The 133,809-nt window shown below is 39.7% G+C and overlaps 2 protein-coding genes across 5 annotated transcripts in view; one reads left to right on the top strand and one right to left on the bottom strand.

Annotated features, from left to right (window-relative positions):
• The window catches only part of HACE1 (HECT domain and ankyrin repeat containing E3 ubiquitin protein ligase 1), a 46,647-nt gene extending 31,537 nt beyond the window's left edge, over nucleotides 1–15,110 (bottom strand). For 3 of the 4 annotated variants that reach the window (XR_015697079.1, XM_087718710.1, XM_087718711.1), the window contains exons 1-10: nucleotides 14,981–15,110; nucleotides 12,524–12,578; nucleotides 10,470–10,559; nucleotides 8,270–8,374; nucleotides 7,088–7,163; nucleotides 4,012–4,143; nucleotides 2,925–3,007; nucleotides 2,311–2,407; nucleotides 948–1,049; nucleotides 499–605 (exon numbers count right to left, since the gene is read on the bottom strand). Coding sequence is in view for 3 of the 4 variants with exons in the window: in XM_087718710.1 (XP_087574836.1) it covers nucleotides 499–605; nucleotides 948–1,049; nucleotides 2,311–2,407; nucleotides 2,925–3,007; nucleotides 4,012–4,143; nucleotides 7,088–7,163; nucleotides 8,270–8,374; nucleotides 10,470–10,559; nucleotides 12,524–12,578; nucleotides 14,981–15,056 (923 nt within the window). In the remaining variant the exon portion in view is untranslated. The other variant, XM_087718713.1, reaches the window with a different exon arrangement.
• Nucleotides 15,111–47,224: 32,114 nt separating this feature from the next.
• LIN28B (lin-28 RNA binding posttranscriptional regulator B) lies at nucleotides 47,225–120,985 on the top strand. Its single transcript, XM_014072355.2, has 4 exons — nucleotides 47,225–47,287; nucleotides 47,860–48,062; nucleotides 97,748–97,932; nucleotides 120,574–120,985. The coding sequence occupies exons 1-4, from the start codon at nucleotides 47,257–47,259 to the stop codon at nucleotides 120,944–120,946; spliced, it is 792 nt and encodes a 263-aa protein (XP_013927830.2). The 5' UTR covers nucleotides 47,225–47,256; the 3' UTR covers nucleotides 120,947–120,985.
• Nucleotides 120,986–133,809: the final 12,824 nt, after the last annotated feature.

Raw genomic sequence — 133,809 nt, 5'->3', positions numbered from 1 at the left:
CACAGATCCCCTTTAAACAACTTTTGTGGCCACGGAACATGGCGACGGCCCCCAAAGACTTAACTCAAGATTTAAATCATAACATTTCTTCAAGCATCCATGGACACCCTGTGACAACATTGCACACACACCCCAGGGTCCGTGGACCACAGGTTGAGAATCACTGTCATATTCTATTTGCAAGGAATAAGACTTCTATGCAGAAAATGATGCTAGTTCTGTATCCATCTCTTGTATCTCTGGTGGAACTAACCCAAGCATCTGAATGGCACATGTTGCTTATCCTTTATCAGTATAAATATCACTAAACCGTTTTCACATTCAACCCCATAGTTTAGCTTTCTTTCCTTTTTTTTTGTAAACAATACTCTTGTGACTGTTCAGAAAAGTCCAGCTGCTTCACTATTATCTTTGAATCTATGTACCTTCAGCTTGAATGGCAATCAGAATATCCCATCTGAGGAAGAAGAGAAGGAGGAATAACAATAACTATGTTACCTAAGCAATTTATGGCCATTTGTAGTAGCTACTTCAGCAAGACTTGTTAAGATTTTAAGGTACTGGTTTTCATTCTGCTGAGATAAGTGTTCTAGGACTTGGCGTAACTGTATATAAAAAGAGAAGCCATTAAGATGTATTATCACATTAGTTAACATAAGTAAGACTTACCATTTCTGCTAAGAGTTAGTTTATGTATGCAGAGCTATACTGATATAAACTCCACGAGTTTAAATGAGGTTACTTTGTGCAGGTTATCAGGGTAACACTATGAAAATGTATACATATTAGAATAAATTTCACTGAGATGCTTTTCCAGATAAACATATATAGAATCTGACTATAAGTATGATTCATTTAGAATTCCATAGAAGAAACAATACATTTACTTAAAGGAAGCACTTACACATCAATTTGTAGGTTTAACACAAGAGGAAAACTGAATTTACCATGTTTTCTCTAAGATCTTCATTTTGTGTCATTTGAATAATTGTTTGAAAAAGTCTAGGATGATGTTGTATTAGCACTTCACAGGTCTCTCCATAACCACCCTGAAAGAAAACAATGTTTTCACATAAGCAGACATTTTTACACATTCAGAAATTGTTTCTTAAATGTTGAAGATAACTGAAATATTTGATGAGATCACACACAGGTGCAAATTAAAAGGACCCATTGTTAGGGAGGCAAGGCCATTTTATTTCAAAAACTCAGAACTCATTGTCATGAAAGTGTTTTAGCTCACATCTCAAAGTAAAAAGATATTTTTTGAATGTTTAAATAAAGATACATTATTTATCAGAACAAATACAACACAAATGTGGCAAAGGCAACAGTAAAAATATTGGGTTTCTGTCGTGATGGTCTTTTGTGACGTGCCGATAGACAGATAATGGAAGAAATTAGCTTCCTCCCATAATTGGGGCATACCAGGGGTTGTGACACTAAATATATACCTACTTCCCTGGCTTCAGCTGATAAGGAGGAGGACCTGTGGCTTAATGGTTAAGACATCTGCCTAAGATGTAATACAGCACAGGTTCGAATCCCAGTAAGGGTATGGCTAGCTGATGAGAGCTAAATAGCTTGAAATAGATCTATACTAGTCTCCCTTTATTTATTTATCAGCACAAATACAACACAAAGATACATTACTCTACACAATAATGAATAGTAACGACTAGAAAAAATTATTTTCCACAATTTTACAATGTAAAAGAGAGTACCAACATTATGCCAATTCAAGTCGAATTACTGGAAGGAATGACTATGAATTTAGGCCTTTCCTTTGAAAAAACATAGATATGAATATGCTTGAGCCTGGGGTTCCAAGTGTGTGAAGGGCCTCATTTCCTGGTTACGCTAATAATATATTAGGACTAAAATATTTCTTGGCTGCTATATGTATTTAGTTTTTCTTTTTGCACTATGTTTTAATTGGCTTTATTAAATTGTATGATTATTTGCTGCCCAGATTTACTTGTTTGAAATGGGTTGCCATACAAACTGAACGAATGAAGGAATGAAGGAATGAGAGAAAAAATAACCCAAAATATCTTATGGCATTTCACCCTTTCTTAATATTACTTTAATTGAATATCTGGCAGTTACTAGAATGTTTTTTGAAGGTGATACCTGAACTACGTATGTCTTGTGGGCACCATGTTGGCGGCCTCTATAGCAACTGTTCTTAGATCATCTATCAGCACCTTCATAAAATGCTTAAGCACCTATGTTCACATGATTAATGATTACAATGGCAATTAACAGGTACATTTAAATTGTCCATATAAATTTGAAACCAATATATACCTGTACACAAAGATCAAGTGGGGTTACTCCATTTTTATCTGGCAAGTATTTGGCTCCTCTCATCAGAAGAATCTGTGCAGTGTCTCTTTGGCCATGGCTATATAAAATATAGAAACCTGGTAAGAACTGGTTAATAGAGGCTTTGCTGTCATCCATTCTCTTCTGCAATCCATAAAACATGTGATAAATAATATGCATCCTTGTAAGGAAGTCTGACTGAGAACGGATTAGGATATCCTTCACACAGAGGTTAGAAGAAAACATCTACTGTACTTGCATTACTGTTAAAATCACAGATGAACTTAATTGTATTACAATGATTACATAATCAATTTCATATATATATTTAATGAAGCAAACAAAAAAGCAACTGTGAGGAAAGCATTTTCACTAAATTATTTGCATGGGCCTACTGTGAACTATTGGTCTAATTTGGCACAAGACACTTTCTTAAGTGCAAGAGTGCAGTTAGGTCAAGACGGTTGACGCAGTTAATTAAGAACAGAGGTGAGAAGGGCAAAGCCAGCATTATACCCACTTCTCCAGTTGGCTCATTGCAATTTTAACACAGAACCCATTTCATGTAATGTTTTAAACTGCAGAACAAGTCATACCTGCAAGCAAAGTAGAGAGAAGTTGCTCCTGAAACATTGGGCCTGTTAATATCTGCACCGCTATCTAAAAGACACTGAACAGTCTTTGAGAAAGAAAATAATAATAATGAAATAAATTTACAAATATGATTTAAGCTTCAATCCTATGCCCACTCACTTTGAGACACCTTTGCTAATCTCAATGGAATTTATTTCCATTGCATGCAGACATCTACAATATTATGTTCCTATAATATCAAAAACATGTTCTCCAATAAAAAAGCCTTATGTTCTGAAATTAAAATTAAAACTTAATTTTTCTACCTTAGCTCTACATTTTAGACTTTCTTATCACATAATTGTCAGTCACTGAGAGTGAGTTAAGTGGCATATACAGTAAATTTAGTAATAAATAAAAATAATATTAATAATCTTCATTAAAATTGAGAGATCAGTTAGATTATCAAGAACTAAATAATATCTTCCCAATGAATTAAGCCGCTTGTAAATAAATAAATACTGTAAAATATTTTAACTAAAACTAAGAATGTTGTGTACAGGTTACATAAGCCTTATTAGTACAATGTACCAGATTTCAAGGATATGTTGTCTCTAAAGATGACAGACAGACATATAAACAGATGAGAGTGAGTGACAAGAGAGAGGGGGACAGAAATGCATCACTGCCAACAACAACACCGCAAATCATCAAAAAGTGCAACTAATGCTGTCATTGTTTCAGCCTAACACCTGACTGAAACAGCTAAATGTCTAAAACAGGCCTGCCCAACCATAGTAACTTTTAGATTTGTGGATTTCAACTCCCAGAATTCCCTTGGGTAGCTGTGGAATTCTAGATGTTGAAGTCCACAAGTCTAAAAGTTATCAGGTTGGACACCCCTAACCTAAAATATCTAAAAGTTTTAATGTTATGCTGAACTGAGGGGTCCATCATTTTCAAAATCAGTAGTTATTTCTTAACAATATTACCTGCTTAGAGTCAATAAATAATCTTGGGATTTCCTAGGAAATTTATATGTCCTTGCATATAAAATGTTTACAGTCTAAAGCCAGAGCATTCAGGTTCAAGCTATCTTCCTCAATTTACCGTCTTATGGCCATTTTGACAAGCAACGTGAAGGGCTGTCTGCCCCATTGCATCTTCAACATCTACATTGGAAACGTGCTGAACAAGATCATGAAGCAGTTCTGTTCGTCCATTAACAGCAAGCCAATGGATCTGGGTCAAAAGAAAACAGAGCACGCATTCAGCAAGGAAATGTACAGCTTGCTCAAATACATTTCATATTTCTCATCTGAGTGATCCTTAAGATATGTTGATATTTTAGCCATCTCTGCTAAGTTTGTTACTTTTAATGTCCATTCTTCCTTCTTCCAGTATTGCGCCACCAACAGTCTTGCTGCCGTTGTTAGGTTCGAAATCAAATTAGTCTCTATAACAGTACAATCAGTAGTTATACCTAACAAGAATAACTGAGGAGTAAACTTTATCCTCTTTTTAAAAATATTTTGCATAATCCACCATATTTTTATCCAGAATGTTTAACCTTTTTACAAGTCCACCATATATGGTAATATGTAGCATCCACACAATCACATCTCCAACATTTAGGTTGTAAATTCGGATACATGCAAGCCAATTTTTTAGGATCCAGGTGCCATCTATAAAACATCTTGTAAAAGTTCTCTCTCAGATTTTGAGCTTGCGTGAATTTTACATTTCTTACCCATATCTTTTCCCATGTATCCAACATTATTGGTTCTTCAAAATTTTGTGCCCACTTTATCATACAGTCTTTAACTAATTCTGTTTCGGAATCCATTTCTATTAATACATTATATAAACTTTTTATATGCATTTGACTTTGATCCCTAATTTGTTTTAATAGATTGTCCTCGTCTTGCGTAATACCAATTTTCGGATCTTTTTTCCATCTGGCCTGCAACCTAAAAATACCTATAGTTAAGGATGAGCAAAGGGAGAGATTGAATCAACCAATAACTTTGGGGAAAATCCTCCAGGTAATTAAACAGTTAAAGGCTAAAGTATGAAGCATTTTAAGAGCCATCTCGAAATCCTGTAGTTTGGTTTTCGGCCTGGCTCCTCCCACCGCTTCTGAGCTAAAATCTGTGGCTTCTTTAGCCGTTACATGAGCTTGTTGCAGAGCTTGTTGCTTCTTTAGTTCTTGTTCCATACGTCTGGCGGCCGCTCGGGTTTGTCTTTGCTCTTTGGCTCCTTCTAATTCCACCAGAGGGGTCCGAACTTGGTTCACCTGCAATAATCCTTGAGTATCTTGCTGACTGGTCTGTCCTTCTTGCTCCCTTTCTCTGGGTCCTGGAGGCGGGGGATGTCCAGCCTTTAGTACATTGCTGTAAAAATCTCTAGCCTTCCTGAGTTAAAACGATATCTTTGTCCCAGGTAGTTGACCACTAATCCGGCTGGAGCTTCCCATCTGAACTGTAACTGACGATTTTTGAGTTCATCCACTAGGAATGCATAGTCTTTTCTAGATCTCAACATTTTGGGTGGGATTTCCTTCAAAACTGTTACCTCCTGGCCCACAATCTGCAACTTGGTTTTGTAAGACTCTTGTAATATCAAATTCCTCATATCCCTTGTAGCAAAATACACTACAATGTCTCTTGGGAGTTGTTTCTCTCTAGCAATCCATGAATTAACACGATATATCTTGTCTATTTGCCAGTCAAAGTCCCCTCAGTCAAAGACCCATCAATTGATCAAAAGCTTCTGAAAAAATCTCCTTCAGATTTTCTTGATTTTTCTCTTTAAGGCCCCTTATTCTCAGAGCAAATTCCATCTGTCTGTACTGCAGCATTGTGATTTCATTTTCTGCATCGTAAACCTTGCCTTGGACTGCATCCATTTTAGTTTCCAGATTAATATTGGACTCATTAACATCTTCCACTTTTTCCTCCAATATAGATATATAGCCATATAAGCATTTAAAACTTCTCTATCTTCTCTAATTTCTTGGTTACGAATCTGAACTAACCCCTTAACCTTTTCCGAGATCTCCTTAAAAGCAGCAGAAATCTTCTGTATTTTAATTTCTAACGCAGCTGCATGGTCTTTTAAAGCATCATTTAACACTCTTTGTAACACTTCTTGTGTTAAAGGTTCTCCAGCAGGAAGAGCGGGGGTTGGGGGGGTAGACTCTAATTTACTTGTCGGAGCTGGGGAACTCCCCGCGCTTTTGGAAGCCGTTGTTGTTTTAGTTTGCTTTGAGGCCATTTCCTCAGTTAATCTTATCTTGCACCCAATTAATAAGTCCAGACAAACCGCTTGTTCCAATTATTTCTCTGTAGCTTGCTAATAAATCACTGCTGATTTAGTGATTTTTAAGTGAATTTAAGCTCTATGGTAGTTTGCAATGTTACAGCACAACCCCGCCTTTAGAGCTCTTCGGCGCCATTTTTATCTTCTGTCACATTAGTTTAGTAGAAGGATTTTTTTTTAAAAAATGGCATTAAAGTATGTTTATATATACAGTTCTAAGTTCTCCGATATTGCCCAGCCTGTCTTGGATTCAAGTATAAATCAAACGTTGAGCAAGGGGTGGACGTGTGCCTTAGTTTTTGCAGAAAAGCAGAATGAATCCCAGGCGCGGAGTTCGCTGAGTTGCAGGGGGGCTCACACCTTCCACACCCCAGAATTATCTCTTGGGGGGGGAGCTAATGGAGCACTTCCCAAACCCAGCTACTCACCCCCTTCTTCTTCGCCGGAAGAAGAGGTAATCAATCTGTCAAACAGCTGATGAATGCTGTCCAGACAGCGTAACGCGATCTTGGGACTGGAACTGCTAAGAAAAAGCAGCTCTTCAGACACCATGGCCAGCCGGAAGCCCACAAAGGTCTAATATTCATGGAAGCAGAATACTTAAAATTTCTCCATTAATTTAGAAATTTCAGTAAAGTATACAGAAGTACAGCTAGTCCTTGACTTATGACCAGTCGCTTAACAAATGTTCAAAGTTACAACAGTCTTAAAAAAAAAAGTTAGTTACAACCCATCCTCAAAGTTACAATTGCTACACCACCAACCCAGTCACATGATCTTTTGAGCACTTGGAAACCAACCATTTATGATCGGTTACAGCATCCGATGGTGAGGTGTATGACAGGAATAAAATTATAGCACTTACTGCTGTCAGACCTTCATTGTTACAAATGTTGACATCAGCACTGTACTCCAGTAGTTTGCTCATACATTTTTTCTGGCTGCATAGAAAAATAAATTAAATATCAGTCATATGTCCAATATCCTTTTTTGTTTTAATCATATATGAATATATATACCCCTCAATCCCACTGGACATTAGGAGGTTTATAACTTATCTAACCAAATGAAGTAACTATTAGTTATTAAAGGTAAAGGTAAAGATTCCCCTTGTACATATGTGCTAGTCATTTCCGGCTCTAGGAGGCGGTGCTCATCTCCGTTTCAAAGCCAAAGAGCCAGTGCTGTCCGTAGACATCTCCGTGGTCATGTGGCCGGCATGACTAAATGCCAAAGGTGCATGGAATGCTGTTAACTTCCCACCAAAGGTGGTCTCTATTTTTCTACTTGCATTTTTACATGTTTTCGAACTGCTAGGTTGGCAGAAGCTGGGACAAATAATGGGAGCTCACTCCGTTACACGGAACCACCAAACTGCCGACCTTTCTGATTGACAAGCTCAGCATCTTAGCCACTGAGCCACTATTATTACATTAATAATAATAATACTTAACATTATTAGTATTCAGTAAAGAAGAATGGACTAGCAGGTTAATGGAAACTAATTATATAAATATATTTAAAATTACTTGACAATACTGTAACCATGTCCTCAGTTCAGTTGGACTGAAAATGAAATACTGAGCTAAACATGTTATTATTAACTTGATTATATTTAAACTTACCCTATACATTATTCCTAATTTCGGGGGGAGGTGGGGGAATGAAATGAGATGTAATTAAAATTTAAGTTAAGAAACATGTATATATTATTTGAACATTTTTAATGCAGGTTGTCAGTTTCCTTGGATTTAAACAGAGTATCATTTTGCATGCATACCTTTAAATCTCAAAACATGGAACATAATTTGGCAATATTTGCATCGATCACATCCAGAAGATGAATAAAAATATAGCTTCTTATAGTACTTAAGTATTATTCGGCAGTCTGAACAATCCTCAAATCTGACTAATATTAGCGTCACTATATTTCAACAAAGATTCCATTAGGTCTCTTAAAAAGGCTCACTAAAAGATCAAAGATTTACATTGCTTAGCTATTTTTGTTACAGCTACTATTCAAATAACTAGCGCCACTAGAACTTACCCATTCCGAGCAGCTAAATGAAGTGGAGTGCACCCAGAAATATCCTGGTAATTAGGATTTGCACCTTTTTTTAGCAACAGAATTAGACATTCAACTGATCCACAGCTATGAGAGAAAGTTTAGAAACATATTTTTAAAAAAAAAACAGTAGAAAAGGATAATTTTCACAAATAAAGAAACAACATAATGATATCATATTAAATTTAAAAGTCATGACTTTTATTTCAACTTATCATTTCAACAAAAATTGTGCTGAAAATTAAGATGATCAGCTAGGATAAAAAAAATGTTGTTTACTACAGAGTAACTAAAATACTGAAACTGAAGACAAAGCTGAACATGTTAAATAAGTTAGCAAGTACTTAAATTAGGGATTCTTTATGTCTTTAAAAATTACTAGTCTATTGTATAAAATATGACACAAAGACTTGTCCTCAAGTAAAAGAACTTTCAGTATTTCAGATTATAGCTCAAAAACAAACATTCCTTACAAGAATGGGCAAATCCTACAGACTTCTCAACATACTATTAATACATTCTATGCCTCAATGCCAACTGAGTTATTTTGATACTTAATGAAATACATGACAAAAATAAAACCCGTAGTACATCTCTATCAGAAGCTCAAGAAGATTTTTTAAATTGACATTTCTGGGATATTCCAAACATGTAAATAACAAAGTAGAATTTCCATAAAGCCACATTTATGGGTTCATTGAATACTCTGTAAGAAATTTAAAGTATATTTGAAATTAATGAAACATTAAATTTGCAGTATATTAGAAAGAATACATTTAAAGAATGTACTTGAAAGGACGAACATCAACTTTCCTTTGCTAGAGATGCAAAAATGTTTGAGGGCTCATTGACCCATGTGATATGGGCAGGTGATCAATTATCACCTGCCCATATCATATAGGGCATAATGTTTACTGGTAGATTTAAAGGAAAATCTTTAAATATGAAAGATGCTAATGTGATATTGAATTATATACTAAAATTTTGGAATTTATCAGGAATGGTGGATGTACAGAGCAAGCAGCACACTGAAAGGAAGAAATACACTATATTGCCAAAAGTATTCGCTCACATGCCTTTACTCGCATATGAACTTACTGTAAGTGACATCCCATTCCTAATCCATAGGGTTCAATATGTAGTCGGCCCACTCTTTGCAGCTATAACAGCTTCAACTCTTCTGGGAAGACTGTCCACAAGGTTTAGGAGTGTGTTTATGGGAATTTTTGACCATTCTTCCAGAAGTGCATTTGTGAGGTCACACACTGATGTTGCACGAGTTTACGTGGCCTACCACTTCATGGCTGAGTTGCTGTCGTTCCCAAACACTTCCACATTCTTATAATACATCTGACAGTTGACTGTGGAATATTTAGGAGCGAGGAAATGGATAGGATGCCACCTGTGCAACTGGATTTGTTGCACAGGTGGCATCCTATCACAGTTCCACGCTGGAATTCACTGAGCTCCTGAGAGCGACCCATTCTTTCACAAATGTTTGTAAAAATAGTCTGCATGCCTAGGTACTTGATTTTATACACCTGTGGCCATGGAAGTGATTGGAACACCTGATTCTGATTATTTGGAGCGAATACTTTTGGTAATATAGTATATATTAACAAATTGGAAAATTGATGTTATTCAATTGGTCAAGGAATAGTTGTTGAAAATTTATGATTTATCTGCTTCGGAAAACACAATTTTCTCTAATAATCAAAAGATGGGGGGGGGGGGTGTCTGTGTCTGTGTGTGTTTATGAGATCAGTGTGTTATAGTGGTTAAGACACCAGACTAGAAACTTGGAGATGGTGAGTTCTGCCTTAGATACAAAACCAGCTGAATAATTTTGGGCTGGTCACACTCTTTAAACCTGGAAAGGAAGCAATAGCAAACCACTCTGAAGTCTTGTCCATAAAACTGCAGGCAATTGCCAAGAGCCAACTGGACTTGATAATACAACAACGATTTGTATTTTTAGCCTGCATTTTTATTTTTTAATTTTATTTTTTCTTTAATTTTAATGATTGTTTTATTTAAAAACTGAAAAACATTTTAAAATGTAATCATCAAACAAATTTAAAAAAAATTAATATGTACTAAAAATAAAAGTAGAATTCGAAGAATTGAAACCTATAATGAATGATTATTAATACATTTCACAATCTTCTAAGGACTGTCTTACTTAGCTGCAATATGAAGCAAGCTCCTCTTCACGCGTCCAAATGCATAATTGACATCAAATTTTGAATTTGACAGCAACTCTGAAACAGATCTAAGACATATTTTGTTAGTGAGAGAGCTGTATTTTCAGCTCCTTTTAATAGGGAACAGATGGCTGTTGTGTATGACACATCACTGCAAGTCAAAGAAAACAAGAACTCCACCTTACTGCTCAGTTTAAAATTGAATACCCAGTTGAATATTAATTGCATCAGTGAAATATTTAAAAGCAGGACATGCAAGTGTTCCTTTAATTGTTCCACAGCAAATTTTAAGAGGCGTTGATTGCCATTAAATATACCCTACATAATTACTCTCAGCCACCCTGTAATCCAGACAGCCTCAATATTTTCAGAAATTGTGACACACACCATTAGTTATTGATATTAAATATATAGTTAGAATAGGTGTTCCAACAAGGCCTGATGAATAGCCACAGTATAAGATCAAGGTAAGGAACATATTCAATAAACTTAAATGACTATGAATCTGAGAAATAATGAGAGGAGATAAGGGATAGCATGAAAGGAGAAAAAAACTCTCCAAATTTCAAATAAGATTGAGGTCATTTTCAGAATAAGCTATCATAACAGCAGGAATGAAAGTTTTGTGGCACAAAAAGAAAGCACAATGGAATATAGATTTTCAATAGCAGTGAAGAAAGGACAAAACAGACCTCCTAATCAACAAAAGGAAAAATATAACCAAAAAAATGGATGATCTTTTAAGAACATCAGAAGAACCTTTGAATGAATACTCAAGAATAATCACAGAAGGGAACAGGCAATTGGAAGTTTAAAGGAATATAAAGCACTTTTATTAAAATCCTTTAAAAGAGGATTATCAGATGATGTGACGGTAAAGAATATATTAGGGAAGTGATATAATTCTACAGGAAAAGGAACAGCTAGCAAGAGAACAGCACGGACACAGTTAAAACACCTACTGAACTGTTTAAGGACTTCAGAGGCAGTACCTGATATACTAACATCCTACAGTATGTTAATAAATAAAGAACAAGATTCTGTGGCCAGAAAATTTAAAAGACCAGCCAATATACCTGTACTGGAAAAACAAATGCAACAGAATGTACAGATTATTGAACTCATTAAACAAATAAGGCTTTTGCTTAAGATATTAAAAAAAGACCAATAAAGCCATACATGGAAAGAAAAATGCCAAATGAACATGTGTGTGATGTTAACAAATGATGAAGTAGAAAAAAGTGATTGTACTTGCCAAGGCTGAAGAAATAGAAGGGAAAGAAAACAGATAAGGTAGATATATTCAAAGGGGCTATGAGAATATCCTTGAAAAAAACCTACAATATGTATACCACTGAGATAGGCTGATAGAGCAAGCATTTATTCATGCAGTCACTAGGAAATGAACTTAACTTAATGGCATAGTTATAAAATATTTTTCATTTGCTTTCCTCTCTGTTTCACTAATAGTGCTTAAAACAGTTCTACAAATTTTCTACTTTATATAGGAAACATCTTTATAAAAAGTTCTAGTTTACATTTATTGATGGGAAATATTACTATATCCAAAACAATAGTATATTTTTTTAGAAAATCTACCGAATTTAAAAATTATGTATACATTGAGCAAACAAGAGCAATGTGGTTCTAGCTTGCTTACCAGCAACTTTATTAGGCTATCTCCTTCAAATAACCGGCTGTGAAAATTGCTTCATTTTTTTAAAAAATGAAATGAGAAAATATAATTTATTCAACACTGACATTTTCTTCATATTTTGGCTAAAGTTCTTGTAACACTTCACTAGATCGCAAGCAAGAAACATTTAAAAACTATCACTTTTGTCAACTCTGTCATGATTAGGATGGAAACATTTCATAATTTTAAAAATAAAAATAAGCTTCAAATGATATCAAATGAAAAACAGCATTAGACATAAATATTGCACCTCCATTATGTTAAAACAGTTCTTCCTGTGATCCAATATGCAAAGCCTGAACAATTTTTCTTAAAGAGATGCTTGTGAAGACTCACCTGTGTTGATCAGCCATAACCATTGGCATTAACGTGTAAACAGCAGTTTCACTATCTGTGTAGAAAATAAATTATAGTTGTAGTACATTTTGAAGCATAAAATGACCTTACTGCTTTGACAATATTGTAGAAGTATCAAAAACAATTTGCTGGTACTGACATTTTCCTTTTACAGTCAGTAAACACATATGTGTTAATCAGAATAGTATGTACAGGATATTTGCACATTCTTCATTACATAGTATTTGTCAAAGAAGTGGTGCTTCTTTCCCATTAGGTACCCAGGGAATTCTTTAAATAGCATTAATACATTTGAAGCTACTTCACACAGCAACTAAACAACATCCTTATCTCGAAATACTGTATTTCTGAAGAAGCAGTGGATAAAATGATAATATTAATAAAAAATAGAAGCAAATGTGCTTCAGCTATTTATCAACACAAATAATTGGAGCACAAACAGTAACATTAAAATTATTCCCTAGTAATGAATAAGTATTTTTAAAAAATAAATTTAAAATGAAAATTACACAGAAAGAGGATATAAGGTTGACTCAGCCTTCCATGCTTCCAAGGTCGGTAAAATGAGCAAGTTGTATATAAGTCTAAGTGCTATTGCTATGTAAATTGCAAGTTAAAATGACTTGTGAATACAGAAAAAAAAAAACTGAAATGTCCAGACCACACATAAACCTGTTGGTGGCTCTCTGGGCCTGGGAGAAAGGATTTTCAGTCATGTCTCCTGCACGATTTAAAGGCAGCTAGCATGCTTGCTGCTGATCTTCAGAAATAATGTAATATTGATTTATCCCAGAGGCATCTGGGAAATGATGCAATCCCCATACTGCTTATGGTACTATTGTTTTTATATTTAGTGCCCATTTGCGATTATCTGCTGTGTATGTTCATTTTCTATTATGACCACTGAGAATTGCTTGGAATAAAAATACAACAAATAAATAAAATTCTGATATGGTGTTATCTGCTACATCTTAGTCTTGCTCCATGAAAGATAATGACCAGAACTTTCAATTGGGCCCAGAAGCTGCCTGCTAACCAACGCAGCAACTATAACATTGGTAAAATTCTACATGGATCAGATTGTTCTATCCATAATCAAGTCCCCATACTTGCACCAACTACAATTTCCAAGCAATTGTAAAGTGCACGACAGTATCCATGAGTAGTGATCAGGGCTTAAGTTACCATTGCCAAGGCATCTTGGAACAAGTAAGAGCATAGAGCATGTACAAAATGCATTCTGGCCAGTTTCTACCGCTGCTTGGGCAGCAGCCAAGAGTCCAAGTTATCTCCTTGAGGAGAAGTTCAACCCTGTCCAAAGTGCCAGGACAAAGGTTATTGAATTTTCTGGTAGTTTACTGCCAAATACCAAGCCTGTCTTGGTTGACTTGAATGTGATCCTGTTTCACTCCTACCAGATCTTCACAGGCTCTAGACACTGGTGCAGGATTTCCACAGTGACAAAGCCTAACTAGGGGTCATCAGCTTATTGATAACACTAACTCCAAACTGATGCAATGATCACACCCAGCAACCCCTTTAAATTTGCAAATTAGACTAAGGAGAAACATGATAACACATTATCCGAACATTCAAAGGTTTCCAAGAAGGAGCACAGCTACTACCTATTCTCTCTAGAAAGGGAATAGAAATCAAGAGCAGGACAAAAGGGAAGAGGTTGAAATTTGAAGTAACATTCAGGCATCATATCAGAAATGGTCTGAAAATTGAGTCAGTACAGTAATAGCTACTTAAATGAGCAAATGAATTCCCGTGGCTTGAGGTTTTTCTAAGGAGATCCAGGTAGCCACTATTTTGAATAATTAGTAGATTCCAGCTGCAAGCAAAGTGTTACACTACATAGACAGAAGATCCTTTCCAATTCATCCACTCTTTGACACAAATTCTGAACTTAATGCCTATGGAGATTCTCAGTCATCCAGGTCACGGTTGTCCCAAAGGTGCTTTTTGTAGAGGTAACTGGACTTTCTGGTTTTTTCTTTGAGGATGTTTTGCTTCTTCATCCAAGCTCTGACTGGATGGTGGGGAAGAAATGAGAAGCAAAACATCTTCAAAGTAAAACCAGAAAACCCTCTTGAAAAAGTACCTTTGGGACAAGTTCTGAACTTCAGCACTTAGTTCTCACTTTGCCTAGCTGAGAAGAAATTCCTGATATATTTGATTAGTAAGTGGAAGAAAAGGAAAGGAAAAAGCTTGAAGTCAACCACTCTCCCCCACAAAAAAACCTTTCTGCAACATTTGAAGGCGTCTCTAGTTTTAGAAGGAAGTATTTTTCCTTCTAGATCTCCACACCCCACTTTAAGACTTTCCTATTCACTCCTTCCTCCTTCCTGTGATCCGGCGACCTGCAAGCTGCAGCTCTTCGGACGAGCAGACCCATCTCGCATCCATGGTCCCCGTAGCGCGCGCTCTTACCCTCCGGCAGCTCGATAGTGCGGGCACGGCGCAGGGACCTGGTGAGACGGTTCAGCTGCTCCATGGCTCTCTCCATCCTCGGAGCCAGGCCTCCTCCAACGCCCTCACTGCGGCCGCCTTATGCCCAGCCTGTCACGCCGAAATCCCGGAGCCCGTCATGCTCAGCCCATGGCCAGCGGCGCCACTAAGATTAAACACAACCATGCTCGCCCGCCGCCGGTTCCAGGAACTCAAGCGCCTCTCCTCTTCGCAATACGCATGCGCCGGACGCCTACAGAACGGATGCCATAGAGCTAAGTCAAAATAAACGGGACCGCTATGGAGAGGCGCATGCTCAGATAAGATCATGGCATGAGGAAAGCTTCCGCCCTCAGTTCGTTCCTACCTCTCTAAATTCTTGGGCGGGGCGTGCTACATCATGACGTATATAAGCAGAGTGTGCCAAGTGATGTTACGGAAATCATCATTTACCAAAGGAATCATCATAATTGCAGAGTGTACTAAACCGGTATTTTTCAAACTTGGCAACTTTATGTGGACTTTGAACCTCAAAATTCCTCAGCTAGTTGGCTTTATGCAAGATTCTCCACTAGACTTATCACACCCACAGAGAACAAGTAGATGTTAGCAAAGAGTTTGGGAGTTTCCATATGGTTTTGTTGTCATCTAGTGATGGTCCAGATTTTTGCAGCCAAATGCATTGTGTGAGAAAGGAGTTCATTGTTTTTACAGAAATTGTAGCAGGACATATTAACCTTCGAAAAGAATACACTATGTACTTATCTCATAAATGTTGCTTGTGCTTAATGCGTAGGAATGAAGGGATGAGAGGCCCTTGGCATGTTCAAAAACTGGTTTTATCTAGAATTTGTTGGCAACTAGAAACAAACCCTAGAAACTAATAGTTATTAGAGATGAATTGTAAATAAAGGGTAGGGGAAAATGTATTCATTTTAGGTGTCTTGGATAGATTGTGACAGCTTGAGTACTCAGCCAATGAGGAAAGGGTGGGAGGCAAACCTGTGACAGTGATAGGAAATATAAACAAGGTATATTGATGGCTTAAGGTGTGTCCACTGTACCTGCATGCACGTGATACATCCTCTTTGCATAGTAATAAAATAAAAATTACCATTGTTTGTTACATAGTTTTGGCTGTTAATCATTTCAAAACCTAGACAACAAATCCCACAATTGTCTACTTCAAGTTCTTATGATGATGTAAGGTGACGGAGAGGACTTAAACTACTGAAGACATATCAGAACACTTTAAAATTGTATTAGTAATTCATTAAAAAAATAGGAAAATATATTACTTTTAAGAACTTTAAGAGCTGTGGAGAGGAAGACCAGTCCATTCCTTTTTAATAATATGATTAAGAAATAAGGGCAGCTTATAAGTATATAACCATGATGGCAAATCCATGGCACGCGTGCCAGAGATGGCATGCAGAGCGCGCTCTGTTGGCACACGCGCTGTTGCCCCAGGTCATATCTCTGTGGAGTTTCTTTCATGGGCGTCGGTTTCCCTGCAAACGATGAAACAGAAGCTCACGAAAGAAAAAGATCTTACCTCTTGCCGTGTTGCTGGTGTTGGGATGCCCCACCTCCCACTGGCGCAGCTGGTCTCCAGGTCTCTGCTGTGTGCATGTCCATGCATGTGCGCATGCATATGCACACCTTTCAGTTTGGGCATGTGCGCTCAGTTTGGGCACTCAGTGTCTAAAAGGTTCTCCGTCACTGATATATAGCAAGTGATTAATATTTTCACATTGCCGCTAGGTACTAGAATGCTATATATTCAATTGTATATGGGCATCATATATTCTTTGTGTTACGTACTAGTGGTAGTTTCCCTCTGGAACGATCTCCCCATGGAGATTCGGACCCTCGCCACCCTTCAGGCTTTCCGTAAAGCCGTTAAGATCTGGCTGTCCCAGCAGGCCTGGGGCTGTTGAGTTCCACCCCTACTCGAATTGGTTGTGCTTGTTGTGACTTTTAAATTGTTTTGTATTGTTGTTCTGTTTTTGTTTTACTTTTTTGTATTTATTCCCCTCCCTTCTGGTTTGTCAGCCGCCCTGAGTCCCTCCGGGAATAGGGCGGCATACAAGTCAAATAAACCAGTAGACCACTACACCACCACTAATGCTTAGGAATAGAGTACAACATCTAGCTAGCTAGCTAGCTAGCTAGCTAGCCATCTATCTATTTATCTATCTATTTATTTATCTATCTATTAATCTATCTATCTATTTGCTGCCAATCTCACAGCTCAGGCAACTCTGAGTGGCTTGCATCAAGATAAAGTAACATGAAATAAGAGTTATCAATATCAAATGGTTTAAAATTACTAAATTAAATTAAAAACAATGATTTGGGGAGAGAGGTGGGGTACTTTTTCTCTTAGTACAACCACGTCCAGCCAGCAGCTTCTCCTTCAGGATGCCATGCCAGCCAGCATAACCAGGTTTGAAGAGCTATCTTGAAGACTTAAAGGGAGAGGGTGGATCTCACTTCCTGAGGTAAGATGTTTCAAAGTCATGGCATGAAAGGTTCTTCTCCTGCATCCCACCAGCTAAATTTCCTTGACTGATGAAGTTCACAGTAGGCCCCTTCTACCAGCCTAAGTGGGGCAAGGCCAATCCCGGGAGGCACTCACAACAGTCACTCGAGCCCTTGTGATCTCCAGGCTGGAATACTGCAACGGGCTCTACATGGGGCTGCCCTTGAAGAGCATCCGGCGACTTCAGCTAGTCCAGAATGCGGCCGCGCGAGTGATCGTGGGCGCACCATGGTTCGCCCACATAACACCGATCCTCCGTGAGCTGCGCTGGCTACCTGTTGATCTCCGGGTGCACTTCAAGGTCCTACTTACCACTCACAAAGCGCTCCATGGTAGTGGATCTGGCTATTTGAGAGACCGCCTTCTGCCAATTACCTCCCTGCGTCCCATCAGATCGCACAGGGTAGGCCTCCTCCGAATTCCATCCGCCAGTCAGTGCCGACTGGCGACTACGCGGAGGAGAGCCTTCTCAGTTGCAGCTCCGACGCTATGGAACAATCTCCCCGTGGAGATCCGCACCCTCACCACCGCCCAGGCCTTCCGCACGGCCCTTAAGATCTGGCTATCCCGTCAGGCCTGGGGATAAAAAATCTTAGTTCGTCCCCTCCCGAATGATGAATGAATGTTGTGTTCTATTTTTAATATTATGTATTGTCTTATGTTTTTTTGTCTTTGTACCCCCTTCCCCGTGTTTTGTAAGCCGCCCTGAGTCCCCTCAGGGAAAAGGGCGGCCTATAAATTATAATAAACATTCCTAAACAAACAAACAAACATTCCCATTGGGGAAAAATGTTTCCACAGATATCCTAGAGTAGACCTATGCCATAAGACAGTGTTGGCGAACCTTTTGGGCATCAAGTGCCAAAACGGGAGCCCGTGCATGGGGGCGTGCCTGAAATCAGAAGAGCAGTTCCCTGCTGCTGGGAAACTGAGCTTCCAGTTTCCGGTCTGGGCATGCGTGCCAGTCACCTGGTCTTCCGGTAGAGCAACAGGTGACAGCTGCCATGCTCAGAGAGATGGCTCTGTGTGCCACTTCCGGCACGCGTGCCATAAGTTCTCCAACACCGCCTTAAGAAGACCTTAAAGTATAACCAGCACCTTGAATTTCACCCAGAAGCAGATCAGCAGCCAGTGCAGTTCACATAACAGTGGCGTTACAGGGCGATCCTGGGGCCTCCAAAACTAACTGCACCATTGCATTCTATACCAATTGTCACCTCCAAATAGGATAGGCCCATGGGCAGCACGTTGCAATAATCCAGTCAGGAGATAACCAGGGTGTGGATGAGTGCAGGGTCTTATGATCTAGAAAAGGGTGTAATTGGCACACCATACGAAGTTCTGCAAAGCCACAACTGCCACCTGCTCTTTGAGCAGGAGTCGCAACTGTTGAGTATTGAGTCTGTCTGGGGTAGTGTTACCCCATCCAGAACTGAAGATGATAAACAAAATATGTGAGATATTGCTGTCACCCAGATTTCAGCAGCAAAATGAACTCAACATTTTAAATTCTACGTGCCAGTCCCAGAATCTTACCCAAGCTGAAGTCCTTGCCGATATCAAAGTGCAAGATGCCAGACCAAGAGGCCAGCCTTCAAATTAGGAAAATCTGATTTAGATTAACTTCACTTACGTTAAGCAGCTTGAACTTGTTAACTCTTCCTTCTAATAAGCCTTTTACATTACTGCTGTTGCAGATACTAGCTTTTATTGCAGCATTCAGAGTTCTTTTTATAATGTTTTAATGGCTGAATTTATTCTTAATATAGTTTCAAGTATAAGTATAATCCTTATTGTCATTGTACTTAAATACAACAAAATTGGTTCAAGTACATTTTAGCTGAGTAAAGAGACCATGGTTAATCTGGGTCGATCCGTAACTGGTTTGTACTTGAATAGACCATGAGGAATTTCCAGAGTTGTAAGCTACACTGAGAAATAAAACAAAGACCTCCTTAAAGAAGACAGTTTTGGACAGAACTCAGCAGCACTTTTCATGTGGCTGTTGACAAAAATAGGATTGTCAACATGATCGCCAATGTCCGATGACGGATATGGCACAAGAAGAAGAAGAAGAAAGGAGACAGTGGTGAGACAATTGCATAGATGTGCCTGTGAAGTTGCCAGGTTTTGAACTTACTCAAGAGCTTCTTTATATTTTAAGTTAATGTTACCACAGCCTAACACTGTTCTGTATCACCTTGGCCCCAATAAAGACTCTTTATCTTCCCATCCAATTTTGCTTGTTTAGACATGGACTCAAGATCAGTCATATTTTATTTTATCCTTCTCTCTCTCTCTTTCTTCTAACTTGCCCAAAGAAAGTTTCAAAATCTTGCAGTGATTTTGTATAACGTTGGTTGGCATAACAAAATTATTGACTCCAAAGATTTTGGATGTTGTTGTTTAGTCAGCCATATAGCTCCTTTTGCTTTTAATGTTCCCATATTCTATACACTTAATAAAGTGGCATAGTATGGATTTATTTGTTCTTCCAATTTTTGGTTTTCATTTCTTTTTTTAAAAATGCTCTATAATATTGCAGCCAATACTACAGACCATGACCATCTGAAAAATACAAGTTTGTGCCTTTCTCCTTTTTTTGCTTAGTCTACTGATTTTTTGTTAAAAAAGCAATTGAAATACAATCAATACAATTTCACAATGATGTCAATGGGACCTTTGCATGCAATTAACTATTCAGCTGGACTGTGTTCACATTGGTGAATACTGGTAATTACAATTCTGCTACACTGAAAGTCATGGGAGTGCAAAAAAAAAATTTGTGAGAGCCAAGAGAATCACTCTGAAAGTCCTTAAGTCCACAGACTAAAATTATTTATTTAGATAAACATTAGAATGCTAACTGTATTAATTGCTATGCTAAGTGGTAGTGCACTGGTGGATTTTGTTTATTTATGAAATATGTATAATTTCAACATATCAAAATCCTCTTAAAAGCCCCATGATCCACTATAGAACAGTTTTACCAATACTATCCAAGTTTCTGTTAGCAAGTGGATTGTCTCCAGACATTCCATGCTCAGTTATGATTTCTCTCACTACAAATTCATATAAGTTCAGGCATGAGCATCTTTCATATCTCTTGTAAATTTTTATATGCATATCATTTGAGTCATAAGATAAGGTAAATAAATTATGAACTAGGCAATGACAATGATTAAGAAGAAAGGAAGGATCACTGTCGCCTTCCCCACTATGCACAGTGATTCCCAAAATCCCCATAGCTGGAAAATAAAGATCAGGTGTCCTAGCAGAAATTTTATACTGTGGTTAAACATAATTGTCACAATGAAGGTGGACCAAATGTTCAGATGGTCCCTTCCTTCCCCAATAACTACCTAATCTTCCAATAAAAATTATTGCATTGACTAAAAATTTAAAAAGAAAAAAAATATTTGTTATGTTTTTATACATCATTTTATAGTATGTTTTGTATATTGTAATATTTATAAATATTTTATATGTTATATTCTATATTTTATAGGGAAATATATTTTATATTTTTCTATTCTTCATTGCCACACTGGAAAGATGTTTTATAAAGGAATATTGCTTAAAATTGAAAAAAAAGGGGAAAAACCATAAAGGACTTAGAATATATGAAGAGAGAAAGATTAGACTTTCCCTCCTCAGTTGTGTCTACCTTCTTTATAGAACAATGTACCTTATAGGGAAATGCTTCCCTTAGTATCAGTACAGCCTGTTTTCTTTGCTAGGTCCCATTTCATAGAAATGAGGGAAAGAAAGAAAAAAGTATGTGGGGAAAAGTCTTTTTTTTTAAAGGAATTTTTTTCTGGGAACAAAGGAGTCTTAGGAAGAAGGTCCTTTTCCAAAAATACCACTATTGTGTTTTTGCTTAATTTAGTTCATGTGCTGGGCTAAGCTCAAATAGAATTAACACATCATTGTTGATGTGTTAATGTGTCGTGCAAGCTGAGTCACTATGACATGATGGAGTTTAAGATACATTTAGTTGTTTAGACATTGCGACTAAACCGCTTCCTTCTTTAGAATTTTTGTTTTTCAATTTTCCACCCAAGCCTAAAGGTTGTCCTGTTTATGAATTCTGTGTTGTGATTGTTACATCACAACACATGTTCTTGTGTATGTATTTAATATTACTATGAATGTATTGGATTCTTCCATGCCCGGAGAGTAGATGAAGTGGAGATTGTGGACATAATGCTTTGAGACTATTATTTGTCAGCAGTGTTGCCATGGACACAAGGGGCATGTCTGTCAGGATTGCTTGATTGTTCCTTTGTTGTTTGAGGCAATCATTTTCATTTTTTGCTGGAAAACTCAGCTAAGCTACACTTATTTTGTATTGATTTAAGATGAATAAGCTTCCTGATTACATTAGTTCCTAACAAGTACATAATTTGCATTTTGTTTATAATTAAATTTTCTTCCCTAAAGACAAATAAAGCAAATACTTCAGACTCCATGAACACAAGCATTCTCCTGGTAACTATTTGCTAAAATGAAGACGTAGTCTTTATGCTAGAAATTAATTTCAGATTTCATAGAGAAGAGGCAATATCACTGAAGCTTTTTCCACCCACTTACCACAAGAGGTCAGTCATGCTATGGTTTCCATTCAAAAAAAAAAATCTACAAGGAATAATTTTAGAAATTAGGTTTCTTGTTTTGTATTAGTATTACAGATTAGAAGTGTTGGATGATGCCAAAAGTATTTTTTAAAATTCAGTTTGAAATGAATAAATAAGCAGGAGAACCAGATTCAACCCCATTAAGTTATACAGATAGTCCTCGACTTACAACATTTCATTTAGTGATAAAGTTACTTAAAATGCACTGAAAAAAGGGATTTACCGCTGTTTTTCACACTTTCAACCATTGCAGCATCCCCATGGTCACGTGATCAAAATTCAGATGCTTGGCAGCAGTTGCAGTAACCCAGGATCATATAATCACCTTTAATGACCTTCTGACACACAAAGTCAATGGGGAAGTCAGTTCACTTTACAACCATGTTACTAACTTAACAACTGTCAGGTTCTGAAGGGTTAATGAAACCAGACAAACACAGAAACGGTTTGTAAATGCGGTTTGTATTCTTCCTTCGGCATGTACTGACCAACAAAGCACTAAGGCAATGAATATATTGTCAGAGCTGCCTCCCTGTGCTTCCCATCATCTTTTATAGTTACATTGGTAATTAAGATAAACCACACGCACACCCATCACCTTGTGACCCAGAGCAAAACCACCCGGCAATTAATCATGGATTGTTAGCAGGAGTTTCTTCAGCTTGTGGAGGTGGGACAGTAAGTCTTGGCAGCTGGCCCAGTCTTCTCCCCTGAATGGCAGCTCCAGGCCTCTGGGCTGGCCGGAGCTGACAACAACTGCAGTAATTCACTTAACAACTGTGGCAAGAAAAGCCACAAAATGGGTCAAAATTCCATTAACAATTGTCTCACTTAGCCACAGAAATAATGGGCTCAATTATAGTCATAAGTCGAGGACTGCATGCATCTGGGTAAGTACATGTACATTTCTTCTTGTGGATTCCATAATTTGTTATTTAGGCGTGTATACCTTCAAACTTTAGATGTGTATTCCTATCAGAATTTTGTCAGTTTTGCTTTTCCTGATGACCCAGAATTTTTTTAATGTGGAAATTGATTTTTCTGGTAAGATTCCCATCATACGTGTGTGTGTGTGTGTGTGTGTATGTGTGTGTGTATAGATAGATAGATAGATAGATAGATAGATAGATAGATAGATAGATAGATAGATAGATAGATAGATAGATTGAGATAGATATATAGATAGATAGATAGATAGATAGATAGATAGATAGATAGATAGATAGATAGATAGATAGATATAGATACAGATACACACACACACACACACACACACACACACACACACACACACACTCCTAGCTGGAATATAGAAAGCAAATAGTTGTAGAATTAAATGCTATGCTTACTGAGTATCTCATCCAATCTTTCTGAGCTCAGAAATGGAGGAGGATGAGAGCTTTTTAAAGATCATATCTTAATTGCTAGAATGCTGCTACAAACTAGACTTGTAAAAACTAGTAAAAATGGAACATTTAAACTAGGAAAAATGAAACATCTCAAAAGGAGGCAATGGCAAACTCTTTTCATGTACATCACCAGGAATCAAATGATATTAGATTGACTTCATGGAATTCCTCCTGAGTTGACACATATAACATTATCCTGTCCAATTTTTCCCTACAACAGACCTGGAGGGTAAGCTTGCTCAAAGTGACCTGATGAATTTTCATGGCTAAAATTGGGCTCCAACTTGGATCTCTACAGGTTCTAGTCCAGCCCCATTTTATTAACTTCTCACATTTATGTGGCCACCCACCTCATAAAAAGTGACTCTGGGTGGTGTAAAACAATCAAACCATGAACTGCTACTCCTCACTAACTTGAAAAAGAATTTATGCTTGACCCCTCAGTATTAGTTATCTGACCCTCTCCTACCAAGGTATATTGGATGGCATTCTTATCACTTCCAGATAGAATAGCAACTATTACAACAGGATGGGGGGAAGCGGGGGAATTGGCTGGATTATATTTCAACACATTGATCTGTATTGATCTTTGATCAATACACATTGATCTTTCTTAGCAACATTCTAATGTAGTGTTTTTCAACCTTGGCAATATTCAGATGGGTGGACTTCAACATCCAAATTCCCCAACCAGCTGACTGGGAAATTCTGGCAGTTGAAGTCCACCCATCTGAAAGCTTCCAAGGGTGAGAAACACTGAATTAGAGGGATTGAGGCTAAGGCAGATAGGCCGTTGCTGTTAATACAGATAATAGAGACTGTAAAAATGTCTGGGAATAGGGCAGTGCTATCACGGTGTGTTCAGCTGTGTTCCTTTGTTAGCTATTTGGTTCTTAAGTGTCTCCTTTTCTTTCTCCATTATTTTATTCTTTCTTTTTTGCAGGGAAAGTGGAAGAAAGCAATTATTTCACAGGAGCAAGACGCCAACTGGTCAGCAGTAAGAAAAAAAATTCTGCATCCAAATATAGCCACTGACTTTAATTTCTCTTTACACAAGAAGAAAGTGCTTTATGACTGCACTCCTAAGCACATTTATCATGTGCAGTGAAGTTTATGTACAAAGGAGCAAGTAGTAATTATTCAATTATGCAGTGAAATGGTATAGACCAGAGGTGGTATTCACTTACCTTCCCTACCGGTTCGCAAATGTGAGCACGTGCACATTCACTTCACTCAAACATGCCTCGTCTGCACATGCACACCGCCTTCTGCCCATGTGCAGTGCTCACACATTACGTAGGGGTGGGTGGCCACTACTACCAGTTCGCCCAAACTGGAGAGAACCGTCTGAATACCACCTCTGGTATAGACTCTGGTTCCACCACAAAACCGCGGTAGACAAAAGCGCGCTCGACGAAAGCGCGTATGTGACGTCATCACAGCGCGACGAAAACATTGCGCTGTGATCGATAAATGTAAAAATAAAGCGAAAACCTTACCCTAACCCCCCCCAAACGTAACCCTAACCTAACCCTAAACCTAACCCTAAATCTAACCCTAAACCTAACCCTTAACCTAACGCTAAATGTAACCCTAACGCTCTAAACCTAACCGTAACCCTTAACCTAACCCTAACCCTAACCCTAACCCTTACCTTTATGTGAATCGGCTTGCTTTAATTTTATTTTTATTTCAATTTTTAATTTTTTTCATCGTGCTGTGATGACGTCAAATGCGCGCTTTCGTCGAGCGCGCTTTTGTGGACCGCGGTTTTGACGGGTCACGTAGACTCTATATAGGTTTATGACATGAACAAGGACAAACTATTTCTGACTATGGATAATTTGTACTTTTGTAGATTTTTCTCCTTATGTGACTATACATTCTGTTAGAAGCTTAGCATGAATATCCCAGTGTATTAGCAATAGAAGCATTTATGCATGAATAGCTTTAGTGCTTCATGTTAAAGAAAGATAACAAAGATGCATCAGTTGGTGGGTTGGATTAAAACTGTACAGTCCACAAAAGTGCTGGTTGCTGTTTAACGGGAATGCTTTGGACACATCCTGAGAACCAGTTTAATCTGCTTTCTTCCTGTCTGGGAGGTGATCCAAAAGTATGTCAGCATTATTTACTCTGTCTGCATAGCCAGCCTCCACTGTATTCTGTCACATTAATGAGGGCAATGAGTGGTGCTGCCCTCGCAGTTTATTGCAGGACAAACCAAGGCACAGTGGTTGGTGGATTTCCTGCTGGCAGGAATTCTTCCACACATCGCCACAAATCTGGAGGAAAAAGCAAATTTTGATTGAAAGCTTCATTCTATCCTTTGGCTCCTTAAAATGATAATATGTCTATTTTATGTAATAGCTGTACTGTCTAAGTCAAAGCTAGTGTAGGTATCTTCCACTTATGACTACAATCGAGCCCAAAATTTCTGTTGCTAAACAAAACAGTTGTTAAATGAGTCTTGCCCCATTTTATGACTTTTCTTGCCACAATTGTTAAGTGAATCACTGCAGTTGTTAAGTTAGTAACACGGTTTTTAAGTGAATCTGGCTTCCTTGTTGACTTTGCTTAGCAGAAGATCACAAAAGGTGACCACACAACCTTGGGACACTGTAACTGTCATAAATATGAATCATTTGCCAAGAGTCTGAATTTTGATTGTGTTTCCATGGGGATGCTGCAACAGTTGTGAGTGTGAAAAATGGCAATGTCACTTTTTTCCAGTACCATTGAAACTTCCGTTACTAAACGAATGGTTGTAAGTCAAGGACTACCTGTACAATATTTTCAGTTCTACTCAGAAACCTATTGCCAACTAAGTGGACAAGGCTCCTTCAGCTGCTAGTTCAGCCATTTGTATATAAGATCCATGGTCTTCCTGGGTTATTAAAGTTGTGCAGGGAAGACATGGAATTAGATCTGGGCAGTAGTTAACTTAGTAAAAAAAGGATACAGTTTCACCAGCTCTTAAAGAGACGGTGATCGTTCTTTAAAGGAATATTGTTCAACCAAACCAAGCTTGGCAATATTCACCCAACTTTCAAATTTCCTTTCTTAGAGAAGATTGTGTAGAAAGTAGATAAGGCTAGACTTAGGATAGGTTAGGGAGCTGCAGAGGACCTTGGATGAAGGTCCTCTGCAGTTCCCTCTTTCAACCGGGGTTCAGGCCAGGGTTTGGGACTCAGATGGCATTGATCAGAATTATGAATGACCTCTGGCAACAGTGCAATGGCAGTAGTGTATCCATCCTTCTTGATCTCTCAGCAGCCTTTGATCATGGCATTTTTCATGGGATGTGGGGATGGATGGCACCATGTTGTGCTGGTTTTCCTGCTTCTTTAGGGCTCATTTTCAGTTGGTGTTGATAGAACAGGGAAAGATCCAGATTGTGGTTCCTACTTTATGGAATGTCTCTTGGAGCAGTTCTCCCTCCCGTCCTATTTAGCATCTGCATGGCACCATTGGGTCAAGTGATCTGTTGGACCTGAGTGAGATATCATCAATAGGTGGATGACACCCAGCATTATATCTCTACTTCAGGCCCCTTAAGAGATGTTGTGGATATTTCTATCTCAGTGTCTGGAGGTTATTCTGAATGGGGCAAAACATCCTAGCAAGCCAAAGTGGCTGTGGGTATTTGGATCTTGAAGACAAGCCCCTGCCTTAACCAGGTAGTTTCCCTTTGGAAATTAAAACGGCCCCAATCCAGTTGGCCTTTTGCAAAGCTTTAAAAAATTATGTGTGTATCCACAGATACTGGGCTTGGAATGCGCGCGTGAAGACCAACTGGCTGGCAGGCATGTGCATATTTGCACGGAAACCAGAAGAACAGGTGGCCAATGCACATATGCACCCCTGCCAGCTGGTCTTTTGAGTTTCCGGGGCCTCGGCACTGATGCACGTGCATGCACGGGTGTGAACACACACACCTTCCAGTTTGGGGACTGTGCCGAAAAGGTTCGCCATCACTGCCCTACACCATTTCTGACAAATGGCAAGCCAGTCTCTTCTTGAAAGCTTCCAGTGATGAATCTCCCATAACTTCTGAAGGCAAGCTGTTCCATTGGTTGATTATTCTCACATGTTGTACAATTTACTCGGCGAAGCATAGTTAGTTAGACGACGGAGATTTCAGTCAAGGTGTGGCTATCTGCACAGAAATCGTAGCATTTAACCATACCGATCCCTAGGCTAAGACAGAATTGCGGGTCCAACCACAACAATTGCCTGTAACTGTTGTGGGGCGTGCTGCTGCAGCCAGAAGACCGGGGAGAGGGGCGGCGAAGGCGTGCGTTATTTCTCTGCCGTGGAAGCGGGGGAGGATATCCAAATTCACTGGAGTTTGTTCTATCACCTCCACCTTCTGGATTCCCGCATCATAGACCGACGGGGTTTGCGCGCTCCGTACTCTAGAGGCTCACGCTTCGGTACGCGGGGCGAACACGAGCCGGCGGCAAGCCCTCCGCAGGGTTAAAAAGCAGCCTTGGAGGAGGCGTGGTCTGGGAGAAAAAAAGAGGAAAAAAGAAGCCGAGAAGATGCGGGGAGAATTCCGACCAAGCAGCCGGCATCGGAGGAGGCCTCTTTCCCGGCCGGGACCAGCGTGGCGCGCGGGCGAGGGACCTTATTAAAGCAGGTGTTGCTGAAGCGGGTGGCTGGCCTGCCTGCAAGCGCCCCCGGGGCTCTGCTCAAGCCGAGTTCAAGCTTCCCCGGCCAGCGAAGCCTTCCCCCACCCTCTTATCTGCCCATCCTTCCGCCCACCGCCGCCGCCCCCTTCTCTCCTCTACGGTATTTCTGCTCCCTTTCTGGAGAGCCCCGAGCCTGCTCGGCCTTGGAGTGACCATGGCGCGCGCGAGGTAAGCAAAGCCTTTCCCGCGGCCCAAGGGAGGAGCCCGGGCCGGGAGGGGAGGGCGGTCAAAGCGTGCTGCTGCAGCTAGAAGACCCAGGCAGAGGGGCCGAAAGGCGTGTGCTGCTTTTCTGGCAAAAGGGGTGGGGGGGGACAGAGAAAATTGCCGGTGGTCTACTTCCGGGGGTGCACCTTTATTTCCCTCCCTCCTGCTGAAAGCCGACGGCCGAGTCTCTCTCTTTTGCTCGCCTTTCACGGCGACGAAGTTTTCCTTCTCCAGCCTTTTTCTTTTTTTTAAGCCGAGCATTTTAGGTTTTTTTTTTAAAAAGGCGTTGCGCCAAGGTTGGAACCGATCGGCCCTTCCTTCCGCAGTGCAGCCGCCAGGGGGCGCCGTGCCAGTCCCTCTCGTTCGTTCCTTTTTTCCTTCGCCTTCTCCGCCTTGATCCGCGTGTGCAGTTTCTGCTTAACGTGTGAAAAGCCGGCGAAGGGCTAAAGCTACCGGGATGGGAAGGGTGGGAAGGAGGGAGAGGAGGGCGTTCAGGAAAGGCCGACCAAAACTTGGAGGCAAGATTGCGAGGAAACTGGAGCTTAAAGGGTCACGTACGTGGGAAACCCCGAGGCGAGAAGTGGAGGGACGCATAGTTTACATTATTTGCTATACGAAGGCGCGAGGCTTGTACTGATGGTCGAGTGCAAGGGATGGAGTCAGTCTTTCGTTAAAGAGATTGTTACTTAAAATAAAATGCGCCTCCTTTGGGTTTCTAGGGGGGAAGAATGGGAAGGAGAAGCCTATCATTGTTTATGATCTTGTGTATAAATCGGGGTTCTCTGAATGGGATTTTAAAACGTAAGTAATGGGACGCCATCTTGGACTATTTCATGTATTAGGAAATGAACTCAGAGATCTTGCTTGCTGCTTCTTAATTTTTTTGCTCTTTCCCCCTCTTCAAGACATTACTTTTTTTTAAAATTGCTCCCAAAGTTGCTATGCAGACCGTGGTTTGTTTCATGCAGGTTATTTTGTAATAATACTATGTAGCGAGAAGTAATTCTTTGCTAAACAATGTATCTTGGATGTTTTGCAATGAAAGGGAAAAAATAAAGCACCTTAAGCATATATTGTAAACTCTGTCGTCTCTTTTGTAATATATGACAGCAATCTAGTTAGATTAATTAGACAGAAGTATCACCACAAGGTTCTAAAAACGAGTATGGTGGGATTCTGTATAATTTCCTTTAAATAGATAATGTTTTCTTAGTTTACTGCACAGATAAAATTCAAATTTATCCTGGAACACATTGTAGTGCATCAGTAGTTGACTTGGTGTCTTTATAGTTGTTAATTTCCCATAATAGTACTATTTTTATTTCTGGCCAATAAATTATTATAGGCAATAACTATATAATATAACCTCAAAAAACAGAATGAAGCCAGAAGTGAAGTATTATCTTAAAGATAGTTTGGCTAACGATGTGCGAGACGTTAGCCATAGAACATCCAGTATAGAGATATATTCTAAGGATCAATATTTTCAGTTAAAATAATGGCCACATGCTATTGCTTAAAGCAAAAAATGCTTAATGCAAAAAATATTGGCACTCTGATAACTATCAAATATCATTTTTGCCAAACATATTATTTACTATAAATACTATTAGAAAAACTACACATACATGAAAATAAGTTCCATTGTCTAATCATCCTAAATACTTAAAAAAATTCTTTCCCCTGGAATACCAAATTATGGCTTTAGTGTAGGGCAGGATTTATTAAATAAAAAGGAAGGTTTTTCCTACACAATTTAATAAATGAATAAATATAATAAATAAAAATTATCATAATTCAGCCAAGGCTACATATGAAAACATCTGGTCATTTATAAACTGGATCTCAAAACGCAATGTTCAGAATCCTTTTTTAAAATCATTATATTTTGAAATATGTCTAAGTATAAACTGGAGGAATAAGGAAGAACAATAATCCTTGTCCAAATCTACAATTCATTATTTAGATACTGATAAAAATTTCAATGCTACCTCCCAGTCAGAAAAATCACTTGAACAGGAAAATAAAACAGTAAATATTAACAGCAATATTTTTTGTTATTTTATTCTAAATTATGTTATATTCCTTACTTTTCAAATTGCCTTAAAATAAATTATTTTGATAGCTTTGATGTATACTAGAGGAACGTGTTACTTACATCATTTATTTAAGATTAGAATATAGCTTCTGAAGTTATTTATAATACTCATTTCAAAGCTTACTGTCACAAACACTAAATGGAAGAAGTGACGGCTATATTATAACTTTTCAAATAAATTCAGTGTTACAGTTTAGCTTTGCTTTATTCATAATTGCAGAGATATAGAAGCATATGTATTTGCATAATATCCCCTCCTTATGACAGGATGCTGTATCTATGAAGTCGCTGGCCAAAGTGCTGAAGCAGGACAGCCATCTTGATCATTATTATGTCCAAGTGAAAACATTCTAAACTTCAGAAATGTTTATTTTCCACTTAATTCCCTTTTTTATTTTTACATTTTCAACATTGTTTCGTTTTTGTAAAAGGCAGATTTAGGTGCATGCCACATCATATCTTGTACCTTGATGTTGAACAAAGTGCTCAAATCTCTTCTGATTATAAATTAACTTGCAGAAACTGAAAGATTAAATTTATTTTGATACATCCAACCTAAATCCTCCTGTGAAAATAAACTTTAGGCATGAACAACAACTTTTTGGATGCTGAGGTTTTGAAAGGCATCATGAAAGTCGATGTTGAGACTTCTAACCAAGGGTAAAGCGTTTGCATAACACCTATATTGAAGTTTCAGGCAAATCACATATGAAATAATATTGAAGAACTTAAAACATGCATGAGTAATTTTGTTTAATGGTGTTAATTACATTTTAACTGTTTTAACAAAAAAGTTCTTTGAAAGCAGCTCTGTACTAGATCACTTTAATTTCCTACTTTGGTTTTGACATCTTGTTTCTAAAAATAGAATAAATTGATACTTGAATTTTTGCATTTTCAGATTAAAAGCAAAATGTGACAAACTGGAATAAAATCATACAGCCTATCATAAAGCAATTTTATTTTTTTCCAAAACAAATTTGCAAAACCGTAATCTATAAGTTTTAATGAAGAAAAATGTTATATAATTTATAAAGGAGCCCAATAAATGTAGCTATATCTTTTCTTAAGTATTAAGAAAGTTCCTAAGTATTAATATGTGATATAAAATTCAGTTTATCATTTAAAGAAATGAATACTTAGATATATAATTTTTAAATGTTATTGACTATTGTTACAATTTTTTAAAATATGTTTAGCATAGAATCTCCCAATTTATAAAATCAAAGGTAGAAATTCAATTCTCAAAAACTGACCCAGATTCAAAATCACACAAATGTAATCTTCCAAAATAAATCTATAAATTGTTAAGTACTGCATATTTTGTTTTGCTATAGTAGATCAAACTTGCATGCCTCTGAAAGCTAATATTTTCCTTCAATCCCCCAAAAAAGTTGCAAACATTAATGGTTTGCAATCTGTCATTCTGTGCCATATATTAGTTTTTAAGTTAATTACATCTGAAAAAGTGCTATCATTTAATTTCCAGAAATGAAGTTTTACCAACAATTTATAGATCTGTATGAAAATATTTTTAATTCTTCAACTGCTTCATTAACTCAGAAAAAAATCATTATATGAGGTATGATCTTTTAAACTAACATTTTGGAGAGTGCAAAAAGCAAAATTTTACTTGCTTGCAGAGAATGAATAACATAACATTGTGTACCTAATTTTAATGTTTCATTTTATATGAGTAGATAGAATTAAAGCCAATAATCCTGCATTTGTACAATATTATTATCTTTACATAAATGTCATCACTATAACTAAAATATTACTACTGACTATGAATTTGGGACTAATTTTCTCTTTAATAAAATATTAATGCTTGAAACACTAGATGAATACAAATATTCTGTGGGATTGTTTTTGTAACAGTGAAAATGTAGGATAAATAAACTTCATGCAATTTAACGTAAGTTTGTGTTTAAAGTCCTTATTTTATATTTTTATTTACTTTATTTATATTTCATATTTCTTAACCACCCATCTCCCTCAGAAATATGCTTAGTAAGAAATGGTATAACAGAAGTTGGAATAAATCATTTACTTAAAAATATAATTCCTATAAAAAGTGAAATGTCCCCATTCTGATAAAATATTAGTTTAATGATTACATCATGTAATTAACCTTTTTGATTCTGCAGTGATTTGTACATTCATTCAGATAAGTGCCTCTGAACTCAGTAGGACATTATACATATTTCAGCATTGCTTCAGGTTCTTTTAGGAGACAAACTGAAAAGTCTATTTGCACTTAAACATTTTTTAATGTTCGTGCATACTGCATTTGGGTAGAAATGATATAATTTGACACTGTCTCAAAGGCATTAATATTTTAGACATAGATAATGAAAGACACAGCAATGATTTAGATGTTAGTATAAAAATATACTAATATTAAAATCTAGTCTTAAACTTGGTCATTTTTTTCTCTGAATTAAAAGAAAAATGTAGTTACATTTCTTTTAGAAACAGTGAGATAAAAACTTTAAATAGTGGAAAAAATGGAAATAAAGTATTTGATCATTATGTTCAAGTTAAAAGTTAGGGAACTGCATTTTTGACTGGAAATAAAAGCTTCTCAACTGAGTAGTAGTACTTTGTTAAGGGAATATTCAATGCTTGCATTAACTAAAAACAGAGAACTATACATAGAATAACAAATATGAAGAGAAGCATTGTTTTTAGAAAACATTTTCCTGTCAGAAGTGACATAAATTTCACTGATAATCATCACTTCAATAAAAACACATGTTTGGCCATTATTATGAAAAATTATTGGACATTTATTGAAATTAATGGATATGGTGAATTGATATTTTTATCTATCTTAAATTCAAAATATGACTTCATTTGGATTAATCTGCTTTAATGACTTTGATACTTAACAACATAAGAGGTTATCACACTCAGTTCTAACACACACTAAAAGGAAGAAAGTAAAGAAGCATACTACATTTATTTGAGTAAGTTATACTAAAATTGCAATCTGGCTAAGCAGAAGTATATTATAAAATCTATTTCATGAAAAATATTAAGAATGTACATAATTCTTGATATTCCATCTGCTATGCAAATCAAGTTAAATTTGGCATTGTGTATTAAATCTTTCATTTAGATAACTGCCTTGAAATGGAAAAAACCCTAAAATATTATTTTATTAATTTCTTTATCATGCTAAAAACAAATTTAAATTTTAGTATTAATATCTGGCAGTTGAGAACAATTCTAGATTAGTTCAGTTAGTTTAGTTTTTTGTTTTGTTTTAAAAATATAGAAATTAGACTGAATTTACTTGTTTGGGAAATACATTTCAAACAATCTTAATATTTCACTGTATCTTATAAAATTATGTTAATTTAAACAATAAAAAGATAATAATTGCTATAATGAAAGACATTTTAAGTAGGTTACTTGACCATTTTACACAGGTGGGGGGAAACTAAACAAACAAAATATTGTTATATTATTTATACAAAGTTTTCAAGTATTAGTGAACTTATATATATTATAGATCTTTTATTTTCCCACAATTCTGTTATTTATGTATCATCTCAGTTTAATCTGTGTATGGTGTGTGGCAATTTCACCATGTAATTTCAATAAAGTTGATTTTTATTTAACTGAATTTAAACAGCAATTTTCCATTTGTAATTGATATTTCAGGTCGATAACAAAGCATAATTAAGACAGATTAAGGAATTATAATTGGAAATGTAATGGTATTTAAAATATCATATATTTTATATTGCTGAATGAAATGCTAGGACTAGACCCTTCAAACATCTCCAAAACGACTCAAGAATCTTCTAATTTTACAACTGCCTTTTGAGTATTGAAAGAATTTTATGATCAGAATTGTTGTATTTGCATTACCATGCCAGCCAGTGCAATTTGAATTAGCAAAGTCTTTAAACACAACCTTATTTGAGGTTATGCTTTTCTGTTTAATATTATTCTTTAATGAAATAACCAGTTGAATAATGCTGTGCTAAAGACAGTGTACACTTAATAGTGGAATAAAGCAAGTCATATACAGCACTATATGACAACTGCTTTATTTTGTGGAGCAGATAGAAACACATGCACATATCAGTGAAGTACATAGAGAGACACAAAACACAAAGAATATTTAATAAATGCCTTCTGAATATTTTCTTATTTTATTCCCTTTACTATTTATTTACAGTTTACCATATTTCAGCAAAATGATTAATATGTAGGCAGAACACGCTGCATAGTTGGCATTGCCCAATAATACAATCAGGATTTCAACATCATTATTCTTCCTAGTCTGATTATGCCTGTGAAAAAGGGTCAGTGGATTGTGTGGATTGCATTGCAGTTTTTGTTCTCACAAGAGTCCAGTCAGCTCATCTTTTTCTTCTTCCTCTCACCTTATTTTGCTAGCAATAGTATCAAGGCAGGGTAGTGTAATACCACTCAAACACAGAATAAAACAAAGTGCTAGAATGTTCCAAACATTTTTATCTTTTTTTCTAGTAACCTTGGTAGTATCTGCTCTAGGGCAAATTTTATAAATATCTACTATTATTTGGGCAATTTTTGTCTCTTGATGTTTGGTTTCCTTTTATGTATCAAAAGGTAAACTTTAACCTGCCAGATGAAACTGAGCTGTTTCATGGGAAATAGGACCTAGTTTTGAATTATTCAGAACAGAATCTGAGTACTGCATATTTGCTTTGTCAATTATATACAGGGAAGAAATGCTGACCCTTTCAACTGCAAGTTAATTATATTTTTCTTTGTATGTTCTTTTTCTTTAAAAAAAGGAAATACTGATGCCTTGAAGAAAATCATTTTGTAACATTTTCCTTATTGAAATAAAGGAATTCTGTTTCCTTATAACTATTACACCCTTGAAACATATCCCAGTATCATTGTCTGCCTTCTAATGATTAATTTTTTCTCTTTTGTTTGTATTATTCAAGTTCAGCTTTTTTAAGTTTGGATGAAAATTTTTTGTTACCATTGTTTAATTCAAGACAGAATTATTGATTTATACATTCAATCTATAATTTATAGAATATAAAGCCTAGTGGAAAGATTTACAAAATAATTAAACATAGTTTCACACCATCTTCCATTTGCAAAATAACTGAAATGGAAGCAGGTAACAGAGAGACACTTACCAGTGGTTTGTGAATGGCAAAATTTATTTGCTCAATTATTGATATATTGACATTTCTTAAATATGCAGGGCACAGTAGGCAAATAATCCCCATTAAGTAATGGAGTAATAGAATTAACACATTAACTTCACCCAAATATTATTGCTTATAAATCTCAAAAGACAGTTTGAATAGAGATACATGGAAAAATTTATATATTACTTATGTCACCTGTCTAAAAAGTATGCTCCTATTGCATTTTGTTCATGTTTGACCAAAGTGAATGCAACCTGTGTGTGTGTGTGTGTGTGTGTATGTTGATCGGACTCAAATATTTGTAGCATGGTATGATTAGTATATAATAAATTCAATGATCCAAAAAAGACTTTCAGGTACATCTGCAGTTATTCAGTTATTTTCATTAAAAGGTGAATGCCTTATCCGATGTTGCTTTGATGAGAGAACTATACCTATTATTAAATTTGTTGGTTGTAATGATTTGCATGATTTGATGTTGGTTTGCATCCCATAAATGGCTATTTAAAGGCAGGTAAGCCGCAACCTGTTAAAAAGTTTATAGGTCACTTCATAGAGTCAAGAGCTGGCATTTTACAGCCTTCTAATGAGTTGTTAAACTAGAGAAGGGGGAATTAAAGAGAGTGCTCTGCTGGAATTAGCATGGTAGTGACTGCAGCTCTCTGATTCCTAGGTCCTTCAGAAGACCATGAAATCCTTCTGGGAAGTTTCTTCAGATCCAGGTTAGTTCTTATTTCACCACACCTCTTATCCATTCTGACTGTGTGCTTGTCTTAACTGTTTGTTATGAAGTTGAAATAGATACCGTAGATGAACCATAGCTTCCCTAAGAAAGAAAGAAAACAAAAACATGATGCCTTAAGATTTTATTGTATCCTCCTTGAATTTTGAAGACATATGAAGCTGAAGATTCTTTCTGTGTAAATGAAGGCTGTAAATTATGTAGCCTGGAATAATAATGGTCCGGTACCTAATCATTGTTCCTGTTTCTGATGATTCCCATTACTGCAAATCTCACTTTCCCCATGCATGTTAATTCTGTTCTAGGGCACTAGAGATCCTGCTAGAACACTACAGTAGTTGATTTTCCTACAAGTCAAATGTTATATTTCTATTTTGAGAAAGGAACTTCAAAATATTTTCCTGTAAGGCATTTGATATATGTAACGCAACATTAAATGAAACCTCCAGGGTTTTGTTGAACTATGTAAACCCTAAAATGGAACAGTTTTTTTTAATCTAGTGTGCCCTATTCTTTTAAACCAATGGTCACCAACCAATGGTCCATTGACCACTAGTGGTCCGCGAGAAAGTTTTGGTGGTCCGCAGCAAAATTCTTTGCATTTTTTATATTGCACTAAATGCTGTTTATGTTTTTTTTTTTAAAATCATATTAATGGTCCATGGGATTTAAAATTATGAATTTAGTGGTCCCTGAGATCCGAAAGGATGGTGACCCCTGTTTTAAACTATTTAGAGGTATTTGGAGAAGCCATCAAAGCAGTGCAAGTTCCTATATTTATTCAGAAATAAATGTTTATGTCCAGCAGGCTATCTCTCTTATTGATCGTCTCTCTCTTCCCCTCCCCCCAAGATCTGAGCATTTTGATCAAAGTTGAGCTGTCAAATGTTGATGGTCTTGGCTGAAAAAGAACCCATCTTGGAGTTTGAGACTCAGCTGGCTCAGCTGGCTGCGCTTCAGGCTCCAAGGCTGCCCCTTGGTTTAACAGTGGCTGAAGATGAACTTTCCTGCTCCCTGCAATTTGCCCTCTCCCGGACGTGGGAGGAGGGCGGCGAAGTTTCAGTGGCGCATGCGCCCTGAACGTCTGAAGATATGTGTGTTTCTCCCCCAAGATGTTAAGGGAAGGATGACCCCCCCCCAAACCTCGCCCACACAATTAATGAAATACGTTAAAATAAAGTATCGCGTCACTTTGTACGGCGAAATTTAAACACCGTAAAGATAGCCCCTCCCTCTCCATCACCTGGCTCCTTTTCCAGGCGAGATTCTTTTGCTGCTTTTCCTTTACACATGGACCTCCTTTTTCTTCGCACGGAAAGGAACCGGAGCAATGGGTGGGACGGGGATTCTTGCCCGGAGCAAGAATTAAGCTAGAAAGAGTTCTAAGCCTCGTCTCCTTACCCGGGGCAACTCCGCCTGTCTCTATGGGGAGGCGGCCGGAACTGCCCAGACCGCCCTGTCACTGACTTCCCTCGGTCCTCTGATTGCCGCCGCCTCCTGCATACCGGTTCGCAGCAATAGCAATAGCAGTTAGACTTATATACCGCTTCATAGGGTTTTCAGCCCTCTCTAAGCGGTTTACAGAGAGTCAGCATATTACCCCCAACAATCGGGGTCCTCATTTTACCCACCTCGGAAGGATGGAAGGCTGAGTCAACCCTGAGCCGGTGAGATTTGAACCGCTGAACTGCTGATCTAGCAGTAGCCTGCAGTGCTGCATTTAACCACTGCGCCACCTCGGCTCGGCTCTGAGAACCCGACTTGGTTCTCTCTCCAAGAACCCGACTTGGTCTCGCACGCCTCTGTTTGTGATTGATTGACTAGTAATAGCTGAGAATCTCTACGCCTGGGCTGCCGACTCTTTCAAGGAGACGGCGCCTGGAGAGAAACTTCAGATTTTTCGAAGGTGTTTCCAGGTTTCCCCCCCCCCCGCCCCTCCCCGCTTCTCCTCGGCGGGACTGTGAAACGAGTATCCGGCACTTCGCTGAGCCAAGCGCCCCACGAAATCGGTCTGGGACTGCAGCCTGCTTGCCAGCCGCCCCGCTTCTCTCGCTCCCCTCTTTGTCGCAAAGCCAGCGGTAGGAAGTGTCCGCCGGACTCCAGTCACCTCTGTCGGCTTCCCTCTAGCTTCCCCAGGGTCCAAAAACGTCCAGGAGTCCTCCCTCCCTCCTCGCCCCCAGCCACGACGGCTGTAGTTGCCCCTTTGCAAAACACTCGTCGAACTGGGCGAGTTTTCTGGCAAGGGAAGATTTTACGATTTTTTAAATTTAAAAAAAATATGACATTAAATACTAGGGTTGGGCGGCACGATCATTATTCGCTTTCTCCCCTTAACTGCGAGATCCTGAATATATTTGTTGGGCAATAAGTTGCAGGGAATTCGGGGTGAGTTGTGCCGGACTTAAGAATTCTGTTTGCAGAATCCACTGATTTCTTCTTCCTTGAAGGTTACGAGGCTTCTAAAACGAAGCGTTTCTTCCGGATCCTGTCCTAGAGAATGAATGAAACATGGTTTTCATTTAAAATTTGAGCGATGGTCTTACTCGTTTTTTTCTTTTAATAGCCCGATGAGTAAACATGAATCGTAAATTAAATCCTGCTTTCTTACCTAGATCCAAACATTTAGGCAGGAGGCGGACGTTCCCGTGGTTTTGCACCTTTCTTTAACAAGAAACCTCAGTGGGCGGGGGAAAAGGCATCAGCTGATTTACAAAGCAGTTTCTCTGCCGCCCTTTCCTGTTCCTTCTCCGGCTTCTCGCGATCCTGAAATTCGCCTTGGCCACGAAGGTACCCCGGCTCTAAGAACGGCGGTCGCTTCTTGCACAATTGGAGCCCCGAGTTTCCACAACGCTGGACGCGCCCACTTACATTCATCCGTGGGCTCTCGCCTACCAAAAAGTTTTGACTTGTCATTCAGTTTCCCCGCACCAACCGATTACGGCTTCTTATTTCGGCTGCCTCCCCCCCCCCCCCGTCCTAGTGATCATAACAAGGATACGGCAACACTTTTTCGAAATGAGATTTTAATACCAGTAGTAGCCAAAGAGACGAACAAGAGCCCACGCGTGTAACTTTCAACCTTTGCTGAAACGTCTCGCGGTTTCAATTAACAGAGAGAGGAGTTGTGTGGAACATGATAGGAATCTTTAGAAGATTGGTTCGGCGGGGAGGTCTTAACTAGTTACTATCCAATCGCACGAAATTCGGAGATGTAAGCAGGCAAAGACCTCTCTGAATTGTGTGAAGGGACCAAGTCGCACCCGGAATTTCAACCCAGTTCCTCGATATCTATACTAAAGCGGGTGGGAGGGGGAAATGGCTGGCTAGAAGAAATGTCTTTATATCTTGCAGGCTACTTCTGCTGACTGCCGGCTGCCGGCAGTATGGCAAATCGAATCTCACCCGGCTCAAGGTTGACTCAGCCTTCCCTCCTTCGGAGATGGATATAATGAGGACCAAGATTGTTGGGGGCAATACACTGATTCTGTAAACCGCTTAGACAGACCTGCAAAGCACCATGAAGCGGTATAAAAGTCTAAGTGCTATTGCTGAATGCTATCTGTCATACCCGATCCAATAATGGATTGGTGGACGTCGCAGTATACGGCAATGTTCGAAACCATGGAAGAGTTACATAGTGCTTTAGTTTAAAAAAACGAAAGCGCCCTGCTTCGGCATCTGTAAGGTCACATGTTCTCCCGAGCCTCGCATTCATTTCGATGGGGTTTCCAAACAATCAGTAGTGTAAGCGGTAGGCGAACGTTGGATGAGGAAGATGATGATTGTGTCTTAAAATATGCCTTTTACTAAGAGCTTTCTTCCCCTCCATTAAAAAAAAACAACCCGAAACTGGATATAATTCAGCAAAAACTGTACCGGAACTGCATAATGCATACCAGCCGCCGTGGATAGCCAGCAACCATATGAAACGAAGGTTAGCACTAGTGTTAATAAAGTTGGACTTTCTCGTCATGCCTGCATTTTACTTTTGAAATGCACCTTGGTCATTTGTGAAACAGTCGAAAAAAATGGTCCTCTCGACGGTGTTCAAGGCGTCTTCTCGGGCCACCGTCCTTAGTGAAGTTGAGTTGCTTGCTTTTTTCTGGATTAGAACCGCTGCCGCTACTCTCCCGTTTCCGAAAAGGCTTTCCAAAGTCCGCAACAAAACACGCAAACGCATCCCACACGCCCGCCCGTAAAAACGACTCTTTTATCAGCAAACACGCTATGAAAACATTACAAATAACTTCAATAACAAAAGGTTTTGTTTGGTGTTCCATATGGATGAGTGAAGACAAAGAGATAAATACAGAGGAGAGGGGGAGGGGGTAGAGGTAGAGATTATCCAGAAGGGGCGAAAAAATGTAGCAGGAATGTAAGGTTTCTCTGAGAGCGGCCCTCCCTACTTTGCTTTCAGTTTCCAATCTATCAAAGATCAGGTATCTATTAAGAGTCTCAGTCATCCGGTTCATGGTTGTCCCAAAGGTACTTCCCCCCCCAAAAAAAGAAGCAACTGGACTTTCTGGTTTTTCTTTGAAGACGTTTTGCTTCTCACCCAAGAAGCTTTTTCTGCTTCCTTATGGGGAAGGTGGCCCGAAGGGGGCTCTGCTGAAGTAAAAGATACCCGAAAGAGGTCACAGCGGTACATGGGAACCAACTAGTCTAAGATTCTGCGACGACACCCCCACACAACCCCTCTTGTCTGAAGCTCCTGGACCTTGAAGGGTAGAGCCAAGGCAGTGATGTATTAACCATTAGGCAGACTAAGCACTGTCTTAGGGCACAGGTCCAAAGGAGGCACCACAAAGTTGAGAAAGAAAGAAAAAAAAACAATGAAGATTTGTACAGTATGTACAAAGGAGGCGGGGCACCAAGATTTGTCAGTGCTTGGGGCAACAGTGAGCCTTAATCCGACACTGAGCCAAGGGCTTCTTCCCCTCCGCGATCGTTCTTGCTGCCAGCGCTTCCAGATGACCGTAAAATCCCAGGCAACCGCTAGATGGCAGCCAATAGTTGGAGCTTTCTGTATCTCTTCTTGGCCGTTTAAATGCCCTTCCATCTTAGTACTCCAACTACGCCGATTTCCAAACCACCAACCTACTTCCTACTCCCCAAAACTTCCCCTTGGGACTATTTCGGAACAGCAGGTGCTGCTGTCGCCTTGGGGGTGGGGTATCACAATCGCCCCAAGCGGCAGGAGTGCCTCAGAATCTGGAATCTTGTTGTTGTTGTTGTTTTAATGTAGTAGGGAGGCTTCTCTCCCTTCCCCAATCTTTCCCTGCGCAACCTTCTTGCGCCCTTTGCGGTCACACCAAGACCCGCCGAGCCGCTGTTTCGCAAGTCGAGCTTCGGTGTTTCGCCTGGATTGGTCGAAACAGCGTTTCCCAGACGGCTTTGCCTTGAAAGCAGAACGCAGGGGGTCGACAGAAACTAAACCTTCCTGCGTAGCCAGCTTTTCGAAGGAAGAAAACTTCCTCGTGTCGTTCAGATCCGCAAAGTCAGGGCAGCGCTTTTGAGGTATTGATATTGTCGCCACTTTCCTGCCCACACCGTTCTGAGTCTGTGGCGAGGAGAGGGACCGTGATGTTTGGCAGGAAATGAATAGATGCGCCGAAAACATCTGACGCTCTTGGTCAGGCCGTTGGCCCCGACCTTAATTCTGCTAATACTGGAGGCTTTCAAATTTCAAGGTTGCCGGGCAATCATTTGAAAACCCGCGGGTTGTTTTTTTTTTTTTTAATATGTACAGCCGCCTGCAGCCTGATCTTCCCTAGCGACTCTCCATACTGCAATTGCTTTATGGCATTCCTCCACTTCAAAAACAAAAAAGGTCATTTAAGTCAAGCCTCTGCAAAACCCAATAATATGCTCTGAACCAGTTATCTCTAGAACCGGAGGGAGCTAACAGGTGCTTTTTGCTTTCTGAAGACTTTCACCTACCCCCGTCGATGGCGGCATTGCATTGCTAACGTCCTCCTCCCTCCGTATAAATTCTCATAGACAGGTGTATTAATAGAAGGATGGTATGCAGGCACGCTTCCAATTTTTGGCCAGCTTTTTCTCCATAGTGAGCGTTCTTTTAAGACTTAAAACAGAAATACTACGACTCGACATTTTATAAACTTCAGTTGCTAAGGAATGATGAACTTTGTGTTATGATAAGGATGCTTTTCTCACGTTGTCTCGGGGCTTTTGGAGGTCGAGGGAAAATGTGCACAAAGTCGTGCGCAGAACTCGATTACCACACTAGGTGAATGGATAAGGCAAAACCTCGAAGAGGCACCCAGGCATGCAGCCGCCCCCAACATGAGGAGTCAAACTTTACATGGGGAGGGTGTTTAAGGCAGATTCTCTCTTCGTTCTCAAAAGATGGAAGCTAAATAATATCAGGCGTGCCTCCTTTCTTCGTTGGGTAAGGTTCAGGCAGCCATGGTTCCTTAAACCGAAAAGAAGCCCAAACTGCCCTAGGTGCAGCAACAAACAGTCCCGTAGTTCGATGGAATACATCCCCCAAAGTATGTTCCATCAGCCGGTTAATTTTTTAGCTCTCCCAAATCCTTTGAAGGCTCTTTATTCTCACTGGCAAAGTAGAGCGCAGACGTTCTTCTTATGTAGTTTCACTATTCATTACCCCTGGTAATACGAAGACGTTTAGTTAGCCACCTCGGTCCTCTGTTTCTGGTAAGTAAAAACGTTTTAGGTTTTTGGTCCCTCATCTTTTTAGATTTTCCTCTTGCTCCTCTCCAGCCTCAATAAACCTTTAAACTCTTGGAAAAGCCGCGCTCTTTCTTCCTTCGAATGAAAAATTCGCTTCTTTTCGAGCTGGTTTGGATGGAAGTCCCGTTGAATTCCGAGAGCACTTATTTCTTAAGCAAACGTTCCCGAAGCTGGGCTGAGAGACCTGAGTCCCGAGCCTCAGGATCGTTTAGCTCTTCCCGCTCCTACTTTCCTGCGTGCTATTCGGTTGCGTGAAAAGCTGCGCCGGAGAGGAAGCGATGAGGGCGGGGGAGGAGGAGGGGCGAAAGCTGAGCAAGGCAACCCAGCACCAAAATCACCGAAGGGGAGCTGGTGGTTGAAGCTGCCAGAGGAATGCCGCCTTAAAGAACTTCAGCCCTCCTTCCACCCGGAAAACGAGAACAGCGCTGCGAATTAAGGCGTGGAGATGTTCTCATGGCAGGAAGGTACCTGGTCCACTTAGAACGGGGCGTCAGGAAAAGAAATGTGCGCCTTTTCCTCTCCCTGCAACAAACTCTTACGCAGTAACCCGGGAGTAAATAGGCCCCTTTGGTTAGTCTGGAGGGCCTTTCACTGTTTGTTCAGACTGCCTGTCGCCAGGTTTAAACCAACAACGGACAACCTTGTGATTTCGTTGGTGGAAAAAAAACAAAACCCGAACATTCAGGGCAAATTAGAGCAAGGCGAGAGGGACGGGAAGCGAGTGGCAGAATCTGACTGGACCTTTCAAATGTTGATCTGGCTTGAGAAACGGGCAGTGGGTATTTTCAAGGGTGGCCAAAACTGATAATTTCGGGATTAATCCTGTTCGTGCCCATTCCAGTGAAATACCATACACATGCTATTTTTTTTAATAAGTGCGTACGCAGCTGGGCGGTAGAAGGCGAGCGATCCCGAGCACCATGCCAATCAGCGGGACTCCTATAAGGAAGCGGTCTTCGAAGGAGGTCCGTTGTTGCGTCTTCAAAGGATCGGAGGCCATTTCGGCGCAGCGGAAAAGGACGGGGACAGCTCGCATGGGAAAGTAAGACTCGCTGGGCTGCCTTCGAGGTGAACACGCCCAAGGCTGGACTGCCAGCATTCCCGGGAGCGTCTGACCGTCATCAGAGGCGGTGCACTTGTCATTAATGCCACTCCGCCCGATCCCTCCACCCCTTCTTCGCCCGTGTGTTGCCCTGAGATTCTGGTGATGAATTTGGAGCTTTTGGGGGAGATAGACTGTTTCTCCCCCATGTAATTCGTCTATTGAAATGTCAATTCCACTGTAGGGCGAAGGGACTCGCAGGTAAAGCCTGGACTGGATAAACACTCCGAACGGCTGTCGGCTGTCTAGGAGGGGTCCAGTTTCAACGGCAATTTCTAACCCAGCATTTTTCCCTCCAGTCTTGTTTTCCGCCTCTCCTCCTGCCGGACACTCCGGTCCTTCCTCTTCGCCGGCAAATTCTCATTTCGCCTTTCCAGTCTCCCGCTCCCTCCTCCTGGAGAACGATCGGTTGCCCAGGGAGGTTCGCCTTGGATGCTGAGCTTGCAAACTGACCTCTTATTTAGGAAGTCATCAATCACATCCCCTCCCCCGGAACGAGACGGCGGTGGAAACTGCGAAAGCGCCATCCCGCTCCCTCCATCACCAACCAACCAACCCCCCCCCCTCCGTACCGCTTCCCTAAATGCTTTGAAACGCTTGACTGCCTCGCATCCTGAACCGAATTGAGATGACACCGCGTTTCCGGTGGGGCTTCCCTAATGGACGACTTACAGACCCGGCAAAGGCGACTTTGGTTCCGAACAGGCTTAATTGACCGAACCTACAACAAGGCAGGACCATAATAAGCAGCTTCAGAATATGAGTTGTGCAAAGTATGCCACGCGTGTTTTAACGCTCGTTTACCGTTCGAACGGTTGGTGTGTTTCAATGATGTAAATCCTGTTATCAAAAGAGGCTCCAGAGCTATGATTTATTATTCTCTGATGATATTCCACAGATACAATTTTTTTTCCCCTTTCCCTTCCATACATACGACCGAGAAGGGAATAAAATGGCAAACACTGCAATGTGATTCACACGGAAGATGGCTATTAAAGAGAGTGGGACCCCAAATAATTGATCTACATTTCAGGAAAGGGAATTCCGAATTAAACTGGGAGGGGGGGGGGATCCTAATAATTAAACAGGGTTCTTATTCACGGGATGTGTCGCCAACAAGCCTAGCCGATCGTTCGTCTGAGATGATTTAATTTGGATTCCTGCACCGAGCAAGGGAGTGGACTCGATCTTAGTGATATGGATTCATTACCAATTCTATATACGACACATATACACTTACAGGGCAGCAAGATCCATGAAGTTCAGATAGATTTACTTAGGGGATGAGCGCAGGCCTCCTCAGCCCAAATTCTGCGCGCGGTCAGTGGCAAGGAAGGGGGCTTACTTCCAGGTAGATGTGTGCACAGGAAGAAGCCAGACTGCGCCCCCTATTTCTTCCCGTCACCGATTCCAAACGGGACACGACCAGCAAGCTCACACAAAGATCCAAAGCCCATCTCCCAAACCAATCAATGTAAAATGCAGAAACGATCCCGAAGTTAAATTAAAACAAAAATGCCGAGTGCCGTTTAGGTTTTTAAAAAAGCTCTTTATCGCCCGATTGTGAATCCGCTTCGGCGGCGCTTCCCACTTCCCGGGGTTCCGCCGCCGTTACGAAAGCGCGGGGAGCGAAGGGCGATTTCTTTTGCACGCGTGTCCTCAAAACAACAACAAGCTTTGGCTCCGGAGAGAGAGAGAGCGCGCTACGCTGGGCTCGCGCGAGGCAGGCCGGCGGCCTTTGCGTCCCGACAAAGAATTTCCCCACCCTTCACGAGCGTCAGACGGATCTACGTAGAGAAACGTGCCAACTCGTGGCACGGGGAGCGGATTTTCAAATTTCGTTGTTGGTTTCATAAATTATTCCGGGCCTGTCAGGGCCGTTGGAAGCACCGATTGGCTATTCCTTCCTTCTTTTTTTTTGTCAACTTCGCCCCCCCTCCCCCAAAATCCCCTCAACTCGGAAGACCCGAGGTGAAATTAGTAGTAAGACGGCATGTAATTGGACGAGTCACGTGCAACGGGGGACCAGAATCCCAGCCAGAGCATGGACGGCTCATAGCCCGGGCGGTGGGGGCGGGGCAGCTGCAAGCCCCCCCAAAACACAAGAGAGCAGAAACCTCTAGACAGCCAAAGCAGGAGAAACCGCTCAAAATCAAGATGTTCAGCTAATTCCGGAGACCGTTTATCCCGACCAGGAAAGGGGGGAGGGGGTGTACTTTTCCGCCTCGCTACTTTGAAACAGAAGGCCTGTAAAGCAACATGGCCGAAGGTTATCCCCCCCCTTCTTTTTCCTGGGTTGTTTTTTTCTCCCCCTTCTCCTTTGAAACATCGCTTCGTTTTCCTTCTCCGTCCCGTCCCCCCCCCTTTTTTTTAAAAAAAAAGAAGGGCCCTTTAACTTTCGTTTTAAAGGAAAGGGCGATTGAAAGGACAGCTCGCGTTTTAAAGGAAAAACATGACAAACAACGGCCACGAAATGGGAGGTGAGAGGGGGGAAGAGAATCCTATTGTGGCCGAGGTCTCCTCTGTGGTGCTCTGCGCCGCCCACCGCCGATTCACCCGGGTTGAAAAGCCTTCGGAGGGACCATTGTTCCTGTGTGATTGAGCAAGCAGTCGCTGAAGGCAGAAAGGGAAGGGGAAAGTTTTATACACCTGCCCCCCCCCCCCCCCCCGCCACACACATACAGAGCCGCTCCATTGGGCTGTAGTAAGAGTCGTCCCAGCGTACAAGAAAGGGGAGGGAAATGAGAGAAACGAGCCCAGTTGGAAAATAACACCCGGCGCTCGCGGCCGCTGGATGGGCTGTTCCAAGCGGTTGTGCAATCGCCTTCTTCCCTCGGCTCGGTCGCCCCCCTCCCTCCCCGCCCCTCCTCGCTCGCTCGCTCCCTCCCTCCCTCGCCAGCCGAGAGTCATTCGCCTGCGAATTCCTCTGGGGAGGGATGGGATCGGTGCTCAACCAGCAGTATCCAAGTAAAGTATCGTTTTCTGGGGTGGTTTATGTGGCTGAAAGATGGAGTTAAAGGGCAGGATCGCACGTATGTACAGAACAACGTGGGGTGGGCTGGACTGCCGCTGCTGCTGCTGCTGCTAGTGCTACTACTATGTGTGCGAGCCTGTGTGTGCGAGTGGCGGGGAGTGTATGAAAAATAGAGCCTGAGTCACAGCAGATGCTGCCTTTCCCCCTCGGAGATGCCCTTCAGCGTTGCATTATTATTATTATTATTTCTTTCGAAACGCAGTTTATTTCCTCCTACAAGATCCGGGCGTGGGTGTGATTGAAATGTTGGTGCGCTTTGAAAACAAAATTTGTGGGTCGGAAGGGAAGGGAAAATAGCTCGATTTCGTAACGTTGAACGTGCGTGTATGTGTGCTTTCCGTCCTTTTCTGTAGCAATCGCTCTTGTGCTGCCGCCAAGGAGATGTTGTTGGAATTTAATTCCCGGCTTGTGTGTAAGAGAGAGGGTGTGTGTGTGTGTGCACGCGCGCGTGTATATTTACGTAGTTTTCTTGTGCTTTTTTTTCCGCCACCTCTCTCCAAATCAGCGGGGGCGCGTAAAAGTGGAGATGAACCCGGGAAATTACCGGAACAAGAAGAGGAAGAAGAAGAGGAGGAGGAGGAATCTCAGGTTTTGCACGGAACAGGCCATTGCAAGTGGTTTAATGTGAGAATGGGATTCGGATTTATTTCCATGCTCAACCGCGAGGGAAGCCCTTTGGAGTCTCCTGTTGATGTCTTTGTACACCAAGTGAGCACTTTTTGTTACTTAAATTCCCATATATCTCTCTTTTGCTAAAATTAACCGATGCTAGTTCCGTTTAAGATTGCTTCTGTTTCATATGACCCAAACTGTTTGCATAAATATATATATATAGATATATATTGTGCCTGTTCTGTAAGGAACTAATTTCAGATGGCCACAGCAACAGTCCCATTGAAATCAGTGTATTGAGAAAATACCTTATTAGTTGAAATCTAATAAAGTACCTTCTCAATAGAAAATTGTAGTAGAAAACCTTGGGGTTTTTTTTGCTTCCTGTGTAATTCTAGAGGAATTTTGTAATCTTATTAGTCATCTGATAAATTACTATTTAGTAAAATTCGAGCAAGAGAAATCAGTAAACCCTGCAATTTTGTGCATGTTGAACTTAAAGACTCCTCACCCACCCACCCCCAAAAATAGAACTTACTTAGAAAGAAAATATTATAAACTGTTACTTTTGGGGATAACTGTGTTGGTCTGCTATTTGGAAACAAATGGGTCTCATATGGTAGAACATGACATATCAAAGCCTAATTTATGTTCAGGTATGTGAAAACCTGTGAGACGAAAGTATCCTTTATAGAGCAACAAGACTGCTCAGTCTGTAAGGCCTCAAAAGTTTAGAAGTGCAAATGAAAAAAGTGATATTATCGTACATATTAGTGTACAAATAAAGGCATTATTCCTTTAGCATGTAAAAGTCCATTATGACTGTAAAAACAAATAACAGCATAAAATGTTATTTCAGCTAACTATGTTTGACACATGTGTGCCTTTCACTTTCTCTTCTGTCCTTTGATTATCTAAATCCTAAAAACCAGGAATTAAATTTTGAATTGTACCATCGCATAGTTAGCTCCAGGAGGAGAATGAAACACATGAAAATTTCTGAAATTCCTGTGCACATTGTTAAATTCCTTTTTATTTTATTTTAAATCCTTCATTGTATATAGGAAGACCTGGGTTTTTGATTGAGTATATCCGCAAAACCTCAATAATGTTTAATGTGAATACATCTGTTATTACCTGTGGGGATCTCCTAGCAAACTGAGATATATATTTTTTCTGTGTCAAGTTTGCTTTCTTTTTTATTTTTCTGGTTTGAGCAAATTTTTAAGATGATCCGTTGTGTATGGGGTTTTTTATTATTAATTTGGGTGATGGGTAAGGAATTCATGTGCAATAGAACAAGGTAATAAAACCAGTAATTTCAAGTTTAAAAATATCTTCTGAGGTAATATTTTCACTGAATTCAGTAGAAATGTTTTGGAATAACTGGTGAAAGAAAGAAAGAAAGAAAGAAAGAAAGAAAGAAAGAAAGAAAGAAAGAAAGAAAGAATGAATTACTGTTTCTGCTTCTCAGAATATTTACTCTGCTTTTTCCATCTTGTAACAAAATTAATATCACTTTAATGAATTGTAAATACAGCATCTTGAAACAAAATTAATATTTAACTATAAATATGGAGAATAACTGAAATGAAACAACTGATTTTTTTTAGTTACATGAATGTGTTTGTTTGATTTAATCTACAATCTTCATAGAGTTTCAGTGCTGATTTCTAATGGCACCTGGAAATCAAACTCCACAAAATCTGTTAAAAGAACATTTATATAATAGACACCTGTAGTTTGATTACTCAGATATTGTCATGTTGTAACGTGCTGTGTATCTTGCTAGGCTTTTGGCTTCTATGTTCACATGTTCATAGATTTTAAAAAAGTAAAACCAAAATATTTGGGGGGGCGGTGAATTGCAATGGTAAAATCTGGAGAAAACGTTCTTGTCTGCTACATGCACACTTGCATTGGTCAGAGTGTTTATTGATAGGTTGCAATAATTAAATAAAAGCTATGTATTTCCATAATTTGGGGGGGGGGAAGCATTTTAGGAATATTTCTATATATACATATGTATGTATGTATGTATGTATGTAGTGTCACAACCCCTGGTATGCCCAAATATGGGAGGAAGCTTACTGCTTCCTTTCTCTGTCTATCGGCTCGTCACAAGAGACCATCCAGGGAGAAACCCAATATTTTTACTGTTGCCTTTGTTACATTTGTGTTGTATTTGTGCTGATAAATAAATAAAAGGAGACTAGCATAGATCTATTTCAAGCTATTTAGCTCTCATCAGCTAGCCATACCCTTACTGGGATTCGAACTTGGGCTGTATTACATATTAGGCAGATGTGTTAACCACTAAGCCACAAGGTTCTCCTCCTTTATCAGATGAGCCAGGGAAATAGGTATGTATTTAGTGTCACAACCCCTGATATGCCCAAATATGGGAGGAAGCTTACTGCTTCCTTTCTCTGTCTATCGGCTCATCACAAGAGACCATCCAGACAGAAACCCAATATTGTTGCCTTTGTTACATTTGTGTTGTATTTGTGCTGATAAATGTTGTGACACTAAATACATACCTATTTCCCTGGCTCAGCTGATAAAGAAGGAGAACCTTATAGCTTAGTGGTTAACACATCTGCCTAATATGTAATACAGCCCAGGTTCGAATCCCAGTAAGGGTATGGCTAGCTGATGAGAGCTAAATAGCTTGAAATAGATCTATACTAGTCTCCCTTTATTTATCAGCACAAATACAACGTGTGTGTGTGTGTGTGTGTGTGTGTGTGTGTGTGTGTGTGTGTGTGTATTTTTCTGCGAGGTTCCACTCGCCATCTTCAGGCTGATGCCTTTGGCTTCATGCTTGTGCAAGAGGCACCAGCCTGAAGATGGCGAGTGAGACCTCGCCGAAACGTTGCCAAGACAATCTCAATCTTACACGGGGAAAAGACCTGAATACAACAAGACCAGCATACCTACACCCGGGAAAATCTATGAAAACATTTACATACATGTATGTATGTATGTATGTATGTATGTATATATATATGTGTGTGTGTATGTATGTATGTATGTATACATATATGTATTTGCAATAATATTGCAAATAAGCATAACATTTTTTTCCTGGTAAAACATTGAGTAAAAAGGCAGTTTCATGATAAAATATGGAGCTTTTCTTATTATTGGGTTATAAATAACTTGAAGGATTCCTGAATTTGCAATAATCTAGGTGAGGTAGAAATTTGGTTAAGCTTTTTGTCCCATTGGGGCAAAAGTTTTTCTCCAGCATTTCCAGGAACATTGATTAAATCTTGACTTCTCGAAAAAGTGTTAATTATTTTGTAGTCGGTTCTAGCTATCCCATAGTTTAACCGCGCTGCAGAAATTCATCTGAAATGAAAGGGCGGTATTGAGTAATATTGTTTTCAGCAATACAGGCTGATGTCACTTCCTTTACTGCACTGGCCCCCCCAACCTTTTGGGCATCAGGGACTGGTTCTGCGGAGAGAGGTTTTTCTGTGGACCAGAGGAGGCACGGTTTCTCATGTTGCCTACATCCCATGGATTGGGCTTTGCTTGTTTATGCAGACTGGTTGCTGGTATGCTGCAGACAAGTGCTGGTCCATGGGCCAGGGGTTAGGGACCCCTGCATTACTGCACAAATGGGTTAAGGGGGGGACAGAAGATCACAAGGAAAGGAAGAAGCCACGAGCAGCTTGTAGGCCTCTTTAGGAGTAAAGGAGGACCATTATCTGATTAGAGAGAGACTGAAACTCTATGAGCAAGTAAAATTGCCCCTTGTCATTATTTGAGGCCCCTTTTTTTCTTAAACAGACTAACAGCTATCCTTGTTGCAAACCTTTTGGCATCTCTGCCTGACTCCCTGTTTTTCCATCTGTGTATTACTGGTGTGGAGTTCTGATTGTCCTTGTGCCTGCAAACTGCATTCAGTGCTGCATGTCATCAAAGAGGAAACCTCAAGAGTTAAGGGCGCCACACTGCAGTCTGTATGTGTGCTGGGAAAGGCTGCTTTTTACTGACAAACTGCTTGTGTGGCTGATTTTACTGGAGCCACTGTTGAGGAATGTGTCTGAGTTGAGCAGGACAGAAAATGGCTTCAGGAGCCAATGTTAGTAGAAGGACAAATTTGGGAGAGCTTTCAACCTGGCCATTGCAGGAAAATAAAGACAGGCTGCTGGTTGGCCTCCTTTCCTAAAAATCTAACCAAGGAAGCCACATTCTTTTGAACATGTAGGTTATAGATCTCTCTTTTGAATGCCAAGCCAATTGCTGCTAAAATATCTACCAATCACCACTTAATGCTAAATGGTAACTCCAACCTGGTATGTATAATGGAGACTTAACTCCATGCAGAATTGCCTCTGCCAGATGGGGGGGCAATAGAATTTAATCATAATAAATAAATTGAAGGTAGAGAGAGCACTTCATCTTACTCAGATCTCCACAGTTCTCTGTAATGTAACAGGCTAGATTTGGCCAGCAAGGTTGGGAACCTGGATTTGGGAGCAAATACTGGTTGGTTTATAGGAATTCCAATTTTGCTAACAAGAAGTTGTCTCATTCTGCCAATTCTGAGTTCCTACCCTGTTTCCCTGAAAATAAGCCCTCTCCTGAAAATAAGCCTTCCCAAAAATATTGCAACACAGCAGCAGCCATGAGATGACCACACTCACTGCTTCCTGCACCTCAAAAATAATAAAACCTCCCCAAAAAGAAAGCCAAGTGCTTATTTTGGGAATCAAAAGAAAATAAGACCCTGTCTTATTTTCAGGGAAACACGGCATCACTGTTGGGACAGTTGTTCTGCTGATAACTTATTGTATCAGTTTTCCTGCTTCATTCATACTTATAACTAGTTTGGCAAAGTTAGAGATGACATTATATTGCAGTTTGTGAAATCCTTTAAAAGTGATGCTTTGAAATATGCAAGAGGATATGAGACACACCTATGTTTGGCTTATTAAAGCAGTTGTGTCTTTCTTTGAGCTTGCACGGAATGAAATGTCTATGCGTGCACAGGCATGTGAAGAAGTAGTTTGGAAATATTTTAATAATTTAAAAACATGTTTCATATATCTCCCAATGTGTTCTGAAACATCTATTTTGAAAGATTTACACAGTTCTGAAAGATTGTCCTAGGTTTCCTGGATGGACGATTTAATTGTCCAAAATACTGATCCATCAGTGGATATTCAGAAATTCTTGCCCACCTAGGTAATTCTTGATTTACAACAGTTTGTTTAGTGACCTTTTGAAGTTAAAACAGCACTGAAAAAAGTGACTTACGACTGTTTTTCACTTACGACCATTGCAGGATCCCCATGGTCACATGATTTACATTCAGATGCTTGATAGCTGACTCACATTTATGACGGTTGCAGTGCCCTATAGTCATGATCACCTTTTGCAGCCTTCTGACAAGCAAAGTCAATGGGGAAACTAGTGTTACTACATGTTACTAATTTAACAACTGCAGTGATTCACGTAACGAACGTGGCAAGAAAAGTCATAAAATGGGGCAAAACTCACTTAAATTTCTCACTTAGCAACCTAAATTTTGGGCTCAGTTGTATAGTAAGTTGAGAGATATCTATCTTATCTATCTATCTCCCAGTTAATATCTGCTCTCTTGTCAATCGACAGTTAAAACAGCCATAGTTAAATCAAAACAGATATTATATTTTATATCATATATCATCATATATCATCATATAGCATATCATATATATCATATCATATTATTATAAAATTAGAAGTCTGCTATTTAAATATTATATTATATTTAATATCATATATTATTAGAAAATTAGAAATCTGTTATTTTAAAAAACCATCTCTTGATTTGGGAATTGGAAATTGATTGACTGACTGACCTCATGGCTACTAAGAAGAGGATGATGTCAAAGCACAGAAGGTAGCTAGGAGATCTGGACTTATTTCAATATGTTTCTGGTTGGCTTTGGGTCATCTTAGTAAATGATCTCTGTCTGAAAATGGATGAAAAGAAATGGGTATTAATTGACATCAATGTTACAGTGGATTTCATTAGCCCTGAATATGATTTACTGGTAATCATTTACTGTTTGCAATGATTCTAGTCTTTTTGATTGGATATATATTCAGGGGATACTGCCGGGAACTACTGTTTACATATGATATGTTGATCTGGGCGTCTCATGGAATTATGCCTTGTCTTCTTAGTTTCCAGACATCTATACATAACCTCTGGAAATACTGAAGTGAGTGCCATTGATGTGCTGATGATGGACAGTTTATGTTGTTGTCTTCCAGCTCCAGAAAACAGTTGACACCATTTGATTCCTTCCTAAATTCAGTTGTAGAGTGAACAAACTGCAGTTAAAGTCAAATAAGACAGAAGTGTTATTGGTCAGCTAATCTTGGGAATTTGGATTCAGATTTTTCTGGAATCATGTACATACATGGATCAGGCTTGGATTTTCCATTATTTTTTTCCTTGTAAATGTTGAGACTATTTTAATCTTTAGTCAACTGAGCACATAGTCGACAAGGACTAAAAAGTAAAAAGGTCGAAGCTGCCCATTCCAGTCGGTTTAAGTAGAAATCAAATTGAGTGCTACTTATTTTAGGGTTTTTTAAATTTATGAATGTATAAACTGCCTCAGTGAAGGTGATACTTAAGAAGCTTAGAAAAGCTACACCCAATGCTACAATAACAATAAAATACCAATATAGGAAACAAAAGCAATACAAAATTCAATTCCAGTTAAAGTAACAATTCATATAACATTCCTGGAAACAAGCTATAGAATAATTTCAATTGTTCCAAATAACTGGTGAGAAACAGAAAAGACAATTAACATATGAAGAGGAACTTGTGGAAGGAACATCTACCGTTTGCGGTGATTTGCTTCAATTGTCTTTTTAAATAATATACTGGAATTGTAAGGCAAGAGATGAAGACAAGACCATTTATCTGAGCTTCTTCTTTCCCAACTGTTTGTAATAGGTAAATGCTCCCAAGATAATTTCACACATGTTCAATCTCAACATTAATAATCAAAATTCTAATTTATTTCCTCTGATATCAGGAGACTATCTACCCCAGACTCATAAAAATGGCTGGCAGGCTGTCTGCCTAGCTATCTAACTATCTCTATCTATGTAATACTCTGTGTGTGTGTGTGTGCGCGCGCGCGCACGCATGCATGCGTGCATATACATTTACATTTACATTTACACACATTCACACACACACACATATACATACACACATTATATATATATATATACACACATATATATATATATATATACACACAGACACACACACATACCACATATGTACTTACGTACAGTGTGTGTGTTTGTGTGTGTTTGTGTGTTGTTGTTGTTTTTCTATTTGATTTTAATTTTACGTTAGCTGCCCAGAATTGTCATTGTGAGATGGGTGGTCATATAAATTAACATAAACAGATTCAATATTCAAAATCCACTTTACGCAAACCTATAACAACATACAATTTAGTCTCAATTGCAGCATTTTCTCTTTTCTTTTACTTCCTGGCCTGCGGGGTGGGGCGGGGTGGTCCAGGCTATTGTTTTTTAGTTTAGCTTAGTAAATTATGGGTTATGTAATGTATTAACAAATTACTATGTCAAGATGTGGTTTGCTTTGCAAAGTTATACATTTCCATTTCCCAGGAATTCATCCCATGACAATTGTCTTTCCATAGCTCCATGGTTTCCATCTGCAGTTTTGCTATGACTCTTTATTAAATGCATGTATAAAACAGTTAATTCAGTAACCACCTGGAATCAAACAAAACACAGGGCAACTTTCTAATAACATTGAGTAGGTCATCTCTTTTTACAGTTTCTTTTTGTTGCACTCTTTCCAGTTTGCTAGTACAATATTCATTGCATTCTCTCTATATCCCCCAAAGTTATGTTTTAGTCCATGTTTCTAATTAAGTTGAGGTGATAAATATTAATGTGTGATCAAAACACAAAATTTCCTCAGACTGAAATTCTAAACTTCTCTCTTGTATGTTGCAATAAAAGCAGTTTGCTTACCCTTTAATTAGATGATCAAATAACAGAAGTGTCTCTAGAGAAACATATTCCCTCTAACAATCTACTATGGGGTTCTTAAAACAAGCGGTTGTATACAATTGGCTATCCTGAATCTAATGATAGAGTGGGCCGTTAGCGGCCCCCACATTTTCTTTTTGTGACCTACAAGCCACCTAAAATCATGATTCCTAAAAACAGACCAGATTTTCCTGCTTATCTGAGATGGGAAGCAGATAAAAACTGTACAGTAGGTTTCTAGGAAGTTTTTTTCCCTAAAATAAAACCTGTCAAATTTCCAATAATAAACAGCCTTGATAACATTTATGATGCGGCCCTTTCTTAAGCATCATGATCTACACTCTGAAAAGTTAAGTTTGACTTTTGTTCATCAAAGCATAAAGTAATATTGGAGAAAATTCTAAATCTAAATTGTTTGTTTTGCTCTATTTCACTGTATTAATGTTTTTCTACTTTTTATTGCATTTTCAAATAGTAACAGTGGTATTTTGGCTACATGTTGAATGATTGGTTATAAGTTTTGATGTTCAAAATTTAGGAAACGTGTTAAGTAAATGATAGAACAAGTCTTGTTTAATTTATTTGTTTTGTAAAAAGGAAGTTGCATATTGATATTTATTGCATCATTAATGGTATATATAGGAAGGGAAATGAGGTTTCATTGCAACAACTTGTCTTACCACAATCAGAGAATTGTGGTAGTCTTAATTATTTACAAATAATAATTGTTTTTATGCATGTGTGTTTAGGTAAATTGTTTTAAGTGGTTTTATAATATTTTAAATTGTTAATTGTATGCTATCCAGAGTCATTTTATGTGAGATGGGACACCCATATAAATTGAATGCATAATAATATGTGTAGCCAGATTGTTGTGGAATATTTAACTTCATGTTTAAATAAGATAATTTATGTACATAAGACTATGTAGTTTTGATGCCAAAGCAATCAGAATCAAGCTGTCATGAATTGTATGTACATATAAAATAAGTCTCATTTATTTTTAAGTGTGCGATTTTACAGATTTTTAACTAAAAGGTCTTTTGCAGTTTTACTGTCTTATTTTATCAGAGTCATGTGGCTCATGTACTGAAATATTTACCATGCTACAAATTAACAAGTCTGTCTACAGCCTATATAAATGCATGAAGGTTTACATATTATTGATTTGTAATAGCAGCGCTGCTTGAATGAAGTCCTAATTTTCAAAATAATTATTACACTTGCATTGCAAGTGTAAACCTCTGAATATAAATTGGTGATCAGTGATATATTGATAGAGCAACCTTTCCCATCTTTGGCTATTTCATGGCTATTTCAAGTCTGGATCCTGCTAGACTAGTTTTCCCTTGAATAAATCACATTAATGTTTCCGAACCCCATCATTGGTTAGAGCTCTCATGTTTGAGGTTCTAGAATCCAGACCATTCTGGAACTGGTGGTTTTCCTGTGCACCGCTTGGATAGTCCAAGTGACGGGTTAATTCAGTCTGGTTGCCCTGGGACCAAGGAATCTTTTTCCTTGGCCTCCTGGTGTTGCTAGTTCCCAGAATTTTTCCTCAGTCTGCCCATTCAGGATTTGTATTTGTGAGCTCCAGCTGAAATAGCTTTAGGCTTGCACTCTCCATTCTTAATTCTTTTTCCTTCTCCTCCAATTTTTTTCCTCCTCTTCTCCAATAGCCTTCTGTTCTTTTTTATTAATTTTTTCCTGACTTTTCCCTTCAAAACTGCAAGACGTTGCCTTCTTCGTGAAGCCAGGAGGTAGGCATGGTGGTGGTGGTGGTGCTCCGTTGCCACGCTGCGCTGGGTCGGCTTCAGAGAGCTGCCGCTTGCTTTAAAATAGTGCGGCAAGGCTCCCGGCGCAGGGCGGCGGTCCCAGAGCGTTTTAATTTAATTTTTTTTGCCAATTTTTGCCTTTTTCAAGGTGTAGCTTGCCGCAGAGGTGGGGGGGGGGTGCAACCGCAGATAGCAGCGTGGTCATCGCAGGCCTCCTCGTTAGCCCCACACCAGAGTGGTGGCCATATTGGGAGGCATTTTTGTGCTCTTTCCAGTCGGCCATTACGCTCAGCCACGCCACAGCAAAAGGACGCAGGGTGGGCAGATGATCCCGTTTGGCCTCTGGCTGGGTCACTGCCACCCACAATGCTCTTAAGCGGCTCCAGTGTCTTGGCCACCTGGTGGTCACACATCGGACACAGGGAGGGCACCTAAGCAATTTTTTGTTCTTTTTTCCTTTTTGACTGGCCCTCCCTGATTCTTCTGCCAGGCCTTGCAACCTTGGTGCAGGCCCTTATCTTGCCTCCGACCCCAATGGCTGGAAGGGAGTTTCTTGTTTTTTGAGTAATATTTTTGAACATTGATCTACACCTTTTTCTAATGTTTCTTCATTATTCCCTATTTCTTGCAGTATAACCAGCCAGATTTCCCAGCCCTCCTGTCTCATACCTGCTATTGGCCTAGCATCCCCTGTGGTGTCATAGACCATGGAGGCCCCTAACCCATTGGGAGCTCCTGAGAGTAGACCAGGCCCCTCCCAGACCCCCAGCAAGGGTTCCTCTTCTGCCAGTGGGAAAGGGCCTAGGAAAGTCAGGGTGGCCACTCAGGACAGTCATCCTTACAAGCCGCCCTCTGTAGCTGAGACCCAGGATGCTGAGAGGCGTCAATGGGCCTTTGACAAACAATTTGAAAAGGCCCGACGCCAGTCAGCGGAGGTATGTTCCCAGTCCGCTTCCCCTGGGGAGCCATTCATTCTTCCACCTCCAAGGGTGGATCCTCTCTCAGTAATCAATGAGGAGGTGGATTCCCAGGACCTCTCCCTGGACAGGTCATTGGCAGAGCCGGGCTCCCCAGCCCCTTCTTAGGTTTCCGAGGCAGGTTCCCCTCTGCTGGGGCCTGAACAAGGTGGGGTCTCTGAGCATGCCCTCACCCAACGGGATCCCTGCCCTGAGGGGGAACCCATTGGTCAAGACCCTGAGCCGGCTCAGGAACCCGAACTCTAAGCCCACATGCAGGCTGTGGTCGCCCGTGCCATTGCGCAGGGCATTGTGGACAGCATGCAAAAGTGGGATCAGCCACCTGCTGTTCCCAGTTCCTACTAAACCAGACAGGAGGCCCCTCCACAAGGTTCTTGTGGTTCTATTATGCTGGCTAGCACTACCAATACAGGGAACTCCCCTTCAGCCTGTCGTCGGCACCCAGGACTTTCACAAAGGTACTGTCAGTTGTTGCAGCACAACTCAGGCGCAGACCTGTACGCCTCCAATGTTACCTGGACGACATACTTATCCAATCGCCGTCCAGGCAGCAAGCCTTACAGGATCTCCGCATCACTATGAGGGCCCTCGGAAGTCACGGGTTCTCCTTGAACCTGGAGAAAAGTCATCTCATCCCAACCACCAGGCTAATCCACCTGGGGGCAGTCATAGACACCTCAGATTGCAGGGTGTTCCTCTCCCAGGACAGGATAGACGGCCTACTATCGATGACCCACAAAGTGTTAAGGGCAAAGCAGGCTCCAGTACTATTCCTGTCGCAGCTGTTGAGAAAGATGATATCCTGCATCTCGGTCGTTCCCTGGGCTCGGCTTCATTCCAGAGCATTACAGTGGCTCCTCCTGCCTCACCAGAGGGCCAATAGGAACAATTCATCCATGAGGGTTCACATCCCCCCAGCAGTTAAGACGTCCCTCAGGTGGTGGCGGTCGTCAGCTCTTCTCAAGGGACACCTGTTCAAAGAGCCCACCAGGGTGGTCATCATGATGGATGCCAGCCTCGCTGGCTGGGGGGCACACATAGAACACCTAGTGACTCAGGGCAAGTGGTGTCCGTTGGAGGCAGCTTGCAACATCAACTTCTTGGAACTGCGGGCTGCGAGACTAGCTCTACGACACTTCCACCGGGACATTTGACATCAACACGTTCTCCTGATGACGGACAATGTGGCCACCAAGGCACATATAAACCGCCAGGGTGGCCTCAGGTCCAAAAGACTCATGGCCGAGGCCCTGGGCCGCTGGGCAGAACTTCATGTAGCGTCCATTCGTTCCGACCACATATCCGGAGTGGACAACACTCAGGCGGATTAGCTCAGCAGGACCACCATAGACACCGCAGAGTGGTGTCTGGATCCGGTCCTGTTCTGCCAGTTGTTCCGCAGATTCGGCACACCAGTGATCGGCCTGTTTGCCACCAGGGAAAACATGCAACTCCAGCGCTACTTCTCCCGCTTCCACTCTCCGGGGGTGGAGGGGACGGATGCTCTTCGATGCAGTTGGCCCCGGGGTCTGCTGTACGCCTTCCCTCCTCTCCCGCTTCTTCCTCAGGTAATCCGCAAGGTCATCGCAGAGAGGGCGGAGGTGGTCCTCGTGGCTCCCCACTGGCCTCAGAGGTCATGGTACGCTGACCTTGTCAGCCTGTCATTGTCTCCTCCATGGCGAATTCCTTGGGATCAGGTCTCCCTCAGCCAGGGGGCCATCATCCATCCGGACCCCCAGTGGCTCCAGCTAGCCGTCTGGCACTTTAGGGGGCCCTCCTGAGCAGCAAGGGCCTGTTGGAGGAGGTGGTACGTACCATTCAGGCTTCAACGACCAGAATCTATGACTCCTCCTGGGCTGTTTACGCCAAGTGGTGTGACACCTACCATCTTGATCCTGTCACCGCTCCTGTGTCCTGCGTCTTGGATTTTCTCCAAGGAGGCTTCGAAAAAGGCCTTGCCCCAAATACTCTTCGTCGTCAGGTGGCAGCTCTATCCACCGTTTGGTCCGGCAATTCCACCCTCCCCCTCACAGGATTCCCATGGTTCACTGCTTCCTCAAGGGCGCTTCCAACTTGCATTCACCAATAGTGCACCGTTACCCCACCTGGCAGCTGTTGGTGGTCTTACAAGCCCTTACATCACCACCTTTTGAACCTCTGCGTACTTTGTCTCTTCGCCATCTCACCTTGAAAACTGCCTTTCTCATCGCAATAACATCCGCAAGACGCTTATCAAAGCTGGCGGCCCTGTCAGTTCAGCAAGACCTGTGTATTATACATCCTGACAGGGTTGTCCTGTGTCTAGACCCAGCCTTCATTCCAAAGGTTAACTCATGGTTTCACAGGGCACAGGAGATCATCCTGCCTAACTTCTGCCCGCTTCCCTCTCACCCAAGTGAACGTACCTGGCACAGGTTGCACGTCCAGCAGGCCCTGCGGATCTACATCAGACGAACTGCAGACCTCCACAGGTCAGAGACCCTATTCATGTCATTCCAGCCTGGCTCGGTAGGCAGGTGGCTGAGAGCATGCATCGCTGCTGCTTATGAACACCAGTCCAAGACAGTGCCTAGAAACATTACTGCTCACTCTACGAGAAGCGCAGCCACCACTGCGGCCTGGGCCACCCAGGCCTCCATTGAAGACATCTGCAGGGCAGCCACTTGGTCTTCACCATCACCTTTTGTCAAGAACTATAAATTAGACGTTTATGCTTTGGCTGAAGCTTCCTTCAGGAGGAGGGTTCTCCAGGTGGTTGTTCCCATGACTGAATCCCGGGACTGCCTTTCTGTCCGCCAAGATGGCACATAACTTGGGTATGTCCCATTGCTTTGACTCTCCAAGCGGTGCACAGGAAAAAGACCATTGGTTTACCTGAAGGGTCCTTTTCTGTGTACCGTGGGAGAGTCCAACCCACCCTGGCTGGACCATCCAGGGATTCATGACCATCATGTCAACTTGGACTTACCATTCTATGACCCTTCATGCTTCCAGTTTTCACGGTTCCAGACCATCTCAAAATTCTGGGGACTAGCAACACTAGAAGGCGTGGCCAAGGAAAAAGATTCCTCAGTCCCAGGGCAACCAGACTGAATTAACCTGTTGCTTGGACTCTCCCGCGGTGCACAGAAAAGGACCCTTCAGGTAAACCAATGGTCTATTCTCCGTCAATCAGAGTTGAGGAAAAAAGTTGGGTAAGAAACAGAAAATGAATATTCATGTATTTAGTTATTGGAATATGGACAAGGCTGTGAAGGCGGATAGATGAATGGATGGATGGATTAGATATAGATATGTAGATATATCCTTCTTCACAGACTTGTCCATATCCCAATAATTGAATACATGAATATTCATTTTCCGTTTCTTACCCAAACCTGTGCTCACCTTCCTCTTCCTATTTTCCCACAATAACAACCTTGTGAGGTAGGTTGAGGATGAGAGAAAGTGGCTTCCTCAAAGTGAATCAATTGGCTTTCATGGTTATGGCAGGACGTGAACTTACCATCCTCTGCTTTCAAGTAGACCAAACTTATCCCTAAGTTCATTTAAGTTTAACAGTGGGTGCTCTGTTCATAAGTTCTTCCAATTATTGAAAAACCAAATATGGAAATCAAATCCTAGTCTTATGCTTCTGGGATTTGTTTGTTTTCCAGTGGAAGAGAGGGAGTGGTCACGTGTGGGGTATTTTCAAAGCCTGATTGGTCCAAAGACTGACAGCAAACTCTTAAATACTGATGCCTTCCATTCCTAGCCCAGTTTCCTCTCAATCTGTTGGTCCAAGCACTGGTTTGAGTTGAGTCAGGTAGGAATTGTAGTTCTTTCAATTGTTCTCTACATAATTTTGGCTAATTGGACATTCTAAACTTATTCTAAATTCTTTCTAATTTAATGCTGTGGCCCAGGGACAGCTTGTCTGCCTCGCGAGGTTGGGGAGAGCCCTGTGGGGCGTCCGCCCTACCCTCTGCGGGCCAAGAGCCATCCCTGTCCTATCCCCGGGCCTGCGGGAGTGTTTTGGGCTCTATTACTTCTTTCGAGGCTGTTTTCGTTCAGGAGGCTTGCCTGGGGGAAGCTAGGTTGATCGGAGCATAGCCTCCTCACACGGGAAGAAAGCCTCCAGCGGAGCCGCCGCTTTAATTTCGAGTGGCTTCTGCGTGACGCGCCCATTTCAATTTTAAAAGGAGCAGGCACCTAGGGGAGTGCGAGCCGGCTGGCCGCGTGTCCCAGGCACTGAGCGGCCATTTCACCACCTGCAAGGTGACCTCAAGCTTGGAGTTGTTGCGGCTGCCATTTTGCCCACACTGCAGTCGCCCACGTGTCAGCGACCATTTTGTTGGCCCCTCGTGCGCAGGGCCTTGTATTGCTGGCAGGCCTTTAGAGCCCTTCCAGCCGGATTGTTTTCTCGGAGCCTACGCAGGCTCACCTTGGGGGTCCAGGCTTCAGCGAGGCCTACTGGAGGTGCTTCCCCGTACTTCAGGACACATGAGTAGGGATTCCCAGGGCCAGGGAAGAGTTCTTTCAGAGGTGGAGGAGGACCTGGATCGAGAGTCCGGATCCAGGGATGCCTCCGCTAGGCCGATGGCGGCCCAGTGACCCTCCAGTGAAAGAGTGGAGGCCAGGAGGCACAAGGCCTTGGAAAAAACATTCAAAAAACGTTGGAAAAATTTTAATGCCACAGCCTGGGCCATTAAGCCAGTGGCAGCTGGCCACTGGCTCGTACTTTAACTGCACCATGGTTATGTGGCTCAGGAAACTGCAGGATCGGATCCCGATACAGGACGAGCGTCTCCATCAGGATCTCTTAAAGATCATGGCGGCATCGCAGTTCTCTGCTGATGCCACTCTGGACACTGTGAAATTCGCGTCCAGCGCCTTGGCCATGTCAGTTACCTCCCATTGCCTGTTGTGGCTGCGTAACTGGCAGATGGATAACAAGGCCAAGTGGAATCTGGCAGCTGCTCTGTTCAAGGGTCCTAACCTCTTCGGGGAAGGTCTAGACCCCATTCTGGTTGCAAATAAGTATAAAAAGAACGTGCTGCCATCTACTGCCAAGAAGGACGAGTCTCGGGCCCACCCTCGTCGTAGGCAGTCTTACCGGGCTCCCGAGCCCAACCATTCTCACCATTTTTCAGGTCTATCTTTCAGGTCTGAAAAGCAGTTTTCCAGGCTGGCTTACCATGACTGGAACAGGTTCCAGCACCAGTCCCGGCAGCCTTTTCGAGGGAGCGATAGTCACCCGTACCGCAGAGGGAAGTGACTCAAACCCGAGTCGCCCCATAGGCGGCCCCCTGTCCCTCTATGTGGATCATTGGGACGTGATCACATCAGACGCTTGGGTCAGATCCACGGTTTGACTAGGTCTCAGGTTAGAGTTTCTCTCCACCCCTCCGAATCTCTTCAGGTCGTTCTCTCCATCCCGGAATCTGGAGCACCGCCGCCTGATGGATCAAGCTATAAAACACCTTCTAGACATTCAGGCAGTGGAGGCAGTTCCTTGTTTGGAATGTGGGCAGGGCCAATACTACAACCTGTTTGTGGTCCCGAAGAGCTCAGGGGGCTAGAGGGCTATTCTGGACCTCAGGCGCCTGAACCGCTATCTGGGTTACAGACGCTTCAAGATGTCCTCCCTCAAGTCTATTCTTCAGGGCATCCGGAGGGGGGACTTCTTAACATCGGTGGACCTGACAGAGGCCTACCTCCATATTCCAATTTTCCCAGCTCATCACAGGTTTCTGAGGTTCTCTCATGGGGACCTCCATTACCAGTACATGGCTCTCCCTTTCGGGTTAGCTTCCACTCCTCATGCATTCACGAAGGTGCTAGTGGCGCTGGCGGCTCATCTCCACTCCATTCCAGTAAGGCTCCAATGTTACCTGGACGATGTCCTCATTCAGGCGGGGTCCCTTTCTCAGGTGGTCTTGGATCTCCGGCTCACCATCCAGGCCCTTCATTCTCTGGGGTTTTCAGTGAACTTCCCCAAGAGTCACCTCTCCCCCTCCACTCGCATTCTCCACCTAGGGACGGTCATAGATTCCATGTCCGGGGTGGTCTCCCTATCCCAGGACCACCAGTCGAGTTTGCGTCAGCTCACAGAAAGGATTCACAAAAATCGGTCAGTTTCTGTCCTCACGTTGTCTCAGTTGTTGGACAAGATGGTCTCTTGCATAAAGATAGTCCCATGGGCCCGGTTGCACCTCCGGCCCCTCTAGTGAGAGCTCATTCCGTTCCAGATGGGGAGGATGAGCAATTCTCTTCAGAACATCCACATCCCTGTGGGGGTCCAGTCCTCCCTCAGTTGGTGGATCTCCCCGGCCATTCAGCGGGGTTGCTCCTTCTGGGAACCGAACAGAGTGACCATGACCATGGATGCGAGTCTGTTCGTTTGGGGGGGCTCTGGTAGACTCTCGCCTGGCCCAGGGCAGGTAGACAGCTTCAGACCTCTGGCACAATATAAATTCGTTGGAGCTGAAGCCGGCGTGCCTTGCCCTCCTGCACTTCCGGTCTTCGGTGGAGGGTCATCACATGCTTCTTCTGACGGACAATGTTGCCACCGAGGCCCACATAAATCATCGGGGGGGACTCAGTCTCGGGCCCTCTAGCTAGAGGCCCTGAGGCTGGATACCTGGGTGGAGTTAGTGTCGGAACAAATCTCTGGCACTTCCAATCACCAGGCGGATTGGCTGAGTCGGGCGAACCTGGACAATGGCAAGTGGCAACTCCACCCATCATTGTTTCGGGGGATCTGTCAGAGGTTTGGCATCCCTCTGGTGGACCTTTTCGCCACTCTGGCGAATGCGCAGCTGTTCCGTTTCTTCACCAGGTTCCAGACTCGGGCCGCGGAGGGCATGGATGCCCTGCAGTGCAGGTGGTCTTGGGGTCTCCTCTACAACTTACCCCCATTCCCCTCATCCTGGGGACCCTCAGGAAGGTGGTAGTGGAGGGGGCGCTGGTCATTGTCGTCGCCCCCTACTGGCCCAGGAGACCCTGGTTCGCCGATCTCGTTCAGTTGTCAGTGGCTCCTCCATAGAGGATTCTGCAGGAGGAGGTGGTCCTTTGCCAGGGGGTCCTGGTTCACCCGGAGCCCCAGTGACTCCATCTGACCGCCTGGCTCTTGAATGGCGGCTCTTGAGGAAGGTTTGCCTGTTCTCTCGGGTCATTCACACCATCAAGGTGTCTAGGCGCCCGACTACAACCCGGATCTACAACTCCACCTGGGCTGCTTTCATTAAGTGGTGTTCCCCCCCTGGGCATTTCCCCTGACAGGGCCACTGTTCCCAACGTCTTGGACTTCTTTCAGAAGGGCCTGGACAACAGGTTATCTCACAACACCCTTCGCCGTCAGGTGGCGGCCCTGTTTTCGGCCTTAGTGGGTGTGGGTGTCTCACTCTCTTTCTCATGCCCCCATGAGCAAGCATTTTCTTAAGGGGGGGGCTAATCTCAGACCTCCTCCTGTTCATAGGTTACCCACTTGGGATCTTCCTCTAGTTCTCAGAGCCTTAACGGGGCCTCCGTTTGGGCCCCTACGTTCAGTTCATCTGAGGTTCTTGTCTCTCAAGGTTGTGTTTCTAGTTGTGATTACCTCAGCCCAGCATATCTCGGAGCTGGGCACGCTTTCCTCCAAGGAGGACCTTTGCCATTTTCATCAAGATAGGGTGGTTCTTCAACTTGACCCTATCTTCCTTCCAAAAGTGAACACTTCTTTTCATAGGGCCCAGGAAATCGTCCTGCCCGATTTTTGTCCAGGCCCATCCAGCGATAGGGAGCAGCTCTGGCACCAGTTAGACATTTGCCGCACTTTGCGCATTTATCTCCAGTGGACCTCGGGGGTCCGCCAGTCTGAGGCCTTGTTTGTCTCGTTCCAACCTGAGACGCTGGAGGCCAGGGTATCTTCAGCTACGATTGGCCGTTGGCTGCGTCAGGCGATCATGGAGGCCTATGGGGTGACAGAGCGCCCTGCTTCATCGGGGATAACGGCCCATTCCACCAGGAGTGCTGCGACCACGGCGACCTGGGCCACTAGGACTGCCTTTGAGGACATTTGTTGGGCAGCTATTTGGGCGTCGCTGATGCCTTTCATTCGTCATTATTGCTTGGATGTGTTCACCTCTGCTGACGCTTCCTTTGGCCGGAGGGTCCTGCAGAGGGTGGCAGTTGACGCTCCCCTTGGGCTGTAGTTGTAGTTGGTTTCCCCTCCCTGCGACTAAGCTTGGGTATGTCCCACACGTGACCACTCCCTCTTCCACTGGAAAAAGAACGTTGGTCTTACCTGAACGTGTCTTTTCAGGGGAAGAGAGGGAGTGGTCATGACCCGCCCTAAGTGTTTTCCTTTGGGACCAAGGGGAGGGCCTGGGTGGTTCCCGGGGGAGGTTGTTGTTGTTGTTTTTGTTGTTTCAGTTTACCGTTCACCTTCGAGAAAACAGCTAGGATTGTAAGGAACCAGTATTTAAGAGTTTTCTCTCAGTCTTTGGATCAATCAGGCTTTGAGAATACCCCACACATGACCACTCCCTCTCTTCCCCTGAAAAGACACGTTCATGTAAGACCAACATTCTTTTTATTTTGTTTCATTTGTCTTATTTTATATATTGTATTGGGTTTTGCTGCCTTGGTATCAATGTTGACTCCTGGTTATTGTCTGAAGGAGTCCTTGTAGTTTTATTGGTAAGATTTTGCTGAAGTGGTTTACCATTGCCTCTTTCTAAGGTCATCCAGCTGGTTTTATGCTTAAGGTGGGGACTAGAACTTACAGTCTCATGGTTTCTACATTAATACACCAAACTGACTCCAGTATTTCTGTTAATTGACCAAAATTACTCAAGTATAATGGATGCAAAGTTAAAATAATGGCTGCTTCATCCTTTATGGGTAGAATAAGAATTTAATCTTCTTTACATTCTTTCCAAGCTTTCTGAGGAAAAAAATGAAGTTCGTCCAATTTTATGCAATCAGTCTCGCATTTGGCACAAGAGAATATTGTTTATTATGTATCATTTTTATTTAATGTGGTCAATTTCCTGCAAAATAAAAGGTTCTCTCTTTTTTTTTGGCTTTAACATTCAAAATGTGTCTGCAAAAAAAGAAAACGATCAAGGTCTTGCAAAATTCACAAATATGATTGCTTGAGATCTTACATGGTAGCTCAAAGACCAGCACCAGAATTTTTTCCACAAATAAATCTGTGGTCCAATCCAATGTTGTTTAATGCAATAATGATGATGCTATCTGAAGAAATATTTGGTAGTAGAAAAAAAAAGACCAAGTACATGTGCATAGATTTTTAAATTTAAATGGAAAAAATAAGTGTTTGGTTTGAAATTAATATGTATTATAATATTGTAGATTCATGTTGTTGTCAGGTTTCAAGACTGAGTTAAAGACCCAAAACTCCAAAACGCTGTAAAATAAAACAAACCAGGCAGTCATATTCTCTCTTCTGTTTCAATGCAATATAACATATGTTGAAATCAGTGTTTGTTTCCTATTGGTGGAACAAACAGATCACTCAATCCCGTTGAGTGATATTTTTTCTTCTGTCTAAAAATCCTTTAAATCAGCTACAAGAGTTTCAGAGACTCCAGAACAGATTTTGTAGGATATTGGATGTTGTAAAAAACCTCATTGCCTGAATGTTTTAACACATATTTTACTTATATTCACAATTCACACATATCTAGAAAACATTTTCATGCATGTTTCTGTACCCTTGACCATTATTACAAATCCTACGGTTCCTTTTGGTCAAGATAGATAATACTGAATACAGCCCCATCAAAGTAGATTGTTTTTCTCTGTCCCAAAATATAAGACCAATTATACTTTGGAGTTCTGCTAACAATAATATTTTCAAAAATTAGGCGAAGAAGCTTATATTATACAGTAAATCTTCTTTAGAAAACTTTCATTCTGGATCAATCTATGAAACAATCAGTTAAATTGATACTTCCTCATTCTTTAACAAAGTAACATCTCATTTATAGAAAGGTTGAATAGAAAATATATATAATTGGAATATCACTGTTTAAACTATACTGTATTATTTCACAGCTTATTATAAAAGCAACCTCAGGAGGACAAAATCACTATCCAGGATCTTTTATTCTGCTTCCATTCTGTATCTGTAAGGCTTAGTTGAGATTAAAAGGGTAAATATTTCCCTTCCAGCCATGGCTTACTCCAGTGGTCATCTCTGTTTCTTGGCCAACGAAATCAGCATTGTCTGAAGACATTTTCTGTGGCTAACAAGTCATGTGGCTAACATGGCTAAACATTAAAGGTGCATGGAAAACTGTTACCTTCCTACCAATGTAGTACCTATTTATCTACTTGCATTTGAATGCTTTTGAACTGCTAGGTGGGCAGGAGCAGTAATGGGAGCTCACCCCATTGCACAGAGCTTCGGTCTCAACCCAGGCTGTCAGCTTTCCAGTTGACAAGTTCAGCGCCTTTAACCACTAAGCCATCACTCCCGCTTAGTTGAGATTAAATGAATATTAGCTCTTCAGTATTCATTTTGACATTAATGAAGGCATTTAGAGTTATTTTAATCGTGCCTGCATTGTAGCCTACAGCATTCAGGGAGCCAGTCCCAAAAAGGTTTCTTTGGTGCAGTCACCCAGATTGTATTCCATCCCAAGTTTGTCACAAAAGGAAATGACCATACACACCCTCCAGATTTCTCCCAGCCTACATTCACTGCTTTTTGAATATTTCTTTTTGTATGTCTTGTTACTTTCAGCCAACTGCCCATATCTTTTTGTCCTTCCTTTTTTCTTGAAGTAGGACTTGGGTTTTAGATTGTGCCTGCATGACAGCAGTAGATAATGTGCTTTCTGGATTGTAAATTTACTAGGAAATTCATTGAAGCCAATGAAGCATTTAAAGGCCATTCAATAATGATTTTATTGACCACTTTTATTCAACTCATTATTTGTTTGTTTTTGTCATATTTGCAGATCACCCATTGCCCTCATAGAGCAACAACCCAATGTTGTCTGTTTTTTTTTCTGATTATGATCTTTTTAACTAAAGTCAGAAGTGAATATTCTTAAGCCCATATAATTTACATCCTTCTGTTTTGTCCTGTAGTATGTTGAGCAATTGAAATAAATAAGGAGTGGCCTGCTAACCAAAATAATCTACAACTGATTTCTGTCTTGTAGATTGAGTGATTTGATCAATCCTTGAAATACATTATAATTGGTGGAAATTGTATAAAATTATTTAGGGTGAAAAGTTTGATACCATGTTATGTCTTTGGTTATTACCATCATTTGTTGTGTCTGCAATCCTAATTGATCAGATTGAATTTGTGGATAAAGTGTTTATTTGACGATAGACTAAAGAAATTTGTTTGGGAACATGATAGGTTGGTTTGTGTAAAACTCTTTTCCAAGTTTGTTTGGACCTGCACTATTGATCCAGGTCTATGCCATGGAATCTATTGAATAAACCATATTAAGCAGGGTTTACATGACATTATGTTCAGATAATGATGGTTAGTTTAACTTGCCCTCTTTTTTTGTTTTCATGCAGTATTATTCAGGTTGCTAACATCCAGTAAGGCTCCTTGCCATGTTTACTACTTTTCCATTACAGGAACTCTCAATTTCCCCCCTTTTTTTAGGCTGGTTGAAGTGTTTTCCACATTTACATAAAAACTTTAGTGCCTAAGGCATTTCCTCATAGTTCTATTTCCACTCTTCCCCCCCCCCATTTCAATACAACTTGAAATGAACCTGCTGATTGGCTTATTGTGTTTTCCACATTCTAAGCAACTTTTAACTGACCAACCAGAGGCTGCAAAAAAAAATACAGCTCAAGCCATGCCCTACCCAAGCAATTGCAAGCTACTACAGATCCTGCAGCAATAAAAATTTCCTCATCACCATCTTAGACCCAAAAAAATTGAAACAAAACAATAATATGTCCTGACCACCAGGCAAACCTCTGCTTTTTGTAGAAGAAGCAGTTCCACGCCATTTCCACCTATATTCCAACTGAAGTAATCATGCTCCCTGCCCCACCCCCTAATCTTCACTTGCATACAAAAGAGCAAGACATGAAATAAAGCCAGGCTGCCTAGCAGTTTGCCTGCCTGTTTGTCTTCTGCCTGACAAGAGAAGGAGGAAGCAAGCAGAACACCTCTCAATTTCACACTTAAGACCCCACCAAGGTTTGCAAGGCAATTTAAACTTGGGAATCAGGAAGAGGGCTGAGGCCAAAAATGTGTTCAGTGAGGAAATGAGCAATTCCTCACCTCTACTAGCTTTAGTACAAACAAAGGGGGGGTGAGCTGGGGGAGGAACAGGCAATTTCAGTTACACCTCAGCTGAGTCAGACATAAATTAGCTCATCTGCCAAACTATCTTCCTACAGATGAGAAGCTGCTGCTGAAGAAAGGTGGAGTCCTTTTGTGAACACATCCTGAGGTTTTCCTTCAGCTAATATCTTTTTTTTCTCCTGATTGCAACGCATTGCAGTTCTGTGCACTGCTTCTAAGAGACTCTCCTCGTCTCGTTGCACAGAGGAGGTTTATGCTGAACTGCAGCTACCGTTTGTCCAATGGAAGCATACATTTAAATAACAGTAAAGACAGTCCATTATAAAACCTGTTCTTCTGTAGTTTTTTATTTACCTTAATTGACACTGTAAAAACTTCAAATCTGAAAAAAAAAAACCATCCCTAAATAAGGGATGCAAGCACTAAAATGAACATTGTCCATGGTGTCCATTTAATCTTTTTTTTCTTACTCATTCAAGTTTTGAGCTCCAACTGCAAATTTTTCTTGATCAAACCAGGGAAGTTATATTTTATAACTCACGGTTTTCCTACATAATAAAACTGTGGTGGTAATTCCTGTTTGTCAGTTAATTGGTTTTTTTATGAAGCCCTAATTTATCATGTGATTAATGGGATAACAAATGCTTGTAAAATAAGTAGTAAACTTTTTAAAAATAATAGTTCAGCTTAAGCCCTGTGTTTTTTGCAGGTAATTGTGAGAAATTTAGTTTTTCGTTGGGTCATAATGAATAGCATTTGAAACATCCTTTTCAGTCAGGTCTTGGAAAAACAATTCCAAGATATCTTGTCAGGCACTGTCTTTGCAGTGAATGTATTTTGCCTGGTACTTGGTTTACTGTGAATAATGTGAAATAATTGTCTATCAAGTAACTGTATAGGATGGCCGGAAGTTTATATAACACTGGGATGGTGAAGCACAGAACTATTGTTAGTTATTTCTGCCAACTACTGTAAAACATTTTGCAAATTAAAGGCTTGAATCCGATACTGTCATGCTTAGAATAAATCCACTGGAATTATCGGGACTTATGTTAATCACAAGTCTGCCCTATGTTTGTTTAGATCTAAATTCAACTTAGCATTGTGTGAAGTGTAAGTAATCACAGAAATTTAGGATTGCCCTTTATTTAGGGAATATTAAGTTTATCAGTGCCGGCATAATACAGCAAATTATCCTTTGAAATCCCTTTTAGTTTCAGGAAAAAAATTATTTGATTTTCTTAAAATCAAAAGATAACTTTGACAGGAAGACTATGTTGGTGAATATTAATGCTATCCCTCTCCTTTCTTCTTAATATTTATTTTGTCACATAGGTTCAAATAAAACATGCTCTGTGAAAAGCCACAAAACAGTTTTAACCAAACCGCTGATGAAAACAAATGCTTATCTCTGCACCCCGAACACACAGCCTTGGAGAAAAATCTTTTGGGTCACATGTCCTTCTGGTTATCTGAGCTATCAGATACTACTATTTATTCAAGAAGCCTTTGAAGCGTATATGGGATGGGAGGGGGATGAGAGGTGGTTGTGGTGTATATGTCTCTCTCTGTGTGTATGTGTTCTCTCTTTTTTTTTAAATGGAAGCACAAGTTGAGGTGATTCAAAAGCAAAGAGGCCGTTTTGTTTGGAAATGATGAATTGATGTCCCAACTGAAGTCTTTGATTGTAGCGCTGGGGTTAGATAAAATGCCTGAATAATTACTCTGGCTGTGGCCTGGAGAAGATGCAGTTTCATGTGTTTAAAAGATGGATGCATTTGAAAGATTGAAGTGGGCCTCTTGGTCAGATTAATTTGCCGCCCCATTATACCAGCCCAAGTCACAAATAGCCCAGAGCTGTGCTAATACCAGGCCTTTGTTTCTTTTTCTGGCCAGAAGTTTATGAAATGCCCCCTCCCTTCACTCCCCCCCCCCCAAAAAAAGAAGGAAAGAAAACCTGCTCTTTTCCTTTCAGGGCCTTGGATCACATGACTTCCCCTTTTCCCCCCCCAAGTCTTGGCGAGGGGTTGAATCAGAGGCTGATTCAGGGATCAGAAATCCTATTTTGACATTCCGAACAAATCTGGCTGAAATAGCTGGTAATTGAATTCATAACACAGGATGCAAGACACTCGCCTACCTTAATGGATGTTTATCTTGAAATCCTAGCACATTCTCTCCGAGAGGAGAAAAGAATATCTTGCCTTCTTTTTCAGCCAAGGCTTAAGCTGCAGAACTCAATAAGATAGTTCAAAGGAGAGGGAAGGGCAGGGGGAGAGTGAAACCCCGGCCAAATCACTGCCCTTCTTTCAAGTATGTGCATTTAGGGTGGGGGATGGGGGAGGGAGGCAGATGGAGAAATGTTTCCTGCTCTGGTACCTTTGTGATTAGTGAATTTTGTTCAGAATGTGCCTGACTCTGTGCGTGTATGGAGAATTGGGGGAGGGGGCACTGACATTCCCACCTACATGTAGCTTTTGTGGGGAAAATTGGCAATGCCTTTTCTATCAGACCAAAATCTGATAAATACTGATAAATACATTTGAACAGTAGCCTTTGGGTCCCGTCATTTGCTTTTTTATGAAACACAAAAATGCAAAACATTGGGTGGTGTATTATTATTATTTTTAAAAGATCAACGCTCAAACCAAGTTATTTCCCTGCATAATTACATTATATTTTTTAAAGATGCTTTGTAACCATTTGCAATCCTAGTTAGTCAGTGATTTGGGTTGTATTTCACTCAGAAGGATCTTAACAATGTCCTGTTATTTTTGTTTGTCCTTTCTGTTGATGTTTGTTTTCTGAAGGTCAAAGATAGTAAAGTTAAATACGTTGCTAAATGATTAGGCAGCATGATTATTTAAATGTTTCATTCATTCTGATTTACAGTTGTGACATAGAATAAATTTAGATAAAATTTAGATGTTATAGATTATCCAGCAAAGACTAACTATACATATAACACATGTTTCTGGCTTTTGTGTGCATCACAGCACACAGGTGATTGGTGCTATCAATTCATATTTGAGATGGGATAGAACCAAAGACCACCAGCAGCAGATACTTATATAGTGTTGCTTTGCTAGCTACTGAGAATAAAGATCTTTGCATGCTCTCTTCTGACTGGATTCTTCATTCAGGAGAGGCAAGTATGAAACAAAGCAATTTATCTCACCATAACAAGAGAATTGTGGTCTTCGTAATTAGTTCCAAATAATAGTTGCTTTTATTTGTGGTTATTTATTTAAGTGGTTTTACAATATGCTTTTGTTTGTTTTATTGTACACCACCCAAAGCCACCTCCTTGGCCATAGTCGGCCATATAAGTTTAATAAATAAATAAAAAAACAAAATGTTTCATTTGGAACAAACTAACCCCATTTGGAATGTTCTTGCCAGCTGTTCAACTTTTTGATGAGAGAAAACAGAAAGCAACTTCTACATTCTTTTTTTTTAAAGAATAAAATGCTTCAATTATTTTGTCATTGTGGACAAGGGGAAGTTGAAAGACCCTCGCTAATTTTCCATCATCACCACAAAATAATATGGGGTGGCAACCTGTGCAAAATACTGTCTTCCTCTCAGCATACAGACAAAGTGGTGAAGGAGATGAACTTTTTTAAAAAAAAAGGATTAAACCATCTTTAAAGTAGCCTTAGCAAATAGTGGTATAAAAGCCATTTATGCATATTTTTTTTGTATCCTGGTTTTCCTGAATAAACAGCAAAAGAAACAAGCCTGACAATGAAACAAACAACCACAATGAATGAACACATTCCAAACTCATGGACAATATAATAACAACAACAATACATTTCTCTGGCAGAAATGTATTTTGCAGAGCAAGCAAACAACATTTTTTTAAAAAAATTGCAGTCTTACACTAGAATGGCACACCAGTATTCCTAATGTACACTTGAATTGGAAGAACTCCACAATGCAACAGTTTCTGTATTTGCAATCCTAAAGCACAGCTCACACTGGATCCACCAGAACACAGTTACTTATAATCCATGAACGATTAACTCCCCCCCCCCTTGATAAAAACAACAAAAAATTAAACCAGTAAACTTTCTTACTAGCCAGGCAGAAATCTTTTCTTTGCGTTCAAAATGGTTCCCAGTCTCTGAACATGTGCTTAACTGACTCTTCTGTAATTTCCATCTTCCCCCAATTAGCTCCAGCCAGGAATTAGACCTTTGCTTTCTTTTTAATTAGCTAATGTGTGATTAGAGAATCTCGAGGATTTTTGAAGAAAAACATACCAATTGCGGAATATCAGGTCAAAACAGTGTAGAATGAAAGGGCTCCATTTTATCCTGAATTTGGGGTGAGCATTTAAACCTTAAGTACAATATTTAACTATTTTGATAACAGTGCAAAAGCACTTTCAGTATCTTATTTGGCTTTGATGTTTGTGCTAACTAGCCTATCTACATGGAAGATTAGAAGCTTTAGATTTACAATAATGGTTACTACATTTTATAAGAACTATAATTATAATTTACAGAAGCATTTGTTTTTATATAATAGTGAATGATTCAAACCTGCACTTTCTAGAATTGAAGCTGTCTTAGTGAAATAAAAAAATGTTTGCTCAGAGTTTATAAATTAGGCTAATTTATTTGTTTATTTCATATATCATATGAATAAGATATTCCAATAACATTAGAAGAATCTACAATAAAGGAAAACTTGACTAAACAAATACAGTGATACAATCAGTTTTTGGGTCAGTAATCAAGTAATTTTCTTTTAAAATGTGGTGTATTTCTTATAATTCTAGTTTGAAAAATGTTGCAGTGTAGTTTTTAAAAAAAATACGGTACTATTTTTTTAGGCCAAATGTAAGTTCACAAAAAAGGCTAGATTGAAGAGCATCAAATCTCATCAGATTGAGAAAAAAACACACTTTACCAGTTATTTTCCTTATATACTTAAGCATGATGATAGAATGTGGAAGTACTGTATTTTAAAAACAAAACAAATAGTTTAATTTATTAGATGAATAAACACATTTCAAGTTTCAGTGGTAAATGACATTCTTTTTCTAGTGCCTAGAATTCTACATATTTTTGAAAGGTCTTAGCTGGTCCAATAAGACTTTTTGATTTATTTGAATGTCTACCGCAATTTATTTTTTTTATCACTATGCTTGCAGCAGTCTGAGTACTTTTTTAAAAAAAAATGTATTGAACTGCAGTCCCAACATCCCCAGTCAGCATGGCTGGTGGCCAGGAATGGATGAAGTTGTAGTTTGACACAAACAAAGTCACTAGGCTTAGAAAGGTTGAGATAGTGTGCCCTTCTTTTATAAACTAGGTAACTTTTAAGTTTTTCTCTCTCTACTTACTTTCCTGTAGAGTTTTGTTATGGAACGGAAAACAGAAGACAATAGTGTGTGGGCTTCCTTGATCTCTTTAAAACATTTTTAAGTTTATCATAATGTAAAATACAAATGAAAATAAGGATAGCAGGGAAATGGGAAAGGAACAGAAAGGGGATGGAAAAGCGTAGATCTAATATGCTGACAAAGACATCCCAAGGTGATAAATAGATGTGATAAATAAATAAATGAGTGCCATTTAGATATTAATGCCAGACCAAGGAACTGTAAACAAGGCAATCAAATCAATGGTAGATATTCATCTGGCTATAGGATGGGACAACTTTTATATTAAAGTAAGGAAGAAATGGTAGTTGTTCACAAAGTTTGAGCGTCTGTTCTAACTGCTTGCAAACCGACATACTGGTTTGTTGTCTGTTTTTAGTTTTGAAATGTATCATTTATCTCCAGCATCATGGGCTATTGTTTTTAATTGTTGAGTTGTGTGCCACCCAGAGTCTCACTCCATTGAGATGAGTGGCCATATAAATTACTTATAAAGAATTAAAAAATACCGTTTCCAGCATCTGCCCAACTTGGAGGTATATGCAGTATACTGAAACACACTGAGGATACTGTTCAATGGTGCACTGATACTAACAATGCTGTTAATGTATTTTGCATCCTGCTTATTGTTCTCTGTCATGAAAAATGGTAAATATTAGTTTTAGAAAACTAATTAAAGTTTTAGGTCTCAGCGGTATGTGAGTTGACAAATGAAAACAACAGTCCTGAAGATCAGAAACCCATGAATTACTGCATGTTTTTATTTCTTAGAGTAGCCTTTTTATTTATCTTTCTGACTTAATAAATTATAGGTTTTGTTTCAAATGATTTTTCTCCCATTTATGGTCAATCTCAAGATTTTCATTGAGATAGAAATTTTAGAGCATTGTTTTGAGATTAGGAGATATAAATAATTTCAAGTCAGGTTGAACAACTTGCTTTATTTATGGTGTTGATAAACTATTTAAAAACCAGATGGAAAAGAAGATTTTGTTTTATTTTTGCATAGTCTGAACCTGTGGGTTTTTTAAAAAAAAAAGAATAACTTTTTTTTCCTGGTTTCTTTTTTGTATGAGTATTTGCAAACCTAAGATATGAAAAGTTTCCCCAATGTGTAAAATTGTAGTGCTAATAGCTGCATGAGAGGAAAGCATAATAACATTAAACCCAGTTTTAAAATGGCAACCTTGAGTCTAAGTTTGCTACCATGTTGCTTCTCTGATACAGCAAAGCAACAAATGTCTGCTTAATTCAATCAGCAATTTATGGAGTCCTTTGCTAGTGAGTAGCTTAGAAAGTAACCAACCGTTGCTCCTTCTAGTCTTTGAGAAAGAGGTTTGAAGGTCAGTGGTTCAAATCTGGTTTATGTCAGGAAATGTTAAGTATACATGTGTTTTTCATTCTTTCAACTTTGCCTGTGGAAAAAAAAACCTGGAGTTTTCAAATTTCGGTTGTAATAGGTTTTTTAAAATGCATATTGATTGCGTTTGTGCATGTGCAACTGAAATATGTAATCTTTGATTTTCACACACACAGTGAGTTGTAAAATATGTTGACTTGTCAGAAGTGTGTTAGATGTACAATTATGAATGTGAGAATTGAGGCCCCTACAGAAAAATCAGGGCAGCGTCTGGAATCAGTTCCTCCATATGCAATTAAAATGTATAGACGTTGAAAATGAGATGTACTGAAAATCTTTTGGTGACTATACACATTTTGTTTATTTGGTAATAATTTCACTTGTAGTATAAAACTCTTGATTATTTTTACTGTTCAGTTGGAATATTGCAGGTGGGATAGAATGAGGAAGGCTGGGATTGTGCAAACATTTGTTTTAGGAAATAAATGTTTTAGGAAATAATACTTGGATTCTATTTTTTTTCTAATTGCATGTATCTTTTTGTTTTATTGCATTCTGTTTACTTGGTTAAATACACTAATGATTGTCATCCAAAAACATTTGAGTATTGATCAGGAATACTAATATAAATTGCTTAATAATAATAGTGTTCTTGGTGGCCGCATGTACAGATACAATCTAGATATTATAAAGATGCCAAAACATGTTTTTTATAAAGAACCATTAGACTTGAATCAAATCTTAATGGGACCAGTGGAGAAACTAATTTAAAAATTCTATAATTATCTATTGACTATTAGAATGTAAGAGGAGCAAGTAAAAGAAACCATGATAGCATGGGCTAAAAACTATGGTATTCTATAGAATTGAACAAATGGCAAAAGTTGTGGTATAGAAAAACTGTAAATTGACAATGCCCACTCCATATAAAGAAAACCTACCTCCAGCAAGATTAGCTAGAATGTTTAAGAATATGTTTGCCAAGTGTTGGAAGTACAACCAAATCCTGGACTCATATTACCACATGTGCTATTGGAATAAAATACATGTGCTATTGGACTAAATATTGGACTAAAATACACACCTGGATAGAAGAAATTATAAAGGAACATATAGATTTAAAGCCGGAAATATTTCTGTGGAGCATTATACCAGAAAAATAGAGTAAAAGGAATGTATTTTTAATAGTAGTACATGTGTTAACAGAGGCCAGAATTGGGTTTGCACAACACTGGAAGGGTGAGGAGATCCCTACAGAAAAAAAAATAATAATAAAAATCTTAGAATGTGCAGAAATGAATAAACTAACACTTGAAATTAAAGAAAAGGAAGACACTGAATATTTTGATATATGGGATCTATTCTATCGATGGTTAAATAAGAGAAACAGAAATTAGAACTTCTAAAATTACAAGAGAATGATTAGGGTTCTTTATTGTAACTTATTAATTTTGGTTAGTATTAATAATTGTTATGTATTAATATTATGAGGGAAAAGCACTGTCATTATGAGATTACTACTAGAGATTATTACTATTATTACTATGATTTCTCAAAATAATTGTAACCAGAATATACACTGTTTATATGGTTATTGAATATGTTGCTCCTTCTATTTATATTTAAAAAAAATAAAAATATTAATAATAATAGTGTTATTTATTTTTATGTGGTATGTAAATCAGTGTTATACAAAAAGAGTGGATCCACCTGACAATATATTTAGAATTTAAGGGATAGCAATGAAGGAAAAGTGTAAAGAAAAGAACAGTTAAGCGATTAAGAAAAAATACCAGAGCCAAAACCCTACATTTTACATGCAGTGTTATAACTAGGAAAACATTAGGCAACCTAACAAGCCATTAAAAGGAGTCATTGTAGTTGAATTGAAATGTATGTATGTATGTATGTATGTATGTATGTATGTATGTATGTATGTATGTATGTTGCAGTGCAGTACAACATTTAGACTTAACAATCTTAACAACTAACTTTATGCAATAATTTGTTAGCCTTTAAGCCTAACTCAATAGGATTATTATTTTTGAGTGTGGAAGAATTTTAAAGTGCATTGAAAAGAAAAATTGATAATGTGTGCACACCTGTGTTAAAAATGCAGAGGATGAAATTAATGGAAATGAATAGAATTAAGACATTTGAAGAAAAAAAGTATGCATCAAAATGCAAACACAAATAGAAGAATGAGATCAAAGTATATATGTGACAAAACCATAAATTAAGTAAAATTAATTAGTTCATTAATTATATATCAAAAGGACAGATGAAGGCTTTAATGGTGGATAAGTGTAATTAAAGGAAATGTGAAATGATACTGCTGAAAGAAATGTCAAAATCCCACTCCCCTTTTGCTCTTCTTTCCTGCAAAAGCACACTCCCTTTCACTCCTTTTTTATTTCCTATGGGAGGGGCCATTCACCATCCACCTGTGGCTTTACTCCCAAGTCGACCCTGATTTCTGAGCTGTTCTTTTCTTCTGGCAGCTCTGCACATGCGCACACTGGGAACAGGCTCCAGCTGTTCCTCTGCCTCACTGCTGTGAGGCAGCTGAGAACTGCCAAATGGGCCCTGGGCCTTGGGCCCCATTTCTGCCTCTGATGCAGAGCCCTTGTCCAAGCTTTCACCAGCCTCCAGGACTGGCCCATATTCCTCCCCAACCCCCTCACTGTTCAACTATGCTGCCAGCTCTGCTGGCGGGCCACAACAGATTTTCATACCAGTGCCAAAGAAGACACTTGGCTAACAGACTTGGAGGAGTGGTGAGATGGAGGCCATGAACTGAAGCATCCAAGGGTTAAAACTTGTGGGGTTAAAATCTGCTATATGGCAGGCTCAGTATCAAAACTAATTATTCATTACATGTGAGCAACATTGATACACGAAAGAGGCACAGTTTGCATTGTGGTGCTGCCCTGTCTACATTGCGGATGCTGTTTCTGGTGGGACCTGTCTGGATATACGTTCCCACCCTGTGGGACATCATCCACTATCACCACCCAATTCCAGGTGAGCCTGGCTCCTTCTTTGACATCCTTCAACCCTTAAAATTTAGTAAAAACAACAGGCTTGGGGGTCTTGTGGAAATAGGGATTTAATGAGTTGGGCTGCCTTGTGTGCAACATCCATGCTGTCCCTACCCTTTTTAGGTTTTTTAAAATAATAGTAACCTTTATATTTTACAATTGTTTAATTTATTGGTTTTTTAAATGTTTTTATTATATGCTGACCACAATCACAGTTCTGTGAGCTGAGTGGCATATTGAACAGATAAACAAGCAGGTAGATTATTCATTTAGATGTGAATTATTATAACAGCTTAGAAATCTGCATTAAAATAGGCCAGGTTCTTTGATTTATCCAGCTAAGCTGCAGGATACAAGAAACAAAAGCATCCAACAGTGTGATCGAGACATCACTAGAACTGGTGACCTGCCAATTGTTCTTACCTAGACTTCCTGATACAGTAAAAAGTACACAGTTCCAAAAACTCTCTTTATTTCAAAAGCTGTGAATTATGTTCATTCACATCCTGTAATGAGTCCCAAATAGTTGTAAAGAGTCCTACAGTAGGTTGCCAAAGTCCTTCGGAATAAGGCTGATAAGCACCCACCTTTATCTTCCCTGAAATGCTGCCAAAGACTTATTTGGCAATTAGCTTGGCAAGACCACATGGAGCAAAGAGTCAAAACAGCTTCAGAAGGTAAACTGACCAGCATGAACCAAGTTGCTTCCTGCAAAGGCTCACGTACCTTTGCTCCTCCTTTACGTCCTATGGGAGAGGGTCAATCACCTCCAAGCCTGACTCCCGAGTTGTCCCTTCTGTCTTAACTGTTCCTGCCTTCTGGCAGCTCTGCACATACCTACACTGGGAACAGGGGGAGCCTGTTCCTCTGCCTCACTGCTGTCTGACTCTGGAGGCATAGCATAGCACATAACTCCTAGATGGCCCTGGCTCCCTCTCTGCATCAGACACAGAGCCCTCGTCCAAGCCTTCCCCAGACTCCAGGACTGGCCCATGTTCCTCCCCAACCTCCCTGCTCTGTGATCTGCTACCAGCTCTGTACGCCGCTGGGAGACCACAATACCAATTGCATTTTAGGAGGCCCGTGCTGCCTCTAGGTGACTTGCCGGAATCGGATAAAACATGAGTGATCTCCGGCATCCAGTGGGATGTTCAAGAGACCTACTCCCCCAGCAAGACTCTGAAAGAGCCTCATGTAATAGGAATGAGCCACGTGGCATGAGTGAGCAACTCCCTTCATCGCCAACCCCTGAAGTTGCACGCAGGAGTAGATGCTAAATTCAAAAATGGCACACCAAAACAGCTCCAGTACGTTGTACAGATGACCCTATATTATCTTTTATAATGGCGAGGATCCAGATTGATCTCTGTGTAGGTGCCATTTCACTGTAACAAATTATGCATTATGCAAAAAAATAAAAAGCCAAGAAGCAAATGAGAAATTTGGTAGAGCATAGTTTTGTGAAACCAAATAAATGCCTTACAAAATGAGAAAGAGCAAGGCATGGTAATTCCCAATAATGAAAGCAGTCTTAATTGAAGTGAGTCAGATGATGTCTCAATGGAAATAGTTCTCTGTGGACCAGCAACTGCCCCCCCTCCTCTGCCAAAAAGTATGAAAGCTCCATCTTGGAACATTTTCATAACACTCTATACGTAATAGGATATTACTAACGCTAGAAAAGAACAACTATAATTCTGCCCATACGTCTCTCCCTTGTTCTGTGTGGTCTTTTGGCATGGGAGAGAGAACAGTCACTTCTCCAGCATTTCCTAGAAATGCTGTTACAAGCTGTACCATCCAACATCATGCCCTATAGCCCTTTTAATTTCCTGCCTATGCTTTGTGTTGCTTGAACTGATCCATCTAGCTCCGCATCCCCCTTGCCATTAAACACCCTTATTTTGTCATGCTGCAATAAATATGGGACTTTTTTTAGTCATGATTTAGTTTTGCTCATCCTTCAGATTAGATATTTTAGGGGAGGATATTTAAGAGAACTTCCATGCAAAATATTGATTTTGCCTATGGAACATTCATAGCTTCACAGAAGTATCTTTAACTCTGGCTGCTAAACATTCCCTCCAGCTAGTTGGGGTGGGGGGGGAAGCACAGGTGCCAGCCTCCTAGCTAATGCTTTCCAATCTCCTCTTCTATGTATTACATTAAACTAGGCTTTGTGATATATTCTGTGAAAGTTACTTACGACAGTCATCAGGAGAAAAGCAAGGTGAATGAAATGTTAATATATGAATGCTGGCCAGTTTCCTGCGTAAGTCAATGGAAAGTGAATAGTTTCACCATGGAAATTTAATCTAACTACTATAAAAAAGCTGGCTGAGTCATTCCAAAAAAATGTGCACTGCTACTCAGATTTCTTATGCTACAGTTTTCATAACATTTATATATTAATTCCAGTTCAACTATTCATGTCCTGTTATGTAGAATTACTCTTAGAGTAGTCACTATTGTGAGCTCTCTTTGTTCAGGTACCTGTTATATGTTTATGCAACATCATTTTAAAGAAGCCAAAACACAAATTACATTATTCCTGTTACCTCTGGCAAACTTTCAAAGGAATAATTTTGGCAACTTTTGTCATGACACTGCTTGTAATCAGTTTCTGAAATTTTGTTGCGACCACTGATCAAATGGTCAATTATTTCACCCTTTTCACTACAACTAAGGCAACACTTAACTGTTGTTTATTAATATGATGAATTTTCACTTTCATGCAGTTAGTCTGCAAAACCTATTTCTTTCTTCAATACTCCTTATGTTAACCAGATCCATGTGGGGTTTTGTTGGCCTTTCCTTCAAGTATTGACCATGCATTGGCTTGTTCTTCCAATCAACAAATTGGTTTTCAATGGTTTATTTCTATACTTCCATACTTTTACTTTTGTTTTCAAAAGCTTTCCTTGATAGATTTCCCTCAATAAAGATGATTGACTTCCTTAAATAAAGGTTCTTTGCTTCTGTTAATGTAGTCATTCAAGCCATGTCCCAAAGGTGCTCTCCCCCCCCCCACTTCCAGGAGGCAACTGGACTTTCTTATTTCTTCTTTGAAGACTTTTCACTTTTCCAGCAGAGATAGTGGGAGGGGCTATAGCTGGGTTTTGTCTAAGACTGATTGGTCCAAAGACTGAGGGAAATTTCTTAAAGTATCCTCCTTTCCCTCCTGGCTCCAGATTTCTCTCAGTCTTTGGTCCAAGCACTAGCTTTGGCTCCTTCGAGGTATTGTTACTTACTAAATTGCCTTCTCTTTTTCAGTTAATTGGCTAAATCAAAATTCTAAATTTCTGGCTGCTGGCCATAGAGACGGTCTTGCCTGTCTCATAAGGGGGTAGGATAGCCTTGGATCCTGCCTCTGGGCTTTAGGGAGTCCTGCCTGGTCCCTGGGCCTATGGGGGTGGGAGTCTCCTAATCGAGCAACCTGGGAGCTTCTTGCCGTCTTCTGATGTGGGCGGGTCCTAGATAGCCCGTCAGACTCCGAAATCTTCGCACTGTCTAATTATAGCTTCTGAGGCTTCCAACAGTGCTGCAGTTTGGCAAAACAGCTGCAGATTGGTTAAAACAGCGCCGCGGCTTCAAAGAGCACGCCGTGGCTCAGAAACAGCGTGCCACAGTTTAGATAACAGCCACGGCTTCAACAACAGTGTCGCAGCTTGCAATGAAGCTCTGCGGCTCGAAGACAAGCTTGCAGATTGATTGATTGCCTTCCAAGCATTTGGGGAACGAGTGGCTCGCTGCAAGCCAGCTGTCAGCCCAGAGCCATTAAGACCACGGGTGAGGCGTCTTATCCATGAGGCGTGGTAGCCATTTTGTGCGCCCATGTGGAACCGGCCATTTTGTTTGAGTGTATCAAGGGCCTGCATTGCGGTAATAAAATGAGGCCGGCAGGCGTAAAATGAGTTGCAGCAGCAGTTGCAGAGCGGCCTTCTGATTCATGGGGTCCGTGAGTCACACATGTCTACCACAGGCCCTCACCCAGCTCAGGCCTCAATGGGGGCCAAGGAGAGATTGGTGTAGAGGGACAGGGCAGGCCCAGAACAAGGACAGTGGCTTCCAAGCGAACGGCTGACCAACGACCTTCCAGGGCTACAGTTTGGGATGAAATGAGGAGGCAGAAGGCCTTAGAGAAAAGAGTGGCCAGGGCAGAGAAGCAGGCCCAGATCACCAGGCCCAGCTCCCCCAGCAGATCCAGATCCCTGATTAGAGGGAGCCGAGGTGGCACAGTGGTTAAATGCAGTTCTGCAGTTCGGCTGCTTAAATCTCACCGGCTCAGGGTTGACTCAGCCTTCCATCCTTCCGAGGTGGGTAAAATGAGGACCTGGATTGTTGTTGGGGGCAATATGCTGACTCTGTAAACCGCTTAGAGAGGGCTGAAAGCCCTATGAAGCGGTATATAAGTCTAACTGCTATTGCTATTAGGCCCAGCTCTCATCACTCTGCATCCCCTCCCAAGGGCTTCGGCCAATGCTCCCTTCCATTTCATTGGCTAGGCCTCTCAGGCAGGTGATATCTCCTTCCCCTCCTACTTTGCCTGGTTTGCCCAGGGGTGGAAGTGAGGATCCTCTAGAGGATGGATCTCAAGATTATCTTCAGGCTCCACATCTAGCCCCTCAGGGCCCTTCAGTGGCAGGACCTTCTGAGGAGGATTTGGAAGATTTAGAGCTTTTGCCTGAAAAGATCATCTCATCTGCCATTACAAAAGGCATAGCTTCAGGTCTTTCCCAAAGAAAGTGTTCCTCTCACGGGAAGGGCAGACATCACTCTGAATCCAGACCATCCTCTTCACATAGACAGGGTCTTGCTCGACCCCCATCTCCCTCGGTGATGGTTTCCTGGTTTCTTCTCTCCCCCTATGTTCAAACCTCTTCTCCATAAAGCTAAGAAGACCACTAAGATTGGCACGGGGTTTCCCCCAGTGGCACAGCCTAGGGATCCTAATTTGGCCATGTTTACCAATACCAGCACGAATAAGGAGGTTCCAGCCCCTCCACTATTTTTAGAAGTGGTTAAAAACCAGTGGTCCCACCCTTCTACCCTACCCAATCTTGGGAGCAATGATCACCACTTCTACAATATGGAGCAAGCTTTCTCCCAGGCCCTTCAATTGCCCACTGTTGACGCTCCTGTAGCAGCATTGGCCAATGCCTCAACAGTAGTGTCAGGGGATGTGACCGATAAATTAAAGCCAGAGGACAAGCAGGCAGAACTTACCTTGCATAAGAACTTCAATGCTTCTGCCTGGGCTATTAAATCTGCAGCGGCATCTTACTTTAATCGCATGTCGGTCAGCTGCAGGACCGCATCCCAATCCAGGATAAGCGTCTTCATCAGGACCTCACCAAAATTATTTCTGCCACGCAGTTCTCTGCATATGCCACCTTAGATGCTGTCAAATTCTCATTCCGGGCTTTATCCACCTCAGTGACATCCAGACGCCTATTGTGGCTGCGCAGTTGGCAAATGGATAATAAATCCAAATGGAGCCTAGCAGCAGCCCCTTATACAGATAACAATATTTTTGGAGACTTGTTGGACCCGATTCTTATCGAAAAGAAAGATAAGAAGAAGGTCCTTCCCACCAACACCAAGAAGCCGGAGACTCATCCGACTTCTTACCGTACGCCTACCTTCAGGACACCTGAGCCAGATTATCGCCAACAGAGGTACTTCCCATAATGGTCTGATAGGCAGAACCAATGCCCCTTTTACCAGGACAGGGGGAGTTACCAGGGACAAAATGACTCCAACCCGAGTCATTCCATTGGCGGCCGCCTGGCACTCTTCGCGGATCAGTGGGATCAGATAACATCAGATGCGTGGGTCAGGTCCACTGTCAAGGACAGCCCCCATCTGGAATTTCTCTCCTTCCCTCCGATGCTCTTCAGAACCTTTCCCGATCCCAGGATCCAGAACACCACTGCCTGATGGACCTGGCCATACAACGTCTGTGGACATTCGGGAGGTAGAGCTGGTCCTGGTGGTGGAACACGGCTTTGGACACTACTCCAATCTATTCATCATTCTGAAGAGCTTGGGAGGCTAGAGGGCAATTCTGGACCTGAAGTACCTCAACTCTTACCTGGTTTACAGGCGCTTCAACATGTCCTCCCTCAGGTCCATCCTTCTGAGAATCAGGCGGGGGTATTACCTGGCATCCATGGACTTAACAGAGGCCTATCTTCACATACTGATTCTGCCATCCTATCGCAGTTACCTCTGGTTCTCACACAATGGGCAACACTTCCAATATTGGGCTCTTCCCTTCGGCCTAGCCTCACCCTCGTGCACGTTCACAAAGGTATTGGTGGCTCACCTGCGGGCATCTCTGGTGAGACTCCAATGCTACCTAGATGACGTGCTTGTTCAGGCACAGTCCCACACACTAGCGGTCCATGACTTACAGCTCACCATCCAGACATTACAGTCCCTGGGGTTTTCTGTCAACTTCCCCAAGAGTCACCTGTCGCCCTCGACAAAGATCCTTCACCAGGGGGCACAAATAGACTTGGGTACGAGACTGGTTCGTCTCTCCTTAGAACGACTCACTAATCTTCAGACACTGGCACACCAGGTTCATGCAAGACGGTCCATTTCAATCTTGACCTTGGCCCACCTATTGAGCAAAATGGTGTGCATAGGGATAGTGCCCTGGGCCCGTCTTCACTCCCGCCCACTACAATGGGTGCTCATTCCCTTTCAACGGCAATGCATGAGCAACTCCCTGAGGGCTATCGCCTTGTCACCGGGACTTTGCCTTTCTCTGCGGTGGTGGCTGTCTCCTGCCCTACACCGTGGGTCGGAGATTTGGGAGCCAGATTGAGTTACGATCACAACAGACGCAAGCTTTTATGGTTGGGGGGCGTTAATGGACTCCAAGCTGGTGCAGAGTTGTTGAACGATCTCAGACCTGTGCCACAACTTCAATTGGCTGAAGCTGAAGACAGTTCTCCTGGCCCTCCTTCATTTCCGGACTCAATTCTGAACCATCATGTACTTCTCCTGATGGACAATGTCGCCACAAAAGCCCAGATAAACTGTCAGGGGGTATCCACTCCAAGTGTCTCTGGCTGGAGGCTCTGAAACTCAGCTCCTGGGCAAAGAAGCATCTGGCATCAATATCATCAGAACACATATCAAGCACGGCCAACCATCAGGCCAATTGGCTGAGCCACGCAACAGTCGGCCATGGCAAATGGCAGCTGATTCCCAGGCTGTTTTGAAGGATCTGTCTTAGCTTCGGCACACCGCTGGTGGACTTGTTCGCGAGCCTGGCAAATGCTCAAATGCCATGATTCTTCTCCCACTTCCGGCCCAGAATGCAGAAGGGACAGATGCCCTCAGGAGCAGATGGCCTCCGGGCCTTCTCTATGCCTTTTCCACTCTCCCACTAATCCTGGGGACCCTGAGGAAGATAGTGGTAGAGAAGGCTCACGTCATCCTAATAGCACCATACTGGCCAAGATGACCCTGGTTTGCCGACCTTGCCCAATTGTCCATCTCTCCACCATGGAGGATCCCTCAGGAGGAGATTGCCCTGTGCCAGGGGGTCCTGGTCCATCCGGAGCCCCAGTGGCTCCACTTGACTGCCTGGCACTTGAGCGGCACTTCCTGAGGAATGCAAACCTCTCTGCTAGGGTCATTTCCACCATCGAGGCCTCCAGGCGCCCATCGACCACCCGTATTTACAACGTATCATGGTTGCCATTCTCCAGATGGTGTGGGACTTCTGGCATTGTTGCCACCGAGGCCTCGGTGGCTCAAGTTCTCGACTTTTTGCAAAAAAAAAAAGGTTTAGATGAGGGGCTGACACCTAGCACCTTCTGTAGACAAGTGGCAGCCTTGTCCTCCGTTTTGGCGGGAGACAGGCATTCCCCTTTATCTCAGGTTCCCCTAATCAAGAGAATTCTAAAGGGAGCGGCTAACACCTGCCCTCCCCCAGTACATTCCTTCCCCACGTGGGATCTCCCTCTTGTCCTCAGGGCATTGACTGGAGCCCCATTCGAACCGTTGAGAACGGTGCATTTGAGATTCCTTTCACTAGTGGCTGTGACATCCGCTAGGCAGATCTTCAAACTGGGGGCATTGTCATCCAAAGATGACCTTTGTCAATTCCATCAGGATAGGGTGGTCCTCTGTTTGGACCTAACCTTCCTCCAAAGGTCACTTCCCCCTTTCATAGGGGACAAGAGGTCATTCTTCCAAATTTTTGTCCTGCCTCCTCTCATGAGAGGGGGCACCTTTGGCATCGATTAGATGTCCGTCACGCTCTGCGCATTTATCTGCAACGCATGGCGATGATTTGTTGGTCCAAAGTTCTCTTCATATCCTTTCAGCCTATTTCACTAGGGGCCAGAGTCTCCTGTGCCATTATTGATAGATGGTTAGGTCAGGCTATCACTGCTGCTTAGGAGGCCTCGGGTCAACCACCTCTGGCAGGGATTACGATCCACTCCACTTGGAGTGCTGCCACAATGGCAGCCTGGACCACCAGGGGCCTGTTCGTGGATATCTGTCGGGCGGCCACCTGGGCCTCCCCAACTTCCTTTATCCATCACTATCATTTGGATAGTTTTGCATCAGCAAAGGCGTCCTTTGGATGTAGGGTCCTGCAAAGACTAGTGACCATCCTTCCCCAGGACCTTAGTTCCCTCCCTGTGACTTAGCTTGGGTACGTCCCAGCTGTAGCCCCTCCCACCATCTCTGCCGGAAAAGGAATGTTGGTCCTTACCTGAACATCTCTTTTTGGCAGGATAGTGGGAGGGGCTACATCCCACCCTAGTTAGTTATTCTTAGTGGTCAGGGCGGTGAAGGGTAGTCAGGGCAGTGGTGTTTTCCTGTTTATTATCTTTCAGCTTCTTTATGTGACCTCAAGGAATCTGGGAGCCAGGAGGGAAAGGAGGATACTTTAAGAAATTTCCCTCAGTCTTTGGACCAATCAGGCTTAGACAAAACCCAGCTGTAGCCCCTCCCACCATCCTGCCAAAAAGAGATGTTCAGGTAAGGACCAACGTTCCTTCTCATCCAAGAAGCTTCTTCAGCTTTGACAGGATAGTGGGGAATGAAAGGATTTGTATTCCTTGCAGACAGCTGGTCACTTGCATCCTTTTAGAGAGTCATTGAAGCACTTGGCGGTTTATATCTGTGTCTTCAGGGTCACCCGAGTAGCGCTCCTGGTTCCTTTAGTCTGCAATTTTCCCCCTTTCGGAAATCCATTCCTACTCCCACACCTTTCAAAGGTTGTTCATCCCAAATTGTTTAGCTAAAAGTTTGTAGAGCCTCTGTCATCCAGGTAATGGTTGTCCCAAAGGTGCTTTGTTTTCTTTCCCTTTCAGGAGACAACTGGACATTCTTGAGTGGGGAATGGAAGCATAAATCCTTCCATTCCCCCACCTTCCCCCAGAGCTGAAGAAGCTTCTTGGATGAGAAATGAAACATCTTCAAAGAAAAAACAAAGTCCAATTGCCTCCTGAAAGAAAGAAAAGAAGGAAGGAAGGAAGGAAGGAAGGAAGGAAAAAAGAAAAAGAAAGGAAGAAAGAAAGAAAGAAAGAAAGAAAGAAAGAAAGAAAGAAAGAAAGAAAGAAAGAAGAAAGAAAGAGAGAAAGCAAGTGAGCACCTTTGGGACAACCATGACCTGGATGACTGGGAATCTCTACAGAATTCAAACCATGTTTTTCTTCCTTCAGAAGTTTGTTTCACCAGTAGGAGTTCTTGGCCCCCTTCAGCTCTTAGCAAATACAGCTGATTGATATTGTTATTTGGGTTTGGAGCATGGTATATCATTACTAGTTTTCTTGTTTTCTGATCCAAGTTTTCAAATTTCATCTAGGTCCAGTCAATTCCTGCTCTGCATCGTATAATAGGGACTATCTAGGTATTGATTGCTTTCACTATATTTCAACCCTTTAGCTTTGATTTCAAAAGTTTTTGAACTTATTATTTTTAATTATATATAGATATAGTGTGTGTGTGTGTGTATGTACAGAACTGTGCAAAAGTTGTAGGCAGGTGTGAAAAAATGCTGTAAACAAAGAATGCTTTCAGAAATATAAATAATGAGTGTTTATTTTTGTCAATTTTCAAAATGCAAAGTGAGCGAACAAAAGAAAAATTTAAATTAATCAATATTTGGTGTAACCACCCTTCGCCTTCAAAACAGCAGCAATTCTTCTAGGTGCACACGGTTTTTGAAGGAACTTGGCTGGTAGGTTGTTCCAAACATCTTGGAGAACTAACCACAGATCTTCTGTGGTTGTAGGCTTTCTCACATCCTTCTGTCTCTTCATGTAATCCCAGACATACTCGATGATGTTGAGATCAGGGTTCTGTGAGGGCCATGCCATCACTTCCAGTACTTCTTGTTCTTCTTTACGCTGAAGATATTCTTAATGAATTTGGCTGTATGCTTGGGGTCGTTGTCCTGCTGATGAATAAATTTGGGGACAATCATACGCCTCCCTGATGGTATTGCATGATGGATAAGTATCTGCCTGTATTTCCCAGCATTGAGAACACCATTAATCCTGACCAAATCTCCAACTCCATTTGCAGAAATGCAGCCCCAAACGTTCAAGGAACCTCCACCATGCTTCACTGTTGCCTGCAGACACTCATTATTGTACCACTCTCCAGCCCTTCGATGAACTAACTAACTGCCTTCTGCTACAGCCAAATATTTCAAATTTTGACTCATCAGTCCAGAGCACCTGCTGCCATTTTTCTGCACCCCAGTTCCTATATTTTCATGCATACTTTAGTCCCTTGGCTTTGTTCCCACGTCAGAGGTATGGCTTTTTGGATGCAAAAGACCACTTCTGGCCAGACTTCTCCTGACAGTAGATGGGTGTACCTGGGTCCCACTGGTTTCTGCCAATGGGACCCAGGTACATCTGAGCTGATGACTCTGCTGGACATCTTCGATTTCGAAGGGTAATAAGTTTGATGTGTCTTTCATCTGCTGCACTAAGTTTCCTTGGCCAACCACTGCATCTATGATCCTCAATGTTGCCCGTTTCTTTGTGCTTCTTCAAAAGAGCTTGAACAGCATATCTTGAAACCCCAGTCTGCCTTGAAATCTTTGTCTGGGACAGACCTTGTTGATGCAGTATAACTACCTTGTGTCTTGTTGCTGTGCTCAATCTTGCCATGACATGAAACTGTCTTTCACAACTTCATCCAGTTTTAAGCCTCCTACACAGCTGTTTCTGTTTCAGTTCATGACTGGGTTTCAACCTAGTGGGACATTGATGATCATTAGCACCTGTTTAATTGGTTGATCATACACCTGACTATAATCCTGCAAAATCCCTGACTTTGGGCAAGTGTACCTATAAGAATTGATGCTGGTTTGAAGGCAAAGGGTGGTCACACCAAATATTGATTTGATTTAGATTTTTCTTTTGTTCGCTCACTTTGCATTTTGAAAATTGACAAAAATAAACAATCATTATTTATATATCTGAAAGCATTCTTTGTTTACAGCAATTTTTCATCCCTGCCTAAAACTTTTGCACAGTACTGTGTGTATGTATGTATATGTGTGTGTGTGTATATATATACATACATACACACACACACACACACACACACACACACATATATATACATATACATACATACACACACACACATCCATCCTTTAACTTGATTATGTAATAAATTGGTAGTTTTTAAAACTCCCAAATATTTATAACCTTCTGATGCTACTGTCTTTATTGAGTTGCCAAAATCATTATTATCAAGCTGTATCCCATCATTTTCAACAATTTTGTCTGCCATTATGGCTGATCCCAGATTGCATTCCAGTATCTTGGTTGAATTTTCATCTGTTTTTTTAGCAAAGCTCAACCTTCATTTTTCCAAAGTTTTAAACCATCCATATAGAGAAAATGCAAAAAAAATCCTTTTTTTAACCTTACATTTAATGTATATCTCCACAGTTTTCCTTGTTCAAAATTATTTTCAAAGGGTCCATTGATAGTATCAAGTAGCAGTCCGCAACATTTCTGGTTCCCCAGACCAGCAGAATCAAGATGGGGTGGGGGAACAGATGGTTTTGCATGTGCAACCTAACCCCTGCAAATCAAGCTTTGCATGCTTGCCCACAGCTTGCATGGTCTGGTTTCCAACAGGCCACACCCCAGTACCAGCCCATGGCCTGGGGATTGGGGACCTCTGGTATACAGAATAAAGATGATGCTGAGTCACATTGGAAAAATTCCATGTTTAATTTTGATTTCTTTTAATTCTTCCCAATTAGCCATCAGCTTTGTTTGCCAAAGTGGCATTGAAATATTCATAAACTGCCAAATGTTTTTGCTGATTCTGAAAATTTTGAATCATTTCCCAATTGAGCTATGTGGAATAGAACCGAATGGCTTTTTGTAGTCTATCCAAATTCGTTAACCTTTTTTTTAATTATCGTATTTTTCGGAGTATAAGATGCACCTTCCCCCTAAAAGAATGTGAAAATGTTGGTGCGTCTTATACACCGAATACAGCCATTTTTGGCCTCCTGAAGCCCCGGACCCGCATCCCATTTTTGCAGAAAATGGGCCATTTTTCACAAAAATGGAGGCATTTTTGCCTTCCCCCAGCCCCTACAATCACTCTGCAGGCTTCAGCAGGGCTGGGGGAAGGGAAAAATGCCCCATATTGGCAAAACACAGGCCCTTCCCCCAGCCCTGCTGAAGCCTGCAGAGTACTTCTGAGAGCTGGAGAGGACAAAAAACATTTTTTCTTACTTCTTCGAAATCTTGGTGTGTCTTGTACTCTGAAAAATATGGTATTAAAAAAAATCATCTTAACCAATCAAGAACTTGTCCTCCATTCCCCTCCAATCTTTGTAGCACCCTTTTTTGTTCTACTGTTGTTATTTGCCAATATTGTCCTTAAGCATTGAATTGCAAGCTTTGTACATTTCTTTAATATTACTGAAATGTAAAATAGACAGTGATAATAGTCAGACATCCTTAATGAATGCAGTGCAAATGATGCTTATTTCATTCACTGTATTATACTCCAGTATTTATTATGATAACTTCAGTCTCTCTTTAACTGAAGCACATCCCAGTTACCAATCACCTTTACACTAAAAAAAAAAAAAAGAATTTCATTCAACAGTATCATTTGGTAACCCTGTCAACATTTTTTTTGTTTTATGCAAATCTGGGCTAAGAGGGCTTTAATTGACAAGAATCTTGTCAAGAGGGTTTTAAAGCCGAATGGCAGCTGCTGCGTGGGACCCCGCAGATGTGGCCATATGCAGAAGTGCTTTCTCTTGTTAAGGTCATGAAAAGACTTGGACTACAGAAACCAAAGGAGAGTTTGGGACAGAAGCATTTCTTCCCACCCCAGCTCCAGGCTCTCTCCCCCACAACATTTACAATTCTTTTCGTGTAACTGTTCAGATCTGAAGTCTTGGCTGTATTACGATTAAAGTGACTGACATGTTGCTTTCAAACATGACCCAGAATGCTTCCTTAAGTTGTGTGTGGTAAATTGAGCTGTACTCTTAGAAGCTTGATTCAGAAATGTAATCTATGCCTTGTGATGCAAATGGTTTCATGGTTCATTATGTTTGTATTAAGAGGGTTCTCATATATTGGCTGGAGAAACATTTCCACAGCTAAGCTTTGTGGAATCATAAGTTCATTCACCCTGTTGGCAACTACAGTATTTGCTTTCTTGTTCGAAAACACTAAATCCTTGGTGGGGATCTATGTGGCAATGGACAAGCCATGATAATCTGTATCCATCCAAATAGGAAGTTAGTAAACAGAAACCTGGCAAACGAAGACTGTTAAGTCCATAGCTCGAGATGCCATGAATCCTGAACATGCTGGATTGCTTGTGGAGACAGAGAAGTTCTCAAATTTAAATCATGGAGAAGCATAAAACAAAATACATCTTTTGAAGAGTTTTTAATGTTCAAAATGTGCAGTAATGATATTGTGAAATTGCCAAGCAAGCATACTTAATATGATTTAGCTTCAGATCAATGGAATAAGGAACTGAGAGACATATAGGGTACAAAGACATTTCAAAGAAAAATCCCCACTTTCCTTTACATGTTAAACCAGCAGGTGCTTAAATTTTGACTGTAAGCCCACAAAAGAAAGGAAAGTCCAAATTAAGCCTCATTATTGGAGCCTTTTCTCACTTCTGTGGGCACCTGCTAATAGGAGTGGAACACAAATACGAAGAGGAGAATAGGCTGCAAGTGTGAGCCCCAATATGGTGTTTCTGTGAATTTCAGTCAGATCCTGAAGAAACCCCGGACAGAAGTTTTCCTAAGCAAACAGTCAAGTGACTTGGCAGAGTTGGTGGAAAAGATCCTTTTGATAGAAGATGCTAGATGGATTTGTAGGAAGCTGATTTGATCTGATAGAACTGAAGAAGCTTTGAAGTTGTTGAGACGCAAAACATTTTCAAAGGCAAAAACCCAAGATAGTCCAGTTGCCTTTTGGAAAAAAAAACACCTTTGGGACAACCATTTTAAATCATGGCTGGCTGGCAAATGTTGGGATAATGAAAGAAAGTGGGAATTACCACCACATTGTGAACTTGAAAACATTTAATTTTAAGTAAGCAGATTATTTGGGGGATATTCCTCCATTTACAGTGAAATATTAATCATGTCTATCCAGAAAGAAGTGCAACTAAGTTGAGAGGGTCTTGCCTCCATACAAATATGCATAGGATTATAGCCTTTAAATGATGATCTAGACTTATTTTGTCAGATTGCTTTTACAATCATGCATGTTGTTTTGAATCATATAAAATTCAAAGAGCTTTTGTTAAATTGATAATTTATTGATGTAACACAGTAAGCCCTTAATTTACTTTACCATTGCATGAAAATATAGCCATTATCACATTATAGTTAAATTTGCCTCTACATTTCTTTTAGCAGTTTTATTGTCTGTACTAAGGCAGAAAATCAGTTTATTTCCATTCTGAAGTTGAAAAGTAATTTTGATTTTGAACATGTTTTAGTACTTTGATTTTTTTAATATATAAAAAACCCCTTGGAACTACAGTCATACATCTTGTCTGTTTAAGAAGCACTCAATCATCATTGTGCTTTTATACAAATAGTGCTTTTTTGTTTTATAATCCTTGTGTATAATGATGTACTGTATGTAGGGTGGTGTAATCTCTCAAGTCAATTTTTAACTTCCACGGATGTAAAGGTAAAGTAAATGTAGTCCTTTTGCAGAGGAAAAAGTTTTCTCTGACTGCGATAGCATATGCAGCGAATAAATTCATCTGACCCTGAATTTCTGTCAAAATTTTAAAGTCAGAGAAATAAGAAATTTAAGCACACATTGAATTTTTTTATAGGAAGCAAGTGAGTGAATTTCCTAATCAGTCACTCCATACTTTTTTCATCACTAGCAAATCTAATATCAGTAATTAAACCTAATGTTTTGGGCTTGCTGCAGTCAGGCTATTTTAATTCTTTACAGTTCGCCTATTTATAACTTTCTCTTTCCTCATTTCAGTAGTTTACCTTCCCAAAGAGATATTCTGCCTAATGTGCCTATTTCAATATTTTTGCTTTATTTTTTTTCACATGTTCATTTGTCAAAGTGACTCTATGCTATTTCTAAGACCATTGTTCACCTCATAATAAGGGAAGGCAGTTTGTGGGAATGTCTGGTTCTTTACCTGATATTTTAGGGTTCAAAGTTCGCAAAGGGGAAGGGTATGATTGTTTCAAATGTAAGGAGTTAAGGAACTATATTATAGGTTTCTTAAATGTCTGAATTCAGATTGAAAGTACCATATTTTTCGGAGTATAAAACGCACATTTTTCCCTCAAAAAAGAGGGTGAAAATTTGGGTGCGTCTTATACACTGAATACAGCATTTTGGGTCTCCCAAAATCCAGCCCCCTTGCAAAAATGGCCATGCATAGCCTTTAGGAGGCTTATAGAGTGCTCTTGGGGGATGAGGGAGCAAAAAACAGGCTACGTTTTGCTCGTTTTTGCCTCCCTCCACCCCCAGAAGCACACTATAAGTCCCCTAAAGGCTATGCATGACCAAAAATGGGCCTGTTTTTGTGAAAAATGAGCTGTGGAGGCAAAGGAGATAAATTCAGAGAGATCATTCTGGATCTCTTTCACTTTCAAAATCCTCTTGAATAAATGTGCTTGCATATCCCGTTTAGATGAAGAAAAAAAATTTAAAAGCACCTGAATATGTTTACAAAAAGGCATTTCTTGATTCAGAACAATGACAGCTAGTGTGATACTATGGTTAGAGAGAGGGGTAAAAATCAGGGAGACCAAATTGTAAAACTGGGTGATTTAGTGACAGTTAAGTATCTCTCCATCGAACCTTTTCACAGTTGTTCAAAAGATTGGGCAGTGTGATGACCGAATGATGGCAAGAAATCATCCCCATGCTTTTTTTTTCCTGGAAAAAAAGGAAAATAATAGAAAAATAAGTAATGATGCTTTCGCTTTAGTATCTAATCAGTTATTCGATATCTGGTATCATCCAGATGTACTGAGACTATTCCTCCCAGAGTTTTTCAGCTGACACAGACATCATTTTAGAAGTGATAATCCCAGCTCTTGAGATTGTGGAAGACTGCCCTAATCTGAGGCTTTGGAAATTTTCTTCTCACTTTGGTTCATTCATTTGAGGAGAAAGACGCTTGATGTTGCATAGCTGCAGAGATTTAGAATGCCAGCCTATGCAAGATTTAAGTAACAATGGTATAACAGGGCTTTGTTTAGGAAATCTCACATTCATTGTACATGGCAGGGGAAAGTATAACAGGTTTGCTAATATAATCCTGTTTTGGTTTTGATAGTCTTAAGCATTTTGTTTTTCTAAATCTATGGTAACTAAGAATATTTTTCCTATTCACAGAGCAAGCTTTACATGGAAGGATTTAGAAGCCTAAAAGAAGGAGAACCAGTGGAATTTACTTTTAAGAAATCCTCGAAAGGCCTTGAATCAATACGGGTAACAGGTCCAGGTGGGAGTCCCTGTTTAGGAAGTGAGAGACGACCCAAAGGAAAAACAGTACAGAAAAGAAAGCCAAAGGGAGATAGGTAATGGAGTTACTAACTTTTTCTATATATGCATCTTTTCTGAACGTGTTTATTTGTGTTTCTTAATTATTTGTGAATAAACGTGTGTATCAGACCCAGTCGATAGTATTGTCAATCTGGATACGTGAATTTCTTGATTTGGAATTTACATACTTCTGAGTTTTTAATTCATCCCAGTGATAGCAGTAGACTTATAGCAATAGCAGTAGACTTATATACCGCTTCATAGGCCTTTCAGGCCTCTCTAAGCGGTTTACAGAGAGTCAGCATATTGCCCCCAACAATCTGGGTCCTCATTTTACCCACCTCGGAAGGATGGAAGGCTGAGTCAACCCTGAGCCGGTGAGATTTGAACCGCTGACCTGCTGATCTAGCAGTAGCCTGCAGTGCTGCATTTAACCACTGCGCCACCTTGGCTCTTATTGCACTTGCTTATTGTACTTGCTTTAGATGAGCAAAATGAGTTTTTCAGAATCATACTCTCCATGATTATGATTTTCCAGGTGTCAGAATTAAGTCCTTACAATACAAATGGTATTTGAGTACTATATATGGTTATAAAATTTGGATGCTGCCCTTCGAAGTCAGTTTTCCCATGGTGACTGTGTGCATGTATAATATGTCTCATAGCTTCTTTAAATGTTTGCAGAAAAAGGTTGTACACTCAGAAAAAGAAGAGATCATAATAGAGAGGGAGGGAGGGAGGAAGAAGAGAGGGAGGATATCTTTATATATAGCGTGTGCATCTGAACATTTAATTGAAATTTGGTAAAGATTTATACTCTGTATTTATGGTTCTCTAGTAATATAATTGGGACTTACATGATGCCACATTACTATAGATAGTGGAAGACCACAACCTACATTTTATGACAAATATGTAGTCACTGAATTTTCTGCTTTTTGTTTCAATTTAAAATTGTCTTTTAATGTTACACAACAGGGTAGTAACAAATCTTGTGAATGAAAGTTAGGAACTGCCCTGAGCTTGCATGAATGAACAAGGCTTATAGAGAAGGCTAAAAATTAGAAGATGTTTAAGACAGACTGAACTGCAAATGTAGAAAAACAATGGCATTATAAATTAAACATTCTTTTAAAATAAAAAGACCCATTAGTGATACTAGACTTATTTGCTTGAGATCTCATGCAGATATTTGCTAAACCCTTTTATGATTTTTATATGCCGCTTTCTTTTACAACACAATAACAATATGGTCTCTTGCAATAAGTAACTGTTCCTGTATTCTAAGACCAAAAAAACCATTTTGATTTAAGGAAAGAATAATTTCCAAGCTTTCTGCCATTTAAAAAACACAATTGCAGTTAAATTTTTAAACACTTTTAAATTTTTTATTTTTCACATTTATAAACTGCCCATCTCTCTCAAAGAGGGACACTTAAATACTTAGTTCCATTCAAATCATTACAGTTTTGCACATTTGTTCTTGAGCTGCAGAGCATAATCTTGTGTTTAACCAAAAATTATACAGCTACATATTCAGAATTCAGGGGCCTCCTGAGTCAATGTGTGATCAGACATTTCTTGTCTCCACTGAATAAAACAAAATCTGTTTTGAATTATTATGCTTTACCCTGAACTTGGGCCAATCCGGCAAACACTTCTAATGCATATTCAAAAATGCAAAAGTTTCTTTCATTTTTCTCAAAGCCAATTGATGCGGTGGTTGATTGGTTGGAATAGGTTAGAAGAGATTCACTTTTAGGTCCACCATCAGCCACGGAATCTCATTGGGTTATTTTCAGCCAGTGAATCTCATCAGCCTATTCTATTTTGAAAAGATCCCTAGGTGGGATATAAATTTAACAAGCAAAATAAATACATTTGTGGCTGACCGTATTTGCTTCCCATTTGTCTATGCATTTATCCACTTCTCTTTTTATGGTGGTCCAGAACTGTTTGCTGTGCTCCCTGGCAAAACTGAAAATGTGTATCACAAAACAGAATTAATGGCCCTTGAAATAGCATCTGAGCTTTAGATGAGATGGAATTGTGAATACTGTATTAGATTTCTTCCCGGATGGATTCTGTGAAATTTTAGGAAAGCATTATAACTAGTAGAGATGCTTAATGTATATGAATTCATCAATGGCACCCATATGCTACTAAAATGTTCATTGCCATGACATTTAACTCAGCAAAATGGTGCATCATATAGCAAAAGTTGTTAAATCAAGGTATATTGTGGGTTAATTTATAGAATGTGTACAAAATCTTGGGACTTGACTCCCACGGGAATGAAATTTTGGGGTGTTGTGCTTGCTTTGGTGCTACTGTCTGCTGCTCCGCTACTGGGTTCCTGCTTTCACCATTTTAACATACCATGATAGTTTCTCACAATCCTTACTTCCTCCCTTTACCCAGCAGCAGCCACTTACTTCCTGCTGGAAAGGGAAGGATGCTCCCTGCCAGATTCCCATAAGGAAAGGCAGTGGAGAAGCTGGTAGGAAATCAGACGTTGCTCCTGCTTCCCTTTCTTTTTTCCCTGCCATTGGTTATTCTATTCTATTCTATTTAGGTAAAGAAATATCTCTGAAACAATAACCCAACAGGGCAGGGTTGTCCAGTTCCATGTTATTGCTATACTCACAGCAGGGTTGTCTAGTTCCAAGTTGTTCTTACAATCACCAGGAATTTAATTTGACATGAGGAAAAACTTTCCTGGATAAAGTGATTGGGAACACTCCATCCATTGAAATTGTGACTGTATACATTCTTGCCAGTGTGAGGCACAAAAACCCAGGCAAACTGAGGGGCATGTAGAGCTTAACCTGTAAAGCTATTATAATACAAGAGACAAAAAAAATATTTTCACAATATAGGCTTGAATTTAAAATAGCTGTCTTAAATTGCAACTTAAATCAAGGATCTTAAACTCATTTAAACCAAGGAAGTGTATAAATTATAAAATTGCATTTTATGTGTAAGAGTGGAGTGGGGAGGGAGTTTTTAAACTTTGTGAAGGAATATAGAGTGGAAAATCATGAATAAAACTGGATGGCATTTTCAGACACATGGTGTCCAAAGTTTTATTTATATATCCATGGTTGCTGGGATTATGTTTTGATGATCTGTTTCTCCCCCCCACCCCTTTGTAAATTATTTTGTCCCCTTCTATATTTGGTTTGCCTGTGATGTTTTGCAAAAGGAGTTCTCAAATTGGGATTTTAGGAAAGTTAAAATAATCAGCAGTACTACAGAGGTGAGATTTTTTTACAAGCTTCTAATTTTGTTAATTTTGCCTGCTCATTGTAGAGAGAAAGATGTTAGAAAAAGTGGGTTGGGAGGAAGAAGAGTTTTGTTTCCATTCAGTGTTATTCCTACCTTACATCTGGAGTCTCTTTTCATACTGTTTCTGTTGGTCATCGTTGAGGTGGATCAAAGTATTTTGCAAAGGACCAATGCATAATTCCTGGTTTATTGGTGGGAGTTATGCATTTTCTCTTACATGATGCCTAAAAAGAAAAGGCCATTTTGCCAATGCTAAATATGGGAAATTAGTAAATTGAACCTATGGGTTTATTCTCATTTAGCACCTCCTGTTATATGGCAGCTACACACACAATATTGTATTGTTGGTTTTTTTTGGTTTTAACTTATTTGCAAACTTGCAATCCTAGTTTATTTTCTCCTCATATGCCAGAATAAAAATCTCTAGTTTATAACTTTGACTTTTTGTAGATTGAGTTTCTGGTATGCATATGGTGTTGAATAAGCCATCTGTTAAGCGGGCTGAGGAGCAATTATTATGTATTATTATAGAGATACTAATTATACATATTAGTGCACGTACTTGTTGACTGTAAATCAGTATTCTTGGTAAACAAGACATTTAATTTTAATTTTAATAGATCTGCAAAGGTGATTTTAACACTTAAAATAGCCACTCAAATGATGGATGATTTGTGGTGTTTAGGTAATAGTTATAGATTGCATTAATACAAAAACATGGACCTTGGTATGTCTAGTTATTAAACTTTACATTTACATTACGCTTAATTCTGCAAATGTATAAAATAAAATTGACAGTGATACGATTATCATCACTAACAATCCCTCTTTGAGGGAGATAGGCAGTTTAAAAATTAGATGAGAAAGAAATAAATAAATAAAAATATGATAGATAGATATAATGATAATGATTGTTAATGATAATGATTAATATTAATGAGAGGGGGGGGAGATGCAAAAAGGAAAACAAGGAAAGAAATGAAATCAACGCAACATTGATTTACAATTTCAGAAAGATTGTCCCTGACAGTATGAAATAAGCACCTTCAAGAACAGATAAAATTCAGCAGATTTCTTAAACAATAACAAAAAAGACATAAGCCAGTCTTCTGAGAATAAAATACTGATTAATCCTTTAAAAATAATTTAATCAGTGATTTAAACAATGCCTTATATTTGGTCTCCATTAATTTGTATTTTTAAATTTGTTTTGGTTCTCAGTGAATGTATCCTTTTTCAAATATTATACTTATGAAAAAAATATTTAAATTGAGTTATTTTTAAAAGAGAATCACTTATGCAACTTAGAATCGACTAGATCAGGCTTTAGCTTTGGTTATTTTAAAGCCAGTTAATTTCCTTCAAGTTCAGAGAGTTTGGGGAAAAAACTAACAAATCCACATATGCTTTCATTTCCTTGCTGTCAATTAATGGCCAAGCTGCTTTGCTTTCTAGTGTGATGAATTGCTGCTTAATTGATATGAGAGGGTTAAATTGCTTTGTGCATTGAACGCTTGATTTCATTCCAAAGGAACTTATCTTTTCCCTTTGGTATTAAGAGTTTAAAGAAAGGCATTTTATTAGCATGTGCATCAGATAGGCCACCATTCATCTCTCCTTAGCAGTTGCAAAATGCATGTTAATATTGATAATTCTGTATTGGGAATTTTTATTTTTCTGCTCGCATGTACAGTAAAACAGGTATCGCTCTATAATCCGAGGGAGCAAGAAGGGAATTTTTCATTGGATACAAGGAGTGTTTAAAAGACTGCAAGTCGTACCTTCAGCTTTATTTCTTCCTTTGGAGGAAAGAATAGTACAATAAAACAAATAATCATAATTTTGGGAAGCAGATCCCCAATTCCTGCATAATCAATCATTCCTCATGTCTGCAACTTAAGGATCATTAAGGCTGCCTGGATATTGCCAGGCCCCACCCGCAATTTCAGCAATAGAGCTCAGTGGGTGGCCTAGATGGCGGTTCCCTATTTATCAAGCTGCTGACTTACTTCAAAATGTTACCCTCACACCACACTCCCTTCAGCTCCATAGGAGACAAACTTAAGAGCAAATGCATTATTTCCCCACTTTAAAGTAACTAAGTTAATTTTTTAGATGGTCCGTGGGTCAATAAATGGGCTTTTTTAAAATAAAAAAAATCTGGAAATCTTTATCACTTTTTCCGAGTCATTTTGGGATTGTGTTTACTGTGCTAACCTTGTGTTTTGAAAACATGCTTCTTTTTATGCCCATAACCCTTAAGAAAGAGGGCGAATATTATTAAAAGATTTTCCTATTCTTGGCAAATTAGATTGGCTTTCTACATGAATCTTGTTGGATCGTTGCACATTTTTTAAAAAGGAACTAATGTTTGGAAATTTACAGCATGGAAGTCATCTGATTTACAGCTGAATTCTTTAATTAACATTAATGGGTGAAAGAAATGTTATATATTGTACTCTGGAAATAGTTTTAAAGACACATTTATGTACATACATGTGACTACTGCATCCTAATGCACTCAGAGAAACTAATAAGAATTGAAACTAATCTTTCGTTTTAAAAATTAAAAAGTAGCTTACAAAGTAACTTAAATCATATAGACTAATGTTTCAATTTTCTCCAACTTCTGTTCCTCTCCAAAGGGGTTATTTGCTGATAATTCTAATGAACAAATTATAATACTATGCAAGTCACATTAAGCACGTTTAAAACTGTGAATGGTTCAGCACATTTCTGTAAATATAATGGGTTTGTTCTATCTTAAGACTTGTTTGGTCAGATTTTTGAATTTGCTGTTTAGTAGCTTCTATTGTAGAAGAGAAATCTTTCAGGCATGAATTGGTAGTCCAGATATTCTGCAGCCTCTCTCTTCTAACCCCTGACCTCTGTTCCTACAAGGTCAACATTTTAGGGCAGGAGATTAAGATAGTTTCAAGACTGGAATATAGCTGCAGAGGGGGCGGGGGAAAACAGCACATTTTGGTTGGAAATAGTCTCCAAAAATTTTTTTAATAAATAATTTCAGGCTAATAAACTAATTGCGATTAATTTTTCAAAGATTTCTATACAAAATGAGATCAGGATGGAAGTAATTTTGCTTCATTTTAGATAGTTTATTAGCAGCATCATAAAGAGAATTTTCTGTGTGTGTGTGTTTGTGTGAAGCGAAGCGATGATGGGCAATATAGTTAGGAATCTGGTCTTGCAACTTCTTGTTGCCTAATTATTTTCCCTGTCATTAGCTGTAGCACTAACACTAGTCTCTACATTTCCAGGGGTGCTCAAGATCATGGGCTGTAATTGCTTAAATGTCTAATAATTAAGCTCAAGGTTTCTTAAGTTGCTGCCATACAGATCCTTTCTGGGTAATCCTGGTATTTATAAGAAACATTTTTCATGAACAAGTTGGGGAAAAATAATGCCTGCTTTTCTGTAGAAATTAAAAAGTTAAAAATAATTGTTCACCCATTAGCATACTGTAATTGTGTTTAAGATGTTTTCAGCCACTGTGCAAGTATGAATGCACATCAGCACACATGCCCATGTCAGAAGAGGTTGTAAAAATCAAATGCAAAAAATCAAGCTCCTTTTTACATATCTTCAGCATGAATAAAACATACTTCAGTTTTGCATAACTAAATAGGCAAATTATATGCAAAAATATGTCCTTTTTTTCTATCTCTCTGAATTTGCATGACATCATTATAGTGTACAGTGGCTTGCCTGCTGAAATTTTTGTAAATGATTTTAAGTTACATAAATTAAAGCTGATCCCTTGTGCACATTAAATATCTCTGTCATAATCTTGCTAAATAGCCTTTGGGAAGCTGCTGTTTCCCTACAGACTTCCTGTTTCCGTCTGATTTGCAATATAGTGTGATGAAGACAGTTGGAAGCCTTTCAAGAGAATTACAAGGATTAATGTAATAAGATACGTAAAGTGGTCTGAATTCTTGGAATGTTCCTTATATTTCCTCTTTTGCTGTAAGTAGAAATATTTGTGTAAGTCCCACCATGTGGTGAAAAGCCAATTAAATAGAGCTGAATTACATGGTAGAAAGGGATAAATCAGGTCTCATGGAATAAATACATTTTATAAATAACTCTAAACAACAACCTTTTTAAAATTGCTAATTAGATCAAGCTTCAGTTTTTTTACACACCTTTCCTGAACTAATAGATGTTACAGTAATTGGTTGCTGTAACAACAAGTGTCTTTGATAGTGGTCATAAGCATTCATAGTCTGATAAAAACATAAGCTGCAGAGCTTTTATTATTAAAAGGAATGAAAAAGAAGCACCAGAGGATTCTGAAGAAATACAGATTATATCATAGAACCTAATGCAATATGTAATTCCTAGAGTCTAGAAAAAAAGTTTGCAGTGCTCTCTCATGTAATAAATCACTGGTGATTTCCAGTATAGTTAAGTTATATTTTTAAAGTAGACACATCCCTTCTTGTTTCTTCTTCTTCAAAAAAGTATCTTAAAAGTTGCTATTCATAAATAGGTCATGGGTTTAGTTTAAAGGAAGTGCAGAATTTAATATGTTTGTTTTACATTTGGATTTAACTTTAAATCAAAGTATTTTTAAAAAAAAGAAATATTGGAATAATTGAAGTACTGATTTTCCTACCAAACTTTCTACTGCATGGTCCTCGTTAGTTTATTCTAAACTTTTTTTCAAGATATCTTTAAAGAAACTGGTTCAGTCAAGTTATCAAAATGAGGTTATACATTCTTCAAATATTTGGGTATTTTTTCAACAATCTGGAGTGGTGACTTGGTTTTGTTATGAGAGATGTATGGAAAGTAAGAGAATAGCTAGATTTGACTGTTTCTATTTTGTGTACTGTTGATATCTCCTGATTGAAGTTTGTAAAAGATTAAACTCTTGAAAATTGTTTCAGGAAGCTTTATAAAGAGGCTTAGGGCTTAAAACTAAAACCTAAGCACTACAAAAATGAGCATTTGAAGAATATTTATGAAATTGCAGAAGAATGGCTTAAATATCTTTTCTTACAATATATACTGTAAATCTCAGTTTTTGAGGCCACCAACACATTATAACTTTGTACTATTTCCAAAATGTCAATTTGCTTTTTTATGCTACTTACTTGGGCATTTTAATTTAGGAAAGGGAGCAAACAAAACCATTTTGGTTGATTCTGGTGAACCAATCCTTTTTTTGGCTGATTTTGGTGATACACCTCTATTCCTAGTATAACTTAAAAACACAGGGAATCATGATTTGTTACTGAAGGATTCGTTCTTGAAAAAATATTTTTTACTACAATATACATTTCCAAGATAAATATAACTGAGGTTTGTGAAAGCATGGAGTGGTTCTCACTTATAATAGAAGCATATGGTGAAGATCTATAGAAAAAAAAGTGTTAATAAGCCATTCTGAATCAAGAGTTTAAAGAAATTCTCTCTTTACTTGCGTGCCCAACAGTACCTCCAATTAAAGATGGCATAGAAAAATATTTTTTGAAACTGAAATAATTTTAAAAAGGGTGGGTGACACAGTAGAGAATTAATGAAAATTAGTGATTAAATGAAAAATGTGCTTTTAAAAAATATTTCTAGTTGACTGGTAGCATGGGAACCAACTGGGTTAAATCAGAGTAATATTTTGGGTATGCCCCACTTTAGTTCTGTAATCAGTATCGATGAAACTAAAACGTATTTCTGCTGTATGCAAGCATAAAACAAATAAACACATGGAGGGAAATACTGTGATATAGGGCATGCTAGTCATGTACTTGCACTTGTTCATTCCACATACAAATATATTTTTCCTCCATATTTTTTATTTTGACATCTCTGTAACTGTCAAAAAAAAGCCTACTGAAATAAACACATTTAGAGTTGCAGAACTGATAATATAACACCATGTGAAAAGTAAATATAAATAAATAAATAAATGCAAAGCAGGAGCTTCTTTGGGGTTTCCCCCCATTCTCCTTCATACAAACTGCTTAAATGTTAATCTACTACCATTTTCATATATTTCACAAAATAATGAGCACATAACAGGGTAAGTGTGATGCTGGATCAACATATTTGGATTGACTTCTCAAATTATTAAATACAGAGTTTTGTCTTTTGATATCTTCACAACTGAACCAATTTTAATATTCTTCTGCCTTGTGTTGTGTGTATATAATTTATTGATCAATAGACAAATAAATAAAATAAATAAAAAAGCCTGTTGTAAGTCTTTGAAGTTTTTTGTTAAAATAAAATCATTTGAGATGCTGATTGGTTTCAATGGATGGCTATTCTTGATCTATTAGAACAACAACATTTCCCAGATCATTTAGTATTTGCTACAATACTTAATAATTAAATACAAGATAATAGAAGTTGCATATAAGGGTTTCAATTTGGTTTTTGGTATGTGCGTATTTATTTATTGCTATTAATTGCTGTCTAGGTGTTGTTGGTTGTGAAAGTCATTTATGAAAAGAAAAGATAATTAAGATCAGGAAACAAGATTGAAGACCTGAGCATGGGGAGATGTAGATAAGGCAACTTATAGATTTATAGGAGATGCTTAAAGGCAGCAGAGCCTGATAAGAACTTTGTTGTTGTGGTTGAATGTGGCTACAACATGAACATTTGGTCACAGGCAAAATATGCACAGTAGCCTGGATACACTATAATGTACATTTTTTGCTTCTTATGGGGGGGGGGGGGATGCATGTTTCTTAAAAAAAAATCAAGGCTGTTTATCACAATCCATCCTTTCTAAATTCTTTCAGTTTAGAATTAAGAGGATGAAGGCAATTGTTAATGGGCCACTGTTGGCAAAACAGATCTTCCTTCCTTTCAACCTCCCTCTGCTCTCACTGGCCGCCCTGGGAGTTTGTGGCAGGGCTAAAGGGAAAAAAGAGGGATGAAGAACTCTTGTTGTGCAAAGAAAAGTTTGGGTTTAGGAAATGGGAGGAAACAGTTTTTTTAAAAAACTGATATTAAACAAGGAAAGCATCCCAGTTTTTCACCCTATCTTCATTCTTATTATCTGTCTTTCACATTTTAGACATGGAGGAAAGTTAAAACTCAGATATTTTTTTTTAAAAAGTATCAATAAGCTTTTGCTTGTACATTAAAAACAAAAATCTGCAGGATTGCTACTGGGTGAAGGTGTCTGTATCTGCTCATTAGGCCAGATTAAATAGATTTGGCATGCTCCAGGTCCAGTCCTTTAAAAATCAGCAGAATCTGGGAAGTGTGTCTTTTCCATGGAAACCCCTGCCCTGTGGAACATCCTTCCCCTTGAGATCTGATAGGCCTCCACTTTCCCAACCTTTTCAAAGACGGAGTTTGGTCTAGTGGTTAAGGCACCAAGAAGATTATGAGTTCTAGTCATGCCATGAGAGTTGGCTGGGTGACTTTGGGACAGTCTCTCTTAGCCCAACCCAGCCCCCAGGTTTGTTGTTTGGGGAAGATAGGAGGAGTATTGGGCATGTTTACCATTTTGAGTTATTTATAAAAATAAGAAAGGCAGGAGATGTGTATGTATGTGCTGGGATAGAGTGCATTGGAATTTGAAGATTATAAGATAGTGGTGTTGCTTGCAGGAAATGTTATACTGATTATACTGCAGGTTTAATTGCCTTTTTAAAAATGATACTTGGTTTTATACAACTGTTGTGAGCCACCCAAATTGTGTTTCCTAAGTAAGTAAGTAATATCGATAAGTTCTGATGACCTTAAGAAGCAACTACAACTATTTACTTAAGTTGCCATATTCAGATCAATAATGTTTAATAGCATTTTTCATAACAAGGTAGTCATTGATTTGCAAATTTAATTGCCATATTTTTTGGACTATAAGACGCACTGGTGTATAAGACGCACCAAGATTTCAAAGAGGTAAGTTTTTAAAAAAAGGGTTTTGTCGTCCTGGCCCCCAGAAGTACTCTGCAGGCTTCAACGGGGCTGGGGGAAGGCAAAAATGCCCTTGTTTTTCACCAAAACAGGCATTTTCCCCTTCCCCCCAGCCCTGCTGAAGCCTGCAGAGTACTTCTGGGGGGTGGGGGAAAGCAAAAACGCCCCCATTTTGGCAAAAAAACCCCAATCTATTTTTGCCCATTTTTCACAAAAATGGGATGTGGGACGGGGCTTTAGGAGGCCAAAAATGACTGTATTCAATGTATAAAATGCACCAACATTTCCAAGCACTTTTGGGGGGGGGGGGAAGGTGTGTGTTATACTCAAAAAATATGGTACTTATTCTATTTTTACTGGAAGTCTTTTTTTTTTATATGAAAAAAAACCTTAAAATGTGGACAGACCTCAATAGCTTTTGGTCTAAAATAGAAACAAAATCACAGCTATCAACTATAGGCAGGTATTCCAAATAAAAGACTACTAGCCTGGCCTACCAATAAACAGAAAGAAGGTAAGAAAATATACACTAAATGAACATTTGTCATTAAAGCTTCTAACAAAGTCATTCTGGGAGGGGAAACTAGGCAGCTTTTGGGAGTTAAGTTTAACCTCTGAAGGCAAAATTGAAAACAAGGATAGTACTTCATGGAAAGCAGAGTTATTAGTGATGAATAAGGAGACAAGATTGTGTCTTATTCAGATCTGGGGATATTAAAAATGCTAAATGGTATGTCCATTTAAGAGGTTGCCTTGAATGATATATTTTTTTAAAGAAAAAAGTAGATTGCAAGATTGCAGAATGGGAAGTCCATGATGAACAGCAGTAGAACTCAATGTTAATAAAAGGGAAGGAATTCAGCCATGTAAAAATGCCACCAATTTCCTGTTACATCCAGCACCCTTCACTGGAGGGATCAGGATTTTGAAACAATGCAATTTCCACAATGCTTTTTCGGTTAGTACGTACTGCAGTGTCCTTGCAGTATGCTGGGCCAAGGACAAAAAGCTTAAAAGTTACTGTGCAGATTCTGATTAGGAAATCATTGCTTCTTTTGCTGGAAGAGTCTCATCTCTTTTTTGCCTTACAGAACAGCTCTGTTTGCTTTATCAGGAAGGAAATTTCTGCTCACGGGTCTCTTTGACATAATAGATGGCAGACCTAATAACTTGAGCCTGGATTTAGTTATTTACTTATTTATGAAAAATGTTTTCTTTAAAAAAAAACAACCCTGGTTTTCAATGCCATCTTTTTATGACCTATTGTTTGAAAATGTGGTCTGGCAGTTGTCAAGGTTAGTGGTTATTGCAAAAACACCAAGAATAATTTTGAAAGTAAAATATCAGTGCATATTTCCTATAGATGATTGGACTCTTTTTCTCTCTTTCAAAACAAAACATATTTTGTACTATTTAAAGAGTAACTGCTTGCTGGGTCAGCTGAAACAGACGTTATTGTACAGTTGGGTAACCCATCATCAAACCAGTTAAAAGAAACCACAGAAGACAGTCTGTCACAAATGTGGATATTTTTTTAATAATTAACATGAATTTCTTGAAAGGGGTGGGGGAGAAGCAATGTGAAATGAAATGTTTAGAGATAATGTAGCAATTACAGAGTCAGTTCCTGCTACTAGCTGCCGCAGTAGCACATGGATTCTAAAATGTGGAAAATAAGTACAGAGAGAGACAATTGTTGAGTTGGGTCCCATTTTATGATTTTTTTTTTGCCACAGTTGTTAAGTGAATCACTGCGGTTGTTAAGTGAACATTAAGGGAATCTGGCTTTACTTGTTGAAAGCTTGCTGCCAAGGTCACAAATGGCCACAAATGGTGATTGTCTGACCTGGGTATACTGCAACTGTTGTGAATACATCTCATTTTCCAAGTGTCCAAATGTTGAACACGTGACTACAATGGTCGTAAACCAGTGATAATTCACTTTTTTCAGTATTGTTGTAACTTCAGTCACTAAATAAATGGTTGTAAGTCAAAGACTACCTGTAGTGGAGGACTAACAGTATCCATGACACAAGTAGGATGTCTGGCTTTTTACTTCTTGTCCCTTGATTAAAATTGGGAAAAGATAACAACGTCCATGGACTGGTATAGATTTCCCCCCCTAATATGGGCAAGCTAAATATTTAATAAATAAATAACTATATACAGCTGTATTTCTAGCAGCAAACTCTTCTTGTGGACCAAAGAAATGCAGATCATTATTTTAATGTTTTGTTCGTCCACATTTTCCAGAAAAGTCATTTGTTTTTGATAGCAGTAAGTAAAAACAGAAGCAGCATTTTATAGAACTATTTTTCATTCTGTATAGCACTTTCTACTAAGCATTTGATAACTTTCAAATTTGCGAATGTTTGTTTCTTTGTATCTGCTAAAACATGCTTTTGATCACTTGTATGAAGTCCGGTGGAAATATCTAAAGAGAGAATCTTTTTGTTTGAAGGAGAATGGTGAGACAGTCATCCATTGTTTAAGTTATCCTTTTTTTCTATAAAGCCATAGTATCCAACCATAGGGCAACAAGGATGTGTGTGTGTGTGTGTGTGTTTGTGTGTTCATTCATTTGTTCCTTCATTCATTATGATCTATGGACCTGTGTGTGCATGTATGTTTAAGTATTGAATATACCTGCCTCACCAAAAAATAGTGTACAAAAAAAGGAAGAAAAAGTGGTCAATTAAATTTAACATGTAGGATCCACCCTTTTCTTGGTGCTGAAAGTAAAGAAAAATTATCCCTCCCCTTCTACAAATACACACACACACAGAAAGAAGAAGAAAAAGCAGTAAACAGTCTTTCAGTTTTAATGCAGATAAGACTGTACACAACTATTTGCCTGCACATTTTGACAGATTTGCTCATTATATGTCAAATTAGAATAATTCTATATAAACCATATTGAAGGGAATAGATTTATTGTAAAGCACATATTAATAGTTCTGTTATGTTTTTGAACACACACACACAATAGAACTATTAACATAATGAAAGTACATAGAAGAAAATATTAGAACATAAAATGAATTTAATCCCACAGAGAGGGGAAAAACAAAAAGTTAAAAGATTCTATCATTTAATACAGAGACGAAGAGATCTAAAACACAGAGGCTACCAAAAAAATCACAGGTTTAAAATGTTGCAAATTATACCGTGTTTTCCCCAAAAATAAAACAGGGTCTTATTTTCTTTTGGAAACCTCCCCCTCCCGAAATAAGCACATGGCCTTATTTTCAGAGAGGTCCTATTATTTTTGATGTGCAGGAAGTGGCGAGCATGGTCACCTCATGGCTGCTGCTGTGTTGCAATATTTTTGGGGAGGGCTTATTTTCAGGGGAGGGCATATTTTAGTGCATGCACTCAAAAGCCCGATTGGGCTTATTATCCGGGGAGGGCTTATTTTGGGGAAAACATGGTATTTACTAAAGGAAATATATGTGTGTGTGTGTGTGTGTGTGTGTGTGTGTGTGTGTGTGTGTGGAGGGGGGAGAATGTGATAGTTAATTGACTTTTACCATTATAATTCTTAAAACAGAATTACACAGTTTGTTGTTTAAAAGTACAACTATTATTTTAATCCCAAGTAGCTACAAAAGGCTAGTGCATTGCCATCTTCTTGCTTTTGAACCTATAAATTCGTTTTTTTTTAAAAAAAAAAAACAGAATGGTGTCTATTAATAAAACATATTTAACTCCATCTTTTTTTAAATCTTCTCTTTATTCCATAAACATATAAAATGACTTTATAAAAAGGGAACAAGATTAAAAAACCAGGTAAAATCTGCATGCCCATCAGTTTGTGTTCTATGTTCCATCTCCCTTTTTCAACTACTGTTTTTTAAGATGAAACATTGATTTTGAATAGAGGAAGGCATTTCAGCAACATATTTTGAGATTGTATCTGAGATGTCTGGATTTAAGAAGGCCCAGTGTGAAAAATTAATAGTAAGCCTTGAGTGACAGAAAAACTATAATATCATTTTAAAGGCAGGAGGAAATATCAGATTAGGTGTGGTCAGACAGTAAAATCTCTTTAATGTTAATTTGACTGTCATGAACCATTAACTACTAAAGTCTTTTTTTGGAAACTTGTTGTTCGATGTAAAATATATATATTGTCATTTACTTAGTGCATAGATAAATAACACCATAGCATGGCTTTTTTACTTGTTCCTCCCCAAATTTTTTTAGAACATTTGAACTATTTAGATTCCTCCTTCCTCAGATCTTTTACAACTCATTTGCCAGTAACAGAAACTGAGGAAATTTTAATCTGTGATTTTCCTACTGTTCATACTATTTGGAAACTGCTTTTAAAAAGAAGAGAAACCCCATATCTGAGAAGACATGCAACTGATTCAAAGTTTTCTATATGTTTGTCAGAAGAAGGCTTCGGAAAGATTTTCTGGAAACATAAAACTGCAAATAGGCTTGCCATGTACAGAGATTAATATAGGTGGTCCTGAAGTTCTCAGTGTATTTAGCTGAGTTAGTTTATTATACACACAAAACCTAAGAATGACTTTTGATCTACTTTACCAAATATGTTCCAGACATGGCAAAGTTATTTCTGCTCTTTAAAAAATCCTTAATGTTGTAGTAGAGCACTAAAATAGGCATTTTATGATTGATAAAACAGGTGAAGACGTTTTGTGTTATTGCCCCCCCCCAAATACTATAGAATAGATCCATGATGGCAAACCTATGGCACGCATGCCCAAAGTGGCACGTGGAGCCATGTCGCCTGGCACGTGAGGTGCCAATTCCTCTTCTGGGTTTCTGGCACACAAGTGCGCTTGCTGATCAGCTGGTATTTGTGCATGAAGCAATGCTGGAAACCGGAAGACCAGTTCTTCCAGTTTCTCGTGTGAACATGCCGCTGGCCAGCTGATTGACATGTGCACCACATGTGCACCAGAAGACTCGCTGGCCAGCATATATGTGCAGGCTGGAAACCAGAAGTTCATTTTCCGGCACGTGCATGCCCCCTGGGCAGCTCCCTTCCTGTTCGCAGCCCAGACAAACATGCGTGTGCTCCTTTTTTGCCACTCGGTGGCACGTGCCATCACTGGAATAGATGGCAAGATACAAATTTCCATCAAATATTCAGTACAGATAGTCCTTGACTTATAATCACAATTTCTACTTTTAAGTGAGACAGTTAAGTGAATTTTGCTCCATTTTACGACCTTTCTTGACACAGTTATTCAGTGAATCACTGCAGTTGTTAATTTAGTAACAGTTGTTAAGTGAATCTGGCTTCCTCATTGACTTCGCTTGTCAGAAGATCGCAAAAGGTGGTTTTAAACCCTTTAATTTTTCAATTTAAATACATATCTTCACTTTCATGAATGGTGCTTTGCTATTTGTAATATATGTTATGTTGTGTGCATACAATTAGTTCTCTGCTTTTTAAGATCCTTAGGTTCATGGAGAGGCAAAGTGTTTAGAAATGGGTATGAATGGATAAGAAGTGCATGATTGATAAGACTTTTATAAACAAAATTCAGGGGAACCAAATTAAGATTGTAAATCCATGAAGTTTAAATGTATACAGATAAGGACATGCATAGTGTAATGGAATGCAGCCTCTACAAGCTTGCTTCTTGGTAATAAACTATAGGCTCCAAATCCTAATTACAATATTCTTTATGTAAAAGTGAAAAGGAGAATTAGACTCTCAAATGAATTTAGAAAGTGCATAAGTAGATGACGGATAATTAATATATACCTGCCTATATGTACAAAATAAGGAGGCCCCCTGGGCTAGCTGGCTTTTGATCAATTGGGAAGGTAAAAAAATTAAATTGAGTAACATAGTGCCTACCCTAGTGACTTATTAAATGGATTTGTGTATGGCTGCTAACTGATCTGCTGATGAAGCCCTTTAGCCTACTTCAACACATTTAAAGAAAAATGTGTGGAGCAATACTTGTGCTTATGTCTGTATATGGGCCTAACGAAAATGAGCTGACCTCGTTTAAATTCATTGCTGAGGCTTTGTTTTTTTGAACCTTGTATATTTTTTTCCTCTTCCTGAATAGAATTCATTGTTAAAGAAGATAATACCACAAGCTGGTTTTTATTTTCTTCCTTCAAGAAGCCTAGCAAAACAGAATTCTTTACTTAAATTGTCTTAACCCACGGCCCCTGAGCTGCATGCAACTCTTTAGGCCCTCTACTGCAGCTCCCTATCCCATTACTGGATGGTTCCACCCCTTGCCCTCCCCTCCGAGTCGCTCCTCGCCTGGCGTGAGAAGGTAAGGATGATGGTGGGGGATGGAGAAGCTTCCGGGGATGATTCTCCGGTGCCGCACTCTTGCTGGAGCTTCTTTCGGCCCTTGTTGGTGCTAGGTGTGCCTCGGTCACTTGGGGAGATGCACAATCTGCTCTCTTCCCCAAGACACTGGCCATTGAGATACATACTTATATACTGTCCAACACTCATCAGTCATAATAAATATGGCACTTGGTGTAACTCACTGGGTAGGGAAGTCTAAAAGGACCCCCACCCCAAAAAAACATTTTTGGGGAGCTGCTCACCATAGCTCAGATGAGAAGGCACACATTAGACCTGAGCTTTTAGGCTGCTTTCAAGGAGATGACATTGTCTTCTACATCCATCCCCACATCCAATTTTTGTGAAAAACAGCCTGTTTTTTGCAAAAATGAAGGCATTTTTGCCTTTCCCCAGCCACACTCAGCAGGTTTCAACAGGGCTGGGGGAAGGCAAAAAAAGCCTCCATTTTTGTGAAAAATGGGCCATTTTCCACCTGTTGTACGCAAAAATGGGTGCGTTTTTGCCTTCCCCCAGCCCTGCTGAAGTGCTCCTGGGGACCTGGGAGAACAAACACTTTTTTTCTTATTTACCTCTTTGAAATCTTGGTGCGTCTTATACAACAGTGCATCTTATAGTGCGAAAAATATGGTAACTTTCATTTATAGGGAGTAACCTACTCTGTGAATTCCTAGCTGGGCTTAAAGAGAACTTCCTGACTTCCAATAGAGGGATATTTTCATCCATTCAAATCCTTCTGCCAAAATGGGACTGAAAAAGAAATAAACTAAACTGAATGACTTAAACCAAAACATTCCTTGGTGAAAATCACACCTTGAAAAAATTGGGGAGGAACTTCAGGTTTCAACAAACCTATGAAAGGAATCATTTCTTGTAACTGTAAAGAGCAACTAAATCAAAACTTAACTTAATAGTTGGTCTAAAAATGTGAATAGACTATTACCCAGTCAAGTTTGGGTGATAAATAAGATTATTTTAATATCTTGTTTATACCTTGTTTCCCAAAAAATAAAAGAGGGTCTTAGTTTCTTTTGACAGCCCCTTAAATAAGTGTTTAGTCTTATTTTTGGGGAAGTCTTATTATTTTTGAGATGCAGGAAGCCCCTTAACCTCGACCCGTGGCCCACGGATTAGCTGATCCAGAGAGGGCAGGAAGTTCTGCCAGCCCTAGTGTCATTGGCCTGCTGCTCTTTTTGTGGCTGTCGCTAAGAGAAGGGATGTGGTAGCTAGGGTTTGTGGGAGCAGCCTCTGCGAGGCCATTCTGTGTGGATGGCAAGGGCACGTGGGGCATGTTTCCCCCTTTGTCCCCCAGGAAATGGCAGGGACTGGCTTCACATGCATTTAAATATTTAAGGGAGGGGTGTTTTGGGGGGAAGGACCTATTTTGGCACATGCACTCAAAAGCCCGATTGGGGGTCTTATTTTGGGGGAAACGGGGTATTTCTTGTTCATAAAAAGTTTACCTACTCATAGCTATATTTTGACATAGTTTATTCCCACCCCATTTGTTTTTTAACTTTTGGCGTAATGTTGTTTTATTATAAAACACAAGCCTAATCTGCAAAATCCCTTGAAATGAATGGGAGGTGGAAAAACTGCTTTTTGGAAAACTATTGTTTCAAAAGCATTTGCTCAGCAATGTTTGAAGGTTTAAACAATGAGGCTGGTGCTATCTGAGCTTGGTTTTCTTACAGATATTTTATTACCCAAACTAAGTAACATCATTAGCGTTGCTAAGGACTAGGGTTTGTTCTCAGTTTATATTCCTAGTGTCAGTGTTGGTGGGTGTGGTCTTGGAGATTCTTTGGTTGGGTTGTTTACTATCGTTGGCTTTTTTGGCAGTTCCTTGATTGGGGTATTGTTTACTTTTTGATTGTTGGTTGGATGTTAATCCTTGAGTTAATCTGTGCTCATCTGAGTGCGGACTGCTGGTGATCCCCATATTTCAACCCTCATCTACAAATAATTCTCCTTTAGAGGCTGATATTTTTTTATTTCAAATTCAAATCTATTGTAGAAAAGTATTGTTGGCTTGGAATTAAGAGATAGATAGATAGATAGATAGATAGATAGATAGATAGATAGATAGATAGATAGATAGATAGATAGATAGATAGATAGATAGATAGATAGATAGATAGATAGATAGATAGAGGTAAAGGTTCCCCTCACACATACGTGCTAGTCATTCCAAACTCTAGGGGGCGGTGCTCATCTCCATTTCAAAGCCGAAGAGACAGCACAGTCCGATATCTCTGTGGTCATGTGTCTGGCATGACTAAACCTCACAGGCACACAAAATGCTGTTACCTTCCCACTAAAGGTGGTTTCTATTTTTCTACTTGCATTTTTACATGCTGTCAAACTGCTAGGTTGGCAGAAGCTGGGACAAGTAATAGGAGCTCACTCTGTTATGCAGTACTAGGGATTAAACTGGTGAACTGCCAACCTTTCTGATCGATAAGCTCAATGTCTTTGCCACTGAGTCACCACATCGATAGATGGATGGATGGATGGATGGATGGATGGATGGATGGATGGATGGATGGATGGATGGATGGATGGATGGATAGATAGATAGATAGATAGATAGATAGATAGATAGATAGATAGATAGATAGATAGATAGATTATGTATACGGTATATAAACATATTTCTTGAAATATACAATCTTGATCGTACCTTTCTTCATCTTTAAAATTGTTGTTAAAATTATCTGCTTTTCCTCTCTGACAATAATCTTTGAAATAAATTTAAAGCACTTCAAGGAAGAGGGGAATGATCAGATGGTTGCTGCCCTCTAGTGGGTTATTCTGAAACAGATAAAAATAAAATCACACAAAATTGTTATTTATTGGAAGTACATTTCTTTTATCTTCTTTTTTTCTACATGATTTTTTTTCTTTCTGCCTTGCATATATGGGTTTCACCTAGCACAGAATTCCTTATCATGATAATTGAGACATAGTATATAATGTCCCTGACTTACAACTGGTCATTTAGTGACTGTTTAAAGTTACAAAGGACCTTGAAAAAGCTCCCTACAATCCAGATTTGATGTGTGACACCCACGTTCTCCCCCCAACATGGCTGTTTTCAGTGGCCTACAGACATATGGCTGTGATTTACCCTCTCTGGAAATGCAGAGAGGAGCCAGGGGTCTTCCTGCCAACATTTTTAGCTCTAATGAGCTCTGATGAGGGATTCTGCCCAGATGCAAATCCATATCTGTAAATGCACAGATAATTGCTCAATGAATCATAGCAACCTGTCCTTCTTATTGCCATTCTCTTGGTAACTCATTCACAAGAAAATTATTTCCTTTATCTTGGTTTAAATATTTTCAAAACACCCACACAACCCGCACAGATTTGTGTTGAATCTCTGTAATGTTCTCACAGTAATACTTTTCCTGGGATTAATTTTGCAAAAAATTTACTTTGCTTTAATATACCTCAAAGCTGGGAAGCATTTGAGATACCAAATCCACTTCATGGGAGGTTCTCAAAAGTGTTCCACTCTGTCCTTGGAAAAACCTTTCTGTGAGATTTCAGTATCCCCCAGACAAGATGTATGTTCCGGAAAAGAGGGAAGGAATGAAAAGCATGAGAATGAAAACCAGCTTGGTCTACCGGGTAAGGCGACAGGATAGAAAGCAGGAGGCTGAGAGTTCAAGTTCTGCTTTATCCATGAAAGCCAGCTGCTAGGTGACATTGGGCCCGGTACTCTCTCAGCCCAACCCATCTCACAAGGTTGTTGTGGAGAAATACCGTAGGAGAAGAAAGGGATACGGATAGGGTGTGGCCTTGAGTTATTTGTAAAAATAATAAAGGCAGAATTTAAATAAATAAATAAACTGCAGGTTATCTCAAAATTCAAGAGATGGCAACTGCAGGCTGTTGAACTTCTTAACTTTTGCTTACAGGTTGTTCTTACTCTTAAGATTTTTTTAAAAAAAATCTGAAAGAGAAATCAGCAATGACAAAAAATTTATGCATCTATTTTAATTGATTCTCTCCACACACATACCATGGTTATCCTTCATGACTCTCTTTTGAGGAGCAATACAATTCATAATAGTCTCCAATAAACTTTCCAATATTTCTCAATGTCAGTACTGTTGTGCACCCTTTCCAGGACTTTTGTTTTGCATATTTTACATCTCACACCTTATTTGAGTATTCTGAGTAGAATCCAGCATAAATTGACTATTGTTCATGTTTTAAGAAACCTTCTGTCGGTTTTTTCTGTCAATATTACTGTTATCTTGTTACTTGTGGACTAAAGGAGACTGAAGAGAATGTGCAAATCTCCCAATAATACCACTGTTGTAGTTGATAAGACGCTGAGCTTGTCAATCAGAAAGGTCGGCAGTTCGAATTCCTAGTGCTGCGTAATGGAGTGAGCTCCCATTACTTGTCTCAGCTTCTGCCAACCTAGTAGTTTGAAAGCATGAAAAAACTGCAAGTAGAAAAATAGGAACCGCCTTTGGTGGGAAGGTAACAGCGTTCCGTGCACCTTCAGTGTTTAGTCATGCCAGCCAACTGACCATGGAGACGTCTTCGGACAGCGCTGGCTCTTCGGCTTTGAAACAGAGATGAGCACCGCTTTCTAGAGTCAGGAACAACTAGCATATAGGTGCAAGGGGAACCTTTACCTTTAGTTGATAAGAATGTATAGACTAAGCCTACATTGATGGATGTTTACCAGGCTGATGCTGTCAGTTTCTTAGGTATTAAGTCTTTACCGATTGCTTTTGATGGTCATTTAGAAACAACAAAGAAGTTCCATTGTATTGCTTCTTTTCCTTTCATTTATACTTCAAAAAATGACATGCTTCCTGGTTCTTACTCCAAAGTAATTAGTCTTGTCAACTCCTTTAAAATACCATGGCATATTAGAAAGCAGCTTTCCAAAATATTGCCAAAAAAGCATCGGGTAATATAACAATTCCAAATTTGCGCTTATGAAGTTACCTAGTTGAGTAATGAAACTTCTGCAAACAAACAGTCAAACTCAGACAGCATGAAGGAACTTCTAAGTTTCCAAATTTGGTGATCTTGGTCTCCTTGGCAATGGCCCCTTGCTATTTCTTTTAAAGTTGAGAATCAAACATTTCCCTTGCGAGCCTATTCAATTAAGGACATATCTCTCTGTTTTGTGTTTTTGCAGATGCTACAATTGTGGTGGCTTTGACCATCATGCTAAGGAATGTATTCTACCTCCACAGCCAAAGAAGTGCCATTACTGTCAGAGCATCATGCACATGGTGGCAAACTGTCCGCTTAAAACTGTTCCACAGCAGCCTACGAGTTACCAGGGAAGATATGAAGCTGATACCCAGCCCTCCACATCAGCCTTCCTGAGGGAAGGAGGGGGAGGAGCCTATGGTTACACTTCTCCATCCTATTCTCTGGAAGGAAGACCAGATATCTTACCGCCTTCAGGAAAGTCACCTCAAGAAGCTGCTTCAAGTAAGTTTTCTCCGTCACCTGAAGAGCAAAGCCGGAAGGGACCGTCAGTTCAAAAAAGGAAAAAGACTTAAAAAGCTTTGTCACCGCCTTTCATTACCTCTTGGGACGTCTACCTCATTCAAGCACAAGGAGAATTAAATCTCATGTATTATCCTGCAACAAACCTCAAATTTTAACTACTGTTGTGGACCAGAGGTCTTTTGAAAACAAGAAAACCAAAGCAAACCAGTCACTCCAAGTGAATTTCAGATGAGTTTAATGGCCAATGGGTTTCTAAACAGTTTGGGCATCAGGATCTCTCATGATTTTTTAAACTTAGCCTAATTTATTGTTGGGCATATGTTCCTTTGCGTCTTTCTCTCTTTTCCAGAGCAGCCCTGTAGAATTATGGAAGATTATGCTTCCTTAGCTGCTTGATGTGGTTTATCTTAACCATGTCTTGGTTTTTTTGGAGGGGGGTGGTGGTGTCAGTCATAGTATTTGTTAATTCTAAACAGCGATTAATAAGAAATGGAAGTGAGTTTTTTTTTTTAAATTTCTTCACAGCCATCCAAGGGCTGTGAAGCAGCACATATACCCACTGTGCACAGAAACTCATTCCTGTTACAATAAACCATCTGATATTTTGATGTACAGACTAACCCATTGCCTAAATGTATACATTAAATCAGTGTTTGTCAACCTTGTCAACTGGAAGATGTCTGGACTTCAACTTTCAGAATTCCCAGCCAGCGAATGCTGGCTGGGGAATTCTGGGAGTTGAAGTCCAGACATCTTCCAGTTGACTAGGTTGAGAAACACTGCATTAAATACTATGTTTCTTGAATTCATGGAAAAGTAATAGTTTGAGTTTTGAATGGATTTTGTTTTTCTTTAATGTTGCCTTTTTTAATTGTAAAAGAGAAAGAAGGGGAGGGAAAGAATTGTAACCATACTTTCCTGAGTAGTGTCACCATTACCACGGTACTGAATAGATCAATACATCCTTGTAGAATTCGGGAAAATTGTAATTCCCTCTGTGGAAAAGATGGGAGGATGGAAGTTTTTAGTCCTTCGCTTGAAAGGGTAATGCCTTGGTTGAAAGATGCCTCACAATTGCCACAAAGTTTTAAAGAATTAAAGGAGCTTCCCCCTTTTTCCCTCCCTCCCCTTAAACAATGAATGTGTTATCTGAAATACTGTATCAACTCAATATGACTTATATACAGGTTAGGTGATTGTATGGGAGAATGTAGATGTTAAAATAATGGTTTAAAGTGATATTGAAATGCCATTTGGACTCCCCTTTTGCAAACCTTGATTGGACTCATCTTGTGCAAATCTTGAGGATTATGAAAGCGATGGTGGTGGCAGCAGTAGCATCTTCCAGTTCAGTGTTCATGTCACTGGACAGATTCTATAGGTCTTTCTAAGAAATGGGTCTTGGTCTTTTAACTTCCCAAAGATCAATATTTGATATTTGCAGTGCAATCTTGTGTAAGATCTCACTGGCCTTAAGCTCAAGAAAAATTAGTGTATAGGATTGCAGTCTTAAACTTATTTAATTGCTATATTGTGTAACAGTAATTTCAGTCTGTGTACATGCTGAATTATTTAAAAGCCTACACAGTTGTCAAGGTGCTTAGAGTTTGGGGGGATTGATTTTGGACATGGAGATTAGAAAGCCAGTTAATTGGCAATACATTTATCCTGTCTCACACATACATCACAAGGATTTGAAATCATTATTGAGGCTTCGTCATCCTTGAATGGTATTCCCCAGGATTCACCTTACATAGGAACCAGTGCAAAACCCAATGAGTTCAATTCTCAGCTGCTTGTCTGGTCACTCCTCCAACTTTCGTAGCCTGACCTCCTGCTCTTGTCCATCCCTTTCTGACTCATAGTCCCTTAGGTTTTCCAGACTTTCCTCAAAGCCCCAATCTGATGTTTGTGATGACAGTTCTTCCCTGTTGTCTGGACTAGCTTCTGAGGCATCCATTATACTACCCCCCCCTCTCCCAGCATGGCCTCCCCCCCCCCCCGATCTCCATGGACCAGTTTCCATGGGTCCCGGAGGTGGAATAGCAGACCAGATAGGGGGTATGCATGGCCTCCCAGGATATGTCCTTAGGGCCATACCCCTTCCAGTTGATTAGATACTGCAACCAGTTCTGATGCCATGTAGAGTCTACCATACAGGCCACCTCGTACTTCGCTGGCCCTCTCTGAAATTCCTGAAACCGGATCATCCTTGTTGTCCAAGGTGGCTCTTGCGCCATCCATTACAATATTATTTGATCAGGATCAAACTGTCACAATTTTCCCACTCTCCCAGGAATGAGCGAAAATCAATTTCTTACCCATTTCACCAATTTTGGAGCAGATGCTGCTGTTGTTGATATCTTCAAAGGACACATGAGCCAAGTGGTAATTAAGACCTATGGACCATTGCTTCTTTCTTTTAAAATTAATCTTTGAAGAAATACTTTACCTCATTTATTTGGCAAATTAATGTAAAAGCAAATATAAGTAAAGAAGATCTGATTTCATAATATAGTTTGAACCAAATCTTCAGATTTTCTTTGATTAAGTCATGGATGTCCAACATTTTGGCTTGCCTGGGCTGAATTGAGTGAAGAGGAATTGTCTTTGGCCCCATATAAAATAGATAGCTTAGTTAATGTTTATAAATCACATAAGAATGTTAAAAAGTTTACAATTCTTTGGGGCCGTGTTACTTGCTCTCCAGGGCTCCATGTGGCCTGTGGGCCATCGATTGGGCACGCCTAAGTTAAGTCATTGAGAATCTTGGTTTGTTTTTGATAGGCTCTGCTTAATCTGAGAAAACATTATTACCCACAGGAAAAAAACCCTCTTTAAATATTGTTGATCATACTGCTGTCACCACTGTCCCTCTTTCCTTCAGGAAAATGACTCCATGGCCTAAAGGTTGGCCTAACTCTTGATGATGGAAATTTGCTTGGAACCCATGGCAGTGCTGGAGGGAAGGAAGAATCTTGGTTGTTTATACTGACGTTTTCAGTGAACTTCAGTGCAAAATGGGGTGTTTTGGGTTTTTTTGGATTTTGTTTTGTTTTTGTTTTGACCATACTGAATGTGATGTATGTATAGAGAACTACTTCCTTGCCTTATGCAAGGATTGTAAACTTATTTAAGTTATGTAGACAAATCGAAGTGGCATTGCCTAATCTTTTAGTAGGTATAATAACTGGGTTATAAAACAGCAACAATGGCAAGGGTAAGATCACTTTGAAAATATAAACCAAAGTTTATTGACCTTTTTTTAAAAGAGAGTAATATGGAAATGGTGGATTTGAAAACTGGCCATTCTCTGCTGAGCTACTTTAAAATTCCAGAACTACTTTTTTTTTGAGTGAAATTAGTAATTCCAGCAGCCACAGACTGAATTGCTAAGAGAGCCTAGCAGACCTATCTTATTATTAAAAGTTTACATTTTATTTTTGTATATTGGAGGATGGTCACTCTTGCAAAATCTCCTTCTCAGGACAAAGAACCTTGCTCAGGGAAAATGGTATGTAATTATTACTTTTCTTTTACAGATTGCTTGCTTGTTCAGAACAAACAAAAAATGCTTTGATACTGCTTTGTACTGTGCTATTATATACATATTATGTGCTAATGATAATAACTACCTCTGTTTAATAATGAGTTTCTTATGACTCAGATATCAACTTTTTGCATAATATTTCCCATGTACTGAAGTGAACACATTACAAGCATGGCTGACCTTCGGGGTTGTGGGCAGGGCAATGTCTCCCCGTTCCTGAATTTGTAAGCCACTTTGTTAATATAAGGAAGAATATAAGTATTTCTGTTTACAGCAAACAACTACCTCATACTTACCACAGAAGCAATACCTTTGTGTTGCTCTGGCCTTAAATGTGGCTTTTGATTCTATGGTACATACCTCTACTTTAAAAGAAAAAAAAATGCTTGTGTAACAAATACATATTACAGTGATATTTAGTTTTGAAAATGATGCATCTGTTTGAAATGATATGAGAGTCTCTCTTGAAATTTAACTTTTTCTACCTGGTAGACAGAGAAAGAGATGCTGTTGATATACCAGTAGGAATCCCCTCCCCCTAAGAAAGAACCAACATGTGGGAATTAACTAATTATCTCATTATTCCTGGATGGGAAGAGAATTGCTAGTTTTTTTCCTGGCTCTCTGTTTATAAGAAATAATTAACTGCTGAAAATAAATAATAAGCAGTTATGTAACAACCTAGCAGACTGCTAGTGAGAACGATGCTATATTTATCCCATATTTATCCCATTTCAGTATGTTTGCCAGTTTGTAAGGAACATAGAGCAACCATATTGTTCCAAAATAATGCACTCCTGGGTTTCATTGCTTTGATAATGGGCTGACTCCAGCAAGAATTGGCTGCCCAGCCATGGGTTTTTGTCTGGCCTAAATAATCCCATGGCCCAAATCAGGCAATCTCAGAGCAGAAAAAGCTTTGGGTTTCAGCATGCTTCCCTCATTCCCCTCCTCGCCTCTGTCTGCAGACCCAGACGCAAGAGAAGATGAGTGTGATTTGTTAAATCGTGCTTCCCATTGACATCTGAACCAGGTTTAAACATAGCTTGTGAAACAAGATCCATTTTCAACTGGCGAACAGCAATTAGACTGCAGTCTTGCATGATATCTGAATAAGGAGACTGAGTTAATAAATCACAGTCGCTGTTCCATTGGCTGAAAAACTGGCCCAGCTGCAAGTATTCCTGGCCACCCTGTATGTGATGTGAACAGGGAAGCATGATCTGTGCACGGAGGCCTCCCATCAAGGTAGAGAAAGGTGGTCAAGGAGAGAGCCCAAGAGGAGTGCCTGAAGAAGCCTCTCTTCTCAGCTCTTTGCCCGTCAGAGTCATAATGAAGGTTACAGCTAAACGGCCAAATCCCCGAAACACTGTGAGCACAACCCTACTTTCTCCCCTCAGGTGTAACTGGACAAGGTATAACTTCAGTCAGTTTTACCAAGCTGTGGCTTAAGGGCCTGCAAGCTTTAAGGCATTTGCTTTGTTCTTTAACTTGCCCTCCCTCAAAGCACAAGTGCAAAATCCTACGTGTTTGGCCCCACCCACTTTGAGCATCACTAAACAAATGCTAGCGGTATGTGCGCAAATCCAGTTTGCACTTTTTAGCCCACAGTATAAAGACATAATAACCGAGTAGACCTATACTTAACTCTGTGAAAGTTTACTAAGTGGATAAGAAAAAATAAATAAAAATACATGAGCACAATTCATGCTTGAATGATAGATGCCAATACCTTTAAAGCTTTTAAGGTTTACAATTTTACTGCAAAGTTAAAATATTTTATTTTAAATTGCCTCGTTTAGAAATCACTGTCGCTTTCAACAGCATCCTGAACTCTTGTTGGCACCAAGGTTTATGAACCTTTTCTGAACTTTCTAATGTGACTAAGCCAAAACTTGAAACAGCAAGTCTGTCATATGAATTGCAATGGGACTCTCACTTGCACAAATGATTTCTCTGTCTCCTTGCCCTAGAATTGAGGCCGTTGTGCTCCAAAACTGGTCTCATATAGTGAAATCAGTAGGAGCTGTGCACACTTTACTAGCAACTTTAAAAAAAAATCTCAGAGGGAAAAGATAGGACAATTACTTAGGTGCTGTTTGATTGTACAATTAGCTCTGTAAGGATGTGATTCTTTTGCTAAATACAGGCTACTCAGTTAAAAAGATCTTAATTTGTCATAGTACTATCCCAAAGTCACTTTCTTTGTGTAATTTTGTGGATAGAAACTCATAAAAGTGTTATAGGCCTGGTGACTTTTGTATGAAAAAATATAAAGGGGAAAGATCTCATTAACTCTTAAACTAATTTAAATTAATTTATCTGTGAGAAATGTTTATCAGAAAGAATATATGTGTGTTTTTCTTCCCCTTTAGTTATGATGGAAATGAATGTCATTGGGAAAATGTGTGCCGGTGCGCAGGATTTAATTTTGCTAGATGTCTTTAATGAGATTTGATGACTTTGTCTGTGGTCGCCTTTAAAGACTTGTTAAATGTATCTTGTACTGTTTTATATCATCGGCCTTTTGAATACAGGCTAGTAGTATTATTCTGCCATCATGATTGGTTGGCAAAAAGATGCTGACAAAGGGAGCTTCAACAATTTTTCACAATGCCATGCATCAGGCCAAAGAAGTTGGAAATAAGCAATGTATGAATATAAATTCAGTCCTCTGATGCAGATGGTTCATATCCCTGCTTCTCCCATCCCTGTACTGTGGTTGAGCAAATTCAGGGTTTTAATGGGTGTATTAATCTAAGCTCCATTTTCATCCTCAATACTTCCTGACTAAATATTTGTATCTCAGGAAGGAAGCATCAAGCACACAGCTTGCTCATGTGAAGATCCAATGCAACGTCCATCACAAGAAAATGAGAATGAAATTAAATGTAAGAGTTAGGACACTTGCTCTAAACCAAGGGTCGGCAACCTTAAATACTCAAAGAGCCAGAAAGGTCCTAACCAGAAGCCCCCCCCATTCAATTCTGGAGCTGACTGGAAGTCAGGTTCCCCCACCATAGAGTCTCCTAGTGCGGCATCCTTTTTCCTTTACCTGTTCTAACGAAAGCCCTATCAATTGTGCAGCTCACCAGCGACAGGGAGCCACAGCAGAGGGATGGAAGAGCCACATGTGGCTCCAGAGCCGCAGGTTGCTGACCCCTGCTCTAAATTATTGCTAACCTTCAGTGGCAAACTAAGAAAAATCATTACAATAGCGACTACCTCTTTCAGTTTCCTACTTCTTAACAATATGGCTGACAAGTATTATCAGATTGACTTGAATATGTGTATTACCCTAGTGAATGAATTAAATAACCAGAGACCAAAGTGAACACAATACCTGTGTGTCCTGAACATTGTCTTTTTATCTAGTGTTTTTAAACCTGTCCTACATAGAATATAGATTACCTCATGGTCCATTTTTAATTCATTATGTTGTTTACATATAATAAAAACAAGTCACTTGAATTTTGGGATCTTTTGAAAGAGAAGACAGTGATAAGGGGGTTGGGAAAGATCATGTTTCCACCTGTTTACTGTCTCCATCTTGTTGGAACAAAGCACTGATTGTCTTTCTATATATCCTGTATTTTATACCTTCATTTAATGCGTATTGCGAATGTTTATTTCTATCAATCATCCATTTGTGACTGAGGTTTAAAAGGATTATGTGATGAAAAATAAAACATAACATTGGCATTTACCAACAGTTGTTGAGAGTTTAAGTATATGCTGGGTGGAAAAACATTGGGCACAGCCCCTAAATGATTTCTGTCCCATTTACAAATCATTCATTGGCATGAATTCTTCATGTTTGAAATTGAGTACGATGCTCACTTTTTAATGTTTTCAATAAATTTACAATAGTCAAAGTCCTATTTTATTAAACTTTTATTGTAATTATTTTTCTGATCTTATACATTGCTCTTGTAACATTGTTAAGCAAAAGGAAAAGATCCACTGAGATTATAGTCCCAATTCCACCAAGAATGAACCCAAGGAAAGTTGGCTAGAGAGCCTTATTGCTGTATACAATATATGTGCATGGTGCTTAGATAAAATTTTTGTTATTACAAAACAACAAATTACAAGGTGGATGGTTGTTTTAATGGCATACAAATTAATCCAGTAAATCACCACCAGTTGGATTTGTACTTGACTGACAACGTAGTCAACAAGTAGTCCTTAATGGTATTACATCCACATGGAGAGAAGTAAGCAGTGGGGTACCACAAGGCTTTGTTTTAGGCCCAGTACTCATCAATATCTTCAGAAATGATTTAGATGAAGGAGTAGAAGGGGAACTCATCAAATTTTCAGATGACACTAAACTGGCAGGAATAACCAACATCCCAGAAGATAAGCTCAGGATCCAAAAAAGATCTTGACAGACTTGAACAATGGGCCCTATCCAATAAAATGAATTTTAATGTGGAGAAAAGCAAAGTTTTACATTTAGGCAGGAAATATCAAAGGTATAAGTACAGATTAGGCAAGACATGGCACAAAAACAGTAACTGTGAGAGGGTCCTTGGAGTCCTAGTGGATGATCACTTGAATATGAGCCTGCAGTGTGCAGCAGCAACAGCAACAAAGCTAATATGATCCTGGGTTGTATAAACACAGGAATAGAGTCAAGATCACGTGAAGTATTAGCACCGCTTTATAAAACCTAGTAAGGCCACACCTGGAATACTGCAGCCAGTTTTGGTCACCATACTACGAAAAAGATGTTGAGGACTCTATAAAACAGCCCATCTGGATAGAAGATATTTGTCTGGATACTGTTCATGATATTTCAAATATAATGCTGTGACTCAGAAATGTTTTGTCTCCTCCAAAGGGTCATTCAATGGGAATTTCTGCAACTCTGAAACAAGCAAATGCATGTATTTCTTGTACATTTTTGTTGAATGGGTTGAAAGGGAAAGCTGGATGGACAGCCAACCCTGACACAGCTCTTTTATACCATAGGTGGCTGGATTAATCATAGATTGTCTTAAGTCAATACATAGCTGAAATGTCCATTCAGCATCCGCTTTTACTACAGAGGATGGAGGGGAATTCATATCACAAGAGTGCTTTGAACAGGAAATCAAGATGTGGCCTGAGTATATGATTAATCTCTAAGGGGGAAATGAAGGAGGAGCATTAGAAACTGAAGTGCAGTCAATTACTACAACCGGATGACATTCAACTCAACATGATCACAAGCCTCTTATACATCTGTGAAGTCATGTTGTCATCCTGTCTACTGGAGCCTATTTCAGAGAGAGACGACCTGAATGCTATGTGCCACCTTCTTAAGGGCATCTTCCAGAGCTCTAGTTATAAATGGAACAACAAAAAATGATTTTTTCCAATACTGTGTGAATATAATACTGGAAAAATGAAGATATACCGTGAGATGATGAGATAGTCAGGAAGATATTAGATTGTCCAGAAATGGATAGATTGATATTGAAAATTAAACAGAAAGAAGACCTAAAATATTATCAAACATGGGATTTATTTTACCAATGGTTGGAAAAGGGGGTGGAAATTTGTATTGTTAAGCAAATTAAATACCCAGACAATCCGATGATTATTAAGCACTAAAAACTATATTTAATAGACAATCAATTTTTTTAAAAAGGATTTTTTTTAAAAAAATGCTTATTAATTTAATTCACTTTTAACTGAAATGCTTTCCATCAAATGTTCTTTTTGTTTTCAGAAGAAATCAAGGAAGCAAAACATTCTGGGGATGCTACAATTATCATAAATACATGCTGGTTGCCAAGCAACCCAAGTTTGATTACATGGTGGTAGAGATGCCGCAATAGCCATAACTCTGAAAACGGGTCATAAGTCATTCTCCACCCTCAGTGCTATTGTAACTTTGAATGGTCATTAAACAAAAGGGTATAAGTCGAGGACTGCCTATAATCTGGAATTGTTCACTTTGTCTATTGATTGACACAGGACCAGGTGAAGTTCAGATGCTGTTATTTTACAGGCTTCAATAAAATTCCAGAAAAAAAAGGGGGGGAAAGGATGTCTTAGATGATCTGAGAAGTTGATAAGAACATCCAATTTAAAAGATACCAAATCGTTAAAAATTAAAGATGTAATAAAGATGTATCTGAAGATACACAGAGAGGTGAAAAATGCACTAATTCTATATGTGCTCTAAAAGGTCTTCTAAATTATATTAATAAAATATGTATTTCAGGACTTTGTGATAATCCAGAAGAGAGAGCTGTGGGGATGTTATATGTTACATTACCTAACAAATAAAAGCAGCTGTAGCTATTATAACTATGTGTTATAGGTGTGTGTGTGTGTGTGTGTGTGTGTGTGTGTGTGTGTGTGTGTATACATGCATATTCATATGTATGTTATAGCTGTTTTAAAACAAGGTGGTCCCAATTTTAATTGAACAGATTAATGCTGGCAATGTCTTCCATCTCATATCTTCCATCCACATATCTGCTAAGTAATGTTACTGTTCACTGAAATTAGAAAGACTAGGACAAATTTAAAATTGTTAGGAAGATATTTCCAAGAAATAAAGATTTCACAAATGCTCTTATAATAATTAGATTTGAGGCTGGCATAAGTGTTTGCTATTCTTTCTTTTTTTAAAAAAAGAAAGAAACCAAAAACAGCTCAAATGAAAGCTGCATTTCACCAAGAAATGCAGATACTCCAAATCCTTTTGGAATCTGTGAAGTGAACTAACATTAAACCAAAAGACTGGTTTTATTATTTATGCTAAAGGGACATGGGATTGACTGATTTGTGATTCAGTGGTTGTGATTCCAACTCATGTGATTGGGCATTCTGAGTGGATTAAGAAAACAAACCTTACCCATGGTTATATGTGTTATGCAAAACTACACAGCAGCTGCTTACGAAAGAGAAACTTCATACTCCATGAAGCGTTTATAGCTGGGAGAAGTTGCCTTGATTTATATAGGTATAGGGCAAATCACTTCCAATAAATAAAATCCAGTTACCATTAGAAAAGACTTTCCAAGGGGCTTGTACCAAAAGAGAAACAATACTGCCAGCATGTATGAAGGAAAGAAGGTCTGAAGACCATAGGAATTCAATCTGAAGGAAACTTGAGCCATGGTGATGCACTGGTTAGAATGCAGGACTCTTTGATCACTCCAGGAGTTCAATTCTGAGCGGATCAAGGTTGACTCAGCCTTCCATCCTTCTGACGTTGGTGAAAGGAAGACCCAGCTTGTTGGGGGAAATATGCTGACTCTGTAAACTTTACAGAGGGCTGTAAAGCACTGCAAAGTGGTATATAAGTCTAAGAGCTATTGCTATAGGGAAGCTGCTAGCATTATTTCTGTTGTGAGGGATTGGTTAGGATGAAGCCTGAGAAAATGTGGAATGCCTCTTATGGATTGTAACTAAGTAAGTTAACTAAACCGTTAAGATTAAGCGATACATGAAACACAGAGGTTGCATTTGCATTGTATGATTAAACCAGTGGTGGGTTCCAGATTCCGTTCCAACCAGTACGGTTGGAACGGCCCCAGCATCACCCACATGCACGCGTGCAGCACATGTGCACACATGCACAGCACGCACATGCATTGTAGCTGGAAACAACGCTTCTGCAAGCCTCCGCAACGCTCCAGCTGCTCAGTGGAGAGTTGTGCAGGTGCTGTATGCGCCATGCATGTGCACAGAAGTGCCGACAGCTTTAAAACACGGTAAGGAGCACAGGCGGGCAGGCCCTCCGGAGCATCGTATCAGAATGGTATCTGGTGCTCCAGGCTGGCTCCAGTATGCCCGTACTGGGGTGTAACGCCTCCAACCCGCCACTGGATTAAACCAAAGTGTAATGTGTAAACCAGCTTGTATGGTTTAGTATCTTCTATAAGCTCAAACCTGGTTAAGCAAACAATGATTTAGCATGCTATAGAAATACAACCATAGTTAAAACACAGATGTTACTAAAAGGTAATGCCAGCCATCAACTTTACAAAAGAGTTTACATTAATTGGGAAAGGGTAGCATTAACAGTAATGACTAGAATTGTTGCAAACTTATATTTATAGACTTCTATTGATTGGACCTAATTGGAATAGAATCAGGGATAGAAAGCTTTTGATCCGCACCAAAAGGGCTCTTTCTAAATTCTAAACTTAGCTTTAAACAAGTTTGCCTTTTGAAAAATGCCACCTTATGTCACAGAAATATTTCCCTGAAAGATTACCATAATGTTCATCATTTTATTTTATTCATTTTTATCTAACAGTAATATCATTTCCATTACTATGACAGTAAAATCCAGTTACAGCAAGATTGATTTTAAGATTCATGTCGATGGCAATAGTTGAAAGTTTTACAGCAATGAAGTACCAATATCAGGCTAATTGAAAACCTTTATTACATATTGTTGCAGGGAAATCCATAAATTTAGCCAGGAAAATTTGAAAAGAAAACAGGCAAAATAGCAATGTTGTTACTTTATGACTAATCAATTATGTGTAGAGTTAACATTAAGATACAATACAAACCTGTCAATAACTGAATATAACTTCTAATGTTGGACTGCACTGGAAAAATCCATTACAGCCAAAGTTTTATTTCACTGAATGGTTAAAAATATAGCCGTGGTACCATGAGAATCACACATATAGGCTATGATAACTGTTGTTTGGCTGTTAGGAGGGAAGCTTATATAAAGAAACTCTTTGTTTTGAAATCACATGCTTTTCTTTTAACAGTTTTATTGTACCAAAAAGTTAAATACATTTTTTCTCCTACGTCCAGGATTCCAGGTGTGAAACATTCAATCCAGTTCAAGATGATTATAAATGATGCAACATTAACAGTGAATTATAATGGCACCATAGTAAATTCACAGTTTAAAAAAAATTCTTTGGTTAATCCAGTCTAGTACTTCCCAAGTCTGAATTGTATAACTGTAAAGTTTTTCAATAATGATGATGATGATGATGATGATGATGATGATGATTTTATCAGAGATAAAACTATGGCAGCATCTTATCAAAATAATTAAATACCTAGAAAAATAAACTTGTTCCATGTCACAAACTGACCATTGAATTTTTAATACTAAACTTCAGTTTTCAAAAGCTGTGCAGTATACAAAGATTTTCAAAAATAGCTATCACATAAATAATTGCTGATTTTAGAGCCATCTGTCATAACAAATGTATTTTCTTTTACCTTAGAGCTTTTTCCTTAAGATGCTTGTCAGTATACATGACTATTTCTAGTTATTTTCTGACTCAGCTATAATTAAAGGTAAAGGTTCCCCTCATACAGGGGTGGGTTCTAGCCAGCGTTACTGCCGGTTCACTTGTGGACATGCTTCACATGCCTGTG

The sequence above is a fragment of the Thamnophis sirtalis genome, unplaced genomic scaffold (assembly GCF_051295495.1).
Source record: "Thamnophis sirtalis isolate CommonGarterSnake01/CBP01778 unplaced genomic scaffold, rThaSir2_p1.2 scaffold_6, whole genome shotgun sequence".
Classification (NCBI taxonomy): Eukaryota; Metazoa; Chordata; class Lepidosauria; order Squamata; family Natricidae; genus Thamnophis; species Thamnophis sirtalis.
This window is presented reverse-complemented; position numbering and strand designations above follow the sequence as displayed.

What these genes read in the sequence shown, in the direction of transcription:
- LIN28B (XM_014072355.2), top strand. Translation starts at nt 47,257, where the DNA reads ATGGGATCGGTGCTCAACCAGCAGTATCCAA. An exon ending in TTGATGTCTTTGTACACCAA is followed by an intron (nt 48,063 to 97,747) that starts GTGAGCACTTTT and finishes TCCTATTCACAG; the next exon opens with AGCAAGCTTTACATGGAAGG. An exon ending in AGAAAGCCAAAGGGAGATAG is followed by an intron (nt 97,933 to 120,573) that starts GTAATGGAGTTA and finishes GTGTTTTTGCAG; the next exon opens with ATGCTACAATTGTGGTGGCT.